Source organism: Mesoplodon bidens (genome assembly GCF_964165515.1).
Source record: "Mesoplodon bidens genome assembly, chromosome: 19".
Lineage (NCBI taxonomy): Eukaryota > Metazoa > Chordata > Mammalia > Artiodactyla > Ziphiidae > Mesoplodon > Mesoplodon bidens.
The window spans coordinates 19989363-20106204 of NC_138179.1; the positions used below are offsets into that span (position 1 = coordinate 19989363).

General features: G+C 50.6%; 1 protein-coding gene across 1 annotated transcript; it reads right to left on the bottom strand.

Annotated features, from left to right (window-relative positions):
• Positions 1 to 24594: 24594 nt before the first annotated feature.
• WSCD1 (WSC domain containing 1) lies at positions 24595 to 65676 on the bottom strand. Its single transcript, XM_081219449.1, has 9 exons — positions 65516 to 65676; positions 55674 to 56377; positions 49216 to 49330; positions 48696 to 48880; positions 44353 to 44474; positions 30982 to 31141; positions 30114 to 30278; positions 27142 to 27342; positions 24595 to 25726 (listed from the first exon to the last, which is right to left on the bottom strand). The coding sequence occupies exons 2-9, from the start codon at positions 56098 to 56100 to the stop codon at positions 25374 to 25376; spliced, it is 1728 nt and encodes a 575-aa protein (XP_081075575.1). The 5' UTR covers positions 56101 to 56377; positions 65516 to 65676; the 3' UTR covers positions 24595 to 25373.
• Between the last annotated feature and the right edge of the window lie 51166 nt (positions 65677 to 116842).

Sequence of the window (116842 nt, forward strand, 5' to 3'; positions counted from 1 at the left end):
TTCACGCCTATAATCACTATGTGAGGCTGATATTATTATTATTCCCATTTTATAGGTCTGGAAATAGAAGCTCAGAAAAGTTCAGTGATAGAGCCAGGGCTCCAGGGTGGTCTCTCCAACACCAAATGTCCATTTGTTTAATATGCTGCCTCTCTTGCCCTGGGGATTGAGGGTCTCAGAGCCCTTCACTGAGGGTCACCTGCCTGACAGACCCACAGACCAGACCTGTATCCGAAACCCAGACCTGTATCCGAAACCTAGCTGCAAGCAGTGGGTGCCCATCAAGAGGCCCAAGTCGAAAGGCAGTGGTTCTCCACCAGGGATGATTTTGTCTCCCAAATTTGGTAAGAGGGAGACAATTTTGTTTTTTATGTCTTGGGTTTGGAGGGGGGTGGTGCTATGGCATCTGGTGGGTAGAGGCCAGGGAAGGTGCTCAGGTCCTACAGTGCACAGGGCAGCCCTCACAGCAAGGAATCATAGATTCCAAAATGTCAGTAGTGTTGCAGTTGGGAAGGCTTGCAGGGGTGGTGCAGGGATGGAGACAGAGTGTGTGATTAGGAGAACAGGGGCAACCAAATATTCTGCAGACACACAGTCATAACAGGTGCTTTCCTCGTGCTCACTGGGTTCCAGGCAGGACTCTGAGTACTTTTCATAGCCCCGCTCACCCACTCCCTTCACTCTCAGAACAACTCTGGGAGGAACGTGTTATTTTTAGCATCCCCATTTGTCTCTTTCAGCTTCTGGTGTCTCTAGGCGTTCCTTGGCTTGTGGCTGCATCGCTCCAATCTCTGCCTTTGTCTTCCATGGACTTGTCCTTTGTGTGTCTGTGTCTCCTCTTCTGTCTCTTATAAGGACACTTGTCATTGGATTTAGGGATAATCCAAGATGATCTCATGTTGAGATTCTTAATTTAACTACATCTGCCAAGACCCTTCCCTCCCCCAAGTAAGGTAACATTCACAGGTTCTGGAGGTTAGGACATAAACACATCTTTTGGGGGCCACTAGTCAGCTCACTACCGGTCTGATGCCTACATCATTGAAATGGATTGTAAATGTAAAAGCACCAAGCCCTGGAGATAGTTGGTAAATCTTAGAGGACTCTAGGAGGCGTGGGGCTTGGTGTGTGGTCGGGACTTGGTAATTATCTGCGGAAGAAATTGCACGAATGGCACCGTTACACCCTGTCCTAAGGGAGCGGCAGGAGTCCTCCTAGTTTATTCAGTGCTTTGCACGCTGATTATTTGATTCTGTGCGTGGTCTCTCGCATCAGGCTGAGGGTCTGAGGTTAGAAGTACGGTTTCTTCATCTTTGCCGTAGCCCTGCCTCCTTCCTCTGCCTACTCTTCTCCGCCTCAGCCCGGTCCCCCACCCACCCTGTGAGTGGTTCCAAGACCCCAAACGAGGCACACAGACTCCCCAGACCCCAGAGACGCCCTGAATTTGGGGAGGCAGGTTTGCAGACCCGCCTTTCAATGCCGTCTTTGGGAGTGATGGTTTTTGGTGCTGTTTGCCCACCAGTCCACGCTTCCGGGCACGTGGTGGGGTCACACTTCTGGGCTCCCTTTGGTTGGATGTAGCTGTGTGACTAGTTCCAACCAATGAGTTTGAATGGGTGTGATGTGTCTCAGTTTGGGGATGGGACATTTAAAGGCTGGTGCAAAACCCGCGAGGGGTCCTTTTCATACATGCAAAGCTCTAGAAAGTGCTTACCCATCAGCTTAGGTCTCGAGGAGGAGAGGGTATGAAGCACAATGTCTAGATGGTCCTGACGTACAGGACGTGCAGGTGAGACATGTACCTTGGTGGCCTAAGCCATTGAGATTCCCAGGTTGTTTGTAGCTGCAGCATGACCTGGCCTCTCCCCAGAGTGACACCCTGAGGAAGGGAGAGAGTGTGGGCTGGAAGGTGCCCAGGAATCAGAGCAGGGGAAACGCTGACCACGTTAGGGACCCTGAATGAGATGTGGTTCTTAGAGGACACACTGCGCTCTGTGCCCCTGCTGGCCCTTTGCTGGTGTGTGATGGGTTCATAGCCTGTGGGCCCAATGGAAACCTGTCCTTTGGATCAAGGTGAGACTCAGGGGCCTTCAGGGAGGGAGTGGTGCAAACCGCCACTAAGGAACGCTTCCAAGCCCAAGGAGTCGTGGACTTGATTTTGATTCTTTGGGTTTCAAAAATAATCTCTCCAAATGCAGTGTGCTGCTATCCTGGGTTTGATCGTGAAACAGAAAAAGGGCATTCGTGGAGACCCTGGAGAGATCCAAATAAATGTCTGTAGTTTAAATCAGGAGGCAAATCTCCTTGGAACATATTCAGGCTGGCCCAACGGTGGGCTCCATCTCTCCTGGCCCAAGTGCCTGATGGACCCAGAAAGACAAGGGTGAAGCCTGACTTCCAGACCGAGTCAGCCAAGAGGAAGCAGCCCTCTTCCGATGGGATGTGTGGCATTAAACAATGAGTGCATCATCTCCTAGTCACATTACCTCACCCCAGGGGGTGTTTCCTGCCCATTATCACATGGTGTGGTTGACTGGATCTCCATTTGTCACAGCAAACATCAGGCATGTGGTAATGGTCCCATAAAACATGCCCTGTTGGGTCTTAATGTCTATTTAATGACACCTGCTATGCTGCTATGAAGACTCCCATAACTGAGCTCGCAATGGGAGATGAGGGGCTATTAGATTTTGGAGAAGGAGAGTTCTCTGAATGACAGGCTGCCTTTGCCCGGGAGGCTGATGCCCTGCTAGGATGGGTGTGGGTGGTTGATGTGAAATCACAGGGTTTAAGCAGGAGGAATTTTAGGAGATGAGCTGGTCCAAAGCCCTCCTTGTTCTAATGGGAAGGTGAGGAAGCTGAGGCCCGGAGAGAGGAGGGCAGAAATGATTCCAATGGGGACGAATGGAATATCAAGTTTGATTTATTTTCAAGCTTTTCCCAACCGTTGATTTATGTTCAGGATGAATCCCAATCATTCCATTTCCTATTTGGGGAGGGCAAGAAAAACGGAAGCTGTGGGAGCAGGAAATACCAAGGGAGGGGAATTTATTTCTCACCTTCCCAAGAGTTGGAAATCTCTCACCCCCTGCCTTCCCTCCCTTCTTTTCTCCCTCTCTCTCCCCTCCCTTCCCCCCCCCTTCTCCCTCCCTCTGTTCCTCTTTCTACATCTCCTGGCCTCAACGCTCATCCTCAGGTAGGGAGAGGCACAGGGGTTCCTAGAGAAAAGAAGGTTTGAACAGGAAAGTAGAGAGAGATTTCACTTCCCCTCTATGTCAAAATCTTATCCTGGGAATAGTGGCAGTTCACAGAATACTTAAAAATCCATTCATTCATTCATTCCCCATAAATTGGGCTCAGAGCTGAGACGCTTATTATGCTAGATAGTGTTTTCCAAAGATAGCTGCTCCAATAGCTTCCATCCCACTCATTCTTCTATAATGAGACCTCATCAAGAGGTGTAGTCTAAGTCCCCTCTTTGAATCTCTGCTGGCCTGTGACTCGCTTGTAACCAGTATGAGGTGGTTGGGCATGAACACTGAATGATTTGTGAGGTCATATACAGCTTACTCCTGGTCTCTTGGGACACTTGCTCTGGGGGAGGCCAGCCACCTTAGGACGTCGGACTAGAGAGGCTACACACAGACCCTCCAGTCAACAGCACCATCTGAGCACCCAGCGAACAGCCAGCATGAACTGCCAGCCACAGGAGGGGGCCATCTTGGACTTTCCAGCCCAGTCAAGCCTTCAGATACATGACTGTGGCCCCAGCTGCTATGTGACTGCAAACTGCCTGAGAGACTCCAAGCAAGAACTGCCCAGCTGAGCCCTTCTGGAATTTTTGACCCACAAAACTGTGGGCAAAATAAAACGATTGTTGTGAGCCTCTAGGTTTGGGAATAATTCATTATGCAATCAATGGTCAGTGGAAAACTTTCAAGGATGGATAAAACTCAGCCCTTGTGCTTGACAGCTTCACAACTTCATTAGAGATTGAGGACTCTGTAATCACTGCCCAAACTATGACATGGTGGGTGCTTTAACACAGGAGCACACATTGGAGTTTGCCAGACAGTCAGGGAGGAAGGCCATTCAGTGAGGAAGGGATGGCATGTGGAAAGGCAAGGAGGCATCACAGGAGGCCAAACAGGTGCTGTCTTGATGCCAGGACGGGTAGCTGCAGCACGCCCTCTGAGGTGTAGAGCAGTGTACAAGGGGCTACTCGGAACCACTGGTTAAATATAGTGCATCTTCCTAGAATATGAATTAAGCCCATTTAGGAAGTAAGTTAAAACATTTTCATATTAAAACCAAGAATATATTACAAAGAATATATAATATATAAGAATATATTACAAACTAAAAATGCAAAAGCTACATGATTTTTTTAAGGATTGAATTAGAAAAGTTCAAATGAATTTCGTACCTTTTCAGGTCTCGCTGAAGCCTCCAGGGAGGTTACAGGCTGCTTAGGGGCCCTTTGATGGAAACTTTGAGAAGCTCCGTGTAGGAGAGGGGTTGCTCTCAAGAGGTTTTCATCTGGGGGTGTGATATAGCCAGACCCATTTAGAAAGATTTCTCTGGAAACAACTGGGGAAGATGGGCTGGGCAAGATCGAAAGCAGGAGTCCTATTGAGAGCCTGCTGGAATGTCCAACGTAGAGGCTTAATGGAGTAGGAGGACAGTGGGAATGAGAAGAGGGGTCCACTTGAAAAGACCTTTCAGACAACACTCCTATCCAGCCTTTCAGGTCCGGCTTGGATGGAAGTTTCCATCTGGTCTGGATTAGAAGCCCTCCTAAGTGGTCTGACAGCTCCCTGTGTTCTCACCACGCCACCATCACACGGTGTGGTCATAACATGAACAAAACTAATGGCATTTATTGAGTGCTTCCCACATGCCAGACGTTTTACTTGTTTGCAGTTAGGAGTTTGTTCACCTGTGTAGAACAGAACCCCTTCACACACACACACACACACACACACACTCACACGAGAGTGACTTCAGCAAGCAAGTGGCCTAAGCAAGAACTATTCCTCCTATGACGAGTCTGGAAGTAAGTGGAATAGAGTTTATGCAGGTGTCCAAGGTTATTTGGAAGTCAAGTTCCTTCCCGTTTTCTTCTCCACCATCCCAAGCATGTAGTTTCATCCTCAGAGTCTCAAAGTGGTTGGATGTTCCATATATGTGTTTCTGACAAGAAGATGAATGAAAAGTGTCTCTCATGAAACTTTGTCCTTTTATTCATGATGGAATGCCCTTGCCAAGACTTCTGTCTACTTCTCACTGGCTAGAACTGAGGCACATGCTACCGTAGCTGCAAGGGAGGCTGGAAAGTTGAGTATTTTGGCAGGATGCCTTGTCATTCCAACAAAATCAGGGTTCTCTTAGTAAAAAAAAGAAGGGGATCATGAATATTGGGTAGGCAACTGGCTGTGTCTGCCATACCATGTACTAATTCCTTTAATTCTCACAATAATCCCATGATGTACTTTTGGTAATTTTATTATTTTTAATTATTATTTTTATTATTTTTATAATTTTATGGATGAGGAAGTTGAGGGACTGGGAAGTTAGGTGAATTTTTTTTTTTTTTTTTTTTTTGTGGTACTCGGGCCCCTAACTGTTGTGGCCTCTCCCATTGCGGAGCACAGGCTCCGGACGCGCAGGCTCAGCGGCCATGGCTCACGGGCCCAGCCGCTCCGTGGCATGTGGGATCTTCCCGGACCGGGGCATGAACCCCCGTCCCCTGCATCGGCAGGCGGACTCTCAACCACTGCGCCACCAGGGAAGCCCAGGTGAATTTTTTTTAAGATTACATGGTTAGTAGGAGGAGCTGGAAATGGTAAACTCCTATGAGACTGTAAGTGACCCGAGGACAGGACCATGTATTTATTCTTTTACTTGCATTACTTTATCCCCATCACCTGACAGAGTATTAATTGGTTTGATGACTGATTGGGTGCTTTATTGACAACCTAATAAAAGTCTGTACTCATTTCATAGCTGGCTTCCCTGTCTTCCATCTCATGACAATGGAAAGAGAGATCAGAAAGAAACTCCATCCTGACATGCTTTCCTCTTGGCCAAGGTCAGCTCAGATTTGGTACAAGGACTAACGTCTGCCGACTGCCAGCCCATGCTTGGCTGAGCACACCAGGACTTAACAAGGTCTGAATTGTTTTGAGGAGTGTTTTTAACAAGTTGTAAATGTATTTCACCAAGTCCCATTGCTGTATATAATTGATGCAGCTGATGGAAAGCAATCATGATCCTGTGAATCATTTGTGTCTGTCTACAAGTACATTTCATTCCCCATCTTCCAGAACAGATGTGCAAAGCAAACTTTAAAGGAAATGTATTTGGTATTGACATATGGTCAGACTCTCTTGCATTCCACTTCCTCACTGGCTCATGTGATATGTGAAAAACAAAAAGGCAAACTCATAATTACTATAGATCTTATTTTTTTAAATACCCACAGATAATTGCTTTTAAGTATAAACAAGGGCATTTGCAACAATGATTACTTTATCTCCACTTGGTTTGTTTTTGGTTAAGAAATATGGCCAACACCTTGCGCTATAATTATTTGCTTTCATGTCTGTCTCTCTCACTTAAAGAAATGGAATGCATCTCATTCCAATTTATAACCTCCCCTTACTTGCCCCCCATTGCCCTTGCTAAGGCTTAGCACAAGTCTCCATTTATTGAGTGTATGAACAAAATGAATAAAGGAATAAACCTTCTGGAAGAAAAACTGAAAGCCCTGAAGGGGAAGATTTTATTGCTTGTAGTGTTTGAGGTTGTCTAACAGTCTATATGGAAGTTGGACTTAAGGAGTGAGAGCAGAGGACTTGAACTAGTGAGGTTGTATCAGTCAGCTAATGGTATAGTAATGCTGCATAACAAACCACCCCAAAACTCAGTGGTTTAAAACAGTAAGTATTTATTTTCACAATCTTGGATCTGCAGATTGATTACAGTATGGCTGATCTAGGGTGGGCTCAGCTCCAGGCTACAGGGTAGACTCAGGTCTTTTTCACATGTGATTCTTCTGGGGCCCAGTCAGAAGTGGCAGCATCTATCTGGCACATAATCTTCTCAGGTGTATCACTGGAGTACAAAAAAGCAAGTTCAATTACACAAGAACATTTCAGGCCTCTGATTGTGTCACATTACTAACATCTTATTGACAAGTCATATGGTCCACCCCAAGGTCAAGGAGTGAGGAAAAACATGAGGCCATGGAAAGGGCATGCAAGTAAAATTTATTACAAAGCAGTGAACAGTTAGAACCAAAAATTCAGTCTAGGGCTTCCCTGGTGGCGCAGTGGTTGAGAGTCCGCCTGCCGATGCAGGGGACACGGGTTCGTGCCCCGGTCCGGGAAGATCCCACATGCTGTGGAGTGGCTGGGCCTGTGAGCCATGGCCGTTGAGCCTGCGCGTCTGGAGCCTGTGCTCTGCAACGGGAGAGGCCACAACAGTGAGAGGCCCACATACTGCAAAAAAAAAAAAAAAAAAAAAAATTCAGTCTACCACAATGGAAGCTTAGGAGTAAAGAGAAGAGAACGGATAAATGAGGTGATAGGCAGAAAGAATAAATAGAAGTTGGGAGCAGATGGGATGTAAGTGGGGAGAGCAGGGGGAAAAGTCTATGATCCATCTAGGTTACTGAGTCAAGATTTTAGTATCATGAAAGGGTAAGAACCACTACAGTAGGCTGGGCATTCCCTAGCTCGGGACACTTCCTAAGGCATCTCAAAGATCTTCCAATGTAAAAATGTCATAGTGGCACATAACTTATTCTGTAAAATTGTAATTTCCTAAGAGTTATTAGGTCTGTTGATGAGAGTAGAGACCAAAAAGCAAAGTGGAGGTAAGATGGTGGTCAGGTAAATAGCCCACCCTGTATCAGCTGTGTGACTCCTTCCCCACACCAGCCAGCTCACTCCTCACGCCCCTGCCACCTGGCTTCTGCTCCCCAGGCCCCACTTTTCTCATGTGACTCTCACCAGCTCATCAGTGATTTTCTCCATGCTAAGTCCAACGGACACCTGCCAGCTCTCCTTTTAATTCTCTACACCATGTGACACTGTCAACAATTCCCTTCCTGAAATTCCCATTCCCTGGGATTCTGCTTTGTGATTCTCATTTGCATTGCTCTCCTATCTCCCTGAACATTTTCTTCTAACTGTCTTTTCCTGGCTCTTTCAAATTTTCAAGGAGGGAAATTTGGGCGACAGAGATAGAGAAAAGAAGTAGTTGGCAGTAAATACTCCCAAAATTTTTTGCCTTGGAAACAACTAGAGCCTGATGCTAACAATGCCTGCTGTGATGTGGAATTGGATGGATGGTGGGCTCATCTGGAGCCTCCTGCCTCATTTGAACAGTGACCCACACCCACACCTCCCGCCACCTCCAATAATAAATTCAGGCACGAGCTCAGCCAGTATTGGCCACATCAACATTTCTGACCCCTTCTGAGTTTCTGAGGGGAGGTTTCGTAGCTAAATCATCTGGGTCTCCCGCATAGCCCTAGCGCAGGGTCTGGCACGTAGTGGGTGTGTTCTACTGATTGTGTCACGTTAATACCTATCACATATGCAGAGGGGAAGGGCACAGCCATGAGTTAAAAAGTTAAAAATCTGCTTCTCCCACTTCACGACAACCTTCAACCTATCTTTCCACTCCATCTCTCCTCCTGTCACCTGTCTGTGCTCCACTGAAATTGCTCCCGTGTTTGTCCGAATGGCCACTCACCTCCCCACCCTCTCCCACCCCTTCAGCATTCAGCAAACGCCACTTCTTCCATGAAGCCTTTGCTGATTTTCCAGCCGGAAGCACCCGCTTTGCCTCTGAACTCCAGTAGCCCTCTCTCTGCATCTCTTCTGGAGCATTTTTTGACTGTCCACCGTGTGTCATGTTACTTCTGTCTGCTGCTGATGTATTTCCTTACCTGATTGCCCATTCCTTGTCATGGGGAATTTGGTCCAAGTTTTGCTTTTCCCCAGTATTTAGCTAATGTTTCGAAAAGAGTGGGTCCTCAGTAAATCTTTCGGTAATAAACAAATGGGGGTGGGGGTGGCAATCTGGGGAGAAATCTGATATGTTCTTGAAAACTCCTCTCTCAAGCTTGTAGTTTTGGAAGGGAGAAGAGTAAAATCAGTTTTTATTGAATCTGTCTCCTGTTTGCAGAATTATTTTGTGGTCTCATTCACTGGGCCAATTATCTTTATGAAGATGAATTACGACAGGCGAGAACCCACTTCCCTGGATTACTGTGTGCTAACTGTGTAATTAGCGGCCGACGCCTAGGAGGGGAGTTTGTTGGATATTTCCATCAGAAAAAAGAAAAAAAAAACACATTATGACCCATGAAAAACAATGAGAAATGATAATTTCATTTTTATTGGTCATTTAAAAACATTCACTGATAATTCTCCCCCATTTAATAGGCATATGTTTGCTTCCTTCAAAATATATCCATAAAATTGTTGCAAAAAAAAAAAACCACTCTTACATAATCGTTCAGCCTTCTCCCATCATGAAACCTGAATGAAAGATTTTCCAAGATGGAAAGTGTAGAGTTCAGCAAAGGCATTAAACAAGTGATACAAGTTACCCTGAATTAACAGGTCTTTCCTGAGAATCTGGCTTGGGCCAGGCCCCGGATGAACTACTGCATTGTCCTCAAGCCAAGAGACTTTTCACACCTGAGAGGGTTTATCCTCTGTTTTGCCTTTGAATTAGAACTAGAAGAGTCCTTGTCACTAGTATCCCTTCCTTTCCATTGATAATCAAGAGGGGACTCCAGGTCCTTTCAGGGTAACTGGACTCCAGGGCCAGGCCAAAGGTAGACCCTAAACAGGTGATAATAAATGTTAACTATATGAGCGAATGACCCTAGGCTGGCTAGCTGGCTGGATGAATGAATGTTAGATGGATGGATGGATGGATGGAATCCACTGAATTGGATGGGACTTCCCATATTTCATTCCTTGTGGTTCTTGCAGAAACTATATATATATCTCACTGCCGTTGGTTCCCAGCTCTTATGGAAAGAGAACCAGAATCTTGAGCTCCCAGGGAACTAGTTACAGCCTCTGGATCCATCTCTCAGGTTCAGAAAGGAAAACGCTTTCATGTGTTCCCAAAACCACCTTAGGAAATTGTTTCAGTCTTCCTTAGTAGAAATGCAGTCCTCTGTATGAAATGTGTTTTCTTTTCCTTCTTGTTCCTTATGGCTGTGCAGCTTTGTTTTCCGGCCCCTGTCAGATCCTTGGCCTCTAGGTTCACTTTCCTATCATGTTCAAGGCCAGAAAATCGCCATGGATGAAAATGGAGATTGAAAATCCAATTGGCGGCCTCTCAGAGGGAGGAAGCTCAGAGACCTTCCGGACATACTGGTTTCTCTCCAGAAACGAGATCCACCAACTGACTCATGCTGTGAAGTGCTGGAAGCCTGACCAGCCTTCTCAGCATGTGTGTTTGTGTGTGTGTGTGTGTGTGTGTATGTGTGAGTGAAAGTCTGTGCGCTCCCATGTCTCCAGAATTCTTCCTGTCGGGGGGAAGGTGGGAGAAGGGAGGACGGAGAATGCTCTAGGGCTTGCCCCTCTCCTGAGCATCAGGCAGGGCTGGGCGGCCGCCAGCAGGCCGGTGGGCCACACCCCAGTCCGTGTGTTTGCTCCTGGCTGAACCCCAGGTGAATGTGTCTCCTCCCTGAGCTAAGCTTATCTGCCCTGTGCCCACCCAGCACCCAAGGTGTCTCTGAGACCAAGGCACAGGGTATCCTTCCCACATTCCTGCACCATGACCGCCATTTTGCTGGCACCTGTGGTTCCCCACAAGCAAAGCTCCAGCTGCAGCCTGGTGTCTGCTCTGCCCTGGCGGCTCTCCATCTGCCCTTCCTTTTGTTTCCTACATCCCATTTGGCTTTCTTGGGCTCTGCAAACACTTTCTGCCTGTACCACTTTCTGACACTATGTAGCAGTCTTCGAACCACTGTTTGTCCCCGGAGGATCATGGGAGGGGCTGTGAATGAGCCAGAGTCACCCACCCCTCCTGTCCTGGGTGCAGCTCTAAGTTCCTGTCCTCCTGGGGATCATCACAGCATTGTCCTCTACCCCAAAAGATGAGACATCCTTCTCTATATCCCTTAGGAATATGTCTGGAATGACACCCACTGGTGTGGCTTCTATAATAAGTGTGTTGATGGAATTTTCCCGAGTGGCAGGGGGGCCACCATTGGATGATGGAGGAAAATGCTTATGATCATTGCTTAGATGCTAGGAAATGCCTTGCTTTAGTCAGTGGAGTGGATAATTTTTCTATATTTGTGTGATTTTTCCCCTCATTACTCATTTGCTCATTGATGTGTTTGATTATTCATTCAACAAACATTTCACAAACACCTCATGAAGCCAATGGGTCAGAGAAGTTAGCTCGGGAACTGGGCCCCCTAGGTTCAAATGCCAGCTCCCTCGTTTCCACACAGTTTTTTCAAACCCCCAATTCCTTATGCTAAATACGAGTAAATATAGTATCAGCGTCATGAGGTGGTTCTGAGGGATTCAGTAAGATCACGTTTTAAATCCTCCATAAATGTTAGCTACTATTACTGTCATTGTCACTATTACTTTTAGCCAAATGTCGAGTGGGATGCTGGGGAAACAGAGATAAATAGCATGGCCCCTGCCCCTCAAAAGCTCACAGCCCAGCTACAAAGGCTGATATGAAAAGTGCCCGTGAGGGTCAGGGGCAGAATGATTGAAGGGGACTGTGGGGACTGCAGAGGAGAGACCTGTGAACTCTGCCTGGGGATGCAGAGAAGGCCACTCGGAGGATGCAAGTCCATTCAAGTGGGCCTCGAAGGGTATTTAAGATGCTAACAGTCAAAGAGGTGAACGAATGACATTCCAGGCAAATGGAAGACCATGAACATGGGCAAAGGACAGCTAACCATCTAGGGTAGCTGAGCATCAAATGAAGATGACAGGGCTTCCCTGGTGGCGCAGTGGTTGAGAGTCCACCTGCTGATGCAGGGGACACGGGTTCGTGCCCCGGTCTGGGAGGATCCCACATGCCGTGGAGTGGCTGGGCCCGTGAGCCATGGCCGCTGAGCCTGCGCATCCGGAGCCTGTGCTCCGCAACGGGAGAGGCCACAACAGTGAGAGGCCCGTGTACCAGAAAAAGAAAAAAAAAATGAAGATGACAGTGGGCAAGAGGATGGTCATGTGGCCAGGTTACAGAAAGCCTTGAATGCCAAGCCAAGGCAGGGGTGGGGGGCATTTGGGTTTTATTCTATTGGCCATGGGAAGTGATTCCAGCATCTTAAGCAAACAAACAATGGGATCTGATCTTTGCCAAGGGTACAACTTGCCATTATAAAAATAAATACGTTCACCTGAGACTCTGAGAAAACTGGCAGGAATAAGCAGCCAGATTTTCAGTGCCTTGCCTGTGTGAGTTAGCTTCCTGCCACAGGCAAGGGGGCCAAGAAGAATGATGTCACGGAGGCTGTGGGATGCCTCGTGTTCAGAGCCGGCAGCCAAATGACGCCTACCAGGCACCGTGAGGCAGGGGAGGCAAACAGGAAGGCATTTAGCACGACACCTAGCTTCCTCCAATCCCTGCGGCCCCAGTGGGCTCCTGGCAATCTGGGGAAATTATAGATGGGACACTGAGGGACAAAGCACATTAGAGCCAGATGGACCTGAGTCTGAACCCTCATTCTTCCACTTAACTAGCTGTGTGACCGTGGGGACCAATTGCTTAACTTTGCCAAGGCTCAGTTTCCTCATCTGTAAAATGGGAATCATGGTGACCGTTTCACAAGGTCGTTGTAAGGACTCAGTGAGAGAATGTACGGGAAGTTTTAAGCACAACGCCAAGTATGCAGTAAGTGCTCATCAAATGGTAGATGTTCAAAGGGGCTTTGGGAACTTTGAAAAGACTCAGCACACAGGCCTTCCCCACTTCCCACCACCCCTTCCTCTGTCACGTCTTCTTGCAGTTACCCTCTGCCCAGGCTGCAAACTGCCCCAGGACTGGCTGGAGAGGAACATGAGTGGGAAAGCCCAGCTCTCTGCCTTGGAGGGTTTATGGTCAGAGAAAACAAAAGCATATCATGCATTTTTTCGCCACTTTTCTCTTAAGAGGGTAAAATACACATCATACATCTTTTTTCCCCCCAGGACCTTACAAATTTTAGCTGTAAATGGTAAAACACATCAATGAATTTCCCCAAGAATATTTATTGAAATTTCACTTTTATTACAAAGCCATTTGAAAAGTGAAACTCCAAGGAAAACGTATTTTGTGCAGCCATTGATCTTAAAATATTTACTATGAATATGCTCATCCTAGAAATATTACACACTGCTTTTTATTATTTGTTCTGGATGAAGTTGCAGGGATTTAGCCTAGTTGGTTTTTACAAGCTGACCCTCTGGACAGCATTCAGCTAGTCCTTGATTCGCTGGTTTCTAGCAACTGTACCATAGGTGTCTCTGGGATTCACAAACGGCTAGTCAACGGGGACTAGAGACACACCTGGAGCAGGTAAGCTCTGAAAACAGATAATTAGAGAAGCATGGACACTTGAGCTGGGAGGAGCTTAGAGGTCATCTTGTCCAATGCCCTCACCTATACATAATGGGCCCTTAAAGATTGGATGCCATTTCTCAACCCATCCACTGGACTGGCAAACATGAGGAAGAATGATAATCCCCAAAGTCCATGAAGACGCAGGGGAACAAGCATTTTATACATTGCTGATGGGAATATGAATTGTTACAGACTTTTTTGAGAGCAGGCCACCAGTATTGATTAAAATTATAAGTACACACACCCCTTGAACCAGCAATTTAACTTTTGGGAATCTGTCCTATAGATCTAAAAGCACTCGTATAGACATGCATATGTAGAGTGATGCTTTTTTCAGCATAGTTTGTAGTGGCCCTAACTAAAAATTGCCTGGATATCCATCAAAAGGGCAATGTGTGAGTAAAGTGTTCTCTGATTCCGTAGACTGGTGGTCTCTAAGTATTTTTGATTGCTCATTTAATGATAGCATGCACCTCCCAAATATGGATATTTATTTGCATGTATGAATATCTTAAGTGTAGGATAAACAAATACAAAATAGAGATTTTAAAAAGGTGAGATAAAAATAAAGAGAGATAAAACTTTGAATAGTTTTTCCTTGTGCCAGTGGGGTGTATGCACCCTGTTTTGGAGAGCCTTGCTAGAGAATATTATGCTACCTTCCTAAAAGAGTGAAATTGAATTTTGGGGGCCATCATTTGATCTTGCAAAAATGTGATTATACAATGCAGATTGTTCTTCCTTTTTATCTTCCACTAAATGATGCACTATATTCATGGATATAGGTATATGGATATAGGCATAGAGACACACACACACATGCTTTTACATATTCATAGGAATATAGAGAAGAGTGTGAATGGATTACACCAGGCTGTCACTATTGGGACTATATTGGGGGCAGGACAGGAAGGTTTGAAAAGAAAGGAAATTGGTGGGGGGGAAGATATAAAAAAGACTATAGCAGGGGCTTCCCTGGTGGCGCAGTGGTTGAGAGTCCGCCTGCCGATGCAGGGGACGGGGGTTCATGCCCCGGTCCGGGAAGATCCCACATGCCGTGGAGCGGCTGGGCCCGTGAGCCATGGCCGCTGAGCCTGCGCGTCCGGAGCCTGTGCTCCACAATGGGAAAGGCCACAACAGTGAGAGGCCCGCGTACCGCAAAAAAAAAAAAAAAGACTACAGCAAAATGGGGAAATGTTCGTAATATGATGCTAAATAAAAAGGAAAGTAAAAGTCTACATTTGTTCCCATAGGTAAAAAATTAAATTAGCATATGATAAGGGACTAGAAAACTATATGGACAAGTGAGGGTAGTGATTGGATTAGGTGCATAGCTTTTGTCTTGTGTTTTGGTTTTCATTTAACCTCAATATTAACAGCTACCGTCTCGTCTCCCTCTGGGGTATTTACTCCTAGGTTCTCCTTCTCCCAGGACAATGACATCACCCATTGTCCTCTCTGCAGAGACCTTGTGCATGCCGGTGCCCCTGCTCCATGGACCCCACGCTCCCGTGGTTTCATTTCACACACCTGGCAGACAGGCTTGTGTCTCTCAGGCCCAAGTCCAAGTGACCAAAATAGAGAATCGGATCACCCCAGCTCAGGTTAGAGAGTCCCAATGAACTCTGGCTGGGAATACAAGGTCGTGAGGTTAAACCCAGATGTCACCTCCACCGCCATGTTTGAGTGATAGAGAAGGGGATGGAATCTCCCACAGCTGGATGGAAGTGGCCCAGACAGTTCTGTAGCCCAAATTCTGCAGATCCCAGGTCTGGTGAGCTTTCCCTCCTCAGAGTTGTCTTATTCTCCACATCCGAGGACTAGCTCAGTGATTTATGGCGTTAGGACATGCAAGAGGTATCAAACAGGGCATTTCTGTGGGAAAATGGCAGAGTAATTCACAGAAACGGAATGTGGGTGTTTAAAGGAGTGAGAATAGATGAGCGTGTCTCTGGATTATTTCCATCGGTTGTTCTTCTGCAATCAAAAATCCGCATAAAACATTTCACTTCTGGAGCCCACTGTCCAGTGCAGCTGCCAGATCTGAGGGTTGGCTGGCATCCTTTGCATCAAACGTCCTCTTCCTGGCCCCATGACTTGGCCTGACCCTGAGCAGCAAAACAACCTCAGCCCAGGGATGGGAAAGACAGAGAAGGTTTGGGCAGAGGGTCCTTGGACGGGGCAGCCATGGTTGGATAAGCCCTGCTTGGTGCTCTGAGGGGCAGGAGACGAAGTCAGGTCCAGGATGCTTCCTCAATCAGAACTCAGTGGTGTCCGAGATGGTCCCACTGTCCTTGGCTACTGGGCCGTTGGAAGGGAAAATTGAATTATAATCCTAACATGCTTGGTACATCTGAAAATGTGTCATAGTAATTAAATGCTAATAAGGTGAGGGAGAATAAATGGTTAGTTTCCTTAGAGATTACACGCCACCCCCCGAGGTCAGGTGGAAATTGGTGGAAATTATAAGTAATGTAGTCATGTAGTCAGATCACTCGGCGGAAGAAAAGTCACGATGAAGGCAAGGAGTCATTCAGCGTTCTATAGTTGAACATCTCATTAGTGTCTGTGTCATTCAAAGACGTACTGGGTGGCAGAAAGGTGACATTTAAGGCCTCTCATGGAAAGCCAAGCCCTTAATTATCTGATGGAGGTTAATGTGGCCATGGAACAGGGGAAGCCTGGGCAGAACAGGGAGTAATGGATTATGCTAAGAGCTGGTTTCATGGGTGAGCCCAAGGAGTGGACCATCCCATTAGGATGTCTGGCCAGAGTTTTCCTGACTTGTTGGTTCCCTGCCAGGCTGAATGTGGGGACCAGGACAGTCCTCCTTGGTATCAAGAAGTGATGCCTGTGATTTTAAGGGCGGAGACGGCAGGAAACGAGCCCTCACCGTTAACAGTGATGTAGGCAGGAGCCCCGCCAGCCTGGGGGTCTAGGGAAGCATTGCTGAGGATGCTGAGGCCTGTGATGTGGCTCTGTTCTGGGGAGACACCAAGCAGAAGCAGCAGCGGGGCGGACTGTGAAGGGACTGACTCAATGGTAGAAGGTCCTCCACTGGTGCTGGTGGGCAGCCACAAAACGGCTCCCACATGATTTCACCTTTTGGTATTCATGCCCCTATATACTCCCCTCCCCTGGATGTAGGCTGAACCTACTGACTTGCTTCTAACAAATACAATACAGTAAAAGTGATGGGATGTGATTTCCCAGATTAGCTTACAAAAACTGTGACTTCTAACAAATACAATACAGTAAAAGTGATGGGATGTGATTTCCCAGATTAGGTTACAAAAACTGTGACTTCTATCTTTTTTTTTTTTTTTTTTTTTTTTTTTTTTGCGGTACGCGGGCCTCTCACTGTTGTGGCCTCTCCTGTTGTGGAGCACAGGCTCCGGACGCGCAGCCTCATTGGCTATGGCTCACGGGCCCAGCCGCTCCGCGGCATGTGGGATCTTCCCAGACCGGGGCACGAACCCGCATCCTCTGCATCGGCAGGCGGACTCTCAACCACCGTGCCACCAGGGAAGCCCTGTGACTTCTATCTTGTTCACACTCTCTTTAGGTCTTCTCACATTCTCACTCTGATGAATCAAGCCTTACGGAGAAGCTCACATGGCAAGGTACCAAGTGTGGCCTCTGGCCAACAGCCAGTGAGAAACTGAGGTCCTCGGTCCAACAGCCCGTGGGAAACTGAATTCTGCCAATGACGACATGAAGGAGCTTGGAACTGAGTCCTCTCCCAGCTGAACCCTCAGATGAGACTGCAGCCCAGCCAACTTCTTGGTTGCAGCCTCATGAGAGTCCTTGAGCGGGAGGACCCCGTTAAGCTGTGCCTGGATTCCTGACCCAGAGGAACTCTTAGTTGATGAATGTTTCTTTAAAGTTGTGGCTCTAAGCTATGCCTAAATTTGGTGGTAATTTGTCACATGCGGATAGATAATGGATACAGTGAGCTTTAGACTCTATAAGGCTGCTGGGTCAAGGAGCTCCAGGCTGCCTAGGAGGCAGACTCTCCTTGCTGTGTCTCTGCATTTCTCACCCTTGCGCCATCTCAGAGAGAGAAAGGCTCTACCTCACCTAACTTGGGAAGTGGGGCTGGGAGAGAAACCTTCATCATTTCCTGCCTGAGCCAGGGCATGGGAGTCGGTCCAGGGAGGATATCCCCTCCATCCTTCCCTCTCTTGCCACCCATCCAGACACACTCTTCCTCTTCTATTGCTCTCAGGAGAAAAAGGCAGGGTGAGGGGGTGTTCTGTGTGCTACACCTTGGAGCCTCCAATAGAAAGGAGGTTTTTATTTAGAAGAAAGACGTTTTGCTAGAGGTTTAATGATTACCTTTAAGGAATGAGCTGCAGATCTGGAGGAGGTAGAGAAGCTACCTGTCCCAAGGCAAACAAGAATGGCGTCCATCGGCAGTGGAGGCTCCCATGGGGAGCAAAGGTGGGGACGACGCCATTAGACCATTTACCTGAACATCCAGGGAAGAGCTTTTGACAAGAATCCTGCCAGTTTGTCTCCTGTTCTTCTCTATGAGTCAGGTGCAGATGGTTGACTGAGGACTTATGTAACAGTTCAAAACAACTCTCCAGTGGAATTCGGGGGCTACCATATTTCTTCCCCTTTTTTTTACCTGTGGCACTGAATGCTTATAGCTCAATCCAGTCCCCAGGCGTCTCAACAAACAGGGGATGGAAAAATTCAACAAGTGTCTCAGCAACATCTCCTCAGCTCACAAATAGGAAGAACAGGGTATTATTTTCCAGGAAGATGTTGTTTTCCTGGAAACTTTACAAACCAGGCAATCTAAGATTTCCATGCATCCTCCTTCCTTCCACTAATGTTTCCTGTGCCTCTTGGGTATCAGGTCCTGGGCTAAGGGCTGAGGTTCCAAAGATAGATACTGTTCCTGTCTTCACTGGTTTAAAAGCCAGTGAAAAAATACATAAATATAGCCTTTCAAGTGAATGAAAAAATGTTGGTGAATTGATTATCAAATTCAAAAAAAGAAGAATGGAAGGAATAAACAAAAATTATTTGATAGTGAGAGGATTTTATTTTTCCTCTTTTCCATTTTGGAGACCTGACAAAGACTGGCTTCTCAGGTATCCAGGCTCTTGTCACTTGTAGTGGTCAGGATGGCTGGCATGTGATTCAAAGGGGCAGCTGTTTGTCAGCAACTGCAGCGCACACCTGCACAAACACATATACATAAACGCACAGACTGCTGGGCTCAGGTCCACCAAAGATGCTTATCTATTAATATCTTGGAGGAGCAGGGCCTTTCTGTTGCCTCGGGTGCTGGTAACTTAGGATGAAAACTCTGGGCTCCTATCTTGTGCCAATTACGGTGCCTCTCTTTAACCCCAGTCCTTTGGAAAGTGCTGTTCCCTCTGAGCAGATTTTCAAGGACTGGGGATGCCTGATAAATGGCCCTTAATATTGAACTCAGGTGCCCACCAAAAAGTACCTTGGCAAAGAATTAGCAGTGAAACAAAAGGAGTCGCTTCCAAATGAGCTGAATGTGCACACTTGCCTCATTTTCAGCAACTTGTGGAAGAGTTATAGGGATGCAGTACAGGGGCAGTCACGTGGTTTGGGGGGAAGGAGCCCACATTCCGGCCCTCGTTCCCCCACCCATTCTCACAGCCTAACCTCGTAGGAAACCCGTTCCCGTTCCCAGTCTCATTTTTCTTATCTGTAAAATAAAGGATTTGAACTTTGGGCAACTCAGTCTCAGAAACTAAAGTTTTCTTCCCTGCAAGTGGAAATAATGTCCACCTCACCGAGGCACATGTGGGGTGACATCTGTGACACTTTCTGACCTGTAAGAACACTATTTACTGTTCTTGATCATCATTGGCTACATCATCAAGCCATGGATCTGTCTCAACCTGAAAAGAATATGGCAGGTACCGAAGACACCTTGGGAAGTTCATTCATTCAGCTCATGCGTATGCATCCAGCATCAACTGGAATTGTTTTCATATGTTTTTTTTTTAAAAAAACCCCAAACTGGAGTTGTTTTCATTTTTTTTATCAAGATTCCTCATTTTATATAAGCAATTATGTTTGTTATTTGGGTAGATATGCTCGTATTTCCCATGGCAGGGACCCAGATTTCTGCAATGCTTTTGCATAGTAGAAGTTCTCAGGAGGGCCCCAAATCTATCTTCAGTCACAAAAGGGAGCACTGGGGACAAATATACTCACATCGATTTCCTGGGACTCTTGACTCCGTCTACATATTTTCTGGACCTCTGTCCTGCACACTGTATTATGGTCAGATTTTCCAAGGAGGGTTTGAAGATAAGGGCCACATATAACTCCCTTTGTCCCTCCAATTTTTAGCACACAGTAGGGTTAAAGAGGTTAAAACAGAGGAGGGGACCTCTCAGTGGCATCATCCCACCTCTCCGCCAATGGCAGCGATTCTGCTTTGCCCCAAGCTTGCGTGTTCAGCTCAGCAAAACCAAAGCGGTAGGGCTAAGCATACCTACCCTCCTTTGAAGGCAGTTTACTGCCCATCAGCTGTTACCTGAAAATGTCCCTCAAAGGGAGTCTCACACTCGATCCAAGTAACTTGTCAAAGCATTCCTTCCAACATGACATCATATTCTCCATGAAAGGAGTTATGGTAAATAGAACAGGACCACGGTTTTATAATCATCACAGATTACTATCCCAGCCCTCTCATCTATCAAGTGGAGATAATTACATAGCATTGGTTAAGGATTAAAGGAGACAACTTCTAGTGTGGGCTGGGCAATCAAGAGGAATGATTTTCTCAGGATATGCAGGTGACCTCATAATGTACTGACTTAAAAATGCTACCTGTCCTGGCTGACAGAGCACAGCTTCCTACTGAGGATTTCACACCCACCCACCCCATTCCCGTAAAAAGCAACTTCCTAATCTGACAGCTCATTCTTGTCCCAGCCTCCGTCTTTTAACTACTTCAGCCATAGAGACAGAGAATGTCAGAACCCCAGGGCCTCTCAACCCAAGCCCTTTGTACACAGCTCTGGGTTGTAAGTAACAGAAACCAGACTCAACCCAACTTAAACAATAAAGGGACTATATTGGCTCATGTAACAAAACCATCCACGGACAGGGCCAATCACAGGCAAAGCTAGATCCTGCACTTAACAGTGTCACCAAGGACCTGGTTTCCTTCCCTCCTGACTCTCCCTTCAGTTATCAGCTTCACGCTGGGAGTGGTTCCTGCCCCAGGATCGCAAGACAGCTGCCATCAAGACCCAGGATTACCTACTTCCTCGTTCACATCCAGCAGAGTGCATAAAAACATCCCCAGAAAAAGTCTTGAAATTCCATCTGGTTCCGTTGCCTTAGCTCATATGACCATACCTGAACAAATCACTGTAGCCAGAGAGATGGGGTGTGGTGTGGGCTTAGTCTAGGTCATGCGTCCCACCCCAGAAGTGATGGTAGAGACAGCTCCAGCAGATCATAACCCGCCCCTGCCAACAGACATCAGGGTCTGCTGGGAAAGGAAATGGGGGAATGAACATTGGACATGCAACCAACAACCTTGTTCAGGCCAACTCAGCAAATACTGAGTGGTCATCAACGTGGGTTCAGACCAATCAATTTCTCGCTAAACGCTAATGAACTACTTCGGAGGCATCACATTTTAAACACCTCCAACAAATTTCCAGCCAAAAGAAATCAAACTTCAGCCCCAAGGATTCTTGCAACCACAAAGATCAATCCCAGCACTTCCATCTCCCCTCTTGGGACCCCCTAAGAACCAAATAGCTCCTGCTACTTTTAAGGGGAAAAAATGCATTCTGATATGCAAACATTATTGCATATTCATGCACTCAAAATCTAATTTTAACCGTAAGAGACTTCATTATAGGATGCTCACATAAGTAAGCAGCTTTCTTCCCAGGGTTTGGAAGCCTGTCTATTCTTCTCTCTCATTTACACATCACTGTGATTATCAGAATGAGTTTTAGTTTTTTTTTTTTTTTTTTTTTTTTTTTTTTGCTGTACGCGGGCCTCTCACTGCTGTGGCCTCTCCCGTTGCGGAGCACAGGCTCCGGACACACAGGCTCCGCGGCCATGGCTCGCGGGCCCAGCCGCTTCGCGGCATGTGGGATCTTCCGGGATAGGGGCACGAACCCGTGTCCCCTGCATCGGCAGGCGGACTCTCAACCACTGCGCCACCAGGGAAGCCCAAGTTTTAGTTTTTTAAAATTAAATATTTTGGTTTTTCCAAATTGATCCACAACGGGAGGTGAAATCCATGAGAATTACATGTTTTAACACAGGTTTGTGTAACTCCACAGCCTTACTATTAAAGTTGGAATCTGTAGACAGTCAAGGTTTCCCTGTTCTGGTCTGATTGGTTCCTGATGCATTTGTCACGCTTCTAAATACAGAGCCTCTTTTACTCTGTGGCTGGTTGGGACAGTGTCCTCTTCATGGAGAAGCTAAGAGCTATAGATGAGACCTAACGTGGAGAGAGACAAGTGGACTTTCCCAAAAGGACAAACTCCCTTCCTGTGTTTCTCAGGAGCTGGGCGACAGCTGCTGAGAACCATCCACACACAGAGCCTTAGCACCTCCTCACCCAGCCTCTGGGAGCACGTACCAGGGGTCAGGTGCCTTGCTGGGTGGACTGACTCAACACGACCTGGATGCACCCAGATCCCATCATTCCACACATCTGTGTGCCTGGCTAAGGTGCAAAGGAAACTACAAGGCTGTTTGAGCATGTGGCCCTCCACCTGGAAGGAGAGGAGGTTTCTGGGTACCTGGCAGCAGGGAACGGACTCACGCATCTACCTGGAAGAATGGGCCGGTGCCGCTGTTCTCCTGACCCCCTGGGGTGATGGGGGAAGCCCAGGGGGCCAGGCCCTGGCTGCAGTCCTGGTCGGTCCTTCAGCTACTCCACTGCCCCTCACAGACTCCTTGGCATAGGAGTCTTCTCCCTGGAGGTCGTCTGGGTGGCCAGGACAGTGAGGGCCAGAGCCAGGAAGCCAGCCTCCGGAGGAGGCCAGCTTCCCTATTCTCCATCACTCAGTGCTACGGTCTCCTATGAGACTTTAGGTTTGCTCTGGGATGCAGGTATCCCCTGGCCTCCCTTCCAAGGCAGTGTGGAAGCTCCCAGTGGGTTTCAATTACACCTACAACTCAGGAGAACTGGCCTCATCAGGGGCCGTCACAGAGCCATGCTGTATCAATAATTGTTTATGAAGACCCTGGTGTTTCCAGCTTTGAGCTGAGCCGAGTGATGCTTTAGGAGGATCTAAAACACCGTCGGCATCAGTGTGGGTTTGGGGGAGCCTCAGGAAGAACTTGGAGGCCACCAGGAACAGATACTCGAGGCCATTCACTGGCAAAACCAAAGGCGTGGGAGGCTTCCCCCTGAGGAAGGACAGGTCCACCAGGCCTCTGGGCCCTGCCTTCCCCACTGGGAGTGGCCCTCAGCTCCCACTGCCAGCCAGGGAGCACAGGGTCTGACATACCCATGCCCGGCTTTCCCAAACCCCTCACCCCCTTTTCTCCTGCTGATGCAGAGGTCAGACCAGCAGGCCCAGCACAGGCCTGGAGAAGGTGCAGTGGGGCTCAGGGGCTGCCCAAGTTCAGGCCCGTCCACATTCCTCCCTCGCAGGGGTCAGTGTGCAGCCGAGCTCTCCGCCGCCCGCCTTGGGTCTCAGCTGTCCTGGGCTGTGCTCCTGGGCTCAACCCCACCCTCCAGACCTGAGCCCCCTGGTCTCCACAGCCTCATTTCTGAGCCCAAGACATGTAGCAAAGGGCGACCCAAGAAGGTAATTAGCAGGCTTCCCTGGTGGCGCAGTGGTTGAGAGTCCGCCTGCCGATGCAGGGGACACGGGTTCGAGCCCCAGTCTGGGAAGATCCCACATGCCGCGGAGCAGCTGGGCCCGTGAGCCATGGCCACTGAGCCAGCGCATCCGGAGCCTGTGCTCCGCAACCGGAGAGGCCACAATAGTGAGAGGCCCGCGTACCGCAAAAAAAAAAAAAAAAAAGGTAATTAGCATCAGCGCCTCTGCCCCTCCCAGGCTGAGCACTAAGTGGCTGCAAGGAGGGTCCCTTTCTGTGTCGCCTCCTCTGTCCTCACCCACCCACTCCTATCCTCCTGCTGCACAGACTCAGACAGACACACGGCCCACACCCACTCACCTCTTCTGCAAAACATACAAGGGTTTTCCAAGCCTCTGAGCCTTTGTACATGCTGTTCCCTCTGCCTCAATTACCCTTCCCCTCTGCGTGGCTGGAATAATTCCTACAGGTTCCTCAAGACCAGTTCAAAGCCGCTGTGATGCATTCCCTGACCCCCTGGGAGCCCGCACAGCACACACACTCCTCTGTCACTGGGTTTCTCACTCCCATGTGTGACAACCCCTCCCCAATCCCCACTAGACAGTGAGGGGAGGGGACCTTATGAATCCACCTTCTCAGGAGGCCCGTAGGCTTGTACACAGCAGCAGGCGTCGGCACCCGGGAGTTCCCTTCCCCTTCTTGGATGAACGAGTGGGAAAGATGTCAGCCTTGCAGAAAACAGAGACAGAGGGTGTGACAAAGAGGCCCAGTGACAGGAAGTGGTGGGTGAGTAACAGAGAGACAGAGAGGGCTGGGCCCGTGGGGGTCAGAGAGAAGCTGCAGCCTTGTCGACAGGCCACGCCACCCCCCTTCCTCATGAACCCAGGGGCGACCCTGTGGAGAGCAGGGGCCCGTCAAGATGGGGGGACAGCCAGCCCCAGTGGCACCCAAGACTCATCCCTCCCGGATCTAACCATGCCCACCCCAAGCCCCCTTCTGCTGGCACTGCTGGCGTGCAGGGTCCCCAGGCCTGGGGCTCCCCTGGAGGCCCAGCCCCTTCCCTGCCCTGCTGTCCCCTCGCCCCCACACCCTGCTTCTGGGACATGGCCCGAGTCCCCAGCGTTATGGGGACAGTCGGAGAAAGAAGCCAGGCAAGGAGGCGCCCACTCCAGGGAGTGCTGATATTGAACGGGGGGTCGGGGGTGCACAGAACTTGTGGCCGGTCCTGAGGTGCGGGGTTTGTGTGGGCAGCTCCGCTCCACCCGTGGTGCCACCAGCCCACCCCCAGCAAAGGGAGAGGCAGGGCCGCAGAGCTGGCGGGGCCCGGTCATCGCACCACACACACTGTGGGACGCAGGCGCGCGGTCAGGGCTGCCCGGCCCGGCGGACACAGGCTGTGAGCCCATCTCCAGGCAGGGCTCCCAGGTCCTCAGAGCACTAAGCTCGCCCAGCCCAGTATCCCCCAGTCAAAGCCCCTGAGCAGCAAGCCTGCACTGGGCTGGAAACAGGAAGCCTGGGGCCTCCGAGAGCCCCGGGTGCACGTGTGTGTCAGTGTGTGGGAGAGACGGACAGGCAGCCCCTAGGAACGCACAACCTGGCGTCTTGCACGCCTGCATCAACGTTCGCGTCTGCAAGTCTGGGAGTGTCTGGCACAGCCGGGGTGGTGGCTTAGGCGCGTTAGGGCACCGTGAGCAGCGAGTGGCAGGTCTAAGCAGGTCTGGCTAGGAGTGCGTGTCCTCTTGCGTCCATCCTGTGACATCGGGTCCGCCTGGCCGGGGCTCACGTCCAGTCTCCCCGTGCAGGAGGCAGGCAGCCCCGGGTTGGGGGGGACCTCCCTGCAGGTGGCTTCGGCACCCGAGCATCCCAGGGGGGCACCCGAGCGCTTGAGCACATGCGTAGCCCTGCGGGGGCGGCCGGCTCCCAGCAGGGTGGGCAGAGCGGGCCGGGGCCTATCATCTGGGCACGTACTCCCGGGGCAGCCCGGCCCAGTTGTGGTCACGCAGGGCCCGGTCCACCGTCCGGATGTAGCCATTGATCAGGTCCTTCATCGCGGGGGTGAAGGGCTCGAGGTCGTGCGGGCGCCGGCCGCGCCGCCGGAAGCTGCCTTCCTTGTTGTTCTCCACGCAGAGCAGGCGTTCCTCACTCACGGACACGTTGAGGAAGGCCACCATCTCCCGCAGCGTGGGCACCAGGCTGCGCCGCAGCTGTTCGTAGTGCACCACCAGCAGCCGCTTGCCGTACTTGAGCCAGTCCAGCACGTGCGAGGACCACCATGACGCATAGCTGTTAACAAAGTCCGGCCACTCTGGGTGGGAGAGAAGGGGCGCCGTGTCAGGGCCCGGCCCCGGTGGGGCTGCTGGCCTCCTGGGGTCCAGGATGCTCCATCGTCCGCCACCCAGGGCCGACCTACCCGATCTCCCACGGAGGAAGGCCCTCTTGGTGACCTCGTGTAGGGGAGGCTTACTATCAGGCTGGGCTCTGAAGAGCTGCAAGCCCGCCTGGGAGCTGTGACCTCAGGTCCACCTTCCCCCAGCAGTTTCCTTGGAAACACACCAAGTTAAGATGAACGGGGACTGTGCGTTCCAAGAACTGGTTCTCTCTCTGGTGGACCTTGCCCTCTGGGACTGGCCCTGCATGGCGAGAGCCCAGGGTCTCGGGCCTGTGGGACATAGTGGAGTTAAAGACGACCAAGGCAGGGCCTCTCTGTCGAGATGACCCTCGGTTCACCTTGATGTTGCCCTGGCAGCTCTGCACATCCAGTCTGGGTCATGGGGGCCGAGCAGTGTGTGTGTGGCAGCTTCTGTGCCTCCTAGTCAGATGAAGATGCTGTGCAGGCCGGATTTCCTGTCCCAGGGCCTCCTACACAGCTACGTGAATGGGGTGCCTAATCGATGCTTCTTGTGTCTTGTGGGTGTGATCGCTGGTTTAACCAGTGACGTACAATGAGGCCACAGACGGGGCCGCTGCAATCTCTGGCAGGTGAGCTGCTCCATGAGGTTTTTTTTTCAGCAAATTTAGAAATGTGGTGGGTCTTTTTTTTAAGTGGGGAGAAGGGTGCAAATGTCAAGAATCGCCCCAACAAAAATAGCTTCCATAACTGGGCTACTAAGACACCTCAAATGCTGTGGGAAGCATCTGCTTTCTCTAATCTTCACAACGACCCTAGGAGATAGGACCACCCTTGTTTTTAAGGTGAGAAAACCGAGGCTCAGAAGACAAGGTCTGCAGCTTGCCTGGGGTCACTGGGCTGGTAAGAGACCCAGGAGGGATCAGAGCTCAGCCTGCCTGCGTCCTCAAGGGGAGTCAGCAGGAGGGCAGGGATGGCTGACGGGGGCTGCTCTAGGGGGAGGGTGATAGGAAGAGGGGAGGACACCCACCAGCCTCAGCTGATCCGGAGTCACACAGGGACGGAAGCACGAGCCTGCCCAGCCTCAGGCCCCGTGTCTCATCATGCCACCCACTCTGCTGGACACAGCTACATTTCTGATGGCTTCATTTTATATCACTCACTATCCTGACTCGTGTCTCTTTAATTCATTGCCCAAAGGCTAGAGACTGTTCGTGCCTTGAGGGCAGAGACTGTGACCCCTGTAGCCTGGGCTCCTGGCGCCTTGCCCAGTGCCTGGCACATAGTAGGACTTCAGCAAGCGTGTATCAGCAGACTGACCCCACGAATAAAGTTGCAACCGTTCCCCCACCCCGCCGGCCCCTTCTGCTCACCTTTGCTCTTCCAGTTGCGGTCAGCTGCGTAGCCCAGGTGCCCGGCGCATTTCCTGTTGAACTCGGCCACCAGGGACCTGTACGGGTTCCGGATCAGCAGGATGGCCGAGTCGAACATCTCAATCTCCCTCCTGCCACTCTCGTGGGTCTTCACGCAGATGGTGCGCCGGCTCCTCCAGTGGTCCTTCTCGCCCTTGAACCCTGCCCAGGAGAAAGGAATCGTGGAGCCCCTGCTGCCACGGCAGCAGACAGGTCTGAACGCTAACCTGCACCCCTGAGGGAGAACCGACATTAGGGGCACAGCAGAAGGCACTGGGATGGCCTGTGGATGGATGGTAGGGCCTGACCCTGCCCAAGAGACAGTGAGAGCAGGAGGCATCTAAGTGGGGAAAGGTGGCGTCTGTAAGAGAAAGAAGATACGGCACCTCCTGTAGATCCCAGAAGTCAGGAGGCAGAGCCCGACCATGCCCTCTCTCTAAACACTGTAGATGCATCCATTTGGGCATCTGCATGGCTGTGTCACGTGAGCATTGCAAATAACCCTGTGAGTTGACCACAGCGGCAGGCATAGTCAGATGAAGACACTGAGGCTCAGAGTGGGTACGTGACTTGCTCAAGGTCACACAGCACCACAGCATCAGAGCCAGGGCTCTCTCCACGTGGCTCTGTGTGTCCCTGCGAGGCTTCTGTCTTCTACTCACCTCCCCACAGAAGGGGCAGGATCCCCATCATCAGGCTCAAGGGCAGTCAGCAGCTGTAGCCCCACCCTCTGACCTTATGCCACAGTCCTGTAACTGGGCTCTAGTCTCGCATCTGTGGAGACTCTACCCATCCCTATACAGAGTCACACATTTATCAACAAATGTCATTGTGTGCCCGTTCTGCATTGGACTTTACACTGGGGATAAAGGGGTAAAACTCAGACCCTGTCTTTAAGCTTACAGTCTAGTGGGGGGATAGCCCAAGTGTAATACAGAGCATAGGGGCTTATGGGAACAAAGAGTAAGGGGGACTAGTTTGGGAGTGTAGTGGGATGTCACAGAAGGCTTCCCGGAAAGATGTCCCCTGAACCTGGTCTCCTGGCCACATCTCAACATAGCCCATGCCATCCAGCTCTGGCGACAAGCTCCACAATTGCCCACGAGCTTGCCTCGGGCTCTTGGAAACATAAATGAGTCCCATCCCCCCACTCCCCTTCATGAATGGTTGGGAAGTATTTGTATCTACAGCAAGTCTTTGATGCGTGGAAAATGCAAGTGTCCTTTGAGTCTGTAAGTCTGGGGTCACCAGCTGAAACTCAACACATGTTTCAAATTCATCTCTGCCGTGGGCCAAACACCAAAAGTCTTTGATTCATTCTGTCAAACAGCTGGGAAGTTCCAGGAAAGAATGAGTCAAACCATGAGCTAAGTAAACATGAGATCTGGTCTCTGACACCCTGAGGCCCAGGGTGCCTTTTGTACTGCCTTGGCCTGTTTCAACAGGCACCACTTTTCCTTATAACTCAGACCATGCTCACCCATGACGGTTTGGCATTTTGGCATTGGAGCTTCCTTGCGAATTTCACGTGTGTGTGTGTGTGACTGCTCTGAGGCCAGTGGCTACATCTAAGCAGTCTCATAAGGCTCAAAGATGCATCGGGGCGGGCTTCCCTGGTGGCGCAGTGGTTGGGAGTCCGCCTGCCGATGCAGGGGACATGGGTTCGTGTCCCGGTCCGGGAGGATCCCACTTGCCGCGGAGCGGCTGGCCCTGTGAGCCATGGCCGCTGAGCCTGCGCATCCGGAGCCTGTGTTCCGCACGGGAGAGGCCACGGCAGTGAGAGGCCCGTGTACCGCAAAAAAAAAAAAAAAAAAAAAAAGATGTATCGGGGATCTCTAAAGCCATTCTGAGGCAGTGTCGACCCAATCCTTATTATGCCCAGCTATCGAGCCATTGCGCCACTTAGCCATTTGTAGACCGAGACAGCCAGCTGTTTGCATAAGCTAAAGGCCTTCTTTCTAGATGAATACGGTGGGTAGCTGCAGCCTGTACACATTAGGTGGTCCCCAGGGGACTAGGTGCCAGAGTGGGCAGGACCATGTGCTTCATCTGGCCACTTCACCTGTAGCTGCCATAACACTCAAGACTCCCAGGGGTGACGAAACTGGGTTATATGGACACCCTTGGCTTTTTCCCAACCAGACCAACATTGCTGTGGGTGATTCTAGAACCCGCTGCCCACCTCAGAAAGTTTGTGTTTTCTCTAGGATGTTACTGATAGTATCCTCTTTTCCTCAACCAAACTCTAAGAATCCCAGAGAAACTGTTGTAACACTTGACAACAGAGAAATATATTTCACCAAATATAGATCCCACTTGATTTATCTGAGGTTCTTAGTCTTAAACAGTGCAGATTTGAGCCATTTTAAAGTTCATTTACGTGACATAATGAGGCCTCTTATTCTACAAGAGAAATATTAGAAATCATTAAACTCCTGAAGATTTTTGGACCTCGTTTTAAAAAATCATATTTTGATAAGCTACACTTGCCTCAAAAAAAAAAGAAAAAAGAAATGAACACATGAAGTCAGTTTCCCCTAATTATTGAGGGTTCTAAAAATTAAGGAAAATTCAAGAAATGTTTACAGAGAGGGAATCTAAGCTACTGGGCTTTCCCTTTGAATCCAGAACAGATCTTGTGAATTTTCTCTCAAAGTGTGGTCCTAGGGCTGATTGTGTCAGCACCACCTAGGAGCTCGTTAGAAATGCCAATTCCTAGGCCCCATCTCAGATCGACTAAATCACACTCTCTTGGTGGAGGGGGGCGTGCAAACCAGGAAGTTATGTTGAATTAATAAGCCCTCAAGGTGACGCTTCTGCACGTTCAAGTTTGAGAAGCACAGCTCTAGTGCTCCGAGGAGGAGCTGGGCTGGAGAAGCTGCAGTCTGGGTGCTGGGAACTGCCTTCTTCCCTACCCTGCAGCCTTCACTAACCTTTATTGTAGAGAGTTCCATCAAAGTAGTAGCTCCCTGTGTAGAAGCCGGTGGCATGCTCGATGAGGTGCCGCGCCCATGTGTTCCCGGCTCCCGGGAAGCTCGACAGAGCCACGAACACTTTGGATTTGGTGGGCAGGAACCTCCGGTCCGTGCACCGGGTATCTGAAAGTCCAGAAGTCGTCTCAGGGTTACCCACCTCCACTGCGACTCCCAGACTCTCAGACTTCCCTAGATAGGAAATGCCAACCCAAGACTCCCACTGGGAGACGAATGGGAAAACTGAGGCCCAAAAAGGGGAAGGGATTTGCCACCTGGACCTTGGCTGCATGGGTCCGTGGCTGGCCAGAGAAAGCCCCAGTGATGACGAGACCTCCCAGTGTAAGAGCCTGGTGGGAATCAGCGTCCTGCAGACTCCCAAGGTCAGCTGGGACAGACCTGCTTCTCACACAAGGAAGATGCTGGAGCCTGGGCACACAGCCTGGGTGACTTACTGGTCCCCAGGTCCTGGACTGGCTCAGGGAGGCCCCCATGGCCACTGGGCTGCCATGTCACCCAGCCCCACCACCCTGCCACTGCTATCCCTCTGGACCCTGCCTCTCTGCTCGTCCTTAAACCACCTCCATCCCCAGAGAGACTCAGATAAAAGTCAGGTGCTCTTCAAACCGAGCCCCGCATCCTGTGTCCTGCCTCCAGGGATGGTGGAGGCCTCCTGTTCCCGTTATCCCAAGATAGGACCACCCACCAAGACACCTTCCCCGCCCCAGGACCGCATACTCAGTCCAAACCCCCAGACCAAGTGCCACAACCAGTGGTAGACACAGGAGGAGGGCCCTGCATGCCTGTCCACCTCCGGGGCAGAACTCACCCTGCACGGGCGTCTGGTAGACCTCACAGTACTCCGCTAGCCTTTGGGCCTCAGACTCCTGGCCACACAGCGAGCTGTCCACAGCATCCCGCAGGTTGAACTGAGGGGTGGGGTAAGCACAGTAGCACTCCCAGCCCCTGAGGATGGCCAAGGGGAACTCCTGCCAGGGAAGGAGAGAAAGAGAAGCATCTTGGGTGAATGTAGGGGCCATGCCCCCGCTGCTCAGGGACCAGGGTGAGCACGGGGGATGTCCTGCCAGCTGCATGGGATCTACAGGGGTGTCTGTCCATCCTTCCAGCGCTGGGCTCTGGGCCCAAGCCCAGGGGAGACAAAGCTCAATGAGACGGGACCTCTGCCCTCTAGCAGCTCACCGCTGGCCGGTGACAAGTCCACTGTTTTTTGTTTGTTTGGTTGGTTTTGTTTTTTATGATAATTACAGTCTTTATTTATGTAACTGGTCACATAGTCATAGCTGGTATTTATAACTACCTTCTTCTATTACCCATTCTTTATATATGTGTGTGTGTGTGTGTGTGTGTGTGTATAAATTTTTTTTTTTTTTGCCACACCACACGGCATGCAGAACTTCCCCGACCAGGGATCGAACCCGTGCCCCCTGCAGTGGAGTCTTAATCACTGGACCACCAGGAAGTCCAGAAAAGTCCACTGTTAATAGCACCGGTGCTATTACAGAGGGGTGACTCCACTGGGGGGACTGGACCTGGATTTTGGAGACATCTAGGGGGTCGTCAGGAGTGCCAGGGAGGGAACAGCATTCCAGGTGGGGAAACCACATGTGTCTGGGTTAGAATGGGACAGAAAGGCCCACCCAGGGCAGCTCAGCATTCAACATCTTTAACCAACAGACTGTGAGCCCCCAGTGAGGTCTGGAATTCCCGCCAGCCCTCCCTGGAAAGAGATAGACCTAACTCCTGCTTCTGCAGTCCTGCTGCAGGGTGGGGTGCTGGGCCGGTGACAGATTCCCACACAGCATCTCTCCAGGACAGGAGGGGTGGGCAAGGTCAGGCCTTGACCGCTCCGAGGTGCTCGGGCTGATGGGGGCTTCCTTAAATCGGAGGGGCCCTGCCAGGGTTAGAAGGCCAAGCCAATTCCTGGCAGTTTTTTACATATGTTTTCTTGGTTCCCTCTGGGGAGAAGGCTGCACCCACCGCACAGCAGCGAGAGCTGGGGCACTGGCATTGGGAAGGCCTGAATGTGAATTCAGGTTCACAGCCTGGGTAACCTTGAACCTTTCTGCATTTCACCATTGAACAAAGGGAATAAAACCCACCTTGCACATCGGCTGTGAAAACTAGATGAGAAAGGTCCAAATTGCCCAGCGCTAGGCCCAGAACACAGTAGGTGCTTTCTTCACAGAGGAGCGGGCCATCCTCAGCCTCCTTTCCCTGGTGGGCAATTCCTCCACTCACCTCTCCCACATATTTTACTTGAGCACCTGCTATGTACCAGGCACCAGGTAGGACACTCAGCCCCATTCCCACTCTGCCTCTCCATGCATCTTGCAAACAGGAGATGCGAGGCCCCCTGGAGCACAGAGAGAGGAGAGGAGTCAATCGGGTGTGTGCTTGGGGGCGAGGGAAGCAGTGGGCAGAGAAAACTTCTCGCCGCTAAGGGAAACGCTGAACAAACCTTTTTATTTTTTTGCCCACAGCAAAAAAAAAAAAAAAAAAATCTCATAAATAAATAAATAAAGGAAAATCAATAGCGTCTTCTGAGCGTGGCTTGGCAGAGCCCAGGATCTCGGCACTCAGAAAAGACAGTGGATGGTGTCCCAGCCAGGGGAGGGTGATGCAGAGCCTGGGGCCGGGTGGTCCCTTAGGAGGTAGGAGGGGAGGCTGCCCCCAGTGGAGGGCTGTTCTCCTAAGCATACGTGGGATGCTCTCCCAGAGGCCTCACAGCCCCCACGAAGGCCTCTCCCCACCCCCCTCCTCCTTCATCAAGGCTCAGGGGCAGCTTTGCCTCTGCCAGCCCTGCGTCCCTCTCTCAGGGCTGAGCTGCCATGTGGGGACAGGAGAGGATGCTTTCACTATTCTTACACTACACACCCCTACACACACACACACACACACACACGCACAATCTGCTTCCAGAGCTCGGTGCTCACCTTGGCATTAGAAATGCCCTTAAACATTTTATGGGACCATAAGCAAATCACCTCCCCTTTTGGATCCTTAGTTTCTCCATCTGTAAAATGGACACATTCCTTGAGTTGTCCTGCCTGGAAGAGTCGGAGGATCTCATTTCTCTCCCTCTGATCCACCGTGAGGGCCAGTGAGACTAAGACATTTACCCCCATGCCTTTCCTGGAAGAGGCTTGAGTTGCAAATTTCTCCCAGGACAGGGGGCTAGTGGTAGGCAGTCATTCTGGGTGTCCATGGGCTCATGTCCAGAGGCACCAGGGAGGAAGCACCCGGTAGGAGAAAAAGCACCAGGTTTACGATCCAACAGACCTGGACTCGAATCCCAGGGCCACAGTTGAATATCTGTATGACCTTGGACCAATCACTACCTGCCCCCCAAGTCTTGGCTGTCTCATCTGTCATCTGGGGGCAATAATATTCACACCATAGAGTGCTGGGAGAATGAAGGGAGGATGATGCATGAGAAGGACCCAGCACATAGTAAGGGCTCCCTTACTCTTAACTCTTAAGACCTTTAATTGTACTAGAGGCGGGCCCCAGACCACCCTCCTGACACGCAGAGTACCTGAGAATTTGGTTCCTAAAATTCCTCTTTTTGGCTCCCCCTCCAAGGCCCCAAAAGCTCAGGATCAAGCAAAGGTTGGAAGTCCCTCCCCCAAGCAGCACCTGTGGTCCTTAATCTCGATCAGACACATAAAGAAAAGAATCGCTGGGACTTCCCTGGTGGTGCAGTGGTTAAGAATCTGCCTGCCAATGCAGGGGACACGGGTTTGATCCCTGGTACGGGAAGATCCCACGTGCCGCGGAGCAACTAAGCCCATGCGCCACAACTACTGAAGTCCACGCGCCTAGAGCCTGTGCTCCACAACAAGAGAAGCCACTGCGATGAGAAGCCCTTGCACCGCAACGAAGAGTAGCGCCCACTCGCCGCAACTAGAGAAAGCCCGCGTGCAGCAACGAAGACCCAATGCAGCCAAAAAATAAATTTTAAACATATATTAAAAAAAAGAAAAGAATTGCTTTGAGGGCTCAGTGGCCACAATGGGGCCCTGACCCTGGAACCAGGACCCACTCAGCCACAGCTGCCATCCATGTCGGAGCTGTGGTGATGTCCAGCACAGGCTGCTGGGGCCGCTGGGCCTGGAGTGAGTGGACAAAAGGCTGGACAAACCCCATCAGTACCTCTGGCTAGACTCCACCCACCCTGGGGCCCCCATGTCATTTCTCAACAGAAAGCAAATCTGTGTCCTGACCCTCAATCAGAATGTCGTTGGCTTTCTGGAAGCAAGTTCTCCTGCTGATGTGAGTTAGTGAAAAGCCATCAGAAGAACTGCAACCTCTGGCCTCTCCCACTGCTATCCATCCTCTCCCGAAAAGCCCTCATCCCGTCTCGTCCCAGATCAATACCCTCATCACAGCGAGCAGCGGGAACAAGCAGCCTGGGTACCACGGTGGTGGCAGCAGAGAGCACGCAGCTGTCTGCGTCTGTGTCTCCCACACTTCTACCCACGCTGGCTGTTATGGGCTGAATCGTGTCCCCTAGAATTCATATGTTGACGCCTTAACCCCCAGCACTTCAGAATATGACTGTATTTGGAGACAGGGCCTTTAAAGAGGAAATTAAGTTAAACTGGGGCCATTAGGATGGGCCCCCATCGAATCTGACTGGTGTCGTTATGAGAAGAGATTAGGACCCAGACACACAGAGATGGAAGAGGAGGCCATTGGCAAGCCAGAGAGACAGGCCTCAGAAGAAACCAACCGTGCCAACACTTTGATCTTAGATTTCTAGCCTCTATAACTGAGAGAAAATAAATTTCTATTGTTTAAGCCACCCAGCAGTCTGTGGGAATTTGTTATGGCAGGCCGAGCAAACTAACATTAGCTTTCTTACCAGTCCTTGGCCACCGCAGTCTCGCTCCCACCTCAGGGCCTTTGCACTTGCTGTGCCCTCTGCCTGGAATGTCCTTTCCCAGATACCCTCACGGCTTTCTTTTTTTTAATTAATTTATTTTATTTATTTATTTTTGGCTGCATTGGGTCTTCGTTGCTGCACGCGGGCTTTCTCTAGTTGCGGCGAGCGGGGGCTACCCTTCGTTGCGGAGTGTGGGCTTCTCATTGCAGTGTCTTCTCTTGTTGCGGAGCACGGGCTCTAGGCGCACGGGCTCCGTAGTTGTGGCTCGTGGGCTCTAGAGCACAGGCTCAGTAGTTGTGGTGCACGGGCTTAGTTGCTCCACAGCATGTGGGATCTTCCCGGACCAGGGCTCGAACCCGTGTCCCCTGCATTGGCAGGCGGATTCTTAACCACTGCGCCACCAGGGAAGCCCCCCAGATACCCTCATGGTTTTCTCCTTCACCTTCTGCAAGACCTCTTCTGTGAGGGCTTCCCTGGCCACCCCATTTCGAGTTGCAACAACCCTCCTGCTATCACCGATACACCCAATCCCTTGCTGTGTTTTCTACTTTTGTTTCAGCGGTATAACTTACCTCGATGGAACACTCTGACCCTGAATGTACCACCCAGTCTGTTTTGATGAATGCCTATCAGGATACACACCAGTTTCCTCGGCCCCTTCCCAGTCATACCCCCCTCCCCCAAAGCAACCCCTAGTCTGACTTCCATCATCACAGATGAGTTTTGTCTATTCTAGAATGGCCTATAAATAGAATCACTCAGCACATATTTTTGTTGAGTCTGGTTTCTTTCAGAAAAATATTTGTTAAGGCCACCCATGTTGTTTTATCTGGCAGTGGATTGTTGCTTTTTATCGCTGAGTATCATTCCGTGTGTGGACATAACAATTTGTGGACTCCTTCACTTGATGGATCCCTGGGCTGTTTTCAGTTTTTACCTATTACGAATAATGCTGCTATGAGCATTCTTGGGCAAGACTTTCAGTGGATACGCATCTTCGTTTCCAATGGGTAAATATGTAAGGTTCCTGCTTCATTTTTCTCCACGGTGCTTGTCACCATTCAACATACTATATATTTTACCTGGTTTACTGTCTGCCTTTACCCACAAGAATATAAGCCGTGATTTTTGTGTGTCTGGTGTGCTTTGCTGCATTCTCAGTACCTAGAACAAAGTCTAGAACATGCTGGATGCTTAATGAATGTTGGATGGATGAGCCAATGAATGAATGAATGTCCTTTCCAGATCCCAACTCCCACCAGAGTTGTTGGCAATAGACTTGGACGTGAGCCTTCTGTTGGTCACTTGTGCCCGGCCATGAGTAAAGAGAAGAAAGCCTGCTCCATCTAAGCAAACCCTCCCTGTCAACAGGAACCCCAGGGGACTCTGCCATCTTGAGATTCCTGTTCAGACAAGAACATTTCACCAACACAGTGAAAAAAAAAAAAAAAAATCTGCTCAGGGCAGGCTGGCTCTGTCTCCCTCCCCGGCAGTAATGGCTGATGTTGATGCCTCACGATCCTGTATCCCAGGGCTGGGGCCAGGCTGCCCCCACCAGTGACCCGAACCTTTTTGCTTCCTTGAGTGGATTAAACTGTCAAGTTCCCGGGTGTTTGCAGAGCAACGGGAGAGCTGCAGACAGTAATGTGGTTTTATTTACAACATAACCTCTTCAGCAACATCATTGGATTCTGAAAACACAGACCAATTTTCAGCCCCTTGGGGATTTCTAAGACATGATTTCCATAAAAATTAAATATTGATGAATCTTATCTCTCTGCCAACCTTGCTGCTCCCCGGTACCTCCACGTCAAGCTGCAGGGAGACAGAGAGACAGAGAGAACAAGAGCAAGAGTGAAAGCACAGAGAGAGAGAAGAGGAGAAAATGAACCAAGACAAGGCAGAGAAACAGGAACACAGATGTGATACTGCTTCGAATAGATGAGGAGCTCCGAGGGCAGGGTGGGTGCACACCCTGATCCCAGTACTTTCTCTACAGCCTGAGCCTGGGTGTCCAGGATGGGGGCTCAGGCGGGGACTGGGTCTGCAGTATGTCTGGGCATTCAGCCTGGAGCCGGGTCATGCTACAGCCAGGGCTGGGCTCTCCGGGCGGCGGGGATCCACACGCCAAGGCTTGGCCATGGCCAAGGGGTCAAGGAGCGGACATTCCGACAGGCAAGGAGTGAGGCCTCAAGAAGGACCCCCACTGGGGTATCCTCTTCTCCATTCTCCCTCCTCCTTGGGCACCTTTCTCAGGATCTCCAGGATTACACAGAATTACCAAAACTTCAGAGATGAGAACTTCCGGTTTCAGAAGGCGAAGCTGAGGCTTGGAGGCCGGCGGCAAGCAGCCCACGACCTCAGACCATCAGGGTGTGTGGGAGCAGAAGCCAGCCTTCTGGACTCCCAGTCCGGGGCTTTGCTACACACCACACTCAGCCCCTGGGAGGCAAAAACGTGAATGCGGTGGGTTTGCGAAGAAATTCAGGAACCGGCCTGGAGGTTGCCTCTGACCAGTCTCTTGCCTCCAGAGGCAGAACTGGGGAACATTCAAGACACAGAAAGGAGAGGAGAGGCCCACGAAGGGGGATGTGGGGCTGGGGATGAAAGGACCGACTCTTGCTTTCCGGCAAATGTCAGTTTGAATGCAAACCTGTCCGCTGATCCTGTAACTGAGAGCATGTTTCCCTCTGATCTGACTGCAGGTGCGGGGCTGTGTGGTTTGGAGGGGCAGCTACGGGAGGTGGACCCAGTTTGAGGCCTGTCGTCAGGAATCCCAGGCTTTGAATCTCATTTGTGTGACTGTCGACAAGCTCCCGGGCAGCTGTGAGCCTTGGTTTTATCATCTGTAAAAGGGGCATAGCTTAATGATTAAGGGCTCTGGTGTGAGTTTAAATTTAGACGGCTTGAGTCTTGATGTCTCCAGCTGTCAGGGGGATTTTAGGATGCCATGAAATACGCTCATCTCTTGGTATCTGCAGGGGATGGGTTCCAGGACCTGGCACAGATACCCAAATCCGTGGATCCTCAAGTCTGTGGTTCCGTGTTCGTGGATTCAACCAGTGGCTGATGATGTATACTGTGGTACGAATTTATTGAAAAAGATCCACACATAAGTGGACAAGTGCAGTTCAAACCTGTGTTCTTCAAGGAACAACTATACTCTTAAGGGGCCTTTCAGAGAGCAGACCCTCAGCAAGTTGGCTGGTCCGAGTCCGGAGGAGGCCAAAGGCATGGGGGGGGGCATTAGGCCATCTCTCTGTATTCACTCTTCTCCACCGGAAGAGCTAACTCATCAGCCCTCTTCCACGTGTCCAGCCTCAAAGGTGCTGCCTCAGGACTACTTGAAGCTCAATGTCAGAGTGTCTCCAGAGGCCCCTAGGGGATGTCCCCTTGGGCGATGGCTCTCGGCAGACTGGAGCCCCAGACAGCAGACAGAGGTAGTAATTCACAAAACCCAGACCCACGCAGGATGGACTGCATCTATCAGGATCCAAGGGGACGTGGCCAGAGCCACTGCCCAGCAGAGAACAAGCCGGCTCCGCGTTAATGCGTGCCTTTCCATTCCACAGGCAGCAGGGTTAGCGCCTCCTTTAAACGGACAAAGGAAAAACCTCAGAAGAAATGTCGATGGGAAAACATCCAGGTGCTAACGATTCTGTATGAAGAACTTATACACCCCAAAGAGGCTAAAAGAGGGCAGGCAGGAAGGATAACACCTCTCTCCCTGCGATGCCTTTCTCAGTAGGACCACGAGCAGTTGCTGGGAGAACAAACCTCCGATCACGAGGTGTAACAGCCGGAGCTTCACACGTTAGTAACCTATTGGCAGATGGTGCCAGATTTCACCCATCAGTCCCACCGCAGGAACGGCACAGCCTATCTACTCGAACACCAATACGGGGCTTCAAAATTCACGACCCCACATCCGAATGGGTAGCGATGCAAACATCTAAGATCATTTTCACCTTCTGTTCAAATGAAGGAGGTGATAACATCTAGAGGCCTGAGAATGAACAGGTATTCTTCCATCACCAACACGATTGCAGAAAATTAGACAAGATCATTTTACTGTGTTTAAAAACACATTACATAGGTCAAGTCGCCCTTGCTGGCACAGAGTCAGATCATTAAGATGCTGATGTGGCCCCAAATGCTCTTTCCCTGTCAAACTACACTCTGGGAGCTCCCCAAATCCGTTGTAACTAACTAGCAAAAAAACAGTAGAGATTTTGATCGGGAGCCACAGATAAATCTCAGATGGTGCTCGAAATTGGGGCATGGCACAAAGAAGGCCCCCCCTCTTTTCCTGCTTGCATGCCCCACCTCTGGCATCTGCCGCTCCCGGCCCCCCTGCCCAGCCAGCCCTAATTAAGCCTGTGGTCCCCACCCTCAGGTTTCGCTCTGCCCCATTTAACAGTCTGCTGTGAGCATTTTCCATCATAAAAGTCATTGAAAACATTTTCAATGGCTGTATTATTGTCCACTGTATGGCCGTGGCATAATGTAACCATTCCCACGTCGTGGGACACCTGAGCTTGTCTTGCAGCCAAATTAGGACGAGATGAAGCTGCCACGGGGACGTCTCTGCAGCCTCGGTGCCACCAGCCTTTCTGGAGAGGAAGTGCTTGGCACGTCGGTCAGGAAAGTACAGCCAGAAATCTCCAAATTCACCTCTCTCTTTCACCCTCAACGTCCAGGAGAGGAGAGAGAAGACGCTTCCTGCAAGGAGATCCCTGGCCTCTGCAGGCCCGGGTCAGCTGAACTGCCAGCTGATCCTGTATCCACCAGACCTCAGCGCTGGAGGCGGACTTTGCTTCTTCATCCTCCCTAAATAGCTGTAAAAGACAATCCATCACCAGGATTCAGATGCGTGGGGAACGTGAACCGGGCCTGCGTATGGCTGAGCCAACACATTCCAGGTGGCCGTCTGGGACAGTGGTTCCCCTGCAGGGGACCCCCGGTTATGTCTGGAGACAGTCTGGGTTGTCACAGCTAAGTGGGGAGTACTATTGGTATGTAGTGGGTAGAGGCCAGGGATGCTGCTAAATATCCTACAACGTACAGACAGATCCCCAAACAATTATCCAACTCAAAATGTCAACAGTTGCAAGGATGAGCAACCCTGCCCTAGAGTGAGATCAGGGTCCCAGCCTAGCTCCCACTGGGAACCTGAGAGCTGATGGGGACCATCCAGAAGGCTTGAGTCCAAGTCATACCAACAACCGCAGAGCAGGATGAGGGAGAAGGGAGGAACAGACATTCTGGGAAGCAAAGGCTCACTCTGTCAGGCAGATGGTGGTTTTACTTACAAGTATGACATCTGGGGCATCATCCCTGCCCTACGTGGAATTCCTAATTCCAGAGCCAGGTCACAGGTGGACTCCAGTCACAGTTTTGCCAAGGCGTCTCCGGGGGTGGCCCTGAGGACTGCTGTCTCCCAGAGGGATCCACCGAGAACACCCCTCACCCCAGAGCATCCTACCCACAGCTATGAAGCCCCACACCAGTCACACCGCCCCCTCCCTGCCACACCATCAGTAGCTCCCTCTTAGCCACCGAAAAACATCTGGACTTGGAGGCGGGCATCCAAGGCCTGTTGCAGTTTGTCCCCGTCCTACCTTTCACATGGCACCGTGGAGCCCTGCACTCTGGGCGGGCTGGCTGCCTTCCCACTACCTCACCCCTGCCCAGCCATTGCCTAGTTTTATGATGCACTCCTCATGCCCCTCCCCTGCCCGCTGATACCACCCCACATCCTCCAGCTCTAACCCTTCCAAAAAGTTGCCGCCTCCTACTGAAGCCTCCCTCCAAGCCTCCTTCATCCCCATCAGGCACTGACCTTCCTCTGCTGTATGTCAGAATCACCCAGTTCCTGTCTTATCCCTGCTTCAGGGGTGAGCTCTATCTCATGGGGCAGCTGGCATCCCCCCCCATAAGTGTCAGTGTATGTGTTTGGCCCCCATCCCACAAGTATGTCCTGCCAAGACCTCCTTTCAACTTGAAAGCTGGAAATAGTGACTCTGATCCTCACAGCTGCAACATTCTGTGGATCGAAACAATGGGACTCAAGGAAACAGCCACTGTCCCTGCCCCATCTGACAATACAGGGGAGGCCAGGATATGAGCCAAGCTGTCAGCACAGATTCTGACGCCTGTAGGGCAAAGGCCATTTCTGAGAACCCTGGACACCCTTTCATCCTTGTTCTGACCTCAACAATTCGCAGCATCACTGCCCAGAGCCAAGCGAGTAACCTGTCCTTGAAATGCATCTCGAGGGGAGACGTACAAAATGCAAAGGTGCAAAATGGCATAAGCTATCAACAACCCTCAGGTATCTTTTGGCACACGTTGCAATGTGAGATTGCAGCGACCTGGATTTCTGTCAGTAAATATGAAGAATGGCTGGAAACAGGAGTTGAAGAGTTTAAAATCGTCAAGTTCTGTGTCTGTAACCACAAGGCAGAATTCTCTGGGCCCTTGTGGGCTGCCCCAGGGGAGGCATCCCCAGAATGCCGGGCCGTCTACCTGGGATGCTGCTTTGAAGTCATCCTCTCCAAAAGAAAAGGCACAAGGATGCCTTGCTTCCCTCTCATGCAGAGCCGGTGGGGCGTAAAATTAACACAACCTTTGCCGGGGCAGCACGGCAAAGTTTACCCACAGGACAAGGCCAGCCAGCCTCTGACCTGGTACCTCCTAAGAATTTTATCTGGCAGGTCTACCACCGACACAAAACGACCCACCTACAAGGATAGTCATCACAGCCTTGTTTGTAAAAGCAAAAGACTGGAAACAACCTCAATGCTTAACAGCGGGGCGTTGGTTAGATAAGTTATAGGACGTCCATGTAATTGAATAAAAGAGTGGGAAAGCGCTTTCTGTGCCAATGTGGACCAGTCTCTAAGAGAGAGTGGGGGATTGTGTGTGTGTGGCTCGTTACCATCTGTGGGGTTTGTAAAGGCATCATGACTCTGTAAAGGAACAACCACTTGAATATTCATAGAATCTCTCTGAGAGTGGCTGGCCGAGGTCAGGCCCGTCAGCTGCGTCCAAGGAAGGATGCTGAGTGGACGACACACAGGGGTGAGAGGAAGACTTTCCCCTCGACCCCCTTTGGTGTCTTTTTACTGTGTTCCACGTGAGCACGTTCTCTATTGAAAATCATTTAAAACATCAGAGAGGCACAGCCATGACGCTGCCGCTCCCTTTCCTCTCGTTCCGTTTCCTGTCTCCTGTCTCCTCCGGCTAACTCGCCTGTCCCCTTCCCATCACACCGAGGGGCAGCAGCGTGAAAGGCACGGGGCGTGGTGTCGAGAGTGGGATGTAAAGCCCGTCGCTCTGTGCTGCGTGTGAGAGCTCTCACTCCTGCAAACCTGCACTGGCTCCGCAGCAAGCAGGGGTCAGACCATCCCCACTCACGGAGCGCTGAGAGGATCAGAGCCGACCACCAGTGGGAAGGCTGCAACCCAGCGCCCGGCACACAGGAAGATGCCTCTATGTCTGCTGACCGGGAGGCTGGCCTTCAGCAGGCCCAGACCAGCTGAGTTCCTCTGATTCCAGTGGGCGGCCCTCCGGGGAGCCGCTCTGAACGGCAGGTGTGAAGGAAGCCCAGAGAGGGCGGCGTGCTTCCCCGCCGGGCGAGCAGGTGTCCCTGCCATCTCTACTGGTTCTGCTCCCACCAGGGGGAGAGGGGAGGAAGGGGTCCCCAGGCCAGATGTCTGTGAATCAACAGTCTTTTCGGCTCCCAGAATTGTGTCTCGTGAGCCCCGATGCCTAAGACATCCTTGGCAGTGGCTTTGGAAATGCCGGAGATGTCAGAGAGCCACTTCAAAGGCCGCGACTGTGCAAGAGGGAAGCGAGTAGGAAAAAGGCTTTGTCTCCCCCCACCTCCAAGGGAAGCATCTCAACAGGGCTGAGAGCACAGCAGCTCCCTGTGGGTCGGGGCCCCATGGAGGGAGTGCTTCTTCGTGTCCAACTACATGTGCTTTCGCTGAGGCCCACGCCCTATACCCTTCTAACAACCAGCAGGCTATGGAGCTAGGCGGAGTTCAAATCCTGGATCTCTCCCTTCCTGGCTGTATGACCTTGGGCAGAATGCCCGAGCTCTTTGTTTCCTCACCTGCAAAATGCAGTTAATAGGAGCACCTATGGGGGCTTCCCTGGTGGCGCAGTGGTTGAGAGTCCGCCTGCCGATGCAGAGGACACGGGTTCGTGCCCCGGTCCGGGAAGACCCCACATGCCGCGGAGCGGCTGGGCCCGTGAGCCATGGCCACTGAGCCTGAGCGTCTGGAGCCTGTGCTCCACAACGGGAGAGGCCACAGCAGTGAGAGGCCCGTGTACCGCAAAAAAAAAAAAAAAAAAAAAAATAGGAGCACCTATGGTTGTCAAGAGGATTACATGGGTTAACACATGTAAAGTTGGAACAGAACCTGGAATAAATGATCAATACCTGTTAGCTTCTGTTGATAAATAGCATCATTGTTGCCAAGGCCCTCCTCTCTGCTAGTCCTACTCTGTTACACTGCCACGTATCACAGTCCCATCGAGGCTACTGAACCCCAGCACATCGGAGCAGCCCCAAATCCCAGCCTACTGCCCCCCAGGGCTATTTCCAGGGCCACAGCATCCAGCCCAATCTGGAGACCACGGGTCTCCAGCCCCAGCTCTCAGAGCTCTTTGGGCGGCCCGCCGGTCCCGCCAGCCTCGCTTCACACCCCGTCCCCGGTCCTGCTTTGTGCAAGCCCCATGTGGCCTTGATCAACATTTCCCACCCTGGAGCTGGCACGCAATGCAAGGACAGTGGCCTTTGGTGCCCAGCCTGGCCCCTGCACAGAGCCACACTCCAGTCCTCAGCCCAGGCTGAACCAAAGGTACATGAGTGTCTACAGCCCCCGAAGTCAGATTCATGGCCCAACGCTGTCGGCGCAAATAACAGAAAATCTGCACTCCCCAAGTCCCAAGCCAGCATCTTCCTGCTTCCAAACCAAGTCAATTTAACATCTGACACGTGTGCCAAGAGCTCACGTCGGGAAAGGCATGATTCTTTCAGCTTTACAACCTTCTCTGACAATTCCCCACCCAGCCCCGATCACCTCGTTAGCGGGCTTCCTGCTGGCATCCTCGGCGACTCTGCTGCATCATCGCCCGCCGCCCTCCCGGACCTCCCTCCTCGGCTCCCACCCAGGCTCCGAGGACGGACAGCCGCAGTCCCGCACGGGCGCCTGCCCCTCCCTGAGACCACCACTCAGGCTGGATGGTTAAAGGACAGGGCTGTGAGATCATAATTGTTCTTACTTTCTGGGAACAAAATCCTGAACACGTCTCCACGGTCACGTTGGCCTGTACCAGGGAGTCGGGGAAGGCGTGTGTGATGTTCTCCAGCAGTCGGAAGCAGCCCCGGTACGTGACGGTCCTTCCTGCAGGGAAGGAAATGGGGTTCCGGTGAGAAATGGTGCCCACCGTTCTAAGTGCCTGTCACAGAGGAAAATGGTGGCTTCAGATGCCGAAACAGGTGGAAGTACACTTGGGAAAGGCAGATTTCCAATCAGAGAGGGCAAACTGCCCGTAGAGGCTGTGGTCAAGCCAAGCTCCTGAGAGAAACCAGGCACCAGAACCTTCGTTAGCCTTGGTGGCCGGGGTCACCGACAAGGGACCATTTGGCTGAAGCTTCTGAACTCACGTCTTGCTTCTCCTGCCAGCCCTCGGGGGACAGTGTGCATCCTCTCCTCCTCCTTCCCTCTCTCCCTTCCTTCCCTCTCTCCCTTCCTTCCTTCCTTCCTTCCTTCCTTCCACAAATCGGGACTGTGCATCCATTCTGTGCTAGATTCTGCACCAGGTGACCCAAGAGATTGATACTCTGGAAGACTCTGTCCTACCCACACACGCACGAAAAGAAAAGTCAATTTGGAAACCTGAAATCCTGCCACACTCCCCCTTGCTGGGCCGTCGAGTCACACCACTACTTTGCTTTCTCTCTGATCTTGAACTCCTGCCAAATTCTAGGAATACTCCTCAAGCCCGTGGTACACAGGCTGCCAAGTTGTTCTACAGACCTTCTGGTGGAGAAGTTCAGCTCCCTAGCTGGCTTCCTTGGTGTGGGGACAAACCTTCTGGAATGTTCCGGCACCAACTGTTCCTATTTCCTCCAGACTCCTCAGAGTTTCTCTGGATGGCGTCCTGATTCTCATCCCATGCTCCTTTGAACACAACATCTCCTGGGGCTCAGCATCTCTCCCGGTTCTCTCCACCTGCCACACCTCTTGGAGAGAGTAGAAACCCTCTAGCCAGCCGGCACCATGGCGGGAGGCCCTCTCCATGCAAAACTACAAAGCAGGACCAAACTCTGGGTCTGGAGGCCCATCCTATCGACCATGGCACCAGTGGTCTGGGCGTCAGGGCACGGACCTATCAGGGCACGGACCTTTCAGGGCACAGATGAAGGAAAGCAGCCTGGTGCTGGGAAAACAGTCCAGGCGGAGCATCCTAACGGCCTGGGATCGAGCCCCGGCACCGCCAGGGACTCAGTCAGCCATCTGGGCGTGTCATGGACTCAGAGACTCTCCATTTTCTCACCTAAGTAACGCCTGGCAGCTAGAGTTGTTCTGAGGAATGACATGCACCCACCCATCTCCCAGAGCCACTTTCCTGCCCTGGATTTTGGTGCAAGGGCCTGGGGTGATGACTTGTGCAGGACCCACAGAACTCCGTCCTGTCCGGTAGCATGACTGGGCCCCCAAAGGACAAAATATCTAGACGGACTGGGCTGTGGTCCTCGGTCAGCTGCACTGGGGTGGGACAGTCTCCAGGGAGACAGGCTTCGGGCCACATGGCAAGGGAGGGTGAGCAAGACAGGCAGGGCGAGTGGGGTGATCAGTGTCCCGGTGAGTACCTCCCTGTGGCCTGGGAGGAGGCTGCATCTGGGTCACCCCAATGCTCCCCACACCCAGTCCTGACCCTGACACACAGCAGGTGCCCAAAATGTGCTGACAGCGTAAGGAATTGGACACGGCAGGGCAGGTGAGGGCGCGGCATAAGCTGTAACAGGTCAGTGCTACAAGATGCGGCTAGAAGCATCAGCTGCCTCTAGACTTCACCGCTGGGACTGTCGGGGAAGAGGCTGTCACCCAGGGCAGTCCATTCCACACCCTTCTCCCCTGCTCCTCAGGTGACAGCTCCAGGGGCACTTCGGGCAGAGGGTACCTCCAGGATGGAGCCACTGATGACTTGCTCTGCACCTCCCTCTGATCCCAACCCGGGGGGCACCTTCATGGGTCTTACACCTGTGAGAGCTCCTTGCCAGTGAGAAGCTGAAATTTCAGATGGCCGGTCACCTGGTCACCTCTTGACAGAGGTCCTGTCGGTTCATGCCCTTGAGAAGGGAGCAGGCAGGCAAAGGTCAGCCGTGCAGGCTCCACAGCCTGCCAGAAGGGGTGGCTGTTCAACCGTTTCAACATTAACTATGACAACAAGTCTAGCCGACTTGAGATCTGAGGCTGGCTTGAATGACTGGAACATCTGACCCTTAACCAGTGGGCAACCTAGAGCCAAATACTGATCTCTAAGAGTCAGTGGCTGAGCAGGCAGGACGAGCTGCCAGGGCAGCCCAGAGCCCACATACAGACCTGATCCTCCTGGTGGGCAGGGCTGAGGAGTCAGGGGGGCTAATGTTGTTTGGACCCAGGAAAATCAAAGGTCCAAGAAGCCCTCCTGGAGCAGTTTGGTCCTCAGGAAGCCCATGTGGATGCCCAGATGACAGGGCAGGACTTGATACATCCATGTACCATGGCAAACTGCTGAACCACGACAGGGCCTGGCACAGAGTAGGTGTCAATGAGTATCTGTTGAATTAATGGCTCATTAGTGAATCTGTAGAGTGTATTGTCAGGGTCTCCACCCCTGTCCCCATCCCCCCATCTGGAGCCCTGGCTCCCAGACAATCCTGTCTGAACATAGGAAGCACCAGAATAGCCTAGCTGGACGGGTCTGAGCACTGAGCCACTCTCCCCATCACTCTGACCCCACAGATGGTAGCCAGTGTTGGCTTTGAAGCTCACCCATGCGTCTCTGAGCTGGGCTTCTGGACTGCTTAGCAAACTCCTTCATCACTAGGAAAGCTCTCCCAGAAACCCCTCTGCAGTCTTCGCTTCTGACCTGACACCTTTCTCTGAGCTCTGTCCAGTTCTTGAACTAATCCATCAGCTCTGCTGGAGCCCTGGTCCATGGCCAGAGGTGGCTGAGTTCATGAGCTGATGTTCCTGGATGCTGGGCTGTGCCTCCATCATCTGCAGTCTCACACTTGCCAGTGGTGGGGGGAGGTCTCCCACGCTCTGACTTCTTCCCAGCCTGGCCCCTCCCCGTCAGGAAGAGGATGGCTCCCCAAATGTGCAAATGTACACAGCCATATTATTTTATCAAAGGGCCTTTTATAATGACATCAAGTGGATCTGCAGCTCATCTTGCAATGAGGACAAATCTGAGTTTCACAAACATCTAGCTGGGCCCCCTCAGTTGTCCTCGCTGTTTGATAGCACTTTCAGGTGAAATTCTGGGAGGTTCAGTCTTGCTGTTTGATGCATCAGCTTACTCTCCCTCGTGGTTGATAATTTCCTCCTGAGTTCTATAATTTTGAATTGTAAACTCATCTTCAGTGAGAATTTATCTACAGGAACTCTTTACACCTGGGTTGGTGGCACAGCTCCCAAGAGAGAATTTTGCATTTGCCTCTGTTGGTACCTCCAGATGGCCCAGAGCCAAATTTCATGTTGGAGCTTTCAGGACCAGGCAGACAGCAGAAGTCTGAACCTCAAAACTCATACAAATGCAGGCCTGCAATTATAAACTCTTAGGTTATAAATTCTTAGGAAATTTTTTTTTTCACCCAAAGCTCAGGTCAAAACAGACAAGTTTTTCTATCTCTGGTGTTTTTTTTTTAATCTAAAATTTCAATGATTTATACTTCAGTGAAATTGGATCCAACTATATACAGAAGTTTCAATCCAACTCCCTACCCTGAGAGGCTCAAAGCCTCCTTTTCTGTTCTCTGTGGACATGAAAACCTAAGCCGTGTGATCACCAAGATCAGCAACGTCCCCTGGCGGAGACCCAGAGCTGCACAGCATCCTTGATTACCTTCATCTCACCACTGTGATTCCTGGTTCCCACTTCTTTCCTGGAGCCAGGGATTTCCTTACTTTCTTGTTAGTTCAGCTGTGCATTTAAAACAATTTTACCCAGCATTTCTAGGTGTTTCATAGCTAGGAAACATTCAGACTACCTGGTCTGCCCCATTGCTAGAAATCAAAGTCTGCCTCTGCACTTTACAAACTAGACTGGAACCCAGAGATGGGAAGCAAACTGCCTGAGGCCACACAGCATGTCTGAGACACACCTAGACCTAGGCCCTGGGCCTCCTGATCAGTTTCTCTCTCCCGTAGAGGATAAGGAAAGATGTGCCTCGGTCATGAGCTCGAGCGAACTTAGACTAACCCCACACCCCTGCCGCGAGCCTGTCTGGGGAAGGTGGTGAGGAAGGCAGAGCACGGGTTCGGTCCCACGTGGTTTGGATGAGGGGCTGCAGATGCGGGGGTGGTGGCAGAGCAGGGGACAGACGGAGCTCAGGGACAGACTGGCACACTCACGCTTCCTGGAGCCGGGCTGCAGCTGCTCCACGCGGTACACGGAGAGACGGCCCACACCCCCGCACACGGAGCTCTTCTCCCCTTTGCACTCATGGTTACACTCCTCTGGCCCCATGCTCATTGCTGGGAGCCGGTTTCCACAGTAGCATTCGGCCCCGGCCTCCAAGCCAGCATAGATGTAGGACCTGCAGGCAGAGCGGGGCCTGGGGTGAGTCCCGACCTTGGCCCAGGGCACTGAGGTCTGGTTCCAGGAATGAAAGCTGGGTCTGGGGCCAGGCTGAGTCCTGGCATTGCAGGAAGTGAACCCCGGGTCTCCTGACACTGAGCCCGGAGCTCTTTCCATAACCCCCTGCCGTCCCGTCAGTAAACTTTCTTTGTTGCGGACAACTGGGATCTGATCGGTCGAGCTCTGCTTACACTATGACAGCCAACTGGAAGCCGATGCATCACCTCAGGGACACCACTTCCACTTTCTGGACCTTATTTCCAGTGGAGTTGATGGTCAGGGTCCCACACTTACCGCTCAGCGCACGCATTCTGGCAGTGGGAGACGGTCATCTTTCTCAAGTCAAAAAACACAGCCCCCTTCAGAGTTCTCTCCTGGCCGTCGTCACTGAAGCATCCCATGTATGTGCCTGCAGGCGGGGAAGAACAGCAGAGACTCAGAGGCCCCGGAGAGAGGGAAGATTACCTGGCTCCACCCTTGGCATTGCCCTTCCTGGCTAAGGCTCTTCTCAGAGAAGCCCAGGGGATGAGGCGGTGGTCCAACCCTCCCTGAAGGGCCTCTGGACACTTCCACATTGTTCTCTTCCTCCCCCTTTTCGTAGTTAATGGCCCACTGTCCCTCCAGACACCCTGCCAGGAGCCTGGCATCAGCCAGAATACAACTTTCTTCCACTGACCCTCACCCACTGAGTCTGGCTGGTTTAATTTCTTCCCCTGGACCCCTCTCCTCTCCATCCCTACCCTTCCTAGGCTGGACAAGGCCTCTCTGCCTCCAAAAATGTCTCGATAGGCAGGTTCTGTGACCTCCTCGTGATCCAGAGGGAAGAAATGAGTTATGGAAAGTCTGATCTTAGCTAACCTAAAGATCTTGCAAACAGGGAGAGTTATTTCAAGAAGAAAATCTGCCACCCCAGGAGGGAGTAAGCCCCCATCACTGCAGGTGTGTAAGCAGCATCTGTTAACATGTAAGAGAGCTGTCCTGTGTGGGAATCATTAGGACCAAGGGACAGTTGAGGCCTCCCCAGTGAGGGCATCTCTGGCACATCCCTGCAAAGGACACTAGGGGACAAGACTCCACAAAGCAGTGACAGTGTTGACCCAACCGTGCACATGTCAATGAGAAACAGCCCTGACCTGTCACCTCAAGAGAGGGAGCTGCCTCCCAGAAATGCACAGCAAAGCCTGGAGAACTCGAGCACTAAGCAGGCGTGTCAGGTGTGTAAATGTCATGCGCATCACAGCGCGTTGAAGGAACTGTGCATTGGGAGTTTGCAAACACGCCATCACATAGTCCGAGCTGTGAATGCACACTCGGCTGTGAATGCCGAGATCTGGATCAGGCACCCGTGATAAAGATGCTGCTTGTCTCCAGGGGAACGTCTACACTCAGTTGCAGGATGTCTCAAGTGGCGCCTGAGCGGTACGCTGCAGCCTCCGGAAACTAGGCTGTCTCTGGGAAGCAGCATGCCCAAGGCCTCCCAACAGCCTGCCAGCTCCCAAACGGCTGTGCGGGGAGGAGTAACGATCTCATCCACCAGTCCAGGAGCTCCCTGTTCAGGCAAGACTGGCTCTTACTGCTGCCAAGAACCTGGCCCAAAGCAGAAGCTCAGGGCCACCTGCTGAGTGGTTTGGAGGAGTGGGTCTGCCAGCCTTCATTCCTGGGGCCCAAATCAGGGAGTGATTTTCCTGGGTGTGAACACCACACTTAAATCCATCTCTGACCTTGACTAAATCACTTCAACATTCTGTGCCTCAGTTTCCTCAACTTTCAAATGCATAAATGCAACCCACCACCCCACCCAAGCTCATTTCTCTTGCCACATTTGGACATGTCCCTGCTCCCTCCCGCATGTCCACACTTTACTTCCTACCTGTCCTTGACAACTTACAGCCCTGACCACTCCAGCCCACTATGGCCTCTCCTTTCTCTGACTTGTCACAATGAGTGTCTGAAAAACTTGCTGTCACCCAAATCCTTATCATTAACGGTTGTTGTTAAAAATCGTGTACACCTGCGTATCCTGTCTCTGTACCATGCCTTAAGGCTCATTGAGGGCAGGGACCACACCTTCCCCTTAGCTGGTGACTCACCAAGCAGGGTCAGGCACGATGCCAACAGTGGGTTAGAGCTCCTAAAACCCACACTGACATCCTGTGAGGGTGCGAGAGGGGGAGCAGAGAGCCCAGATGCAAGGAGGGGCTGGTCCCATTGGCTGCACCAATGTGCGATTCCCAGGGCCCCAGGTTAAGAAAGGCAAGGCAAGAGGAAGATGGCCAAGATGGTGGAAGATGGGACTCTCCGCCATGCCAGGAATGGTTGAAGACCCAGAGACCTCAGGTTAGAGGATCTGGGGCTGAGGAGAGAGCAACAGTCACCTTCTCAATGTCTGCCAAAGGGTCTCTCCCCCTTCCAGGCTATGAGCCTCTTGAGGTCACCTTCATCACGGATGCCCAGCAGCACACACGTGGCCACACCCAGTGTCTGTCCATGGACACAGGCTCCACTCCTCTACTCGGGACCCCAGACACCCAGTCCCCACAAGCTTCTCTCTCTTTATATAAATCTCAGGACTACCAAGACCAGAAAGCCTTCACCCAGGTCAGTGAGAATCAGTCGCTCTCCTTAGCCTGCCTACTTAGTAAAAACAAAACAAAAAAAACCTAGTATTTAAGAAATTTCTGATGTGTGTTGCTCAGCAAAGAAGAAATTCTATTATAGCTTTCAAGTAAACATCCAAAACAAGCTCAGGGGTTGCTAAACATTTATCACCGTTGATGGGAAATTAACCAGAAGGTTCTAAAGGTGCCTGGGCTCAAGACCCCTGAAGGCTGAGACCGGCACATACACATTTTGCGGGGAGAGTGGGGAAACAGCCTTAGCGAATGGGCTGCCTTAGATTCAAATCCAGGTTCCACTACTATCTGACTGCGTGACCTGGCATGTGCAGCTTCCCCTTCCTGAGCCTCCACTTCCCCATCTGTAAAATGGGGATATGGTCTCATGGAATTCATGGGGTGGTTGTGAGAATTCCACGAGATAACACAGAAAGTATCTAATGCAGGCGTGGCATGTAGTACGGGCTCAGTGGTGACTGTTTTTATTGTTTATATGTCATTTTTAACAATAAATATTTTTACATGACTTTACTTCCCTGAAATGCAAAATCCTTCGTCATTAAAATGGTGATAGCACCACTGACATCATAAGGCTGTTCAAAGATTAAGTAACAGATGTACACCTAGGCACATCACAGATGCTCAGATAAGTAACAGCTATAATTATTCCGATCCTACACTCTAACCTGGGGGCCGAGTGTGACAATGGCTCCGTAAATTTTTTTTTTAATATATTTATTTTTGGCTGTGTTGGGTCTTTGTTGCTGTGCGCGGGCTTCCTCTAGTTGAGGTGAGCGGGGGCTACTCTTCATTGCGGTGCACGGGCTTCTTATTGTGGTGGCTTCTCTTGCTGCAGAGCACAGGCTCTAAGCATGTGGGCTTCAGTAGTTGTGGCGCACGGGCATAGTTGCTCTGCGGCATGTGGGATCTTCCCGGAGCAGGGCTCGAACCTGTGTCCCCTGTATTGGCAGGCGAATTCTTAACCACTGTGCCACCAGGGAAGTCCCGGCTCCGTAAATATTAGCGGAAGACATTAATAAGAGAGAAAGAAATGGTTTTGAGCAGTCAGGCTTGGGTTCTTCAAAAACAAGAAGAGGCTAACCAGCTACCAGCTGGCCATCGGGTGGAACTGACCGGTCTGGAGGGGACGCCCACGCCCCGCTGGTCCCATCTCAGTTTGTAGCAAAGGCCTGAGACGCAGGCGCCTCCCCTTCTGCTTGCGAGGAGGAGGGGAGCCCTTTCTCCTGGAAAAATAATGAATGGCTTTTCTAACTCCCTGACAGAGTTAGAAAGAGAGAATGTGCAAAAAGAAAGGACTTCCCAGGGATGCACTGGGACACATTCTGAGACGGATTTATTACTTTCGGCTGAAACGGAGGCGATATATTATTGTCTGTGACTCGGCATCTGCTCATTTGCACATCAAAGTGGACATGCCATGAGGCTATTAACGATGGCTTTGGAGATATTGCAATGTCTTTGCAAATTACTATCAATAAAAAACAAACTGGCTATGAAGAAGTTACTATTTTTCCCCTAGTAAACTTACTGACATTTTATTCCATTATGGATGTTGTCCAAGGTATAATGAAATGCTCAGTGATTGATGGGGCCTCCTGCAGCTTCCAAGGCTTGCCTGCCGGATCCCCTTACAGGGGGATGGCAGGCTGCCCGGGCCGCAAAGAGACGCTCTCTTTGTCTGCAACCCCAGCAGCTGTCCCGAGGGCTGGCCTGTGAGCTACTCTCCACCAGGGAGGCCCGCCTGGCTGTGCGGGGCCCACAGAGCCCCAGGAAGGGGAGGGGGCTCCCAGAGGGTCCTCAGGCCAGTGCCCACCTCTCCCCACTTTCTCTGAAGATCTCCAGCCAGGATACCACGGCCTCTCCCAGAGGGCGAATTCTTCCTCCAATCCTGGGGGATATTCAAAATACTGAATAACCTATTGGGGCGGGGCACCAACCTGTCAGAATTATCACCATTCAACACCCGGAACCTCACTGTTCCCGCTGTACCAGGCATTAACCCTTCACTTGCTAGGTTTGGGGGTCACCAGGGAGGGTCAGCCAGAGCATCAGAGTGTGGAGGGCACTCAGGGGCTCAGGGCAGAAACGGGTGGTGTATAATGGGTGACGATCGGTCCTGTTTACATCTCACCATGATCTCCTCAGCGTTCACTGCAGCCTCTTCCATCGCCTCTCTAAATGATGACTTAAGGGGTACCCACTGGTTCTCCTGGTTATACGTATTCTATACACAAGGCTATAACCAGGTCACCCTGAGTCCTCCCCTCTGCTGCCCAGTCACCCTGAAGCCAGGTTACAAAGAACTTGTCACTTCTGTCTAATGAGCCCCAAGCCCTTTGCATGTGCCTCTATGATGCCTCAGTCACACTGTGGGGTAATCATTTGGGTGCATAGCTGATTCCACCACCAGACTGAACTCCTCAAGTGCACAGTGAATAGCACACATGGAGACTCATACGTGGGTCCTCAGTAAGTGTGGATTGAGAGAAATAAAAAGAGGAATCATGGCTAACTTGCCCAAGGTCATAGAGCCAATAACTGGCAATACCAAGAGGTATTTGAAAACAGGTCTGTTTTCAAAACTTGTGCTCTTTCCATGCCTTCTTTCCAAGAAATCCATGGCAACTTTGTTTAGTCACTTACACTTTAGTCTAAATGAGTTACACTGGTGTAGCCTGCAGAGAGACCCATCTTCTAGATGTGTTGGGGAGAGTTTACAGAAATTGTATCTATATGAGATGAGCTACAGAACCAGTTCCTCAATTCTCCCTCATTCTTACATGAAGCCTTGCTGAGGAAGCCCACACAAGGGCTATGACCTAGAGGATTTCAGATGAAACTTCATTCCATGGAAGTTTCTTTCTTGTAGAAGGCAGAGTCCTCCAGTCTTCACTGTACTGGGCCACCAGACTCATCCTCCTCAGGCTCTTGCCTCATCTTCTATATCCTGCCACTGAGGACTCTAAGCTCCAGCTACACTTCTTATACTCAGGATAGCAGTTCTCCTGTGATTTGTGGTACAGGACCAAATGGGGTGGTGACAGGGATGCTGGGACACTGACTGAGGTCAGTCACCACCCAACAACAGCTGTGACACTCCGTGGGTGCTCACTTCACACAGGCACAGTTCACTGGGCCCTGCATAGTCTGGATAACTTGGTGTAAAGAGTCCCGACCTGGAACCAGGCTGACCCCATGATGGAGTCCCAGCTGCATGACTCTGGCAGTCTGATGAGTGCCCCGCCTGTGTCCCCGCGGCCTTGCTGCCTCCAGGCTGCACCCTAAGATGCATGTTCTACCCTCGCTCCAAGCCCCCACTTGCTCCATAACGTACCCTTGACCTCCCTGCCTTCTCTTGCCTGCCTCACTGCCCACTCCCCTACCAGTGTTCCTGGGATCACGTCCCAAATTAACCAAGTCCATTTGAATCCTGGTTTCAGGGTTTGCTTCCGGGGAACCCAAACTAAGAGAATGACCTTGGGGGAGTTTAAATAATAATAGCTGTCAGTTCCTGAGTGCCAGTGAATACATCAGGACGCCTAGCCCAGTGGTCCTCAGCTTTTGCGTGCATGAGGACCACCTGGAGACCGTGCCGGACCCCGCCCCAGAGTTTGGAACTTGGTAAGTCTGAGAATCTGCACTTGCAACAAGCTCCCAGGTGATGCTGAGGCTGCTGGTCTGGGACTCTGCTTCGCAAACCGCTGCTCTATCGTGTCACATTTTATCCTCACCATAACCCTGGGGCAGGTATCCCAACCTCCATTTCCAAGGAACCCAGAGAAATTAAGAGACGTGGTCACCCAATCAACTTGGGGCTGAGCCAGGAGTCAAGCCAAGGTCTGTCTCAGCTCCAAGATACTCGCACATCTCAACCTCCAGCCACGTGCGAGCCCAGCTGGGGAGCGAGCAAAACTCCCAAGGGCTTCCCCTCCCAGGCCCCTCCTGTCTGCCTCGGAGCCGGGGGAAGGGGCGGTGTGGGAAGGCCATGGACTCTCGGCGCCTACTTCTTGGGCTGCCGCCAGGGCCAGGGAGAGGGGACACCAGTCCTGTGCCCCCGAATTGGGCCCCTGGGAGTAGCTCCCATATAGGCAAGGAGACCCAGGGCTGAGCACCTACCTTGGCTGCTGGCGGCTGGCCTGGGGGCCTCGGGGCCCAGGGCGGGCGGCCCCTGGGGGTCCCCCTTGAAGTGGTGGAACCAGCGGCGCCGCAGCTGGCGCAGCTCTGAGTTGCGGCTGCGGAGCCAGCGGGGGCCGGGCCGGGGCCGGGCCAGGGGGCCCCGCAGCACGTCCACGCCGAGCAGCAGCTCTGGACTGACCCGGGTGTTGTGCAGGGCTCTGCTGTCCAGCAGGCCCACGCCCAGCGCCACGGCAGCCACGGGCAGGGCCTGCAGGGGGCCGGGGGCCCGGGGGCCTGGCGGGAGGCCCACTCGGGCCCGCTGCAGCAGCAGCAGGCTGCCGGTCATCAGGTAGGCGGCTGTGAGGAAGAAGAGCAGGAACTGCGTCCGGCGGAGAAACTTCTGGAGTCGGAAGAAAGGTTTGGCCATGCCCCTGGGCGGCAGGGCTCCCGGCTGGAGCCCAGGGACGGCTCCTAGCACCCAGGCGGGAGGGAGGCTGGGGCCTGCGGAGGCGTCATCCCTGCATCCCGGCAGCAGCAGCCTGTGCTCTCCTGGGGTTACTGTTCCTCCTGCCTGGTTTTCCGCAGGTGCTCAAATGGCCCCATCACTTAACTCCGGCCTGGACCCTGCAGCTGCAGCTCCTGCCCAAGTGTCACAAACTTTGCCATCCCTGGGCTCTAGCGACCCTCATCTCCAGCTTATAAATCTGGAAAAGAAGAGAAAGGGCACTTAGATGCAATAGGAGGGTCCACTTCTCCCACTGCCCCAGGGTCAGGCACCCTGCACTCCTGGGCTCTGTTTACCAAAGGGAACAGCCGTGTTGCAAGATTACATGACAAGAGAGCTGGGTTCCAGTCCCAGCTCCGCCACTGCATTATTGTGTGACATCAGGTGGGTTACTTCACCTCACTGGGCCTCAGCTTCCTCATCTGTAAAAGGGGGCTAACACTCTATCCCGGAGCGGCAGGAAGATCCAATAACGATAGTGGTAAGGAGGAAAAACAGCAGCCGAGGTGTGTTTAAAAGGATAACCAACAAAGGTCTACTGTACAGCACAGAGAACTCTGCTCAATGTTATGTGGCAGCCTGGCTGGGAGGGGGGTCTGGGGGAGAAAAAAAGAAAGAAAGAAACACCTTCCACTCCCATCAAAAAAAAGAAAAAAAAAAACCAAAAAGACCCACAGCAGTGTCTTTGCACTGAATCCTTACTTCATGCCAGGCACTGAGCTAAAACGCTTTATGTATCATCTCATTTAATCCTCACACCAACCCAGCGAGGTAGATACCGTACAGTACTATCCGCATTTTACAGATGAGGAAACTGGGGCAAAAGAAGGCAACGTAACTTTCCCAAAGTCACACAGCTGGTGAGCAGAGGGGCCAAGGTTTGGAACAGTCTGTATTCAGAGCCTGGACTCTGAACTGACACGTGGCCCAGCCTATTATGAGACCCCACCACCTACGTGTGCACCCAGCCCAAGGCGTGAGTATACAGCAGGTGCTCAACACATGCGTGCTGACTCCCCGGGTGCCTTGGGCCTGCAAACTGTCTTTTGGAAATGCTTCTGCAGACGTGGGTCGGTTTTAACACAGGAGAGGGCACACGGGGAGAGAGCGGGCTTGCGTAGTCTTTCCAGGCTTCCTGAAGGCAGGAGGCCAGAGCAGGAGAGTGCCCCAGGCCATGCACCTGCCAACGGGGCTGGGCGCCTGGTGAGGTGAAGGGGGGAGGGCTCTCAGAGCAGCCTTCCCAGGTGCCCCTCTGTTCCCCAGGACTCAGCTCTCACGCTGGGCTTTGGTTTCCTTTGGCGGCGCCTCTGAAGTTCACTGTCACGAGTTCGCAGAGGGTCCCGCAGCTGCTGTGAGCCGGGCTGCTGGGTGAGGACAGCCCTTAACACAAGGACAGGCTTGTCCCGGGGAGAAAGACTCCTAGGGGCGTGACTAAGCCGCTGCCTGTAACAGGGCCCGGTACCCCGGCCAGGGCCCCACGGCCCCTCAATGGCTGCTCTGTGCCCTACGGACGGCGGCTGGGTGTGAGAGGAAAGATAATGTTTGGGCTCTAGTGGCCTGGCACTCCAGGGTCCCGGGAGGGGCCCAGACCAGCATGACCCTTTCTGATTCAATGCTGAGAGCTGCCAGGTTCTGAGGCTTCTGGGGAGGGCAGGATCTGGGAATATGGGGGTCTGGTGGGTCCTTTAGGCTGGGGCAGGGGTGGCAGGCTAGGGAATCAGCAAATGAAGGTGGAATTAAACCCTGAGGCTGGGAGCCCTTCCAGACGGGTCTCCAGAGCTTTTATTTTCTCTCTAAGCTGGTGTGTGCCAGGCCCACCCCAGCCAGCCTCGTCAGATTTGTAGAACCGCAGAGAAAATGCCAAGAAATCCTGACTGATCTCCCTGCCTCTAGCTTTGGCCCCTCCGATCCATCCTCTGCAAGGCTGCCAGGGTGATCCTACTAACACACAAATCTGATCATGGCACTCCCCTGCTTAAAACCCTTTTCAGTAGCTCCCCATGGCTTTGGGATAAACTCCAAGATCCTTAGCATGACATACGAGGCCCCCTTCCTGATCCAGCCCAACCAGCTCACCTCTCGCCAGGCCCTTTCCTTCTGCTTCCCCACGACGTGTACGTGCACACACACACATACACACACACACACACAGAGTGCAGCAGAGGGACCACACAGCACATCTGCCCTGGTGCCTTTGTACACAATGCATTTGATGTCCTTTTCTCCCTCTTTGCCTGGTGAATCCTTGTGTATCTTCCGAGAATCAGCCCAGGTGCCACTTCCTCCAAGAAGCTCTCCCTGACCACCACTCACCCACTGGTGTAGATTTCTCTGTCTTCCCACAGCCCTTGCTGACCCCCATCCCAGCATTCACCACCCCGAGGTGATTTTAATTGTCCCTGTACTTGTCAATCATCCTTGCAGGGCTGCGACTGACTCAAGGCTAGAGGTCATGCCCTATGCATTTTAGTAACCCTGGCCCCCAGCATGAGCCCCAGTGGCATAGATGCTCAGCCATCTCTGTTTCTGAATACATTTTTTTTAAATGAATGAGAAGATACATTAATAGGCGAATCATGATATCAGAAACCTCCTCCCGTGGGGGTCAGGGCAATGAAATCTCAAATTCCAGTTATTCCGAGCTGTGGGAGCCTCTCTGGAAACACGGGAGATGGAGTAATACATGAGCACAAAGGACACAGCTTCACCAGTTCAGGTCTTACAGATACATGGAAATTAATAAGGGTGCCTGAGCTTTATATGTTATCCTTCCTGTGTCATTCTAGGAAGAGAGGTTTCCGGATTTGCTTGCAAAAGGCTTCTGGTTACAACACTGGGATTCTACCAGTGAAAAATCCTATACAACTAAAATATAAGGGGACAGAGGATGCCTGCTGTGGGAAGAAAGGTTCTGATGAGATGGAGCCAAAAGGTGGGCAATGGATCAGCAGTTCAGAATTTTGAAGCCAAGACCCGGCCAGGATTCCATACGCATTTGTATACAGGCTCTGGGAGCACACTCCAAAGGGCACAGTGGGATGCGGCACTGTCAGGGCTCATCACACCTGGGTTCCCCAAGCACGCCCCCAACCAAGTCCTCTCTGGAGCCACCCCTTCCCAGAGGGGCCTCCCCCGGTCTGGGGAGGTGGGCACTGGACGTGGGGGCAGGGGGCAGCTACTGCCACGTCAGCGCTCAACGACCCTGGCCTCCTATGAGGCAGGCTGCCACTCTGAACTTCTAACGGCGCGAAGCCGATTCCCAGCCCAGAACACCTGCCACATCAGGAATCTGTCCCCCTGCCCAGACTTCCACCCCACTTCCCACTGATATTACATTTGTCAGTCGTCCCCCACTCCCTGCCACGCTCACCTCTCCCCCAGGGCACAGATGACACCCGATCTCACCTTCTCGCCACATCCCCAGATCCTAGCACACATCCGGCAGGGCAGTGCCCGTAAAAATGTTTGTTGAATGACTGGATCTGAAAGAGGCCTGGGGTGGGGGTGGGGGTGGGGGGTTGGGCACGTGCAGCATCTGCACAAGGGCTCACAGCCAAGCCACAAGGCAGCTGCACAGCAGAAGCAGCCAGCGCCTGGGGTGTGTATGTAGCCACTGCCCATCAGCTGTGCCTGCTGTACCCCAAAGCCAGGAGGCCCTCCATCAGAGCAAATCCACCTTGAGCAAGTCACCGCACAGGGCAGAGCCTCAGGCTCCTCATCTGTTAAATGGGGGTAAATAGGCATTGTCCTGGGATCGAATCAAGGAGTAAACCTTCTGTTACCTACAGCCTTCAGCTTACAAGTGCAAAAGAGGCAAACATGGAGACGCTGGAGGAGAGGCCTGCAGCAGCTGAGCTGTGGGGGGATCAGCCACCCACACCTCCTCTCAGCCTCCAACTCCCTGGGGAGGGCGCACTATCCCAGTCTTACTTGAAGCTGCCCCCATGCGAAGACAGCTGTTAGCAATTGCTTGCTTTTTCAATGCCACCATTTATGAAGCACTTGCAGCACTGAATAATCCGGCTAGACTGGGTTGTGTATTTCACCTGCACCATGTCATTTACTTCCCATTTCCCGCTGAAGCAGATGCCCTGATCACCCCCATCTGAGAGCCCAGGTCTCTAAAGCTCAGCTGGGTGAAGCACCTTGGCCAAGGCCAGACAAACCAGGACCAGAATTCAGACCTGGCTCCCTGCTCCCAGAGCCCACCCCATGCCCACTAAGCTTCCCGCCTCTCTCCCCACACCAGCTTCACACGAGGCAAGATTGATTCCTGAAAGGGGTTTAGTGTGCCTCCATCACCACCTTTTTGAAAACATGCCAGGATGAAGCTCCCAGACATGGTGTCTCACACGGTGTCACGCCCCCTCGCCCCACCCCTATCAGACCTCCCAGATGCTGCCATGTGGTCAGCGTCACAGCCTCCTGGGCCCCTCCCCTCCTCTGCAGGTCTGGACCATTTTTCCCCAAGGCATGCTTCCCATGTGACACCGCCTGTCTGGGAATCATGCAAAGTGCTTCAGGGGGACGATGGGGGGGCAGGGGGCCCACCCCTACCTGAGGTTCTGGCCTTGTCGGGACGGGGGAAGCACCAGGGAGGCACTGAGCCTCAGGCTGGACAAAGGTGGATGCCAGCTGTCCTGCCTGGTGGCCTGCCAGAGGCCCAAGTGCCACCCCAGAGGAGACCAGGGCCCAGGGGAGGGAGCCCCTCAGTTTCTTCCCAGGAATGAGAGGAGAATATTGGGACAGAGGGGCTTCTGGGGTCTCAGGTGGGGACTTAGACAACTTGAGCCCTTGGCTGTCACTTTGTTGTTATCTGGGCCCCAGGTGGCAGCTGTGGCTCAGCCTGAAGGGGCGAGGGTTGGGCAGATGGCATCAGGCTGGGGTTTCTAAGGGACTGAACAGGAGAGGGGTGGCGACAGCCGGGAGAGGAGAGAAGGCAGACCTTGGGCCTGGGGGCTGAAGAAAGAGGTCAGAGACGGCCTGGGCCTGACCAGTGGCCACTGGGGTTCAGTCATGTGACTCTATCACCCCTCACCCCCCTGCCAGAGAGGACGGGCAGGTGAGGGGAGAACAACTCCAGCTGCCCCAGAAGCATGTCGGCCACTGCAGCCACTGCAGTGAGGGCTGCAACCCTCTGGGGATCCAGAGCGGTGCGCTCTTAGCAGGGTGAGAGCCCTAAGCTCAAGGAACAGGGACCGACATGTTGCTCCCCAGACGAGGAGGTGGGCATTCGTGGTCTAGCAGTTCGGAGCCCCAGCCTGCATGGCCGGCAGCTGGGGTCGGGGCAGGCGGGTGTCTCAGCCTCAGGACCTCAGCAAAGCCACACCGGGGAGCCTCCAGCTGGGCTCAGTGCTCTGAATTAGCCCTCCCCTGTCTCTTCCCACCCTCAACGCCTGCCTCTGCCCTGCTCAGGCTCAGTGCCTGTCATCTGGACCCCGTCCCCTCTCCGAGACGCTGTCCCCTCCCAGCATCCTAACAAAGAGATCTTTCTAACTCCAAGAACTAGCAATGCTATAGCCTGCAATGGCTCCCCAGGGCTCAGACGACCAAGTTCAAGCGCCTTAGCCTGGCATTCAGTGGCCCTTCCTGGTTCAGTCTCCCAGCAACTTCCCTTCAGTATTCCTTCCAGAACTCGACGCCCCACTGGCCAGCGTGCAATGCTTCATGCCCCCTTACACATACTCTTCCATCGGCCAGGGATTCCAACGTGGGCCCCATCTTGTGGCTCTGAAAGGCTTTGTGGCTACCAAGGCTCAGCTCTAATGCCACCCCCTCCAAGAAGCTTTCCTGATCCCCAGAGCAGAGCCACTCCCCAGCGCTCGACGGCGGGGCTGGATGCTCTGGGCGACGTGTCCTGCCTTGAGTCCCGGCTACGCTGCCCACTTCTCCTCCCAGCCTATGAGCCCCTCATAGACACAGGCAGTGCCTCTGTCCACCTCTGCGTGGGGCACAGGGCAGACCCCAATCATCTGTGCCCACTGGACACCCTCCAAGACTTGAGGGCCATGCTGCCCTCATCCCAGGGTCCCACGCCTCTGGGTCTTGGAGATTCAGAAAGAGAGCAAAGGGCCCACTAAATATAGATCTGCTGGGCCCTGGGGTGGGACAAGGTCTGGGAAATGGGAATAGGGTGGGGTCCCTGCCTTTGAGGAGGCAAATCTTTTGATCTTCTGAACTTCAGAACTTAAAAAGTCCAAAATAAGAAATATTGCTAAAAAGGTAAAAAACATAAGAGTAAGGCTGAAACTCCATTCAATGCAAAGGAGGTGGGGGGAGGGGGGAATCCTCCAGCAAACCAAAGTGCTGGGGTTCATATAAATAAGAATAAATCTTTATGTACCATATTAGAGATTGCAAGGTACTTTCACACACTCTCAAGTGTGCTGAATGAATCAACAGACCATCAAATGGATGACTGATTTTCCCATAAACTCATGAAGTCAAATCATTATCATCTCCATCGCGGAGATGCAGAATTTGAGGAAGACAGAGGGCAAATTAACTTGACCAAAGACAAATAGCTATTGCTAGACTGAACTCAAGTTTTCGGATTCCAGGTCTGTGGCATCATCTACCATATCACATGGTCTTCATCTGTACAACTCCAGGGATGGAGATGCCTCCAGGCACCCCTCTAGGGGCCAGGGCTGCAAAGAAAGACAGAATACCACCAAATGCACTAAAAGGCATTTCGCCTTTTTAGTTGGTTGATCTGGAGCCCAACCCACTCTTGCAAGAGCCAATCACAGACACTTTTAGGCTCTCTCTGGGCCACCTCTTTAGTAGAACCCGATTTTGTTCATGTGTTCGTATGTTTCTCCCACTGAGTGGCAACCTCTCGAGGTTTGTCCAAACCCCACTGAGTGATTTGGATAAATCTGGGCAAGTGGGTGGAGTACCCAGCCAAAGTGAACCTCGCCCTTCTCTGGCTCTGTGCCCGCCGTGCCTCAGGTCACTGGGATGGGGGACTTATGCCGGCGGTGGGGGAGGCCAAGACACCTTGGGCCTTCCTGCCCTCAGCACCCTCCTGGCCCCCTCATGAGTTTCCAGGAGCAAGAAAAAGAGAATCAAAGTGGAGGAGGAAAGCCTTAACAGCTACCAGAGGCACACAGTGTTTTATGACGTACACAATGAATTCACTCCATTCTTCCAACTATTCTCACGTCCGCACTGGGAGATAGGGTTCCTCCCTAAATACGTTCTCCAAAAGTGCCACCCTTCCAACAACTTTCCAGGTGATACGTCAACATGCTGTTTATTAAAACCACGAGGAAGAGAGATTAAAAGCCGCAGTGTGAAAAGAGGCCCAGGGAGAAGGTAGTCCAAAGCCATGTTCAAGCACTCACTCCTCAGATGAGCAGGGCTTGCCTCCAACTCAGTTCTGCCCCTGCTGGTGGGTCTGATCATCACTCACATCCTATGGATAAAGACCCCGAAGGTCTAAACACCGAGCTTTGCCCTGGCCTCAGTGTAGCTCCGGAAGGAGAGTCCAGGGCACTGGTCTCACTAAGGCCGAAAAGGATCGCAAGCTGGGCGTGTCTACAAAGAGAAACACGCCCTCCTGAGAGGCGCTGCTCAGACATGGTTCAGTTCTGGTCTAGAGGCTCTGGGTTGCCTGTTCAGGCAGACTCTACAGGGAAGCAGCTCTGCAACTCACTGCCCAGTGCTCAGAGGCTCAGGCTTTAGCAGGCGACCAACTGGTGGCCCACAATATCCACTTCTGCCTGGTTAGGCAGACAGGAGGCAAGGGGCGGGGGTCTGGCCTTCTGCCTAATCCTAGCGTCTCTTCACTCCTAGCCAGACATGCTGTAGGCCACAGGACAGTGCCCCACAGGGCTTCAACGCCCACTGAATAAGGGATCCCCTCCCCCCAAAATAAGGCATTCTTCCAGAGGAGCTGTGGCAATGGTCCTGCTGAAGACAGGGGGATGCAGCTGTAGGTGAGGGCCAGGGGGCTTCTCCTGGGGGAAGATGAGGCTGCCGGGCTCAGCGCACCAGCCCAGCTGCCTGCCACACTTCCTTCAGCGAGTGTGCATCAGAGATGAACACGGCCGCTCCTCCCCATGGAACTGCTGGGCTCTGATGGCCCACCGGGGCATCTTCTCCAAGGGACTGGTGAGGCCAGAGCTAAGGGTGTGGCGTGGGGCTGGGGGCGGTGAGGGGAATACTCGAGGGAAACCTCCCCGCTGCCCTCTCTCCAGACCTTGCAACCAGCAGGCAGGGGCGGCTGCAGGCAGAGCGGAGCCGGCCAGCTTTCTGCCTCCTGTATGCCACTCGCCACGAGCCCTCACTCTCTGTGCCCGATAACCTAGGCTATTCAGAGGAGAAAAAGAAAAGGCCCCCCCAGCTCCTGATCCCAACCACGGCGTCCCAACATGGGATAACCCGAGTGCTCCATAAACTGAAGCATGCCCTTCCAGCGGCAAGAGGGAGGGTAGCGTCTAACGCTGTTAGAAAAGTAGAGAGGAGTTCCGAGTCTGTCCATCCTGGGAGCAGGTGGGGAGCGAGCGTGGGCAGCAGCGGGATCCCAGGGCAGGACGGGGGGTGGGGGGCTGGAACCCTTACAACCAGCCCTCCCACTGCTCAGAGAAGGGTCAGAGGTCTCCCTCTCCGCCCCCGCCTCCCCACGGGCGAGCCAGCACCGAGCAGGCATCATCCGTGGGCACAGATGCTCGGGAAAACAGACACCCGGGAGGTTGGTTACCCTGAGGCAGAAGACCCCCCTGAAGGCTTCCCATGAGAAACGAAAAACGCAATTAGTAGCCTCCAGTCGTGAGTTTCCGTCTACTCTTAGGAAAATGCAGAGCTCTACTTGGAGTAATTTTCTGGACGAAATACGTGCGTTTCGCCTTTGCCCGTGTGCCTCAAGTTCACCAAGAGACAGAGAAAACCCTCCGCTGACCGGAAGCCTGGCGTGGTGGCGGAACGAGAGGGAGCTGCCACTGGTAAACGTCTCCTCTTAGAAGAGGCAGTGCGCACCCCAAAGCCTGTCCTCGCCCCCTCCCCGGATCCACGGCTCCCTCCGGGGAAACGGAGGGTCTCTGAGGATTCCAGGAGGCGGACGCGGCTTGGGAAACTGCTTTGCGCACCCCCGCCCCATCCCGCTCGTGCCGAAGCGGCCCCCCAAGCCCGGCTCGACGCGCACACACTCCCGGGAGAAGCCGCCGTGGCCCCGCGAGAGGCGCCCCCCGCCAGCGCGCCCCGGAGCCGGAGCAGGTGCAGCCCCGCCGCGCTCCCGGCCGCGTCTACACAAACTTGTTGGCCCGCGGCTGGGGGAACCCTGCCCGCAGCCCGCGCGGGGGTCCCGGCTGGGGCACCCGGAGATCGCACTCACCCCGCGATCGCGGCCAGCTGGGGCTGCCGCTCCGGCGGCCACGCGCCCGCCTCCCTGGGGCGCCGAGCCCGCAACCCCGCAGTGCCCGGAGCCTAGGCGCCCGCACACCCCCGGGAGGCCCGCGACGAGGAGCGGCCCGACGCGCCCCAGGCACAGGGCGCCGCCACCTGGCTCCCTGGGCTGCGGACGTCCGGGCTGAGCCGCGGCTGAGGAGCAAGCGGGCGCTGAGCGGGCGGCGGGCGGCGGGCGAGCGGGCGGGCGGGCGGGCGGCGGGCGAGCGGGCGCCCGGCTCTGCACATGCTCACTCGCGCGGCCCGGGGACAGCGGCCGGCCGCCGCCGGGTCCTAGAGGCGGCCGGCCTACTGCCGCCCGTGGGAGGGGTCGCTGTTGGCGGGGCGGGGCGGCGCCCACCCCCAGCCCAGGTCCTGGGGACCAGCCCACCTGGCGCTGCCACTCGCGCTGCGGGGGAGCAGAGACGCTGACACTCACTCACACACACACACACACACACACACACACAGAGCCTCGCTCTCCGTAAAATACACACACCCACCGGGCGAATGCATTGGCGCTCACACCAACACGCGTCTACACAAGCACACAGGACACTGTCACAGAGGGGAGCACGCCGCCACACTCGCTCAAACCCTCCGGGACACACGCACACTAATTCAAACACACTGAATCACTGCTTCACAGACACCCTGACACCTACACTCACACACACACACACACACACACACTGGGCTCTGTCTTGCTGGGGCACTGTGACAGGCACACCTGTACCTCCAGCCACCCAGTTTGTAGCGCTCTGATACCAACTCACAGAAGCAGACACACATTGGATCACTGTCCCATGCAGAGCTAGACACTGACACCCACAGCCTTATGCATGCACACACAAACGCACACACACACCGCTGTCTGAGACAGTCACCCACAGAATCACTACCCCACAGACAAATACACTGACACTATCTCCTATGCCTACACACTCAGGACTCTACCGCCAGCTACTACACTGCCCCACGCAGACCTACGGTGACAAATCCACACCTAGGTATAGCTGCCCATGCACCGGAGTCCACTGACAGACACACTGTTGTACAGAGAGTCATACTGGGCATTGGCCTGCGGGCATACACACAGACACACACACAGTGAGGCGGACAGGCGCTGATACAGACACACAGGTGTACAACCACACTGCTGTACACAATCGCCTTCTTAAAATAAGGGCTGGATCCAACCTTGAGGATTTCCCCTCCACGCCCCACCCCTGCTCCTCGGAAGCCCCCAAGCCACAGTGCTACCCCTGCCCTGCCAGGTGCATCAGTGGCCCCTGTCCTCACCCAGGGCTGGCTGCTGAGATGCTCCGGAGGCTGAGCACCAGCAGAGGCTGCGGAGCAGGATGCGATGGCATGGCTCGAAACCGGTCTTCCTGAAAGGGAGTTTCATGCCTCCGACTCCCGCTAGGGGCAGCGCAGCTTGGCAAGGCTCAGAGGAGCCCATTTTCAACAGGTGGAGGGCGGGCCGGGAGAGGATTAGCCTGGAGACCAGTTGGAGCCCCGCTTTATGTAGGTCAGTCAAGTGGCACCCAGAAGGGAAAGGGACGTGCTTAAGTTTGTCAGGCCAAGCGCTGGAATTAGGAGAATCAGCCCCCCTCCCTGGGACGACGGTGGGGAGCTCTGGAGGCCTTGGGGGAACTGGGAGAGGGCACAGGGCGTGCGGAGTGTTACTGGCTTGCAGAAAAGCCCCCATGCACGTCCCTTTCGGAGTGCGAATGGCTGTGTTGCTATTATTACCAACAACAATAACCCACTGTACATTTTTGATTTTTGAAGTCCTCTCCAGGACCAGCTACATAATTTGTGGGACCCAATGCAAAACGAAAATGTGGGCCCTTTGATCAAGAATGAGTAAGAGCTTCAAGAAACAAGAACAGAACATTAAACCCAGTGCGGAACCCTTCTGAGCACGGGCCCCATGCCCTGCACAGTTCTTGTGCCGGTGAAGCTGGCCCTAAACTCTTTCATGCCCGTGGTCTCACTTAAAACTCACAATAAGTGAGAGGTGTGTGCCTTCACCATCTTTATCTGCAAATTAGAGAAAATACACCCATTCTTGGGCTTTTGTGACAATCAAATAAAATGCCTGGTGAGTTCATAGCACACTGTCTGCCGCAGGGTACACAAGTAATGCCTTTTAGTAAACATGATACGAAGAGCTTTCTCCCAAGGCTTTGCTACAGTCCAGAAATACCACCTGTGCAAGGCTCTCTTGATCCACAGGCTTGTGGTGATTTCTTGTCCTCCAAATGTCACCCCCCCAGAGGCCTGCCCAGACGTCCCAGCTGAAGCACCCACCTCTCTGTCCAGGCCCCAGGCTGCATAAAGCATACTGCCCCATCCTCACCTTGTGGATTTATTTGTTTATTGTCTGTCTTCTCTTCCCAGCCCCCTCTCAGCCCCCACAAAGCCACGCGAATTTCTATCTCATTCAGAACTGTTTCCTTCGTGCCTAACTTATTCTGGGCACATCGGCATGCCCACTAAATATGTATTAAATAAATAATTAAATGGTTTTTTTTTTAAATGCAATGTGTCTAGCATGACATATTTTTAATGAACTCAAGCAGTTTCCCAATGGTCACCATGTGTCTTCCCAAGGACTCAGAGACTGCTTCCTCCTGCTTGGGTCCACAGACAGATCCATGTTTGTGTCTGGCCATCTTACAATGGCCCAGCGGGTTCTACTGACCATCAGGGAGACCAGGAAGGAGAGTGTGGAGGGCTCATGGAACCACGTCCCCCTGCCAGGGGCCTGTGGTGGGATACGGAAGCAGGTGCCCCTCCGATACCCACGAGCGCCTGCATCCGAGCATCCTCCTCCTTTGACTACCTAGCTCTTGGCTGCTGCTCTATCAATACCCTGGCAGGGTGACACGGACTTGACTGTCCCAGAGTAGCCTGTGAAGGTTGCCTTTCACTCCTGGTGGAACCCTGCATCATTGGAGCAAGCATCGTTCAGAGACCGAGAGAACCTCTGGCAACATCTGAAAAGAAGGGGATGCAGTTTCTTCTTTCTTCCTTTGCTTTCTTCCCCTGTAGTAGTGCTGCGACTTACTGGTGCCCCTCTGTGCACTCAGACCTGCAGCTGGCTACGACACTTTGCTGTGCTGCCTATTTAGTTGCTCTCTCCCATGAGTACTGCAGAGACTTAAATATGTCTTTGTGAAGACTCCAGCCACACAGATGGTAATTGTACCCCCTGCTGAGCTGTGCCTGCAGATACCAGACCAGGCGGGGGGGGGGGGGGGAAGGCAGAAATCTGTACCTTCCTGGGAGGGAGGACTGGTCTGGTCTGGGAGCATCTGGACTTCCTAGGCATGGACCAGAGGTGCCCTGAAAGTTTCAGGAATTCAGAGGTAGCGGAGAGAGACTGGGATTAGAATGAGTTTAGGCTGAGTTTCTTTTCTAACTAGACCAGAATAGGCTGTGTGGCCTCATGCAAAACCTGCCTTTCTGTGTTTGCCTTTCTGTAAAATGGGCAGGTTGTCTAATTGATATTCAAGGGCCTTTCTTTAAGAGAGGCAGGGGAACGAAATGAGGGTGCTTTGAGGTCAGTTCTGCTTCTCTAGTTGGGCAAATTAAATCATTTTCCCCAGATGTAGTTTTTTTAATCTGAAAAATGGGGAAAGGGTCTTCCTTCCAGTGCAGCGTTCCTGGCACACGGTATATATTCAGGAAGTGACCGCAAGGATGATTCTTCCAGCTGGTGGTAGTTATGATGACAACTCTAACTGGCTCTGGTGTGGGGGTCTGATGTGGCAGGTGCTGGCAAAGTTTGTGGGATTCAGTTGAGAACTACCTGACCCCGCCACCCCTCCTATCTGCACAGAGGCAGCAACGAGCTGGGGCTGAGGAACAGAAAGCACTGAGGCCCTGCCAGCCGAGTGCAGAAGTATGTTGGGTTAGACACAGAGCTTCTGGGCTCAGTCATCAGCTGGAAGGTGGAGGGGTGCAGGGGCTGCAAGTAGACTCTGGAGGAGAGGGTGGCAGAGTGGACCCCTGCCCTGCCCCTCCTGTCTGCCCCGTGTGCACGTGTGTGTTAGCAGAAGAAACACCTCATCTTTGTTCCATTTTTACGAACTTCCCTGGAAGTCATTCATCAAAGACTTGAACTTGCAAGTTGTCATTTCAGTGAAGCTGCTGGAGCACCTCAAGCAGATGGCAGTGATTAAAGAGGAGATGGGTTCCCTTTAATAAACTTCTTATTTTGGAATAACTTTAGATCTCCAGAAAAGTTGCAAAGAGAGCAGAGCATTTGTGTGGACCCCTCACTCAAATGTTCCCCGATGTTAACATCTTATATGACCAGGGTACCTTTGTCAAAGCTGAGAAACTCACACAGGCACACTGCTATTGACCAGATTCCAGACTTCATTTGTATTTCACCAGTTTTCCCATGCATGTCCTCCTTCTGTTCCAGGATCCACTCCAGGGTCCAGGTTACCACATTGCGTTTAGTTATCCCACCTCCCCAGTCTCTTCTGCTCTGTGACAGTTACTCATTCTTTCCTTGCCTTTCCTGAGGAGTACTGGCCAGGTATCCTGTGGAACGTCCAGGCGGCTCATTTCAAACAACTAGACGTCTCAGTCTAGAGGAGTTTTTAAACCTGGTGACATCATGTGACTAATGATGCTGTCTCTGTGTGTGAGCCTACTGACCAAGATCCATTAAGAGAGACCTGGGGGCTTCCCTGGTGGCGCAGTGGTGGAGAGTCCGCCTGCCGATGCAGGGGACTCGGGTTCGTGCCCCGGTCCGGGAAGATCCCACATGCCGCAGAGCGGCTAGGCCCGTGAGCCATGGCCGCTGAGCCTGCGCGTCCGGAGCCTGTGCTCCGCAACGGGAGAGGCCACAACAGTGAGAGGCCCGCGTACCGCCAAAAAAAAAAAAAAAAAAAAAAAAGAGAGAGACCTGGTCAGCATCCTAAGGAAAGGAAACAAGAAAGATAGGCCACCATGGAAGAAATTCCAACAGCACAGGGGTTGTCAGATGGCTAGTGGCTGAAATGAAATTCTGGAGGAAACATAATGTCAAGTTCCAAGCTCCAAATGTAATAATGGCCGATTCCCAGAGGCGCACCTGATATGCAGGGTCTGCCCATTACCTGCGTTCCTCCTCATCCCAGGTGTCCTGGCCACACAGGAAGGGTCACTGGGGAAGGAGTGCTGCTCCCCCGGCACTCCCACCTCCAGCCCTACCCCTTCCGTCCCCCACCCTGAGTGGAGTCCCAGATTCATCCACTCACACAGTTGGCCCTCTCCCCTCACCTCAGCCTGATAGAAAACAGCACACCGATGGCGGTGGGCACAATAAAGTCCCCATAAGTATCTTCATCAGGGGAAATTAATCCTTTGTTTGGAAGTATTTTTAAGAAAGAGAAACATGTTTGGTTCTTTCTGATCCCTTTCCTCTCCCTCCCCTTTGTAGGGATTTCTACTATAGCGCCTTAAACACAGCTGTGCTGCTGTGCTGGAAAGTGGAGTGACCACTTTCGAACCATGAGATGCAAGCCAGCCCTCTATGTGGGACAGAGAACAAAGACAGAAGAGGCCTGGGTCTGAACCCCCTTTCCTCTGGACTCGTGTTAGAAAACTAAGATCTACTTGTACAGAAACAAATCCTGCTCACTTATGCCCTTTTATGTGGTTTCTTTCCTCCCAGTTGTGATCCCTCACTATCCAGCATAGGATCAGCAAAGTCCTAATAACAAGTCTGCTAACCAAGTGAGTGGAACTCTAAAAGTCCTGCATAGTTTGAGTTTCTGCCTTCTGGAAGGTTGGGTGTACAAGCAAGCGGATGAGTGGAAAGTGAATGGAAGGGCTGTGGGTGTGCAGCTGGACAGAAGGAGTTGCGGGCAGACAGAGGGCAGATGCTCAGTAGGAAGGTTTGAATGGATAGATGGTTAGCTCCACGAGAGCAGGGAGCTTGTTTGTCTTCAAGGTCACGGCTGTCACCAGCACCCTCCTCTCCCCTGCCCTGAATAGCCTTACCTCCTAGAAGCCCAGTCGCATGGCAGCCCCTCCCCTACCTTGCCCAGGTTCCCATCCACCCCTCTCCACATCCTCCTCTCCCACTGCCTGGCCCCTCCCCCTATAGGTCTCCCTCCGGGCGTTCCCGTGCTCTCTGTCATCTACTCCCATCAGCCTGTGTCACTCCATCTCTGGAGTTGGCCCATTCTGTTTCCTTTGCCTGGAATGCCCCTCGCCTCACAGTCTGTCACTCTTTCAGGACCTGGGACAAACTCTCCCTCCTCCCTGAAGTCTTCCCAGATTTCATGTCCAAATTTAATCTCCTACCCCCATCAGTGTTCCCACAGTTTTGTGCTTGGGATAAAAGCCAGGATGGGGAAACACAGGAGCCAGGTAGGAGGAAAAAGCGTGTGTGTATATATGTGTGTTTTGGGGAGGGGGTGTAGAACTGTTCAGAACTTTACTGCCCCAGAAAGTACTTATGTCACCACCCGTCTGCCCCAGGGGAGCATGGCAGGAGAAGGTGCTGTCACTTAGGAAGAATCGTGGTTTGCTGGGTCCTACGCTAAGCATTTTACGTTTGTTAATTTAAATAATCCTCCTCACAACCCTATGAAGTCTGTACTGTTTTAGTTCCATTTTACAGACAAGAAAACTGAGGCTCAGAAGAGTGAAGTGACTGAGCCAAAATCACACACCCAGAAAGTGGAAAACCTGAGCTGGAGCTCAGATCTGGTTGGCCTCAAAGGGACCCGTTCCAGTGGGCTCTAACTTGGTCACTCATGTCCACCCACCTGTCCATCCCCCCCATGCCACCCGTGAGGCACACAGGGAGAGCCTCTGGCCTCCTTCCCTTGCACAGTCATCCCAAGGCCAACACACACATGCTTGTCCTCCATCTCAGATTCTGAAGGAATTCTATGGAAAGGATGCTTGCTGAGTTGTTACTGACAGAGGACATGGCCAATGTCATTGCCAGAGCCCAGGGGATCATGGGAGGGAGGGAGGGAGGGAGAAATGTTATTCTCTTAGAGGTTCTTGAGCTGTATCAAGGGATCCTCTCGGGAGAAGGAGAGAAAAGAGCTGCAGAGGAAAGGAATTCTCAGCCCAACCCTGCATGTACCCCAGTGCCAGGTGCCCCAAGCATGTGGGCTCATCCTCAAGAGAAATCTATTCTATTACAGGACACACAAGGGAGAGAAGCAAAGTCACTTGGATGAGTAAAGTGTTCCCCCATGTTTCATCTAGTTCCCTCTGCTTCCTTTTATGTGTGTTCCCTGAGGGGAGCCGAGGGATAGAGGTGCTAAGAAGGACCGGAAATGCACTGGATCAAGAAACTCACTATTCTCTGGAAGTTCATCAGAGCAGACAGACTCTGCCATTCACTAATCACGTGACTGTGTGTCCTTGAGCAGCACCTTTCACCTCTCGGAGCCTCAGTTTTCTCATCTGAAAAATGGAGAGAATGAGAATGAGAGGAGATAAGGTGTTGGAGGGGCCTCAGGACTGTGCTTCCCACCTTACATGCACAAACTTAATTACTTCTTTTCCTCCCGATGTGTTCTCACAATTTGCAGTTATATTTTCTTTTGGGTACCTATTGGGTTAATGTCTGCTTCTGAGACTAGACTTTGAAACCCGAAGGCAGAGGTCATTCTAAAGTTCATGAAGGCTGCTTCCCCAGGAGTAGGACAGCGGCTGTCATGGGACGGGGCTTGGGAAAGATGAGAACAGTGAATGATGCTGCGATCTCCCTCTCCATTCTTGCTTTGTCCACCCCTGCAGGGATTGTGCCTGAGGCTGGGGCATGCACTGGTGCCTGGGGGTGGGGTAGAGTGCTGGAAGATGGTGAGTGAGGGCTGGGTGCTGGTGGGGACCTGGGGATTCGGAGACTGTCTGTCTAATTCAGATGGGCCCTGCCAACCCTGCTTTCACCAGTTTGGGCAGCTCAGGAGAGCAAGGAATATGCTTTGGAGGAACAGGAGTAGAGATTGAGAAGACTTCAAAGAAGAAATGTTGGTGGATGGAGGGGAAAGATACTTTAGGATGAGGAGGGGCCGGTGCAAGTCGGCAGAGACTAGGGCAGCCAACATACCTGGAGTGCTCAGGGGAAGGTGAGAAATTCTCTGTGGTTGGCAAGCAGGTGGGGGCAGGAGGCTAGAAGTGTATTAGGAAAGCCTGAGGGATTTGGCCTTTATCCTGGAGCTAGGAAACGGAGAGCCAAAGAAAGTTTTCCACCCATGGGTAGAAACAGTGGTATGGGGAAGGGAGGGGAATAGTGGCTCCTGACCATCCTGACCAACATCCCCAGGCCTGCCTGTTACCACGGCAACCAACGGCGGGGGCACGTGAGAGGGATCTTCCTGTTTCTGTATGTATGAGTTTGACCCTCAGCATCTCAGGCCGAGTCTAAGACAAATAGCCGTGGCCACCTCCTCCCCTTAGAGTCCCCAGGTGAGGAAGCCGTTTCAGCACTGTCCCAGCGAGCAAAGGCCTGGCTTGTGGCCCCTGTGCCCCTCCTGGCCCCCCTCCCTGTCCACCTGAGGGATGGCAGAGCTCAGGTGTGCGTCAGGCTCTCTGACCCGCGTCCACCCAGTCCTGACCAGGCTCTGAGGAGCAGGGAAATGGGAAATGACAGCAAACACCAGGTGTCGCTTCGATTTCCAGGCAGATGCAGCTGGCGCTGAGCAAAGGAGGCACTTCAGAGACACCCCTGTCCCTGCAGGAGCCACCTGAGCCAAGCTGAGGCCTGGCCGCACCCCATGCTACCCTACCGCTCCCTCAAACCGGCCTCCCTGCCCCAGACCCTGGACCCCTGTGTCCAGCCACAGCCCAGCCCTGGCCCAGAACCATCTTTTATAAAGACAGATCCGGGTCCTCCACACCCAGCCACAGGCTGGTGGGCTTACCTTGCCCAGCATTAGGACTGTCTCCTCAGAAGAAACGACCTTCCTTGGTACTTTTTAAAGATAACTTCCTTGGGAGTTCCCTGGTGGTCTAGGGGTTAGGATTCCAGGCTTTCACTGCAACGGCCCAGATTCAATCCCTGGTTGAGGAACTGAGATCCCGCAAGCCATGTGGCAGGGGCGAAAATAAAATAAAGATAACCTTTGAAAGGTTTGCTTACGAAAACATCCAACAATTCTGGAGCCAGACTCCCAGGAATAATTAATTACTCCATCTGTGCTCAACGTCTTTGTCTTTTTTTATTTGTACAGACAGATTGAGGGGTTTCCGGCTACCACGTCTTTCCCCAAACAGTCCTGCTTTTTTTTTTTTTTTTTTTTTGCGGTATGCGGGCCTCTTACAGCTGTGGCCTCTCCCATTGCGGAGCACAGGCTCCGGACGCGCAGGCTCAGAGGCCATGACTCACGGGCCCAGCTGCTCCGCGGCATGTGGGATCCTCCCGGACCGGGGCACGAACCCGTGTCCCCTGCATCGGCAGGCGGACTCTCAACCAATGCGCCACCAGGGAAGCCCCAGCCCTGCTTTTTGAAACAATCTAGACAGTGTCCTCTTTGTTACACGACAGACTTTGGAAGGAATCTTTTCTGAGGGAAATACTGGAGAAAAATAATCGCATCTTACACGCAGGCATTTACAGTCTCTAAAATGCAAATCTGGCCAAGTCACTCTCCTCCTTAGGATCCTTCAAGGCTCTGCAAGATCAGGTAGGAACTCCTTTACCAGTCCAGTCCTGATCCAGCCAAACGTGCCATCCACATTTTGCCAGCCTTTGCCCCAAACTTGACCTCCAGCCCCTGTGTTAAATTTTCTGACTCCCCCAGGTGGGGTTAGGTGTCCCCAATGCCCACACAGATACACATGTGCACAAACAAGCATCACACACATATCCACGCACACAGGTGCAAACACAGATACACGCACACCTGCAAACAATGCACACCTGCGCACATGAACATGTGTGGGCACGGCAACACATGCACACACAAGTACATGCATACGCACAGATGCACATGCACACACACACAAATGCTTGTGTGTGTGTGTGTGTATTTCTATCATAACGCTGATACTTGGTTCTTTCCACAGTGCGTTTGGGTCCTCCTGTACTGGACCGTCCCTCCTCCTCACTGCCAGCTCCTGACCCTCTGACAGCAGACAGCGCAGCGCCCAGTGAGAGATGAATGAACGCACTAGGCAGTCGGGAGGCACGGCCCTGGGACTGGCTCTGCCATTGCCCTGTAGTGGGACCGTGGATGAGTCCCCATCCTTCCCTGAAGCTCAGTTCCCCACAAGGACTATGGGAGGTGTCCATGTGGACCAGGTGGGGTCGGGGGAAGCTGAGAGACCAGTCCACAATTCCCACTGCAGCCAGCACAGCTGGCACAGCCACCCAACCCAGCTTATTTATGATGCTTTTAGCTCCAAGTGGACCCACTTCCGAAGTCCTCTCCGAGATATGAATTATCTTAAAGGGCTGATTTGTATCACTGTGGTTGGATGATGCTTAACCAGAAAGCACTCCGGCCTTTCAGCAGTTTCAATCCAGGGAGAGCTATGGATTTTTTTTTCACCCTAATTGAGCACTTCAGAAAGCGGGGGATGGGTTGAAAAACCTTCAATACGTTGCATTTTTAGGAAGAGCAATTTTGACTTACTAGGTGTTGTTGGCTTCGGAAATATGCTCGCTAATGACTTCTATTTAAATATTTTCCTCCAGCTGAGAAAAAAACCACTGTGTTAATGGATTTGACATCCCCTAGATGAGTATTTTCCCACCTTGGCCTCTGAACTTCCTTGGCCAGATCCTCTCAAATGGTTAAGAGGTCCCAAGCAGGCTATGTTAAGAAAACCCCTGTCACAATTACCTATAGAAATGATGATTTCCAGCGCCGTTGGTGATCTGCTAGGTGTAAGCATAAACTTAGCTGGAATCACTGGTTTCTCAAAATCTTTCACTGGTGCCCCAGTCCTTACAGGATTAAATCCAAAGCTTCTAGTCTTGCACAAAAGGCCCACCCTGCCCACATCTGACACCACGATACCCACCCTGCTCCCTTTTGAACCCCAGACAGGAAATTCTAGGTGAGCGAGTGGCCTGTGTAGGCACACACGGTGCAGCATCCAGAAGGGCTGCATCTGCTTTAAGGCTTTGCTGTTGCCATCTTGAAATTCTTAATAATTTTTGAGCAAGGAGCCCCCGTATTCTGATTTTGCGCTGGGCCTTGCAAATTATGTAGCAGATCATGCCCAGATTCACCACACTCTCCCACTGCTCTCTACCTCTTTTTTTTTTTTTTTTTTGCGGTAACGCGGGCCTCTCACTGCTGTGGCCTCTCCCGTTGTGGAGTACAGGCTCCGGACGCGCAGGCTCAGCGGCCATGGCTCACGGGCCCAGCCGCTCCGCGGCATGTGGAATCCTCCCGGACCGGGGCACGAACCCGTGTCCCCTGCATCGGCAGGCGGACTCTCAACCACTGCGCCACCAGGGAAGCCCCCTCTTTACCTTTTTTTGTACAAGCTGTTTTCTCTACCAGAGGCGTCAGCCTTCAGCCCAGCGCTGCCTGGTCCTTGCATGGGATTAACCTTGGGCACGGATGCCTTGGGTATCAGAGGCGGCACAGCCCAGTGGCTTAACGAAGCCAGAGACCAGGATACAGATCTCAGCTCCACCACTTCTGGGTTACACGACCTTGGGCAAGCAACTTAGCTTCTCCGAGGCTTAGTTTTCCCTTCTGAAAAGTGGGATCACCATTGTCCCTACTTCCCAGGTTGCTGTAAGAACTAACTTAGAGATAATCAAGGAGCACTTAGAAGAGTGTCCGGCACAGTGTCCATCGCTTTGTGACTATGATTGAATATTGCTCCTCTCATGAAGCCCTCCTTGGCTGGCCTGACTCCTTCACCTTGAGTGAGATGTCCGTCCCTTTGTCCGAGCTCCTGCAGTCTCTTCTCTTCCGTAGGGCCAGTTTGCCAATAGATCGCCATCTGTCATAATAGTTTACAAACACTTCTGTTTGCAAGCGTCAGGAACTGACTTAAGTTAGCTTAGGCAAAAAGACGGGCTGGTTGTAAGTATATGGGGGTGTCTCACAGAATCCCAGGGGCAAGAATGTAGCTAAGCCTCAGGAAGTCCTGGAATATAAACTTGAAAACATACTAAGTACCCACTTTCCCCAGTTTACTTCTGCTTTTATCTCAGTATTGGCCTCACTCCTATCTCTCTCTCCCTCTCTGACTCTCTCTTTCTCTTTCTCTCTGCAGACCAGCATCTTCCTCAACTTAGCCATAAGGTAGAGAAGTATTACCTGACAGCATCTAAACTGTCCATGGTTCTAGCCATGGGAAGGCTGGACCGTTCCTGATTCAGTTTCACAGTTCTGCGGGCATAGCCCCAGTTGGCCCCTCCAGGGTCAGGCTCGTCTGTGGAGCCCAAACTACGGGATGATTTTACACTCCATAGTGGCCTAATCCTTTCACACCTGTCTACCACACGTGTCTATCTTTCCTGAAAGGGCCATAAAGGATCCCTAAAGGCCATGTGTTTCTCAGCTTTGCCTCTCCTCCGGTCTGGTGCCTGGAGCCTAAATTGTTGTTGAGTAAAGGAAGGTGCAAATGGTAGGGGAGAGGCTTGCATTTCCAACCTGGAACACCGTGCACTCTGACAGCTCTTCTGTCCCCTGCAGGGACTTAGTAAAGGAGCCTGTCCTAGACCCAAAAGCATCCCAGGCAGGCAATTCATCCGAGGGGCGCTGGAGAGCCTGCCCTCCAGCCCCACACCTCCAGGCAGGGCTTTGCCTGGTTCCCCAGCCTGCGTCCAGAGCAACTCCTGCAGCCTTCTCCTGCTTGCACGCAAAACAAAGCAGGGCTTGGTCTTCTTGAATATGCAGTGTGCAGCTTCAGGATTTAAGTTGATTTCTGCAGGAGGGAACCTGCTCACTCAACAGATTCTATACTCCCAGAAATTATTAAAGGAGCAGAATTCAATTCACAGGGGTCAGAGGTCAGGGAACGCTGGAAACAAGGCAATCCCAGCAGAACCTTCGCTAATTGCCACATTCGAATGTGCTGGAAGAGCAGAAATGCTGCTGAATTATTTACTTGGGTCTTAACATCAAAGCAAATCCCAGAGAATCTGCTCCACAGCCAGTGAGCCCGTGAGCTCAGGGTGTGTCGATCAGCGAATCACAGTACCTAAGGTGTCTCCGGACTGGGCACCCCCTGACCCTTTCTGACTCCTGCCTGGTGAGGATGCAGAGGAAAGAAAAGAATGTGCCTATGCAGGAGTCCCCAGACTGAGCAAACCCACATCCTGACTGTTGAGCTCACAGCTTTCACAGAGTGAAATATATGTGAAATCCAGCTTCATGCTCCCCTTCCGGGGTCCCCATCTCGAAGAATGGTGTCAGATGGGAATGCCTGGTGTCCATGTGGAAGACTTTTCCAGAACTCCATCTGGTCTCTCTTTGTCTCTTCGTCTTCTTGGGAGTGAGCTGGTCCCAGTGGGTGGGACTGTGCTGCTCTTCCCCTGCCGGGGGACAGCCTGCCTCGGTCAGCCAGCAGACCAGAAGTCATACCCTTCAGCCTGGCTGATGCAGGAGTGAGAAAAGATTTGTGGGCCTCCAGCTTTATTCTTTGTTGGCTCACCTTGTTCAAAACTTAGGTAGGGAATAGTGGTGTCAGCTCTTAGAGGGGGCCCGGAGCCCCCAGTGTTTGTTGCATGCATCAGGTCACCCTCCAAAGCCAATACGCCACTTGGCCTGGGACACAACCTTCCTGCCCACCCCAGAACTGTTAAAAGACGCCACACAACTGTAAAAGCAAACAAACAAACAGACAAACCCATTTGGCCTAATCTAAGCTTCTAGAAACCACCAATGTCAAAATGCCCTGTCCATACACAGAAGCCCAAGGTCACAGCAGGCTCTGGCTGCCCCAAACCCATTCTATGTATGTATTTGGCTTTCTGAATTCCATTCTCTTTTTTTTATAAATTATTTTTTATTCATTTACTTTTGGTTGCATTGGATCTTTGTTGCTGCGCACGGGCTTTCTCTAGTTGAGGCGAGCGGGGGCTACTCTTTGTTGCGGTGCGCGGGCTTCTCATTGTGGTGGCTTCTCTTGTTGTGGAGCACGGGCTCTAGTAGCTGTGGCTCACGGGCTCTAGAGTGCAGGCTCAGTAGTTGTGGCGCACGGGCTTAGTTGCTCCGCGGCATGTGGGATCTTCCCCGACTAGGGCTCGAACCCGTGTCCCCTGCATTGGCAGGCAGATTCTTAAGCACCGTGCCACCAGGGAAGTCCCTGAATTCCAGTCTTTAAAAAAAATTATTCCGCATTGCACCAAATATTGAGAATCTTTGAGGGGACGCCTAATAAATGGTACCCCTCCAGGTTTTGAACAAACTGAGAAATAAAATAAAAAGTAAAGACAGAGGGCCAAAGTATCAGGTTTACTACTGCTAAAGATGAGGTAGAAAATGTGCCTTTAGGCCAGTTAGGCAAGTGGCTTGCTGGTACTAAACTCCCAAATCTGGCAGCTGTGTCCACCCAGACTCAGACAGTAACAGACTACAGCAGGCTTCCCACATGGCCGGTCCTGCCCAAGTGAGGCTTAGGTCTTAGAAGAGCAGAGGAGAGCTTTTCTTTTCAAAAGAAAAATAGACTTCAATTTTTAGAGGAGTTTTAGGTTCACAGCATAATTGAACAGAAGGCACAGAGAGTTTTCTGATACTCCCTGCCCCCTCCATATGCATAGCCTCCCCCACTATCAACGTGCCCTATCAGAGTGGCAGGAACCTGCACTGACACAGCATTATTACCTCCCAGAGTCCATAGTTTATATTAGGGTTCACTCTTGGTACTGTACTTTCTGTGGGTTTGGACAAATGTATAATGACATGTTTCCACCATTATAGTATCATAAGAGTACTTTCACTATCCCAAAAAATACTCCGTGTTCCATTTACTCACTTCCCGCTTCCCCCAACCCCTGGCAACCACTGATTTTTTTTACTATCTCCATAGTTTTGTCCTTTCCGGAATGGCATATAGTTGGAATCATGCAGTATGTAGCTTTTTCAGATTGGCTTCTTTCACTTAGTCCTATGCATTTAAGGTTCCTCTATGTCCTTCCATGACTTGATAGCTCATTTCTTTTCTTTTCTTTTTTTCTTCTGGTTGTGTAAACTGCTTTTTAAAAAAATTGAGGTATGGGGCTTCCCTGGTGGCGCAGTGGTTGAGAGTCCGCCTGCCAATGCAGGGGACGCGGGTTCGTGCCCCGGTCCGGGAAGATCCCACATGCCGCGGAGTGGCTGGGCCCGTGAGCCATGGCCGCTGAGCCTGCGCGTCCGGAGCCTGTGCTCCGCAGCGGGAGAGGCCACAACAGTGAGAGGCCCGCGTACCACAAAAAAAAAAAAAAAAAAAAAAAAATTGAGGTATGATCAACATATAAGATTATGTTCATTTCATGTGTACAACATAACGATTTGATAATTGTATATATTGTGAAATGATCACTACAGTAAGTCTAGTTAACACTGGTCACTAGACATAGTCACAAAGTTTTTTTCCTTGTGATGAGAGCTTTTAAGATCTACTTGCTTAGCAACTTTCATATATGCAGTACAGTATTTTTAACTATTGTCACTACATTACATCATTTCTTTTTTGTCCTGAATAATAGCCCGTTGTCTGGATGTACCACAGTTGATTTATCCATTCACCTACTGAAGGACATCTTGGTTGTTTCTAGGTTTTGGCAATTATGAATAAAGTTGCTATAAGCATCCATGTGCAGGTTTTTGTGTAGATATAAATTGTCAGCTCCTATGGGTAAATACCAAGGAGCACAATGTTAGATCATATGTTAAGTGTGTGTTTAGTTTTGTAGGAAACCACCAAAGTGTCTTCCAAAGTGGCTGCACCATTTTGCATGCCCACCAGCAATGAATGAGCATTTCTGTTGCTCCGCGTCCTCACCAGTATTTGGTATCATATGTGTTCTGGATTTTGTCCATTGTAATCAGAGGAGAACTTTTGCCCTTTGAAGTCTGACTTGACCCCAAGAGTAAGTTTAAGGAGTAAGTTTAAAGCAGGTTGCCTTGCTAATCTTCCCAAGTTCACCCATCAGATGAGTCAGCGTGCAAGGAGGTAAAGAAAGGTCGCATGTGCTCAGCGAACGCTCTTGTCTTCATAGCACGTATCCCAGGACTCCCTCCTTATTTTATCTGTCTTCATGTCTGCCCTGCACATATTAGATGCTCAATAAATTAACAAATCATCATTAAGTGGGTGAATGAATGAAAGGTCAGGACCACATCCGTCTCATTTTCTGTTGCATCTGCAACTTTGGGCAGGGTGATTGACACAAAGATTTGCTGAGTCAGTGAATTAACAAAGCAATGTCTGAATGAATCAGTGAAGGCCAGGGTCCTGTCTATTGTTGGGTTCATTCACTGTGTCCTTTGTTCCTAGCAAAGTGCCTGATACCTGGCAGGTTCAGCGAAGTATCTGTTCAGAGAACAAATATGTGCATGAAGAATGAATACGTATGGTGCAGAGTGAGGGAGATGAGGGTCCCGCCTGCCCACCGGTGGTCAGCACTAACTCAAGAGTTAGGGCCACACGCTAAGAGCAAGTCCAGGGGAAGTGAGCATGAGATAGAAGATTTCTGAAGACGCTGAGGGAACTGGAGAAGTGACAGCCTGTCGTCCAGTGTCTTTAAACATCTGCCAGAGGCTGTCATGGGAGGAGGAGGCGGATGTGCTCTGGGATCCCCAAGGAACCAGTGCAGGAAGCTTTAATAAGGCAGATTTGGGCACAATTTAAAAAGGAAAAGAACCTACAGGCTTTGTGCACAAATCACATACGAGGCATCCTGCAAGTTGTTATTTAGCCCGAGTTCAGTTACATTTCACGCCTTCCTAAACCAGGCGTGATTTCCCCATGCTTAGGCACAAGAGACAATGTGACTCGCTGAAAGTCGCGCAGTTATAACACGATAAACTAGGATGCAAACTCAGGACCAGCTGATTCCATAGCCTACACTGCTTAGAGGAGACCAAAAAAAAAACAAAAAAAAAAACGTTGAGGCTGTCTTGCAAGATAGTGAGTTCCCCATCACTGGAGGTGGTCAAGTAGAGGCTTGGTCACTCACTTGGTTAAACCAAGAGAGACTACACAGAAGGGCTGGAAGGACAGACCAAACTGGGGTCTCTCTGGTTCTCTGGCTGTGGTTTTGCCCACTCTTGTATTGGGCCCACCCTAGCATCATGATAGATGTTGAGACAATGGTTTTGGTCTAGCAAGCTTACTTTAAAGATGATCTACCTGTCCTGTAAGCCACACCTAAGAGGCTTATAGTGCACACCTGACATTTTAAGGGTGGCAAGTAGATTTTATTTTATGTTTCAGTTTCATCCAGTTGGTAGTGGCTGCCTGGAGTGCTGTCCAATTCTAAAGCTTTGTTTAGCCTCGGTGGGAACGGTGTTTTGATTGATTAGTGATGTCTGTCCTGGGAACGGGGTAGTAGCTGGCAGACATTGGCCACGTATATGCCAAACTTACTCCAGGACGTGCATTTGAACTCTGGAGAGCCCAAGTGGTTAATAGTGGTAAAGCCACATTCATCTAAGAAAATACCAATGTACATTGTCTTAGAGCCAGAAAAGGGATTAATTTTCAACATGAAGATTTGAAGCAGTCCATATTCCAATTCCTAAACATCACTCGACTTGCTTTTCTGTGAGCCTGTCCTTTAATTAGGAGGTTCTGCAAACACTTCAAAGCCAAGCAGTTCCCTGGCCAGCCCAGCCCAGTGGCTGTCCCTGCCAGCTCCCCAGTTCCCTGCCAGCCGCAATTTCCCCTGAGCACCACACTGGGTTTTGATCATGCAAATAGAAATCGATGTTTCCCACTGTGCAGTAAATAGCCTGTCTCCATGCTCAACCACATCTTTATCCCCGAAGCCAATTAGAGGCGTGGCTACCTCCCCATGCAGAACCGGGAAAGCACCTCTGTTCATTCCCTTCTTGGATGTTGGGGGGTTGCTGTGCTCCCCCGTCCCAGTCTTATCCAGGCCTCCAGAAAATCTCAGAGCCTTTCTTGGACAAGTGACTTAAGGAGGTCTGTGCCATCCCTGCCTATTCACTGTGCACACACCTTCCTATAGGTGCTGCAGTGGTTAAAAAAGTGGGGGTGGAGCCTGACCGTTTGGAGTTTGGGTCCAAACCTTGATTCTGCCGTGTACTTGCTGTGTTCCTTTGGGCAAGTCATTCAACCTCTCTGAGCTTCACTTTCCTCGTTTCTAAAATGGGAAGAATGATTTTGTCAGGAGGTTTTCCCTGCCTTATTCATTCCACTGTCGCTTAGGAATACCCATCACGTGCATCTGTACCTCGCCACCATCATGGTTTACTTTCAGATCTCATCCACTCTGCCCTGTCTAGGCGTTGTCCTTGGTTAGGCAGAAATTATTATTTTTAAAAGCCAGAGAAGGGCTTCCCTGGTGGCGCAGTGGTTGAGAATCCGCCTGCTGTTGCAGGGGACACGGGTTCGTGCCCCGGTCCGGGAAGATCCCACATGCCGCGGAGCGGCTGGGCCCGTGAGCCATGGCCGCTGAGCCTGCGCGTCCGGAGCCTGTGCGCCGCAACGGGAGAGGCCACAACAGTAAGTGGCCCGCGTACCGCAAAAAAAAAAAAAAAAAAAAAAAAAGCCAGAGAAGCTGCTGTTTGAATTTGGCAACTTCTCTATGAAGGGACAATAATCTTGGAGCAGATTTTCTCCTTCCTGGGAAGAATCCCTGAAGGAGGCTCCCTTAGTCAGGGAACAAGGGCCCATATGGTGCTCACGATCCTAGAAGAGAAGGAGGAAGGGGTCCTTTCTGAAGTTTGCCCAAGGCTGCACCTCCCAGTATTCCAGAGCTGGTGGCTGGGAGGAAGGTGGGCACATCAGGGGCCTCGTGGGGAAAATATTTCAACAGCGCAACTTCTTCCTCACATCTGAAGTTCAGTGATACGGCCTGAGATGGCCCTGATTCAGTCTGTGAGCAGAAAAGGACACCCACGCCCCAGAGACGTCACCTTGAGGGAAAGTCATGAGCTGGGCTCAACCTCAGAGCCATGGGTCCATCTGACTCAGATTGCGGCTATGGCTCGAAGTCCTTCTTTCTAAGCCACTCTTCCCAGAGGATGTGCTCCAGGGGAAATCATGGAGCTGGAGAGTGTAAACTAAGGAGATTATCCTCAGGACCCGAGGAAGAATCACTATAGCTTGCTGAGAATGTAGACCTGCTCTGTTCAATACAGTGGCCACTAGCTACATGTGGTGATTGAAGATTAAAATTAAATTAATTAAATGGAAATAGAATGGAATCTGATTCCTCAGTCACGATTAGCCACATTTTAAGGGCTGGGTTGCCACATGTGGTTAGTGGTTACATTAGCTAGTGCAGAATTATAGACTGTTTCCATCACTGCATACAGTTCCCTTGGACGGTACTAATCTACAGAAGGCTTTCTAAGCATCGTCACTACTGACATTTTGGGCTGATCGCTCTTGGTTGTAGGGGGCTGTAATCTCATGCATTCAGCAGCATCTCTGGCCTGTACCCACTAGATGCTGCTAGTAACCCACCCCCAGTGTGACAACCAAACTATCTCCAGACTTTGCCTTATATCCTTTGGTGGTGGGAGGGGCAAAACTGTCCCCAGTTGAGACCCACTGGACCAGACCATATAGACCATCATGGGCATCACCTAAGGGTTGGGGGCACAAAGATACGACTGGGCTGGACCAGCTTTCTTCAGGCTGGGATAGAAGCAGAGTACCCAGCTGGTCCCATCAGAAGGAACTGGAAAAGTGTCCAGAGTCCTTAGACAATACGAAGGACGGAAAGGGATGGGGAGGGCTGGCAAGGAGGCCCTAAGGCTCACCTGGGTCACACACGTGAGGTCTGCATCACTGCAGCTGCCTCCTCCATGGCCTCCCAGCCTCCCGCCCCCTCCTTCACGAGCCCCTACATGCTGGCTGCAGGACGGATAGATGAGCAGAAAAATCTTGGACTGTTATTTCCCTTTTTAAGTGCACCTAGCAGTTTCCCATTGCTCTTAAAACCAAGACATTTTGGTCTGGCACCCAGACCCCTCAGAGCCTGTTTCCTCTGATCACACCGCCCTCTAATTTCCCATGGACCACACTAGTCTCTGCCCAAGCCACACCCTTTTATGCTTCGGTGAGTTTGCATCTGCTGTTCTCTGTGCCTGGAATGCCCTCTCTCTCTCTCTCCATCTTTCCTGTATCAGGGGCCCCTACGACCATCCATCTGCTCACTGATTCATTGGAGGAATTCTTGGGACTCAGCATGTAGTGGTCCTCCTGGCTACGGTTCGTTACCATGAAAAGAATGCACAAGATCAACAAGGGAGAAGGACATCATATGGTCTGGCTTCCTCTTCTCTCCCTCCCATGAGGGACCACACTGAACACGCTCCCTTCCCCAGCGGTGAAAATGCAGCCACAGGTGTGTAATGTTTCTGCCCAGGGAAGCCTGTTTGAAACTCCCAGGGCAAGGTTTTTATTAGGGGCTGATCAGGTGGGCATTCTTAGTCTAGCAACTACCAAAATATCAGACTCCCAGAAGGAAAGTGAGGGTTCCACATAAAACACATTGTTTGTAGAATTTAGTCACAACCGAGCAGCTTTATCAGTTAGGGAATATTTCAATAGCCAAGTTCCCTGACACCAGCCAAGGACCAATCTTGCAAGCAAGCTCTTCTAAAGATAGCAGCTTGGGCTTCCCTAGTGGCTCAGTGGTTGAGAGTCCGCCTGCCGATGCAGGGGACACGGGTTCGTGCCCCGGTCCGGGAAGATCCCACATGCCGCGGAGCGGCTAGGCCCGTGAGCCATGGCCGCTGAGCCTGCGCGTCCGGAGCCTGTGCTCCGCAACGGGAGAGGCCACAACAGTGAGAGGCCTGCGTACCGCATAAAATAAAAATAAAAAGAAGTATAAAGATAGCAGCTTCAAGCTCCATGTTAATTCTTTTCTGCAGATTTCTTTTCCCAGATCAAAGGCTTTCTTTCCTCCCGGGTAAAGCTGGTTCATGGTCCCTGGGTCTTTGAGGCTTCCCTGTATCATAGAAGAAACCATGAGGGTTTTGTAATGGCCTGTGTGTTTCCCTTCCAGACTTTGAGCACGTTGAAGGTAGGGCCAGCATGGGGCCCAGCACCCATTAAGGACTTGCTACATGTTTTCTGAATAAATAGGTGACTGGAAAGCATTAATGTGCCAGAGACCTAGGATGCAGAGGATACAGACCAGAAAATACCGTGTGTGGGGAATGCCCAGGCCTGGTGAGATGGAGCAGGGAAGCCCAGCCAGAAAGAACTCCCCTTCGACCATCCTAGCCCATCATCCCACGGCCAGACATGGTGATCCATCAGCCAGGAAAGCCAATAGCAGCTGAGCTTACGTCCCCCCTCTGCTGCCAACCAAGGAGATCACACCTTTCCCAGGTGGCAGCTCATTGGCTGGGAACATCAGGTTTGGAGCAGCAAGATCTGCTAGACACTTGGCAAAGCATCTTGAGGTGCCCAAGTGGCTCAGGTAAGGGAAGGAGACATCACTGGCTAGAGAATAATACTCAGCATCCCTTTAAGAGGAGGACACGAATAGGATGCTACCAGGGAGAAGCGAGGCAGGGGAGGGGCTGCCCTCAAAGTTCCAGGGCCTTTTAGTTGGAAAATGCAGCCCATGTGCCCTCCCTGGACTTTGGAGTCCAAGTGACCTGGGTTGGAATTCCAGCCCCACCACCATTTGCTGTGAGATCTGGCAGGTGCCTTAGATACCCTGAGCCTCAGTTGTAACATGGGATGAATACCTCCTTCATGAAGCTGTTGTAAGGGTCAAATGACATAAAGGATCGAACGTAGTGCCTACCCAGTGCCCAGCAAGTGGAGCTCATTGTGACTGCCGTCCTCGTGGTCTACTGTCCAGTTATTGTCAGCTTGTAGGGCCCAGTTTGCTCTGCCCCTTACACTGAGGAGCAGGCGAGAGTCCTCCTCTGAGTCTCAGACCTTCCCCAACTTGGCCCGTCCTTTGGGCAGTGGCTCCAGTGGCTGCCACAAAGGGTGTTTGTGCCCCAGAGATCACCCCACCCCACCAGCCGTTTTTTTTGGTCAGCCAGGCTCACCTTGGGCAAACATCTCTTGCCAAAATGAAAAACAGCCCCAGAGACTTTGGGGGTAACCATGGCAACTGCCATGGATTATTGTTACTTTATCAGAAAGTTCTCTTTTGCTTCAGCTTTCAGATATTCCAAAGTTCAGTGAATTTTTAAGTATGGTTTTATTGTATCTTGGAGCTAAATCTTTTTGCAGCAGAAACCCTTCCCCAATTGAGTAATGCAAGTTGACAGGAAAGAGTCTAGAAATTGGCTCCAATGACAACTTTTTTTCCCTAAGTCGCTCACAACCACTGTCTAGTTTTACCCCCAGAGGATAAGATCATCGGGGCAAGGTGATCTGGCAGTCATGTTGGTGACCAGTTTTATTTCCCCGGGTCTCCTTCAAGCTGCTCCATCCCTCAGAGGGGGGCGGGAGACTGGGCTCCGCAGGGCAGGGACCCTGCGGATTCAGGTCTGCCACAGAGCTCCTGGGCACCAGGCTGGGGTAAATGAAGAAGTTCAACTTTCCAGCAATGAGAGTGTAGGTGAGACCTTTTACCTCTTGGGTCCAAGGTTCCTCACTGTAACGGGGCTTCATGACACTAAACTATCTGCCCAGCCTATTGTGTGGCATCTAATAAGTGTTCTATAACAGAATGAATGGATGGATGGATGGATGGATAAATAAACGGACAATCTAATTAATTAATTCCTTGCTGCGTCTCTTGCAAGCCTCAAATGAAGGAATGATTACGGAAGTTCATTAGAAGCTGCGAAGCGCCCTTAAGCACGTGGACTCCTGTCATTGTGGTCAGTAATGAAATGACCGCCGGCGCGGCTGGCACCTCCTGCCCATCCTGCTTGCTCAGGTTGCCTTCTCCAGCCCTGTCTCAAGAATCTTCACTCCTCATGGAGCAAAGTGCACAGTCCTGACAGTGAAGACACCCACAGTTGGGTTCCACTCTGACTTTCCAGGTGAATCCCTTTGTGCCTTTCTGTGCTCCAGCTGGTCAGGATTCAGACTGAAAGCCACCTCTTTCCGGGGAGGGTGAAGGAGGGAAAGTGAATGCCAAACCCACTCCATCTTGTCACTCTCGAGGGAGAAAGAAAATCCTGGGGGTCATTCCATGACTTAACCTGTTCCCAGGAAATGGCCATGCCACCCTTCACCCCCTCGAGCTTAGAGCCTGCAGGACACCCTGAGCCAGAGGATTGAATGGGCCCCCATCCCACCGCCCACCATGTGGCCTGGCAAAGCTGAGCCCATCCCATGGCATTTGTCTGGTGCCCAGGACTTGCCTTCCTGCTCTGCCCATCCAGTGTGGCTGCCTGCAGAGCAGGGAGGGAGAGTAGGTGAGGGTGGCTAGGAAAAAAAAAAAAAGAAAAAAACAGAAGGAAAAAAGCACCTGCCAAGTGCCTAGCATGTTCCAGGCACTGCACTAGGCTCTGTGTACCCTCTCCGTAATATAAATCCTGCCCAGCTGAGATTGTTGGGACATTTGGCAGATGAGACCCAAAGAAGGAAGAAGCCAGTTCCTGGGCCTCAGCATCAGTCTCTCTCATATTCACTCTACCTGGACCCGGCTGGGAGGCTGCATCCGGGTGTGCTGTGGTCCCACATCTGGCTCTCTCCACCTCTGGAAAGCCCCTGATAAGCCTAGAGCCTGGCCTTAGCAGAGCCTTAGGGAAGGAGCTGCTGAGGGGTGAGTGGGGCCGCCCTCGGGACAGAAGATGCTGAAGGAGCCAGGTGAGGGCAGGGGAGTGGGTAAGGCCACCTGGAGCTGATGTTCCGTGAGAAGAAAGCCTGTACCAGAATCCTGAGGGCCACTGCCTTCGAAGGGGCGCTTTCTCTCTGCTGACCTCCAAGGACAGGCTATTTAAACCCACAACGTCGGCACCCTGGCTGGACCCAAAGCAGGCACCCAATAAACACTTGCTTCGTCTGTGAGCGATGCCGTCTTGGGGAGGTACCGTTGCAGCAGCTCTGGCCAGGATGCCTTTCCCCCGTTATCCCACTGATGTGGGTGTCTAAAATTAGCTGGTCGATACTGTAAATACTGCTGAAAGGTCAGGCCTCCTGCAGCCCATGGCAGGGAAATCTCAACACTGAGTGACTTTGACCAAATGAGAAAGCACAGCTGTTTAAAATTGTAAAGCTGGCCTGGAAAGCACTCAGGGCTGGATCGTCTGTGATTCCTCCCTTCCTCAACCGCCCAGGACCAACGTCACCTCGTCCTGCTCATTCTACCCCAAGAACAGATCCTCGTGCCATCCACCCGACCCCTGCCCCAGTTCACCTGGAGGGTCACTCAGCATCCTTCCTCACTGAGCTCCCATACCCTCCCCCCAAACTGGACTCTAGAGAAACTGCCTAAAGAATACACATCATCATCATCATCATCATCATCATCAGTTTAGCATTCACTAAAGGAATAGAATCTGCCAAGTCAGTACCAAGCACTTTATACATGTTAATTCACTTATTCCTCAGAACAACCCTGGGACAAAGCTACTATTATCATCCCCGTTTTACAGATGGGAAAACCAAGGCTCAGGGCAGCAGAGCGCATTGCTTCAGGGCCACAGCTACTAAGTTGCAGATCTGGGGCTCCAACCCAGATTTGTCTGCCTCTGAAGTCCTCATTCTTGACCTCTGCACCATGCTGAGCAACCAGAGATGGATGAGGCCCGGCTCCCTACGGAGCTCAGAGTCTCAGGGGAGACACACAGGCACAGAGCGCACTTACCAAACAACGAGGTAGGTGCTTTGCAGTATGAATGAAATGCTGTCAGAGATGGTGGAATTTAACTGGCTGGGGCAGCTGGAGAGGATTCACTGCCTGGCCGAGGAACTGGCCTTGGAGCTGGCTGCTGGAGGGTGAACGGGACGAAAGGGCATTTTATGCAGAGGGGACAGCATATGGGGCCTTGGTACACTGAGTAAGACAGCGTTCTGACCTGGGTATCGGAAGAAGTAATAGGGATGAATCAAGAGCACCCAGTGTGACTAATAATCATCTTACACCAAATACGTCCCAAACTGAGCCCCTGCTGTGTCCCCTGAAGCCGGTCTTGCTACAGTCATTCTTATCTCCCTCAACGGCAGCTCCCTTTCTCCAGATGCTCAGCCCAAGCGTCTGGGTGTCATCCTTGACCCCTCTCTTTCTCTTCCATCTTCCATCTGGCCCATCAGCAAATTCATTCCAGTCTACTTTCAAACTGTGTCCAGAATCTGCTCACTCCCCTCCCCCACTGCTCCTGCCCCTGCCCAAGCTCAGCCCCCCTTCTCTTGCCCTCGGATCATTGCTGTAGGCTCCGAACTTGTCTTTGCCTGACCAGTCTATCTTCCATCGTGGTCAGAGTGACTCTTTAAAAGCAAGTCAGATCATGTCACCTTTCTGCTCAAAACCCTCCAAGGGCTGCCGTCAGAGTAAATCAGAGGAAAGGACCAAGGCTTCAAGGGAGAAGAGAACCTCCAGGGCGACAGAATCCAAGGCACCCTGTGTCTCCGGCCTTTCCTTCTCCCCCGCTTTTCCTCTCCCCCTCTGGCCGCACCAGCTGCCAGCAGTTCCTGGAAACCCCCGCCTGTCACCTCCAAGTCCCTGCATTTGCTGCCCCACTGCCTAGCATCCTCATGACTCATCTTCTCACTCCCCGCAGGGACTCACTCAAGTCACCTTCTCCCCGAGGCCACATCCTCTCTAAAACATCAATCTTCCTCCCCCACCGTATTTCAGAGCCCCTTTCCCTCATTTAATTTTTCTTTTAAATGCCACTATTTAACATCCTCGATATTGGACTTACCTGGAGACTTGCCTCTTTGCACCACTAAAATGTAAACTGCATGAGAGTGGGGAATTAATTTTATTTTATTAGCCACTTGGGGCTGATAGACAAGGAGAAAGAAGAAGGGTCTGGTGGAAAGGTGGGAGAAAGAAATTTGTGGTCAGGAATTGTGAGCCCCTGGCGTTTGCTATTCCTGAAGGGGAGCCTTTCTGGGGAGAGACGAGGCAAGGAAGGAGGTGTGGCTGGAGTGGATCTGGGAAAGGAGAGTCTGTACCATCTGAGGGTTCATCACCTCGGACACTGAAACCACCTAGGTTGCAGGCAGAAGACAAGGAAAGGAGAAGCAGTCGTCTGGGAAAGCCACAGCACTGGGTGGATGAGAGATGGGGGGCGGCTACTTCCACCAGTGATGTGACCTTGAAGCAGGAGCTCATTGGTCTGGAAGCCACATTGTGATCCAGTTACCTCTGACCACTGTTAATGCCTTTTCAACAAGGCTCTTGGTCACCTCCAGGTCGAATGAAGTCTAAGCCTCCCAGGGGCGTCAGAAGTCCCTGGTCATTTGCCTTGACCTGCCACCCAGGCTCAGTCCTTCTAACATGGGCTTTTGAAAGGGACACAGACTTTGGAGCCAGAGGATCTGGGTCAGAGCCCTGGTTCTACTATGGACTCACCTCTCTGAGCCTCATTTTCCCATCTGCAAAATGGGGATAAAAATGTCTAACACACAAGGTTCCTGTACGAATTAAACGTGATATGCATATGCAAACAGAATACATGACATATACTTAGTCCTCGACAAACAACAGCTGCTGTTTTTACCACTCGTGTCTCTGAGTCTCAGTCTGTCCATCTGTATCATGAAGCCAGTGCTACCAACGCAAGGGTTTGTCTAAGGATTAAATGATGATAGGTTGATGAAAATGTTTGCAGCGGGTAGTGGGAGTTATACCATGTGACGCCAATATACCTGCTCTTTCTCAAACGTTCCTTCCCCTTTCACACCCCCGAGCCTTTGATCAAGCCCTTCTCTCTGCCTGGGAGGCCTCCCTCCCTCTGCTCACTTTGCCCTTGCCTGGCCTTCCCTCAGCATTCTGCTCAGCCCATCTAGCCCCAGAGCTATTTATTAGTTACTTTACCTCTGTCTCCCGTTAGGTTGTGAGCTCTTGTAGGGCACAGGGTTGGAGTTCCCACACCAGGGGGTCTGCAGCTCCCTGCTCAAAGCTGTGCCCATAGTGGGCACTTGATAAACGTGGGTTTAATTGGATTACGATAAAAGAATCAAGGGGAGCAGCTATCTCTCCTTTAACTCCTCTTTCAATCAGATGTCTCACTGCTTCTCCAGGATAGGAATTAATGGAATCAAGGGCCATTTTCCTAGAGAAAAGCAGCCAAGTTAGGATTTTAGAAATAATTGTGGTTCTGTGTTCTGTCCCATTTGAGGGAGGAGAGGAGATTCAGATAAACAAATTCACAGCAAGCAGGCAGAGGTATCCCCATTGGTCTTAATAAAGGATGCACTTAATCTCTTAAGATCATGTACAAAGTGCCCTCCCGCCAGCTAAGATGTCTTGCAGTGCCTAAGCATCCCCATCTGCCACGTGGAGGCTCAGAGCTGGAGCCACAGGCCTCCTGGCTCTGCTTCAAGTTCTGGCTGCCCGCACAGTTTTCAGGGTGGCGTTTGCTCAGCCTTTGCTCGACTCCAGGAGGTCTCGCTTCTCTGGAGCTCCAGGTCATCGGCCGTTCCCCGGTGCTTCCTTCACGGTCCATTTCCCCCCAGGCCTTGGTGCATCTCCAGCCTGGACCATCACTTCGGCTCCTTTGCCAGGGTTCTTGCTCCCCCAGGCTCCCACTCCAGTGCATCCTTCACACTATCTTTCTGGAGCACACGTCTGAAAATGCCCTGTCCTCCTTTTTCACTTGGAAAACTCCTATTTTTCCTTCAAAACCCAGCTTAAATGTTACCTCATCTCTAAAGCTCTTTTCTAAACTGTCTATACAGAAGCCTACTCCCTTAACTCCTGTGTATCTCTTTTAACACTTGCCACATTACAGAAGCTTGTTTTGACATGTCTCTCTTCCCTGCCATGTGCCCTTAAAGAATCTGAACAGTGTTTGAGGACTTCTCTGTGTTTCTGGTGCCAGTGGGGGTGAGAGGATGGAGGGACGGTGCTCTTCCTCTTGAGCATGACCGAACTTCCCCAGGAAGCAGCTTTTTCTGCCCTTCACGGGGTCCTCTGCAATTCCCTGGCTTGGGGGTACAGGTGGTGCTAAGAAGGTTAGTGGTTCTAGCTAAGCAGACAGAGGTCAGTGCAAGGTCCTGTCCCAGTGAGAAGACTGGAGAGTAAATCACGGAACCGGATGCAGGCACAGAGAGCTGGGAGAAGACAGAGGCTGCCTGGGTACCAGCTGCCCAGGGCTCACTCAAAATAGGGCTAAGGCACCTTGGCCTTGCAGAAGCTCCTAATGGAGGGTCTGAGCCTGGCAGAATGACTGCTCTAAGCTGTGAGCTCCTAGGGGACAGAAATTGGCCCTTTGCTCTGTCTTCCAGCATCTCCTGGCACAGAGCCGAACTATGAGAGTATCTGTGGAACAGAAGAGGCGGGATGCGGCTTGCTGGCTGGGGTTGGTGCAGAGAGCAGAGGACAGAGAGCCTGTAGTTTGGAGGCATCAGGGCCTGAAGGCACGCAGAGCTGGGGAAGGCAGGGGTGGACACACACACACCACAGACCCCAGGAGCCCAGCTTCTGCCTCCCAACTCCCCAGCCATTAATGATCGCTATGCTCTCTTCTAGTTGGGTTGAGTTGCCTTTGCCAGAGCCCTGGGGTCTATCCACTTCCTCACAGTGATTTAGAGGCCCTTTAAGAGCAGATGATGTGGTGCCCTTTATACAAACAGCAGCTCTGCATGTCCCATCTGGGGCCTGACTTTCCCAGCTCTGCTGGAGGCTGCCAGTCTGGGCTGTGGCCTATGAGTCGTTCATTTCCAGAGCGTGTCATCAAGAAGAAGTTACATCAGAGTCTGAGCAGTGATTATCTCTGGGTGATTGGTTTTCAGGAGAGTTTACCTGTCTTCCTTATCCTTTTCAACATCTTCCTAACATAGACAATATACCCATACTATCTTGATGACCTGAAAATGTAACAATAAATACTATCTGTAGTGTAAAGAAAAGTATCATGAGAATACCGCCTATGTGGTGTGGAATTGACATGGTTGGAAGAGCTAGGAAAGACTTAGGAAGACGTTTGGGATTCTGGAAGGATGTGAAAACAGTGGGATGCCACCTGTATCCTGGACTAGCACGTGGTGCCATTGGATGGGATGGCAGGACCTGCTCAGGTGCAGTGGGAGATGTGGCTATAACAGAAGGATGGGCCCAGCTCTGAAAAGTTCTGAATGCCAGGAGAGACACAGACTTGATCTTGAAGGAGACAGGGAGCCATCAGGGACCGGTGAGCTGGGGAGCTCCGGCTCAGTGCCAAGCTTCTGATGGACCAGTCTGGCTGCAGTAACAGCGTGGAATGTGTTCATTTCAGTGGGTGAGATGGGATGGGAGACTGAGCTGCAGTGGTGGGGGGCTGGAGAAGGGAGCAGACACGGCGGGCAGCGCAGGAGTCTGCCAGGCAAACCTTCTAAACCAGAGAGAGATGGGAGGCCCATTTGAAGAGATGCAATGCTCGGGAGGCAGAGGAAGAGGGGTACAGGGGAGGGATGTGCTCAGACCCACCCGAGGTAAACCTCTCTGCATCCCTCCCGCCACAGACTTAGTTCAAGTCCCCATCATCTCTCCCCTGTTCTGAATTATCAGAACAGCTTCCTAACTGCACCACTGTGCTCCCCTGTGGCTCCCTCCCATCCAGGCTCCAAGGGCAGCCAGTGGGCACTTGGTAAAGCAGGACCCCTCAGACTTGGAGGTGCACAGGAGTCATGGGGGCCCTGTTAACATGCAGGTTCTGATTCAGTAGGTCCAAGGCGAGGTCAGAGAGGCTGCTTTTCCAACATATTCCGGGTGATGGCCAAGCTGCTAGTCCTCGGACCACACCTCAAATAGCAGGATTCTAAAACCCAAGTCTGGTCATCTGACTCTCTTATGTAAAACACTTCAGTGATACCCCATGGCCCAACCAATTGGGTCCAAAGTGCTTCCTTCACAAGGCTCCTGAGGCCCTCCAGGACCCGGCTCCGGCCACCTTCCAGCCTCTTCCCATCCCACTCAGCCCCCCTCTTTCTCTTCTCTCCAGCTGGACTGAACTTTCCCTCTTCACCTGTGAGCTGCTTCTTGACCTCCAGAACGGCCTTCATGAACTTGCTGCCTGGAACACCGCAATTCTACACTACCATCATCACCATACACACATGCATGTGCACACACACACACACACACACTCATGTGTGCACAGTATCTCTTGGCCTATGGAAGCCTGTCTTAACCTCCCGTGTCCCCACTTGGTAGCATTTATGTATTTAACTGTTCTGTGTCTTTCCCCCTCACCGGCTGGTGGTAGGCATTGATACATTTTTTTGAGTAGGTCTGAGCCCAACATTCAAATCTAGTCCATGTGACTTCGAGACCAGTGATATTTCATGAAACCACGTTTCTCCCTCTTCAGGTAGAACTCAGGAAGTCCACCTGAGCAAGCCCTGTCTTCCATGTGTATTTGAACATCCAAACATAGCCTCCAGTATCTAATACTCTGGACCCTCCTCACTCAGGAACCACCTGGCTCCTTCCCCACTGCTAAGGTCACTCAGGTTCCATTACACTCTGGCCCTGACATAGGTCCTGAATCAGGAGCTCAGAGGATGCTGGTCCTTCTCTGACCTGGAGCCCTGGAGTTGGTACCTTGGATCCTGGTGTCTCCTGAGAGTCAGCACCACCTTACCCCACAGCCCAGGGGCCACCTTGCCCCTGATGCCTGCATGCTGCTTAAAGGGTTCCCCCAGGGTTTCAGGTTTGGATTCTGTCAACTGTGTCATCAGGTCTGGGCTGTGGTCTATGGCTAGAGTCCTGATCTCATCATCCATTCAGTCTACTAGGTGGCTATTACCTGAGCTCTATCAAGACACTCTGTCACCTCCACCTGGACTGCCTTGACACCTATTGGCAGTCGGAGTGGTCCCATCTTCTCCAGGGTTAATATCAGCTGGTCAGGCTAGAAATCCCCCTTTACTGACAGTTGGGCATGTCTCCAACCCTTACCCCATTCCCCAAAACTGTGCCTAGCTTGGGTTGAGATTCTGCCCATTTTATTACCTCCAATCTGTTGATGCAGTTAGTACTTCCATGCCCAGAAGCTCACAAGAAATTCCCAGCAGCTCGGTTGAGGACTCATATTCTAGGGTCTTACATTAGGTTGCACAGCTCTGTTGTACTATATGTGTAAATGGTGCCCATTGGAGCAACACACATGGCAGCCCTACAATCTGGCCCTCTGGGCAGAGATCTTTCCATAAACAAAGACCAGGTTAGCATGAGGCTAGGAGACCTCCATATGACCATGGGGGGGTCCCACTGAGTCAATCCTGGGGTCTCAAGGATTCTGATGGAAGGTCATCAGCAGAAAATACCAGCTGAGGTGACTCCATTTTACCTCCGTGAGTCACTGAGAGTTTCAGATTCTCATCACTTACTGAGGCCGAAGTCCAAATGCAGATGACCTCTCTTGAGTCTGGGAAGGGCACGAGAAAGGAGGAACCATCATTAGGGAATCTGATGAGATGCTGATTACTGCTAACCAAGCTGGATTTTCCTTTTAAATTATTCATCAACACAAGTTCAAATGTTTGTGTCCAGGCAGCCATCTAAAAATTAAATATGCTGATACAGTTAGGAAAAATTGCCCTGTCAGAAACACCAAAACTGAATTTGATTACTGATTATTCTATGAATGAATTTATTCTGTTTTAGGTATCTCAGCTAGACTTTGGGAGCTTGTGATGAAAGGAAGGAGGGGGCAGTCTGCATTCTGTTGCTATTTAACCCTCTACCATGCTGACCCAAGTGATGGGCCTGCTTATCCCTGTGGCTTATCCCTGTGACTCTGAGCAATGCTAACTAGCATTTCCCTAAAGCCTGAATTCCTACCCTTTAACCCAGGCACTGGGTTCTCTGGAGTCCTGTTAGTAGAGTGTTCTGGAATCTTTCTTGTGGTCCATCCAAGAGTACTTCCATAAACTGTTGGTTAGAGAAAATTGAGACTTTCCAGAGAGTTGTACTTGGAGTCAGCAGATCTCACATTTGGGAGTTTATCCTAAAGAGATATGTGACATGTTCAGAAAGATAAAGGCATGGTTCCAGGGCTTGGGGTGGGGGAGGGATGAATAGGTGGAGCACATAGGATTTTTAGGGAAGTGCAAATACTCTGTATGATACTATAATGATGGGTGCATGCCATTATACATTTGTTCAAACCTATAGAATGTACAACACCAAGGGTGAACCCTAATGTTAACTATGGATTTGGGGTGATTATGGTGTGTCAGTGAAGGTTCATCAGTTGTAACAAATGTATCCTCTGCCGCTGGTGGGGATGTTGATGATGGAAGAGGCTGTGCATGTGTGTGTAGGGGGGCATATATAGGGAGTCTCTGTACCTTGGTCTTAATTTTGCTGTGAACCTAAACCTGTTCTAAAAAAAATAAAGTTCTTCTTTTTATATAAGATTAAAGGCAAAAGAAATCAAAGCATTGTATAAAATAACAAATGAGAGTGAGAACTTTCAGTGGTTTCACAGAGTCTGGGGAACAATAATTGGAATTCGGTTTACACCAAAAAGAAGGGGCCCTCATAAATATCCTAGGCTTTTAGTTGGGACCTCTGAAGGGTCACATTGAAGCACTGATGGCTAACCAGAGACAAACCAGGCTTTTAACAATTAAAGGCAAGACTCAAATCGCCACATAAATGGAATACAGGAGAAAATTAATGTAATTATCTCAATAATGCAAAAAAACATATAAAATTCAATATACTTTTATGATTAAAAACTTACAGAAAATGAAGAATAAAAAGAGACTTCCTTAATTTGATAAATCTACAGCAAATTTTATACTTAATAGCAAAATATGAGAAGCTTTTCCCTAGAGTTTGGGAATAGTTTACTATCAGAAATTCTATTCTGCCTTGTATTAGTGGTCCTAGCCAGTGCAATGAGGAAAGAAAATATTTTTGAGTGTATTGGGTGAGAAAGAAAAATATTAAGTTGTCATTTTTTACTGATGACATGATTGCAATACATAGAAAATCCAAAAGAATTTACAATTATTACAGTAAATACGTTAATTTAGCCAGGTCACTGAGTATAAGATCAATATACAGAAATCAATCATGTCTTTATATGCTAATCACAAACAATTGGAAAATGAAAAAATTTAGTCTACCACTTATAATAGCATAAAAAATCAAATACTTAGATATAAATCTAATAAAAGATTTCAGAGACCTCAACTATAAAAACTATAAACTATAAAATATTATTAGAGAAATTAAAGAAGACCTAAATAAATGAGGGGATATATATTTATACATATATGTTTATATATGTATAGTTTATAAGTTTATAGACTAGGAGACTCAATATTATAAAGATGTCAAAAAAAATTTTTTAATATTTTTAAAAAATTAAACAAAAAAGACTTTAAGTACTGACAAAAATGTGGAATGACCACAGTGTTCTTACACTGCTTGTGGGAATATAATTTTGCACAACCATTTTATAAAAGAGTGGCAGCACCTACTAAAGGTGAAAAGATGCATACCCTATAACCAGCAACCCAGTCCTGGACATAGGACCAACAGAAATGCCCATCTATGTCTGTAAAAGATATGTATTAGAGTGTCCATAGCAATGTTACCTGTGCTCGGCAAAAACTGGAAACAATTCCAAAGCCCATTAAAGAGGAATGGGTAAATAAATTACAGTATATTCATAGCATGAAATATTAAACAAAAATAGCCAAGCAACTGAGAGTCACAATAACGTGGATGAATCTCACAGTGTTAAACAAAAAGCCAGACACAGAAAAACACATATCCTATGGTCCCATTTATGTAAAATTCTAAATTAGGCAAAATTAGCCCATTGGTGCTGGGAGTCAGGATACTGATTCCCACTGGGAAAGACTGACTGGGCGGGGTGGGGAATACAAGTGAATTTCTAGGGGGCTGGCAATGTTTTATTTCTTGATCTGGATAGAGCTTATATGGATGTGGTCACCGTGAGAAATTTTAACAAACTGTCGATTTGTCATTTGTGTACTTTTCAGAACATATGTTATACTCCAATAAAATGGTGTGTATATATATATATTTATATAAAATATATTTATAAATATATATTAAAAAGAATATACCTAACTTTGCTCTGGAGGCAAGGCAAACAGGCAAAGGGTAGAAAAAGGACAGTCTTCTAGATTAACGATGGGGTTGACGCAAAACACACCTGTTAGGTAGGGAGCACCCTTGTTGGACTAGGAAGGGAAAGATGGTGGGAAGAAGTTGTGGTTTCTCCTATCTTTTCCTTTAAATTCTAGGAGATGAACTTGCCAGTCAAGCTCTCACCCAATTTGATACTCACCACAGATCCTTAATAACTTGTTCTTTGCTGAGAATAAACATATGCGTCCCAGTGAATTGATGATGATTTTATTGCCTTGGGAGTTGAGGGGATTGTTCCTTATTTTCTGCTTCACCACACCGTAGTCCAAACACAGCCCCTGTTGAAGAGGAGAAAAATCCACAGAGGCCTTGAGTTTATTGGGTATGATCTTATGACTTTCTATCATGAAATAATTTCTAGAATTGGATCCAGAAAGTGAAACAAATCACTGAGTGCATACAGATTTCGGAATACCTTCTTCCCCGCCTCCACTTTTTTTTTTTTTTTTTTTTTTTTTTTGCGGTACGCGGGCCTCTCACTGCTGTGGCCTCTCCTGTTGCGGATCACAGGCTCCGGACACGCAGGCTCAGCAGCCATGGCTCACGGGCCTAGCCGCTCCGCGTTATGTGGGATCTTCCCGGACCAGGGCACAAACCCGTGTCCCCTGCATCGGCAGGCGGACTCTCAACCACTGTGCCCCCAGGGAAGCCCCCCGCCTCCACTTTTGACCCATAGGCCTATGAGTTTAAATGCTTGGTCTTTCTCAACACTATGACAAAACATGTGCGTGTGTGCGCGCACACACACACACACACACACACACGGGCTTCCTGGCTCTCAGCCCCCACTCTTCCCGTTATTTCCTGCACCTTCTATTTTTCTCTTTCTTGGCTGTACCACACAACATGTGCAATCTTATTTCCCCACCCAGGGATCGAACCCCTGCCCCCCGCAGTGGAAGCTTGGAGCCCTAACCACTGGACCACCAGTGGAGTCCCCTCCTGCATCCTCTGGACATCCCTTTGCTCAGTGCCATGTGTTGGCCTCAGTTTATGAGATGATCTCTCTGCCCCCCACCCCTTACTCAGAACCAGACCCTGGTTCTCTGAGTCCCCTTGCCTCTTTTGGAAGCAAACATGTGGACACAGGACAAAAAAGACAATGCTGAAAGCCCTTTGAACCTGGTAAGGATTCAGTAAATTGAATTCTGGGGCACAAAGTATCGGCTTGGGCCCCAGCGTGGCCTTGCGGTTTTAGCTCCGTCCTCTACTCATTGTCAGGAGTTTCTCTGTCCACAGACGGTGATGCAGAATGGGCCAGTCCGACCTGTGAAACCTCGGCTCCTCCCCTTCTCCACCAGCACCTGTCTGGGCTGCCACAGTAGTCTTCCTGCTTCTAGCTGCCACTCTTCTGCTTCGTTCACTCATTCATTCATTCACTCATCATCTATAATTCACGTATTCCACACTACAGGGACAAGCCCTAGAGCTTGAAAAGCCCCCAAAGTACATCAGTGTCTAACCACTGACCATCAAGATTTGTAATTTCTTTGGCAATGTCCGTGGCCAGAGACTGCACAGCCCTCTTGAGGAGTAACCCCAAATGTGTGTCCTCTGGGTCAGGAAGTACCCAACCCCTGAGGTCACTGAAAGTCCAGCATTCATGGTCATCTCGCTCAAGCAGCCACCTTTGCTAGAAGCTTCTTATAACCACCCCCCCCCCACTCTGCCCCAGGAACCAGAGAAGGCGGACTTTAAAGAGGATACCCTTTCTGGGCCAGTCTTCGGGCTGATGTAGAGCCCCCTTGGGGCCTGAGGTACCATGGCAGCCCCAGGGATGGGTCTGGATGGCAGCCGCCAGCATTTATATGACTTTCATGACAGTTGCATTAATGCTGCTCTTGGCCCCAGTTTCATCACATTACCTGGCTCCCTTTCAGCACAGAGGCTGCTCAGCGAAGGGTATAATTTCCTGACTCTAATGCATGACAAGGTTTCACTTAAAGGATAAAATAAAATTACCTTGGGAGGCTGACACTGGGAAGTCATAGATACGACTTGGTCTGCAGGAACATTCAGGGCTGGGCAGATCAGGGAGAGCTCATGTGAGTCCTTGGTGCTTATGACCATAGCACAGCCTCCCTATGACTTGCAGTGGCTAGTTCCATGGCCAGGGTCTAGGACTGAAGCTAGACTGGCCAGAGTCAGGACCCTTTTTCTGATCACAGTGTGTGATGGTCCTAAATTGAATTGGCCCTTTCATGACTGCAACCTATGACCTTGGGAACAGCCATTCCATGCTCTAACCACTGAGCCCTCTGGCCACTTTTTCCTCCAATGAGGATCCCTCCCAAAGCTGGAAGCTTCACCAGTCATGCATGTGGCTTTAGTAAAGACCTGAGTCACATGGAACCATGTGGAGCTGGGGTTCACAGACGTATTAAGTACCCTCTCCCACCAGAGTCCCCTGCAGGGCCCACTTCCAAGCTGTCGTTGGACAAGTCCTCCCTCAACCACCTGACCTTGCTTCTAGGTATGGACGGAAGCACCTGTGTGCAGGGGATGAGCTATAATTAGGGGCAGAGTCTGGGTTTAAGTCCTCGCACAATTAATAACCCATTGACATAAAGAAGATGTGGCACATATATACAATGGAATATACTCAGCCATAAAAAGAAACAAAATTGAGCTATTTGTAATGAGGTGGATGGACCTAGAGTCTGTCATACAGAGTGAAGTAAGTCAGAAAGAGAAAGACAAATACCGTATGCTAACACATATATATGGAATTTAAGAAAAAAAATGTCATGAAGAACCTAGGGGTAAAACAGGAATAAAGACACAGACCTACTTGAGAATGGACTTGAGGACACAGGGAGGGGGAAGGGTAAGCTGTGACAAAGTGAGAGAGTGGCATGGACATATATACACTACCAAGCGTAAGGTAGATAGCTAGTGGGAAGCAGCCGCATAGCACAGGGAGATCAGCTCGGTGCTTTGTGACCGCCTGGAGGGGTGGGATAGGGAGGGTGGGAGGGAGGGAGACACAAGAGGGAAGGGATATGGGGACATATGTATATGTATAACTGATTCACTTTGTTATAAAGCAGAAACTAACACACCATTGTGAAGCAATTATACTCCAATAAAGTTGTAAAAAAAAAAGAATATAATAATCCATTGACTATTAAATTGGAAAGAGAAGGGGGTCTACAGCACAGGAACAACCTGAGAGAGACAACTTGGAGAGGGGATGAGGGTCAGAAGACCCTAGCTTGGCCAAAACCTTTCTGGGCGACCATGGACAGCGCCATTCTTCTCTCCAAACCTCCACTTCCTGTACGTGCAAATCTCCCTTTGGAAACTAGCAATAACCTCTGAGACACTTCCACCTCTGAGACTCTGGGAAAGAACCCAAAAAGCGTTCAGTATAAAATCAGATCTGTAGAAAATTCAGGCTGGCAGAAGAGTCCTCCTCCAATCCAGCTAATTCACCGGAGCTTCAGGTTTCAGGCCTTAATGAAAGTTAAGACTCAGAGCTGACTGACTGTACTTGAACTACCCCATTTATAACTCACACCCCTGACAGATCTCTTTGGAGGGGTTGAAGCTTGGGCTGAGGCAGTCTTCAAAGATGCAACACCAATTATTTTTAATATTCATGGAGCGAATCCATTCGGGGGCAGGTTTGGTGCTAAGCATAACAGCTGGACGTGCAGGTTGCAAAGAGACCTAATTTTAGAGTTGTTTTGACATTTTTCCAGGGTTTAGTCATTGGTGCCTGGGGTAAGAGGAGCCCAGAAATAGGGAATGTCTCTCTTTAAAGTGTGTGCCTGTCCAGTGACTTTGGAAGCACAAAGAACTTCCGAGATAGAAAGGGCCAGGAGTCACTTTGGAAAACAGTTTCTTTAAGCATTAAACATACATCTACCTTATGGACCTGATATTTCACTCCTAGATATTTATCCAAGAGAAATGAAAACAGATATCCACAACACTCCTTGCACAAGAATGTTCATAGGTTTTTCATGATAGTCTAAAACCAGGTACAACCCAGATGTCCATCATCAAGAGAATGGATAAATTGTGGTAGAGCCATACAATAGAATATTACTCAGCAATAATTTTTAATCTATTGAGATATGCTGCAACATGGGCAAATCTCAAATAATAATATGCTAAATGAAAGTAGCCAAATACTGAAGAATACATACAGTGTGATTCCATTTATGTGAAATTCTGGGATAGGCAAACTCACCTATGGTGATCAAAATCAGATCAGAGGGGCTTCCCTGGTGGCGCAGTGGTTGAGAGTCCGCCTGCTGATGCAGGGGACGTGGGTTCGTGCCCCGGTCCGGGAGGATCCCACGTGCCGCGGAGCGGCTGGGCCTGTGAGCCATGGCCGCTGGGCCTGCGCGTCCAGAGCCTGTGCTCAGCAATGGGAGAGGCCACAACAGTGAGAGGCCCGCGTACCGAAAAAAAAAAAAAAAAAATCAGATCAGAGATTGCTCTGTGGTGGGGGGATTGACTGGGAGTGGACACAACGGAACTTTCCAGAGTGATGAAAATGTCCTGTCCTGGACCCATCACCTCTCTTCCCCTCCATGCCTCATGTTAAAGACATTGATTGATTGATTTCCTGTCCCCATGCTTTCAGTCTTCTGTTTTGGCTCAGGCCATTCCCTCCTCCAGGAAATCCCCTCCTCAGCCAATGTCTGCAGGCCCAGATGCTCTCTATCTTCCAGGACCTAGTTAAAATTTCCCCTTCTCCAAGAAGCCTTCCCTGCTCTACCCCTAGCTAGTGGCAGTTACCCTGTCCTTCCAGCATTGACCCCTATAGTTTGGGGGCTTTTCTCCCCATCTTTCTTTTGGCTCTGACCACTTTTTGTAGTTTTGTTAACAGCAGGTTGTATCCATGCTTTAAATCCCTTGCTATATTATGACCTTGCTGGCAGCCAGGGCTGTGTGGATTCCAGACACCCCAACCCCTAATAAAGGACCCACAGTAGATGACCGATATATACACACAGAATGAAGGAATGAGTGACACGCGAGTCTTCCTCTTTGTTTTTGTCAGACACTGCACTGTATTCTGCTCTGATTCCTTTTATTTTTCAGTCGTGTAGGATGCAAGCCACACCGATCTTTGCAGGAGCATCCTCTGGGCCCCCGGAGAGGGCTGAGCTGCCAACTTCTCATGGAGTAATTAAATGACAAATTACCTACAGGCTCTCAGCTGGAAAACCTATAGGAGCACAGCCTTTCCATATTCGTATGATTTAATCAAATCTGAACGCTTGGAAGAACTTCATAGCCTTTGTTCCAAAGGCCTGTATTTGCAGATGGGGAAACTGAGGCTCAGAGCAGGACAGTGGTTCATTCAAGAATACACAGGGCTTTCTTTTTTCTCCTCATGTTTCCATGGAGAGAAGGAGCTTCCATTCCACTCACCAGGATGGGACGGGATTGGAGGAATATTTCCCATCCTCTCCAACCCCTTCCTCCAAGAAGAGGAAAACCTTACTGTGACCACTGGCCAAGCATTGCCCAGTCTTTCTCATAGACCATATTCACCCCCAGCTGCTTCCTCCATGCAGTAGGCTCCGGGGTGGGATTCCCTCCCCCCACCAAACAGTCACCTAGCAGGGGCCCAGATTCTCTAGGTATTCCAGCCCTCACTAGGTGGGTAAATGAAATTCAGGGGGAAAAAAAAAAAACTTGTTTGTCATATGTTGAGCTCGGTCCAAGATGAGTTCATCAACCCACCTCTGTTGATAATACAGTTGATATTGTATTTTGATCCTTATATGGCTTCTTGGGTCTGTTTTCAGAGTCATAGTTAATTGTCATCCTCATTCTCAACATGAGGGCAAGTGGCAGTGCCCAGGGATAGCCACCTGCTCAAACAATTCCCCTAGAAGTGGGGTAGGAACCGGGGAAGAGGAAGTGCCAGGGCTGGTGCCCCAGTTTCTTGTCTGGGTGACCAGGTGGATGCGGAAATTGATCTCTGGGGCAAAAACAGATGCTACAGGGAGGAGCAGTTCGGGGAGATGAAAGTGAGTTTAACTTTTGCCACACGGCCTGAAGAGCCATGGAAAATCTAGATGGAGATCTCCAGGAAACAGATGGAGGTAGGACCTGGAGCTCCCGAGAGAGCCCTCGGCTGAAGGTAGAGATTTCAGAGCCATTAGGGCACACAGGTGGGTATATGCCCATGGACAGTGTGCAAAGTGAGGTGAGGACTGAGGACAGAGTATTCCGGGGCTCCAAGTCTGAGTGGTGGGGAGGAGAATGAGAAAACCAGCAAAGACAGTAGTTCTCAAATTGTGGTCCACAGATCAACAGCATCAGCATCACCTAACGACTTGATAGATACATACACTTCCCGGCCCCAGCCCAGACCTACTGAATCAGAAACTCTGGGCTTGAGGCCCAATCAGTGTTTTAATAAACCCTCCAGGTAATTCAGATGCCCATTAGAGTTTAAGAATCTCTGGCATTAGGGATCATCTTCTCACACATCTTTAATTAGATTTAGTTCTAGGTATTTTCTAAGCATTTGGTAGGTTTTGATGCTATGATAAACATTATTTTTTTATTTTTTATTTATTTGTGGTACACGGGCCTCTCACAGTTGTGGCCTCTCCCGTTGCGGAGCACAGGCTCCGGACGCGCAGGCTCAGCGGCCATGGCTCACGGGCCTAGCCGCTCTGTGGCATGTGGGATCTTCCCGGACCGGGGCACGAACCTGTGTCCCCTGCATCGGCAGGCGGACTCTCAACCACTGCGCCACCAGGGAAGCCCAACATTATTTTTAAATGTATTTTTCTGGCTGTTTGTTGCTAGTATATAGAAATACAATTGATTTCTATTGGTCTTGAATTGGCAGTCTGGCAAAGTTCAGTTATGAATTCTGATCATTGATCCACAGATTCATCCCTTTGGATTTCCTATGTGACTGGTGAATGATATGGGATGATGACAGAGAAGAGGTCATAGGTTTAGAAATCAATAGAGCTTCTGTAAACTCAGTAAGAAGCTATTTCTTTGGAGAAAAGGAGTCCAAAGTTAGACTGGAGGGTGTTCTGCTGTGTGCTACAGGGGTGTGCATGTGTGGTGTGAACACCCAGGCACAGAGAACTTTCCAGATATCATGTAGCTGAAGTGTGGGCTGGATCACAGGAAAGCCAGAATCACCCCCTCTGTCCCACTGTGACTGCCATACTTCCCCTTAGCAAGTCAGAGATTGACACAGGTTGACTAAATGAAATATAATTCCCAGGTAAGGAGAAGTGGATTTCTCAGATCTGGACAGGATTCTATGCCAGTTAGACTGACCAACCATCCTGGTTTGCCCTGGGACTGAGGGGTTTCCCAGGATGAGGGACTTTCAGGGCTAAAGCCAGGACAGTCCTAGGCAGACTAAGATGGTTGGTCACCCTGACTTCTAACTTGGCTTCCATGGAGCTGAGCAACCTGGTAGACCAAAGAAATCTGAAGAGTCCATCATGAAAGTAACGCCTGACCCCAGACACTTAAGGAGTAAAGATCTATTTGGAGAACGGTGAATGTTCCCCAGCTTCTATGTTCATTTCATAGTCCTTTATCTTTGCAGACCTATAAGGCTTTACCAGTCAAGTTGCCTGTTTCTTTCATCTGTCTTCCCTGATACTGTGCAGACTGTATCTTTGTTACAGTCTTTGTTACCAGAGTTCTCCCAGAATCTTTTAGCAGTCAGTACCTTGGAGTTTTTGACCACCAATCATCAGCATCCGGGTACCATCCACTAAGATGCCAGTTCCTAGTTATGCTTCCCCGTTGACACTTAAGACACAAGTTGTCATGCATAATTTCCATCTCTCTGCCAAAACTTCACCACTTTCCCTGCAAGAAAGCACATCTTTCCTGCAAGTGAGTAAGACTGTTACAGGGATAACCTTGAATTTTTTCAAATTTTAATTTTTTTAAAAAATGAAATCTTTTGCAAACGTCAGTCATTATTAGTTACAGACTACCAGCAACATGACACGTGTACATGTCAGTGCACTGAGATACTTCCTTGAGGACCACCAGATCTGAAACAAGTCGCTTGGGGTAAGAGGATAGCCATGTGTGGACAGGTGACAGCAGAGATGTTAGAAGTGACCAAAAGTACTGGCCATGACAGTAAGTTCTGCCTCACCAGCCCAGATGGGGATTCCATGACTGTAGTCTCCGGACTGCAGGGTCCATGGCCAGCAACACTAGCGAGTCATGGACATCACTCACCATCTGTCTGCCCTCCCGTCATTCCTCCTTCTCCCACTGTCTCTTTGCAGAAGGCTAAGTCTCTGAGGAGAGTTGTAACTTCACAGCCCTCTCCCGGATAGGCAGGATGTTGAAGATCCAGGTGTCCTTGGCATCTGGTCCTGCAGGGTCCCTGCCATACCTCATCACTCACAGGTTAATGGCTTCAGGAGCAGCCTCGCATGAGGCAGGGAGAAGGGGAAGGAATCTGGACATTGAATCATAAAGCCCAAGCTTGGGCCCTAGCTTAAGCCCTCTGAACCTCAGCCTTCTCCTCTCACTTCTCTCAAAATTTGCATGCTTGAAATCGCCATTTTGCAGCCAACGGTGTAATAATTGATATAGGCAAGAATCATCAATGGATGCTAAAACCATTGGGTGAAATGATATCTGGGAATAGGATATTCACACAGTCTCCAGGTATCATCCCACAGTTACCTGTTAATTACAAAAGGAAAATATACTTCTGCAAAGGCAAAGGCTGGTGGACGCCATCTCAACCAAGTGATCAAATGTGGCACAAACCGACAGTATGTATCTCCTGATATGCTACAATGGAAAATATGTAACATCAGCAAGAAAAAGTGTTTGTGTGTGTGTGTCTGTGTGTGGAGAGAGGGGGGGTGGTTAAAAATGACTGAATCTAGGTGAAGGGTATATTGTTTTTTTTACTATTCTTTCAACATTTTTTATTGGTTTGAAATTTTTCTAAATAGGAAGTTGGGGAAATCTGAGTGTGGCACTGCACTGGAGTGGATTTCACCTAGTGCCCCCTGACCTCCATCACCAGCCCCGCCCCCCAGCCCTGGAAGCTCCCTGGTGGGCCCCCATACTGCTCTGAATGGCTCTTCTCACTTAGAGATCTACCTGTATCCTGAGAGAATGCTTGAGGAATCGCAGTCTCTGGAGACTGGAAGTTTGTTTCACTGGATTGCATTCCCCTTTCTGGGGTTTTATAGTCTTGCTATGGACCTTAATATGTGATAAGTTTCTTGGGCTCTCCCGAATAAACTGGGGACCATGCAGCAAGACTGGGAACAGTAAGTCTATGAGGTGCTAGGGTTCCTGTCCCATTGAATACTGGCAGACAGGTCTAGCCACGAGCAGCCCCACCAGCATCCCAGCAGCTCTGGTTTCCTCACCAGCAACGGAAGCCTCAGATTCACAGGAATAAAAGTCTGGGCTGGACTTTACAGATCATTAAACCCTAACACCCTTGTCATACTGGGATTGTCTCAACAACATTCACCCCCACCCCCAAAACCAAGCAGAGACAAGTTCCTTCTTGCACACTCCTACTGATGGGCTGCTCACTACTTTCCTTGATAGCCCCTTTCAGTTGTGGTCAGTACTGTCTGAGAAGCAGAAATCTTGACGCTTCTACTATCCAGTCTCAACATTGCCTTTGGAGGTCTCAGTGCACACCTGAATCCCTTCTCCCCCAGAGAGCTCATCAGAAATGGGTAGACAGAGACTGTGGCCGTGCTGCCCCCTTGGAGCTCTGTTCCTGGCAAGCCCTCAGCCCCTGCTGTTTCACTTGGAATCAGGTTCCCAGTCTCCTCCTCCTCTCGGTTGCCCCCACTTGTCATCATCCATATGGTCTATATTTCTGGTTCACCACCCTCCATGCCCCCAACCCTCCCCACCCCATTACCATGTTCTGTGATGTCTGCCTTGGACCACCTATTATGCACCACTCCAAACTGTGCCACCTGCAGAAATCGTCAATCTAATTGGGGGTCGTGTATGTACATCTTCTGAAGGGCAATTATTCCTCTTCACACAAGGCTGGAACTAGTGCAGAGTACCTCCTGTGGTCTAGGTTCTCCATTTAATCTTCCCATCGATCCCATGAAGTCAGTTGGAACGCTCCCAACTTACAAATGAGGTGACAGGCTCATAGAGCTTAAATAAAGACTTGCCAACTAATAAATGACGATGACAGATTCGTGGTCCCAGGTCTGCGGGATTCCTAAGTCCAGGCTTTATCTTCCACATCACATAGGTGCCGCGTGGCTTACCCCCAAGGATGAGCTTGACGCTGCAAGACAGGCGATACCCATCAACACCTGAGGGCCAGGTGTCAGCCTCAGAGCACATACAGGGGACTCCTCATCCTCGCACAGCTGCCCAGATGTGAGGATGCTGCACCAAAGCTGATGGCTACGTATTTCTGGATTCAACCTTGTGCATGTTCCCAAGTGAGTTTCGGCTTCTGGGCTGTATTGTAGCACAGGGAACATCAATTACCCCTAAACCTTGTACGATACTACTGTGTATTAGTTCTCTATTGTGACAGAACTAGTTACTCCAAAACTTAGTGGCTTAAAACAACAGATATTTGTCTCCTCTCAGTTTCTGTGAGTCAGGAATCTGGCGGCCGCTTAGCTAGGTGGTCCTGACTCAGTGTCTCACCAAGCTGCACCGAAGGTATCAGCTGGTATTGCAGTCACCTGGAGCTTCCCTGAGGCTGGAGGATTCGCTTCCAACTTACTCCTGCGACTGTGGGAAGGAGGCATCGGTTCCTCCTCATGCGGACCCCTCTAAAGGGACATATGACACAGCAGCTGGCTTCTCCCAGAATGAGTAATCCAGGAGAGAGAGGGGGCTCAAGATGGAAACCATAGTTGTCTTTATGGATCCTTTTATAATCTAACTTCAGATGTGATATACCATCATTACCTCTGAAATAGTCTATTGGTCATACAGACTAACCCCCGTACTATGTAGAGGTTAGTACACAAGGGCATGAACACCAAGAGACAGGGATCATGGGCGCCATCTTGGAGGTTAGCTATCACACCCTGAACAACCCATTTTCCCCCAAATCATGTGTGACTTCTGCAATCTGCTTGGGCACATTTGAGAGGCCACAGGAGTTCCAAAGATACACGTGTGCATGTGCGTGCTTACACACACACACACACACACACACACTCCTTAAAGAGATCAATGATCCTGCCTTCCTCAGCCATCCTTGAATGATGCTTTTGAACAAAAGGAGGCACCTAGAAGATGGGTGCTGGGTTAAAGGGGGTTCAGGTTTCCACAGACAAGAGGACAAGGAAGCAAGGCCAGGAGGAGATGGTTGTTATGATTGTATCTAAGCAAGGAGAGGAAGGAAGTGAAGTCAGGAGGGGAACAGCGTGCATAGTTAACAAGTGGGTCATCTCTAATTGGAGATCTCCGTGTGGCTCCAGAACTGGAACACTTGAAACCGTTTTTAGCATAGGAGATGGCAGTAGTGGTCCACGAATGTGGGAGTTTGAATGCAAATGAGGCGGAGGTGAGGGGAGGAAATGTAGCTGTAGGACAGTAGGTCAAGGAAATTAGTCACTTTTATTTCTCTATATCCATGGCTGTTCCCGTATCCTCACTTTATTTTTGGAGATTTCTCCTACTCTTGTTTCTAATTTCACATAGTCGCATTTTTTCTCTTTTTAAAAATTCTCTTAATTAGGTTAGCTAGTGGTTTACTGACTTTATTGCTTTTTTCCCCCTGAAGTACCAGCTCTTATATTTATTAGTGCTACTGTTTTTAATTCATTAATTTCTATCTTTATCTTTGGCAGTTCCTTCTATTGCTTTTCTTAAGCTTATCTTGTTCTTGTTCTTCCTAACTTTTGGAGCTGAGCCCTTAATTCATTTATTTTCATTTCTTAAATGAATAATTAAGTATTTAAGATTGTGACTTGTCTTCTGCCTTAAATTCAACCCTGTCTCATATTGAGACTTTGATTCTTGTTTTCTTTCTTTCTTTTTTTTTTTTATTAGTTTCTGCTTTATAACAAAGTGAATCAGTCATACATATACATCTGTTCCCACATCCCTTCCCTCTTGCGTCTCCCTCCCTCCCACCCTCCCTATCCCACCCCTCCAGGTGGTCACAAAGCACCGAGCTGATCTCCCTGTGCTATGTGGCTGCTTCCCACTATCTATCTACCTTACGTTTGGTACTGTATATATGTCCATGCCTCTCTTTCGCTTCCTGTTTTCTTTTTGCTGCGTTTGCCAGGTAGGGGCTCAACCATCCTTTATTTTTTAATCTGTCTTTGGCCCTTGGTTTTAGATGTGTTTGTCTACAGCATATAATTTACCTTTGCTTTTACAAGACATCTGAGAGCTTTTTCTTTAATAAGAGTGTTTATCTCATTTGCAGTTACAAATAAGACATTCATGTTTGTTCTTAGGCTGTATAACCAAACATTTTAAAAATAAACAAAAAGAAGCATTAAAAATAAAAAAGATGACAGGACGTTTTCTTTATTTTCTTCCAAAGGTTTTTCCTTCTGGTAATTGGAAAGGTTTAGCTCTTGTTTTTGTTTCTCTCTCTTTTTTTTTTTTTGCGGTACGCGGGCCTCTCACTGTTGTGGCCTCTCCCGTTGCGGAGCACAGGCTCCGGACGCGCAGGCTCAGCTGCCATGGCTCACGGGCCCAGCCGCTCCGCGGCATGTGGGATCTTCCTGGACCGGGGCACGAACCCGTGTCCCCTGCATCGGCAGGCGGACTCTCAACCACTGCGCCACCAGGGAAGCCAGTGTTTGTTTCTCTTAATGGGGTTAGTTTTCACTTTGTAGACTGTACTCCTATCAACCATCTCTGATGCACCCCTTGGGTCCTCTTGGCCTCACCTGTCTCTTGTTCCAGGCATCACTGCAGTGACCAGCTTCAGGCAGGCACAACCTGATGGTACCATGGGACATGAGGATAGCACACACGTTCCACATGCAAGTGCAGGGGTGTTTACACCCCACGGAGTAAGCCATTAACCAGTGGGAAATGGGAGTTTGTAGATAAATCCTTCCCACTTTCTCTCCCTGGATGGATTGTCCTGAAACACAGTTCATTAGTTTGCTCAGGCTGCTGTAACAAATACCTCAGACTGGGGGGCTTAAACAATAGAAATTTTTCCCCCCAGTTCTGGAGGCTGGAAGTCCAAGATCAAGAGGTCTGCAGGTTTGGTTCCTTCGGAGGCCTCTCTCCTTGGCTTGCATATGACTGTGTACTTGCTGTGCTCTCACCTGGTCATTCCTCTGTCTGTCTGTGCCCTAATGCCCTCTTCTTACAAGGACACCATTCACATTGGATTAGGGCCCACTCATATGACCTCATTTTAAATTAATTACCTCTGAAGGCCTTATCTCCAAATACGGTTGTATTCTGAGGTACTGGGGGTTAGGACTTCAGCATATGAATTTAGAGGGATGGGAAGACAATTCAACTCATAACAGTTTATATGACTTCCCTGAGTGCTGTCCCATGAGATGCAAGGGAGTCTTCCTGTGTCATTCTTTTTGTCCTTCACTTCTACTTCCTGGGATTGATATATTATATTATATTCCACAAGCTTTGCCTATGGTTGTGCTTCCTGGGAGGTCGGACCAAGAACAATATTTAAACCTGGAGTTAGCACCTTTAGAGGGTACCACTTAGTTCTCTACTCTGAGTGATGAGAACATGTATATGGTTCATGTCCCTATTTCCTCCCATCTCATCTCATTTCCCAATTTTGATGACCATATTGTGGCTGAATACTTTATATAGTCATCCTTATACTCTTGTCTAGCATGTTCATATATCCATCACTTGCTTTATTTCTCTGAGCCACATCATTTGGCCCCAGCTTTGAAAGATGAGGAAGTCTGCATACCTCCCACTTTGCTTCACATTCTATGTCAAAATTATTACATTTATATTATTACTGCATTGTCATGGCTTATAACATTTACAGTGTACACTGTTAACCTTGGTTCTCAGGGTCCTTTACTCTCAGCTCCACAATTTAAATGGAAACTTTGCTTAACGTTTGCCCTTTATGGTGATTTATTTGTAGTAAAATGACTTCTAGTAAGTCAGCACTTTCATCTGAGAAGACCTTATGATAATTACATTCACTGAATTATTACATGTTTAATGATAATCATCTCTTGCTCTTTTCTGGAGGGACACCTTAGCAGGGAATAAAATTCTTCATAGGTGACACTGGGGAAATTTTATTAGTGTTACTTGCCAAATATTAGTTGCCCTCTTTGTAAGAAGGCTACACATCGTGGCTTCCTGCCATGTGACAGGTAGGAGAGATATATTCCCTCCCAATTGGCCATGTGACTCACTTTGGCCAATCAAGTATGAGTAGAAGAGCCAGTTCTGAGCAGAAGATTGAAGAGCCTTTGTGTGTGTCCACTAGTTCTTTTTTTTTTTTTTTTTTTTTACCTCTTCTAGGAGTATGGAATGTCTTACACAGGGGCTGCCTTTTCAGCCTGGATACTAGGCTGAAGAAAATACTTAGAATGAAGAGAATACATGGAGAAGAGGCCACAGCCAACCCACAGCTGCCATAGCCAAGATGTAACACAAGCAGGAAATCAGCTATCGTGGTTGTAAGCTCTTGAGATTTGGAGATCCTTGTAAGCATGGCATTTCCTAGTAAAAACTGCCTGATTTCTTTTCCTAAGGACTTTGCAGGTTTCATTGCCCCTTTGCCTTCAAGCACTGAATATGCTGTGCAAAAACCTGAGGACAGGGCTTCCCTGGTGGCGCAGTGGTTGAGAGTCCACCTGTCGATGCAGGGGATGTGGGTTCGTGCCCCGGTCCAGGAAGATCCCACGTTCCGTGGGGCGGCTGGGCCCGTGAGCCATGGCCGCTGAGCCTGCGCGTCCGGAGCCTGTGCTCCGCAACGGGAGAGGCCACAGCAGTGAGAGGCCCACGTACCGCAAAAAAAAAAAAACACACAAAAAAATCCCTGAGAGCAGTCTGATTTTCTCCTTTATTGGTGTTTTGTATTTTGGGCCTGAATATCCATCATATATATTTTTTATCTTTGAAGTCCAGAAACATTACTATGATACACCTTCATTTTAGTTGTTTTATCTTTATTTGTTCTGGGACAGAATATATCCTTTCAATTTGCCTATTCAAGGCTTTACTTTAGGCAAGTTTTATTCCATAGATATGGATGATATATTTTCATTAATGATGTTGCTGAAGAAGAAAAAAAAATAGAACAGAAAAATAAGTTTAGTTATAATAAAAGGTATATATCCTTGAATCTTTTTATATATTTGCAAAGGTTTCTACTCAATTTTTTTCTGCACTGTTTGGCCTTCTAATACTTTTAAATATTTTTCTTTCATTTCATTATATTTGATTTTCTCCAAAAAAATCTTCATGCCTATGTTTTTGGCAATTTTTCTCCTTCCTATCACTGATTCTAATTTGACATGCTTCTGTAATAATAAAGATAATTATAATGATAACAACAATTGTATAGCACTCACTATTTACCAGGAACTATTCTAAATGTTTCTACAGTTATTTATTTATTATATTCATCCTGACATCTATTTTATGATGTGAGTGTTATAATTATCCTTATTTTACAGATGAGGAACCTGAGGCACAGAGAGGTGAAGTCACTTGCTAAAGATCACACAGCTAGTGAGTGGCAGAGGCAAGGTGTGAGCTCAGGCACATGCCTTTATAATCTCTTCTACTCATCCTTTTTTCCTATTCTTCCATACTGATTTTCTTCCCTTTTTAAAAAAATTTATATATATATATATTTTAACATCTTTATTGGAGTATAACTGCTTTACAATGTCGTGTTAGTTTTTGCTGTATAACAAAGTGAATCAGCTCTATGTATACATATATCCCCATATCCCCTCCCTCTTGCGTCTCCCTCCCACCCTCTCTATCCCACCCCTCTAGGTGGTCACAAAGCACCGAGCTGGTCTCCCTGTGCGATGCGGCTGCTTCCCACTAGCTATCTATTTTACATTTGGTAGTGTCTATATGTCCATGCCACTCTCTCACTTCGTGCCAGCTTACCCTTCCCCCTCCCCATGTCCTCAAGTCCATTCTCTATGCCTGCATCTTTACTCCTGTCCTGCCCCTAGGTTCATCAGAATCATTTTTTTTAGATGCCATACATATGTGTTAGCATACGGTATTCCCTTTTCTCTTTCTGATTTACTTCACTCTGTATGACAGACTCTAGGCCCATCCACCTCACTACAAATAACTCAATTTCATTTCTTTTTATGGCTGAGTAATATTCCATTGTATATATGTGCCACATCTTCTTTATCCATTCATCTGTCGATGGACACTTAGGTTGCTTCCATGTCCTGGCTATTGTAAATAGTGCTGTAATGAACATTGTGGTACATGACTCTTTTTGAATTATGGTTTTCTCAGGGTATATGCCCAGTAGTGGGATTGCTGGGTCATATGGTAGTTCTATTTGTAGTTTTTTAAGGAACCTCCATACTGTTCTCCATAGTGGCTGTATCAATTTATATTATATTCTGAGGTCTTTCAACTGACTCTTATCCCCTCTTCTTGCCATCTTCTCTTCCTTGAGCTTTTGTATGGAGAACTCCTGACTCATCATTTTTACCTGCTTCAAGGCATAATCTTTCTGGTGTTCTCCATCCATCTCTTGATTATTATCATCTTTGCTTCTCTTATTTCTGAAGTTCCTCTGTTTTGTTTTGTTTTGTTTTTGTTTTTGTTTTTTTACTCCTCTTTCAATGCAGAGGATGTAGTTCCTGCTCAGCTGACTTTGTGTGAAAAGACAGTTTGGGGTCTGGAAGTAAGCTGGGTGTAGTCAGGCAGATTGGTTTGGGTCCACTGTCTCGACTTTCTTATTAATTCTCTCCCCAGGGTACACCTGTGCTCTGGGCTAACAGGAAATCTCCTTGGCTCACA

Bases quoted from the DNA above. Each gene is read 5' to 3' on its own strand.
- WSCD1 (XM_081219449.1), bottom strand. From the start codon at position 56,100: ATGGCCAAACCTTTCTTCCGACTCCAGAAGTTTCTCCGCCGGACGCAG. The intron at 44,475-48,695 runs GTGAGTGTGCCA...CCTTCCCTGCAG, and splicing joins GCAGCCCGGCTCCAGGAAGC to GAAGGACCGTCACGTACCGG. The intron at 31,142-44,352 runs GTAAGAACAATT...CTTCCCTGGCAG, and splicing joins CAGGATTTTGTTCCCAGAAA to GAGTTCCCCTTGGCCATCCT.